At 44.5% G+C, this 144,179-nt stretch overlaps 5 protein-coding genes, 3 long non-coding RNA genes, 1 other non-coding gene and 2 pseudogenes across 13 annotated transcripts; 6 read left to right on the forward strand and 5 right to left on the reverse strand.

Moving 5' to 3' along the window:
- Window positions 1–2,690: 2,690 nt before the first annotated feature.
- Window positions 2,691–4,501, forward strand: LOC109944107 (plasma membrane ATPase 2-like; annotated as a pseudogene).
- A 1,254-nt stretch (window positions 4,502–5,755) lies between these two features.
- Window positions 5,756–5,828, forward strand: TRNAR-CCG (transfer RNA arginine (anticodon CCG)). Its single transcript has one exon. It is a non-coding gene; the product is annotated as a tRNA-Arg (tRNA).
- A 40,779-nt stretch (window positions 5,829–46,607) lies between these two features.
- On the forward strand, window positions 46,608–47,925 carry LOC100284455 (uncharacterized). The gene is made up of 2 exons (NM_001370654.1): window positions 46,608–46,814; window positions 46,928–47,925. The coding sequence occupies exons 1-2, from the start codon at window positions 46,685–46,687 to the stop codon at window positions 47,587–47,589; spliced, it is 792 nt and encodes a 263-aa protein (NP_001357583.1). The 5' UTR covers window positions 46,608–46,684; the 3' UTR covers window positions 47,590–47,925.
- A 48-nt stretch (window positions 47,926–47,973) lies between these two features.
- LOC100194281 (Imidazoleglycerol-phosphate dehydratase 1 chloroplastic) lies at window positions 47,974–52,279 on the reverse strand. Of its 4 annotated transcripts, none has more exons than NM_001367084.1 (8): window positions 51,952–52,227; window positions 51,649–51,776; window positions 50,472–50,576; window positions 50,132–50,224; window positions 49,327–49,401; window positions 48,957–49,019; window positions 48,647–48,756; window positions 47,974–48,462 (listed from the first exon to the last, which is right to left on the reverse strand). In NM_001367084.1, the coding sequence occupies exons 1-8, from the start codon at window positions 52,151–52,153 to the stop codon at window positions 48,435–48,437; spliced, it is 804 nt and encodes a 267-aa protein (NP_001354013.1). In that variant the 5' UTR covers window positions 52,154–52,227; the 3' UTR covers window positions 47,974–48,434. The 4 variants fall into 4 exon arrangements, with proteins under 4 accessions (NP_001354013.1, XP_008667297.1, XP_008667299.1 ...); XM_008669075.2 differs by having other exon boundaries at window positions 48,033–48,462; window positions 51,955–52,279; XM_008669077.2 differs by having other exon boundaries at window positions 48,033–48,462; window positions 50,472–50,573; window positions 51,955–52,239.
- An 8,146-nt stretch (window positions 52,280–60,425) lies between these two features.
- LOC118471929 (uncharacterized) lies at window positions 60,426–68,269 on the forward strand. The gene is made up of 5 exons (XR_004856134.1): window positions 60,426–61,186; window positions 61,278–63,308; window positions 63,400–65,430; window positions 65,522–67,552; window positions 67,644–68,269. It is a non-coding gene; the product is annotated as an uncharacterized lncRNA (long non-coding RNA).
- A 65-nt stretch (window positions 68,270–68,334) lies between these two features.
- On the reverse strand, window positions 68,335–69,058 carry LOC103645933 (uncharacterized). Its single transcript, XR_002267072.2, has 3 exons — window positions 68,960–69,058; window positions 68,818–68,887; window positions 68,335–68,751 (listed from the first exon to the last, which is right to left on the reverse strand). It is a non-coding gene; the product is annotated as an uncharacterized lncRNA (long non-coding RNA).
- A 1,495-nt stretch (window positions 69,059–70,553) lies between these two features.
- On the forward strand, window positions 70,554–91,970 carry LOC103645932 (tRNA methyltransferase 10 homolog A). The gene is made up of 7 exons (XM_020548121.3): window positions 70,554–70,637; window positions 72,650–72,749; window positions 72,831–73,010; window positions 73,100–73,270; window positions 73,353–73,463; window positions 91,069–91,238; window positions 91,659–91,970. The coding sequence occupies exons 2-7, from the start codon at window positions 72,692–72,694 to the stop codon at window positions 91,779–91,781; spliced, it is 813 nt and encodes a 270-aa protein (XP_020403710.1). The 5' UTR covers window positions 70,554–70,637; window positions 72,650–72,691; the 3' UTR covers window positions 91,782–91,970.
- Window positions 91,971–94,114: 2,144 nt separating this feature from the next.
- LOC100278091 (uncharacterized) lies at window positions 94,115–95,530 on the forward strand. Its single transcript, NM_001151483.2, has 2 exons — window positions 94,115–94,421; window positions 94,809–95,530. The coding sequence occupies exons 1-2, from the start codon at window positions 94,236–94,238 to the stop codon at window positions 95,271–95,273; spliced, it is 651 nt and encodes a 216-aa protein (NP_001144955.1). The 5' UTR covers window positions 94,115–94,235; the 3' UTR covers window positions 95,274–95,530.
- Window positions 95,531–119,481: 23,951 nt separating this feature from the next.
- LOC100382850 (uncharacterized) lies at window positions 119,482–122,512 on the reverse strand (annotated as a pseudogene). Its single transcript, NR_159458.1, has 4 exons — window positions 120,581–122,512; window positions 120,028–120,271; window positions 119,896–119,947; window positions 119,482–119,675 (listed from the first exon to the last, which is right to left on the reverse strand). The product of NR_159458.1 is annotated as an uncharacterized protein (transcript).
- Window positions 122,513–125,831: 3,319 nt separating this feature from the next.
- LOC103648393 (AP-3 complex subunit mu) lies at window positions 125,832–127,156 on the reverse strand. Its single transcript, XM_008672871.3, has 3 exons — window positions 127,119–127,156; window positions 126,631–126,843; window positions 125,832–126,562 (listed from the first exon to the last, which is right to left on the reverse strand). The coding sequence occupies exons 1-3, from the start codon at window positions 127,154–127,156 to the stop codon at window positions 126,157–126,159; spliced, it is 657 nt and encodes a 218-aa protein (XP_008671093.1). The 3' UTR covers window positions 125,832–126,156.
- A 2,549-nt stretch (window positions 127,157–129,705) lies between these two features.
- On the reverse strand, window positions 129,706–130,749 carry LOC103645934 (uncharacterized). Its single transcript, XR_561905.3, has 4 exons — window positions 130,682–130,749; window positions 130,243–130,321; window positions 130,085–130,164; window positions 129,706–129,978 (listed from the first exon to the last, which is right to left on the reverse strand). It is a non-coding gene; the product is annotated as an uncharacterized lncRNA (long non-coding RNA).
- Between the last annotated feature and the right edge of the window lie 13,430 nt (window positions 130,750–144,179).

The following is a 144,179-nucleotide window of genomic DNA, read 5'->3' on the forward strand; positions in this document are numbered from 1 at the left end:
TTTTGTGATTTGTGGTGTGAATTTTTTACACTCCTAAACTTACACTAGACGCGGAGGACTTAGCAGTCATCAGATTATTTTTCCCATACTACTCCATGTAAGATTTAGGATGTTTGGAGTCGCTGCTTCCATCAATCTCCAGAGATCTCTTCTGCTCTGTTCCCCGGCAAATTGATCTCGGGTTTTGATATGCGCACTGACCTTTGATCTTTGAATTATATTATTATGCTTTATTTTATTAGATGTCATTCCACAAACATAATGATGGGCAAATAGTTTTAGGGGACAGCGATTGAAAAATTATAATTTCACGTTGTTTTGTGAATATTATGCTATATATCTCAAAGTAGAGGTCAGAAAAAGCAATCCATAATGTTTCTCGTGGATATTGAACAAAGGCCATTCCATTTGGTTATTGAACATGATATTGAAGTGTACCATCATGCCTTGCAAATGCATTCTAATCTACAGGGATTTTGCTAGCGCACTTCACTAGCTTACGACAAGTATTGATTTTCTTTTATATTTATCTCAGGGTACTTCAGATGTTGTAAGGAAGTACTTGTGGTTATTTGAGCAACATAATGTGATGGAAATTCTAATTCTTTCTGGGTCAACATGTTCCTGCTCGCAGTGTCAGAGTGCGAGATTGCACTCAGCACGGTGAGGGATTTTGGTTTTGATCTTGTTGGACTTGAGTTTACTGGAAGCTAATGTAGTGCCTTCTACCTGGATTTTCCTTGTACCACTTTGTCTATGAATTCTCACGATTTGCACAACTTGAGAATTATATGGCCTCCTCCGGGATTCAGTGGGTTGTATGAGTAATCAAGAAAGTGGATTGGCAGGTGTATTTACCATTATGGTACTGGAATGGTTCCTATTTCTTTTATTTGTGTTCTATTTGGATCACTTCTGTTCCTTCAAAGACAGATTGAGAAAAGCAGCACTACTTGATCGCTCCCGCATAGATGGGAACCATTTGAAGCTGCTCAGCAGTAGAACATACAACTTCAGGAGTTCAGAGCTTACATTAAGTTGGAGAGAACATATTTGGTAAAGGAGGTGTGCTCTACTCTCTTCTTTGGTACACTCCAATCAGTTTCATACATATCCAGAAGTCTAATTTTCCCTATCTGTCTCTCTCTCCTTTTCTTTTGACAAAGAGATTCAGCAGGCTGCTGAGATAATCCATGAGTTTAAACTATGTACTACCTAAAAGTCACAATTAAGATTATTTTTAGCTTAGTGGTTATTTAAGAAATCGTAAATACCAGGATTCATTAAAACATTAGAGCTTGAAATATAGAATCAGATTAATCTGTATTTTATTTCTGAAAGGTCAGATTATTCTATATTCAAATTCGTAATGTGTACCAGAACATATTAATTTACCAATTTCTTCTTTCTTTTCAGGGAGAGATAGTTGAACAGATACCAGAAGAATCTGGTAGAAGCTATTTAGAAATATGCGACGATCTTGAGAAAGTGTACCATGAAAAATGGAAATGCAGATAAAATTGCAACTAGAGGGATATCCATTTCCATGTCACATTGTCACTGCTTTGGCTTTCTTGGTCCAAATGGCTTGGGAAAGACCACTCTTATTAACATGGTAAGTTCAAATATAGATCTGGACACAAAATGTATCAGTGTTATCTTTTAGCTTCACATATATCCATCATCTATACTGATTGTCATGTTATGAGCCTCTGTTCTTAATCCATTAGATATGATCAGTGATTTGTACTTGGTAACAGTGAACTCTTTGTATTTTGGTCAAGAGGGAGGTCTTGATACTTTGGCAAGAATTAACACAACTACAGAAGCTCTTGAAGCAAAATAAAAGGTGGTGCATGATCTATCCATGATTAATATTATAGACGATGATTATAGCAATTTATCTACCAGAAAAATACTTAAACTTCTCCATTCACAAATCTATGTTTCCCTTGCTAATAAATAATTGCCATTTTCTAATAAACCTTCTATTTGCTTGTTTTGTAGAAAAATACATCGTTCGAATCCATTCGTTGAAATGGTAAAACCATTAATTATAGGCAGCAAATAGTGTTTGTCTGTTGTGTTGTGGGCACATTGCATTATCCTTGGAGATGACAATTTGTTCCTACTTCAGGTGTAAAGCTATTATATTCAGATTCTCTAGCGGCTTTAAAGTTAGGGATTAGATGGAGGTTCTATGTATTTAAAGATGGTGAACCATTGAATGGTAGGTGAGGCACACTCTTTGAAGGTAGACAAGGCGTTGTTCGAAGGGAAGTCGAACTATGTTATGTTTTTCAGGTAATCTGCAAAAAAAATCTCTAGATCTGTGCCATCTGTTTCCACTATGCCTAAACTTAAGTACCTGTGAGTTCATTTTCTCATTACCAAAAACTAGACTTGCATTAAATTCTATGTTTGTGTTTGAGGTTAAATTGATTTTTCTATGTATATATAGAAACCTCCCAAGATTATGTGGAATCAATCATTTGATCTGCGCTCCCCCATCGCCACCAGCGATGACGCCACCCCTGCTGCATCCATGGGTGCCAGGAAAGATGGTCAGCTCGGCAACCTCCTCAAGGCTCCGAAGTTGTTGGACACTTCCACCAAGTCCTGACAGCAATCGGTAACTTCTGCATTTGCTCGATTGTGGTCGGCATCATCGTTGAAATCATCGTCACGTGTTGCTCTTGGCTGTAAGGGCGTCAAGGACTGAGAACCAGGACACCTTCGATACTACCATGGTTGGCATGCTTGGAGGCTAGGACTGGTATTAGAGAAATCCACTTCTTGCCCTTCAACCCTGTTGATAAGAGGACTACTCTCACATATATTGATACCGATGGAAACTACACCGTGTCAGCAAGGGTGCTCCTGAACAGGTGAGGAAATTTGCAATCACGTTGCTTATTCTGGAATGAAAAAAACTTTGTTCTTTCAGCATAGGAAGTATCTGAGAAAACAAGGAGTCCCCTGGTGGACCATGGCAATCCATTGGTTTGTTGCCCCTGTTTGATCCACCTAGGCAGCACTAAGACAATTAGCAAGGCTCTTGTTCTTGGTGTTAACGTCAAGATGATTGCGGGTACATAGCCTGTTACTAACAAATGATCATACAATTTATAGGTCCAGTATTTGTGCAATTGCTGAAGTTGGACTTCTTTTTTTACTTCAGGTGATCAGCTTGCTATTGGTAAAGAGACTGGAAGGAGGCTTGGCATGGGCACCAATATGTGAGGAGACTTCTTAATCATCAATTGATTTAATCCTCTCAAGTGCCTTTGGTTTTGGTTTCTCCAAAATTTCCCATTTCATAGGGTTCCTGAATCTCTTAAAATGTGTGCTATTATTTCAATATTTTAGTTTTTTAAAAAATTGTTTATCTATGGTTTTTGTGAGTACATGGCTCAAGATCTTATTCAAGGAAGGAGGATATGGTACTTTTGTTCCTCTGTTCCTCAACTTGATTGGCGCTACAACCGGTTCGAAGCCCAGTCTGCTGCTAGCATGGCACTGTGGGGGATGGATATCCCCGGGTCCACATGCGCATGTAAACACACGAAAACACGTCTCGGGCCACCTAGCAGGCATCCCCCCTGGAGCGTCCTGCAGTGGGCCAGCCGAGAGTAACCAGGCGAAGCAAGCCCATTTTGATCCAGCAAAGGCCCACGTCTGAGTTAGGCGCCATGAGAGCACAAGTATGTTGGGCATGACAGTTGCGCCCACCCGACAGGCTAAGCCTCTGGCGGTAACTCAGGCGGATGAGCGTAGGAATTTCCCAAGATGTAGGAGGACAGTTCGCTACAAACCGGGAGATATGTGAATGGATTACGTTGGTCATTTGTGCGGGGATAGCTACCCTTGGTCGCATATATAAGGCTAAGAGGCACCCCTACCATTATCATCTTACCTCAACCCACCGTTCTCATAGTTCACAGCTTTTAATCTCATCCCAATACTAAGACCACCGCAGGACGTAGGGTGTTACGCCTCTCACGCGGCCCAAACCTGTACAAGCTTGTGTGTTTCTCCTGTCGTGCCACCGCACGAAATATCGAGTTACGATCAACAACGTCGTCCTGTCCAAAAGCACAACGAGGGTAATCCCGTGGTGTGCGGTCGGGTAACAAACTCCGACAGGCACCTGTGTGGACCCTCTGCGAACTGCGTAGACTCCTATCAGTGATAGGATGCGTCATGCGTGAGTGCTCACAACCAACATAGAAACTTTCTCTTGGGTCTTGGCTAGCAATTTATCCAGTATGAACTCATGTCAGTTGATATATGTTAAAGTATGTTGACCCTAATGATCCAACCAACATAGAAACTTTCTCTTGGGTCTTGGCTATCAATTTATCCAGTATGAACTCATGTCAGTTGATATATGTTAAAGTATGTTGACCCTAATGATCCTACCAAGATCTTCCTTCAGCATCCTACGCTGGAGCCGCAGGTGAGGAGGAGAAACAACCACGACCAAGCTGATGCGAATTAGCGTTTGGTTATTCTCCACAAGCATAGTAGTGCAGAGGCACTACCTCTTCCTGGTATTTGCTAATACTAACTATATGATGCTTAGAGCCTGTTTAACTATATTCCATAGATGTTGTAGCCTTTGTGTCATACTCCATCCATTCCAAAATAAAATTTGGTTTAACAGATTCTTACAATAATTGATGTATGTGTTTTGTATGATGTGAATTGTGATGTGATGCAATGCAATTTGAATCGAGAAATTTATTTTATATATTGTTGTTGTTTGGTATTTGCAGTCTCTATAGGCGCAACGTGTAGGCTGTGGAATTCACTGTCGCCCATATCACTACCAGATGTTCAGACACACATCGTCATGCACTAACATTTAGTAAATTTGTGTACCCTAGCATATTTATAATAGTATTACATATTTATAGCGTCAATATAATATTAGTGTTACGGTGATATTTTGCCAACGAATTTTACATATTATGATAATATTTGTCGTTCCGTATCTATGTTTTGTACTAATTTTTTTACTCCCGTGGCAACGCACGGGCACGGACCTAGTCAAATTATATGGAGCAAGCATTTGGGGTTTTAATTTATTTTGGTGCGTGCCTTGCTGCGATCGGTGAGGCGACAAGAAAAGTTTGGTCACGGCTCAATACCGGTGTTCGCCTGGATCGGAGGAGTTAGGTGACAAAACACGTACGCCGCTTACTATCCTGTGTACATATGATCCGGCAGGCGGCAGTCCATTCAAAGCTGTTCGGCTCCTTGTTCAGCTGTCCACTGCAGTGGCTGCACCCTGCACTGCTGTCTCAAGAAAGAAAAAGCCATCCCCGCCGCCACCAGTACTACTGGCGACCTCTAGCCATGCATTGGCAAAACGAAATGAGTGCTGCAACGACAAATGTACGTACGTACTGTAGCCTTCTTCTCCGGTAATAATATACGGTTGACAGCGCGTACAGCTAGCATGTGTCCCAAGTGTCCTAGGCCTCAAGTACAAATGGAGCCCACAGCTGAAATGGTGTTTCCAGACCACCACACCGGCCTCCCTCTATCACAATTCACAAATCCAGAGCTAGAGGACGGGAAAACGGAGGTCGACCGTCGGCGTATTGGTACGTACAAGCAGGGCAGCACCAGCACGAAGATCCTGGGCCTTGTAATGTACTCTTATGGGCTAATGAGACTTCTCTTACCAAAGCCCAATTTTATTATGTTTTACAGTCAAGTATATTTAATCAGAGAGTCTACGCATCATGACCGCGTGGCCTAATGGATAAGGCGCTCGCCTCCGGAGCGGGAGATTGTGGGTTCGAGTCCCATCGTGGTCGAATCTTTTTTAATTTATTGTATGCTGGATCGATTTTTTAAAATTATTGTATGACATATATTTCCGATGGAGGTCGGCCGAGATTAATAAAACCGCAAAATCTTCCAGAAAACATAAAATAGGGGTTTAAAATAGTAATTTTTTATTTTTTAGGGACCTAGTCATCAATCACGACATTTCTTGCGAAAATTTCACGCTACGCTATCAGTGGGAATAAAAAAAATCCACAACCTTGCTCACACATAGCCCTTCTACCATTTCGTAGGTCACTTACTTCATATCTATATAGCATTTTTTGTCCATATATCAAAAAAACTTCAGATTTAAATTGACTATTTGAAGCTATAAATAAATTCAAACGAAAAATATCGTAAACTACAAAGTCTCATAACTTTTGAAGTTCTACAAGTTTTATTTTGATATTTTCCGCATCTAAGATTGTTTGCAAAACTTGCATTTTAAATTTGACAAATTTAGATGTAATTTTTTAGAGCCAAAATAATTTTAAATTAAAAAGTTGTCAGCTAAAAAGTTTCATAACTTTTAACGATTTACCACTTTTGTGTTGGTGGTTTTTATACTATGTCATTTGAAAAAACAAAAAAATGATAAAAAATGATTTCTAGTGGCGGCTTCTTAAGAAAACCGCCACTAGAAATCGATTTTTAGTGACAGTTTCTTAAGAAAATCGTATGTAGAAAACATGAACTCCTAGTGGTTTTCGTAAAGAATCGCCTATAGAAATATAATTTTTACATACTTTTTCTTAAGAAACCACGCACTAGAAATAACACTGACACTTGATAACTGAAACCGCCTGTAAAAATTAAACGGAGAGACAAGCTTTGATCACTTTTCTACTAGTGGCTTTTCGTCGCCTTAGCTGATAAGCAGCCCACCCTAAAATAACTTAATAAATTTGTATTAATTATTAAATCATTTTTTTGGTTAAGTCATTTTAGGGCCAAATGATTGTCATATAGGTGATGAATAGTATTCTCTCTATATGTCTAGATCACTTGGATCCGACCGAACACGTTCAACAAGTCAGCCACATGTGTTTACTTAATCTGGATATATATATATATAGTTTAGGTATTAGGAGCCCTGGGCTTCCTATAATTAAAAGAAGCCCTGGTCTAATTGTACGTCTCGGTCCAACCATGCCATTCGATACCTCACTTCACCGTTGTGGACCATTAAAATACATTCACCAAATTCACATTTTTCTTTACCCTAACATTTCTAGCGCACACAGCCGCCGCCGACGTTTCTTCATCTCCCTTCCCCATCTTCCTCGCAGATCGCTCCTGTGATCCGACGGGACGACGAGCAGGAGCACCTGGACCACCAGACATGGCGAGCACCGCCTGCCTCACCTTCTTCAGCGCGACGACGACGCGCTGGCAGACGTAGTAGGTGGCGGCGCTTTTCATCTCATACAAATTCGCAAGGTGCTTCTCACTCTGGTGGTACGGGCCAATGGCGACGAACCTCAGCGGGCACCACCTCCGGTCGAGTAAGTCCACCTTTGGTCGATTCACACCCCAACGTCCCAACCCTATCTCTTTTTCTACAGTTCCGTCCCAGCTCCCAACCACAACCAGCGCGATAGCGTGATGCGATACATGGAAGTCAGATTGGTCCCTTTTCTCTCTCTTCGATTACTGGTTTTTTTGTATGGGATCCAAAAACATTGCATGAGGCAATTGAAAGGGAATTAGGCTTACACCTAGTTCCTAAATAGTTTTGGTGGTTGAATCGCCCAACACAAACAATTGGACTAACTAGTTTGCTCTAGATTATATGTTTTACAGGTGCCAAAAGTTCATCTATAACTATGCTAAATCGACTGTCCGGAATACCGTAGATTATTCCGGACAGGAGAAGCTTTTTGGAAAAACAGGCCAAGCGCGGACCGTCCGGGCCCTTGTGGCGGACCGTCCGCAACACTAGAATGACTCTCGGACAGAACCAATGCAGAAATACAAGTTTCCATTACGGACTGTCCGAAGGAAAAGCAAAGACCGTCCGAGCCCTCGCTCGGACCGTCCGGCCTTAGGCGCGGACCGTCCGGTCGGTAAGAAACCGAAAAACCCGAAGGTAACGGGTTCGGAGAAATGAATTATAGGGGGCCTCGCGGACCGTCCGGGGTGCACGAACGGACCGTCCGCGACTGGCTCTGTCTGACATCTGACGACGCATTAAATGCAATATAGCCGTTGATATAGCCGTTACTGCTGACCGTTGCATTTTCAGCCGTTGATCTACAGGGGCGGACCGTCCGCACCAGGAGGGCGGACCGTCCGCGCTCGGCAGAATGGCCCAACGGCTAGGAAGTGGTTGGTGGCTATAAATACAACCCCAACCACCTCCATTCACTTCATCCAAGCATTCCAACCTTCAACATTCAATACAAGAGCTAGCAACCCATTCCAAGACACATTCAAAGCCTCCATCTCTCCAAGTTTCACTATTGAGATAAGAGATCATTAGTGATTAGTGGCTTGAGAGAAAGTGATCCGTGTGTCATTTGTCGCTCTTGTTGCTTGGCTTTTTAATCGTGCTTTCTTGATTCTTTCATTGTGATCAAGCTCACTTGTAATTGAGACAAGAGACACCAATCTTGTGGTGATCCTTGTAGGAACTTTGTGTTCCAAGTGATTGAGAAAAGAAAGCTCACTCGATCCGTGGATCGTTTGAGAGAGGGAAGGGTTGAAAGAGACCCGGCCTTTGTGGCCTCCTCAACGGGGAGTAGGTTTGCAAGAACCGAACCTCGGCAAAACAAATCCGCGTGTCACACTCTCCATTTGGTTGCGATTTGTTTTCCACCCTCTCTCGCGGACTCATTTCTTTATTACTAACGCTAACTCGGCTTGTAGTTGTGTTTATATTTGTAAATTTCAGTTTCGCCCTATTCACCCCCCCTCTAGGCGACTATCAATTGGTATCAGAGCCCGGTGCTTCATTAGAGCCTAACCGCTCGAAGTGATGTCGGGAGATCACGCCAAGAAGGAGATGGAGACCGGCGAAAAGCCCACTACAAGCTACGGGAGCACTTCATCGGAAGAGTCCCGCACCAAAAGGAGGGAGAAGAAGAAGAGCTCCTCCAACAAAGGGAAGGAGAAGAAATCTTCTTCTCACCACAAAGAGAAGAAGGAAAAATCTTCTTCCCACAAGCCGCATCGGAAAGGCGACAAGCACAAGAGGATGAGGAAGGTGGTCTACTACGAGACCGACACTTCATCAACATCGACCTCCGACTCCGATGCGCCCTCCGTCACTTCTAAGCGCCAAGAGCGCAAGAAGTATAGTAAGATCCCCCTACGCTACCCTCGCATTCCTAAACATACACCTTTACTTTCCGTCCCATTAGGCAAACCACCAACTTTTAATGGTGAAGATTATGCTATGTGGAGTAATTTGATGCGATTTCATCTAACCTCTCTCCACAAAAGAATATGGGATGTTGTTGAGTATGGTGTACAGGTACCATCAATAGGGGATGAGGACTATGACACGGACGAAGTGGCCCAAATCGAGCACTTCAACTCCCAAGCCGCAACCATCCTCCTTGCCTCCCTAAGCAAGGAGGAATACAACAAAGTACAAGGATTGAAGAACGCCAAGGAGATTTGGGACCTACTCAAGACGGCGCACGAGGGTGATGAACTCACCAAGATCACCAAGCGGGAAACGATCGAGGGGGAGCTCGGTCGCTTCCGTCTTCGCCAAGGGGAGGAGCCACAAGACATGTACAACCGGCTCAAGACCTTGGTGAACCAAGTGCGCAACCTCGGGAGCACAAAATGGGATGACCACGAAGTGGTTAAGGTTATTCTAAGAGCTCTTATTTTCCTTAACCCCACTCAAGTACAATTAATTCGTGGGAATCCTAGATATCCACTAATGACCCCCGAGGAAGTTATCGGGAATTTTGTGAGTTTTGAATGCATGATTAAGGGCTCCAAGAAGATCAACGAGCTTGACGAGCCTTCCACCTCCGAGGCGCAACCGGTGGCCTTCAAGGCAACGGAGGAGAAGAAGGAGGAGTCTACACCAAGTAGACAACCAATTGACGCCTCCAAGCTCGACAATGAGGAGATGGCCCTAATCATCAAAAGCTTTAGGCAAATCCTCAAGCAACGGAAGGGGAAGGACTACAAACCTCGTTCCAAGAAGGTTTGCTACAAGTGTGGTAAGCCCGGTCACTTCATTGCAAAATGTCCTATGTCTAGTGACAGTGACAGGGGCGACGACAAGAAGGGAAGAAGAAAGGAGAAGAAGAAATACTACAAGAAGAAGGGCGGCGATGCCCATGTTTGTCGGGAGTGGGACTCCGACGAAAGCTCAAGCGACTCCTCCGACAACGAGGACGCCGCCAACATCGCCGTCACCAAGGGCCTTCTCTTCCCCAACGTCGGCCACAAGTGTCTCATGGCCAAGGACGGCAAAAAGAAGGTAAAATCAAGGTCCTCCACTAAATATGAAACATCTAGTGATGAGGATGATAAAAATGAGGAGGATAACTTGCGCATTCTCTTTGCCAATCTTAACATGGAGCAAAAAGAAAAACTAAATGAATTGATTAATGCTATTCATGAAAAGGATGATCTTTTGGACTCCCAAGAGGATTGTCTAATTAAAGAAAACAAGAAACATGTTAAGGTTAAAAAGGCTTATGCTCTAGAAGTAGAAAAATGTGAAAAATTGTCTAGTGAGCTAAGCACATGCCGTGAGATGATTGACAACCTTAGAAATGAAAATGCTATTTTAAATGCTAAGGTTGATTCACATGTTTGTAATGTTTCAATTCCCAATCTTAGAGATGATAACATTGACTTGCTTGCTAAAATTGATGAATTGAATGCATCTCTTGCTAGCCTTAGATTAGAGAATAAAAATTTAATTGCTAAGGCTAAAGATTTTGATGTTTGCAATACTACCATTTCCGACCTTAGAACTAAGAATGAAATGTTGCATGCTAAGGTTGTAGAACTTAAATCTTGCAAACCCTCTACATCTAATGTTGAGCATGTCACTATTTGTGCTAGATGTAGAGATATTGATGTTAATGCTATTCATGATCACATGATCTTAATTAAGCAACAAAATGATCATATAGCTAAACTTGATGCTAAAATTGCCGAGCACAACCTAGAGAATGAGAAATTTAAATTTGCTCGTAGCATGCTTTATAATGGGAGACGCCCTGGCATTAAGGATGGCATTGGCTTCCAAAGGGGAGACAATGTCAAACTTAATGCCCCTCCTAAAAATTTGTCTAACTTTGTTAAGGGCAAAGCTCCCATGCCTCAGGATAACGAGGGTTACATTTTGTATCCTGCCGGTTATCCCGAGAGCAAAATTAGGAAAATTCATTCTAGGAAGTCTCACTCTGGCCCCAATCATGCTTTTATGTATAAGGGTGAGACATCTAGCTCTAGGCAACCAACCCGCGCCAAGTTGCCTAGAAAGAAAATTTCTAATGCATCAAATGAACATAGCATTTCATTTAAGACTTTTGATGCTTCTTATGTTTTGACTAACAAATCCGGCAAGGTTGTTGCCAAGTTTGTTGGGGGCAAGCACAAGGGTTCCAAGACTTGTGTTTGGGTACCCAAAGTTCTTGTTTCTAATGCCAAAGGACCCAAAACCGTTTGGGTACCTAAAGTCAAGAACTAAATTTGTTTTGTAGGTTTATGCATCCGGAGGCTCAAGTTGGATACTCGACAGCGGGTGCACAAACCACATGACCGGGGAGAAAAGGATGTTCTCCTCATATGAGAAAAATCAAGATCCCCAACGAGCTATCACATTCGGGGATGGAAATCAAGGTTTGGTCAAAGGATTGGGTAAAATTGCTATATCTCCTGACCATTCTATTTCCAATGTTTTTCTTGTAGATTACAACTTGCTTTCTGTTTCTCAATTATGTCAAATGGGCTACAACTGTCTATTCACTGATGTAGGTGTCACTGTCTTTAGAAGAAGTGATGATTCAATAGCATTTAAGGGTGTGTTAGAGGGTCAGCTATACTTAGTAGATTTTAATAGAGCTGAGCTCGACACATGCTTAATTGCTAAGACTAACATGGGTTGGCTCTGGCACCGCCGACTAGCCCATGTTGGGATGAAGAATCTTCATAAGCTTCTAAAGGGAGAACACATTTTAGGATTAACAAATGTTCATTTTGAGAAAGACAGGATTTGTAGCGCATGTCAAGCAGGGAAGCAAGTTGGAGTCTATCATCCACACAAGAACATCATGACGACCGACAGGCCGCTTGAGCTACTTCACATGGATCTATTCGGCCCGATTGCTTACATAAGCATCGGCGGGAGTAAGTATTGTCTTGTTATTGTGGATGATTATTCTCGCTTCACTTGGGTATTCTTTTTACAGGAAAAATCTCAAACCCAAGAGACCTTAAAGGGATTCTTGAGACGAGCTCAAAATGAGTTCGGCTTAAGGATCAAGAAAATAAGAAGCGACAACGGGACGGAGTTCAAGAACTCTCAAATTGAAGGCTTCCTTGAGGAGGAGGGCATCAAGCATGAGTTCTCCTCTCCCTACACGCCACAACAAAATGGTGTAGTGGAGAGAAAGAATCGAACTCTATTGGACATGGCAAGAACCATGCTTGATGAGTACAAGACACCGGACCGGTTTTGGGCCGAAGCGGTCAACACCGCCTGCTACGCCATCAACCGGTTATATCTTCACCGAATCCTCAAGAAGACATCATATGAACTCCTAACCAGTAAAAAGCCCAACATTTCATATTTTAGAGTTTTTGGTAGCAAATGCTTCATTCTTATTAAAAGAGGTAGAAAATCTAAATTTGCTCCTAAAACTGTAGAAGGCTTTTTACTTGGTTATGACTCAAACACAAGGGCATATAGGGTCTTTAACAAGTCCACTGGACTAGTTGAAGTCTCTTGTGACGTTGTGTTTGATGAAACTAACGGCTCTCAAGTAGAGCAAGTTGATCTTGATGAGATAGGTGAAGAACAGGCTCCATGCATCGCGCTAAGGAACATGTCCATCGGGGATGTGTGTCCTAAGGAATCCGAAGAGCCTCCAAGTACACAAGATCAACCATCCTCCTCCATGCAAGCATCTCCACCAACTCAAAATGAGGATGAGGCTCAAAATGATGAAGAGCAAAATCAAGAAGACGAGCCACCTCAAGATAATAGAAATGATCAAGAGGGAGATACAAATGATCAAGAAAAGGAGGATGAGGAAAAACCAAGACCGCCACACCCAAGAGTCCACCAAGCAATTCAACGAGATCACCCCGTCGACACCATCCTCGGCGATATTCATAAGGGGGTAACTACTAGATCTCGGGTTGCACATTTTTGTGAACATTACTCGTTTGTTTCCTCTATTGAACCACACAAGGTAGAGGAAGCACTTCAAGATTCGGATTGGGTGGTGGCAATGCAAGAGGAGCTCAACAACTTCACTAGAAATGAGGTATGGCATTTAGTTCCACGTCCTAACCAAAATGTTGTAGGAACCAAATGGGTCTTCCGCAACAAGCAAGATGAGCATGGTGTGGTGACAAGGAACAAAGCTCGACTCGTGGCCAAAGGGTATTCACAAGTCGAAGGTTTGGATTTTGGTGAAACCTATGCACCCGTAGCTAGGCTTGAGTCAATTCGCATATTATTAGCCTATGCTACTTACCATGGCTTTAAGCTCTATCAAATGGACGTGAAAAGTGCCTTCCTCAACGGACCAATCAAGGAAGAGGTCTATGTTGAGCAACCTCCCGGCTTTGAAGACAGTGAGTACCCTAACCATGTCTATAGGCTCTCTAAGGCGCTTTATGGGCTCAAGCAAGCCCCAAGAGCATGGTATGAATGCCTAAGAGATTTCCTTATTGCAAATGGCTTCAAAGTCGGCAAGGCCGATCCTACTTTATTCACTAAAACTCTTGAAAAAGACTTGTTTGTATGCCAAATTTATGTTGATGATATTATATTTGGGTCTACTAACGAGTCTACATGTGAAGAGTTTAGTAGGATCATGACACAAAAATTCGAGATGTCGATGATGGGGGAGTTGAAGTATTTTCTAGGATTCCAAGTCAAGCAACTCCAAGAGGGCACCTTCATTAGCCAAACGAAGTACACTCAAGACATTCTTGCTAAGTTTGGGATGAAGGATGCCAAACCCATCAAGACACCCATGGGAACTAATGGGCATCTCGACCTCGACACGGGAGGTAAGTCCGTGGATCAAAAGGTATACCGGTCGATGATTGGTTCATTGCTTTATTTATGTGCATCTCGACCGGACATTATGCTTTCCGTTTGCATGTGTGCAAGATTCCAATCCGACCCTAAAGAATCACACCTTACGGCCGTAAAACGAATCTTGAGATATTTGGCTTATACACCTAAGTTTGGGCTTTGGTACCCTCAGGGATCCACATTTGATTTGATTGGTTATTCGGATGCCGATTGGGCGGGGTGCAAAATCAATAGGAAGAGCACATCGGGGACTTGCCAGTTCTTGGGAAGATCCTTGGTGTCTTGGGCTTCAAAGAAGCAAAATTCAGTCGCTCTTTCCACCGCCGAAGCCGAGTACATTGCCGCAGGCCATTGTTGCGCGCAATTGCTTTGGATGAGGCAAACCCTGCGGGACTACGGTTACAAATTAACCAAAGTCCCTTTGCTATGTGATAATGAGAGTGCAATCAAAATGGCCGACAATCCCGTCGAGCATAGCCGCACTAAGCACATAGCCATTCGGTATCATTTTCTTAGGGATCACCAACAAAAGGGAGATATCGAGATTTCATACATTAATACTAAAGATCAATTAGCCGATATCTTTACCAAGCCGCTTGATGAACAATCTTTTACCAAACTTAGGCATGAGCTCAATATTCTTGATTCCCGCAATTTCTTTTGCTAGATTGCACACATAGCACATTTATATACCTTTGATCATATCTCTTTATATGCTATGACTAATGTGTTTTTCAAGTCTATCTCAAACCGAGTCATAGGTGTATTGAAAGGGAATTGGAGTCTTCGGCGAAGACAAAGGCTTCCACTACGTAACTCATCCTTCGCCGTCGCTCCAAGCAACTCTCCATTCTAGGGGAAGAAATCATGAGCACCAAGCAAAAGGACTTCGTCTTTGGTATAATCTTAACTCATTTATTTATGACCCAAGGGGAAGGAAACACTTCGAGGGCTCTAATGCTTCCGTTTTTGGCGATTCATGCCAAAGGGGGAGAAAGTAAGAGCCCAAAGCAAAAGGACCGCACCACCACCAATTTCAAAAAACTTAAGTGTTGAATATTTTTCAATTGATATCCTATTGTGTTCAAAAGGGGGAGAAAGTAGTATTTCAAAGATGGTATATCAAAACCCTCTTGAACACTAAGAGGTGGATCTCTTTTAGGGGGAGTTTTGTTTAGTCAAAGGAAAAGCATTTGAAATAGGGGGAGACAATTTCAAATCTTGAAAATGCTTTGCAAACTCTTATTCATATACCTTTGACTATTTGCAAAAGATCTTTGAAATGGATTTACAAAAAGAATTTGCAAAAACAAAACATGTGGTGCAAACGTGGTCCAAAATGTTATATAAGAAAGAAACATTCCTGGCATATCTTGCAAGTATTTATATTGGCTAAATTCCAAGCAACCTTTGCACTTATATTATGCAAACTAGTTCAATTATGCACTTCCATATTTGCTTTGGTTTGTGTTGGCATCAATCACCAAAAAGGGGGAGATTGAAAGGGAATTAGGCTTACACCTAGTTCCTAAATAGTTTTGGTGGTTGAATCGCCCAACACAAACAATTGGACTAACTAGTTTGCTCTAGATTATATGTTTTACAGGTGCCAAAAGTTCATCTATAACTATGCTAAATCGACTGTCCGGAATACCGTAGATTATTCCGGACAGGAGAAGCTTTTTGGAAAAACAGGCCAAGCGCGGACCGTCCGGGCCCTTGTGGCGGACCGTCCGCAACACTAGAATGACTCTCGGACAGAACCAATGCAGAAATACAAGTTTCCATTACGGACTGTCCGAAGGAAAAGCAAAGACCGTCCGAGCCCTCGCTCGGACCGTCCGGCCTTAGGCGCGGACCGTCCGGTCGGTAAGAAACCGAAAAACCCGAAGGTAACGGGTTCGGAGAAATGAATTATAGGGGGCCTCGCGGACCGTCCGGGGTGCACGAACGGACCGTCCGCGACTGGCTCTGTCTGACATCTGACGACGCATTAAATGCAATATAGCCGTTGATATAGCCGTTACTGCTGACCGTTGCATTTTCAGCCGTTGATCTACAGGGGCGGACCGTCCGCACCAGGAGGGCGGACCGTCCGCGCTCGGCAGAATGGCCCAACGGCTAGGAAGTGGTTGGTGGCTATAAATACAACCCCAACCACCTCCATTCACTTCATCCAAGCATTCCAACCTTCAACATTCAATACAAGAGCTAGCAACCCATTCCAAGACACATTCAAAGCCTCCATCTCTCCAAGTTTCACTATTGAGATAAGAGATCATTAGTGATTAGTGGCTTGAGAGAAAGTGATCCGTGTGTCATTTGTCGCTCTTGTTGCTTGGCTTTTTAATCGTGCTTTCTTGATTCTTTCATTGTGATCAAGCTCACTTGTAATTGAGACAAGAGACACCAATCTTGTGGTGATCCTTGTAGGAACTTTGTGTTCCAAGTGATTGAGAAAAGAAAGCTCACTCGATCCGTGGATCGTTTGAGAGAGGGAAGGGTTGAAAGAGACCCGGCCTTTGTGGCCTCCTCAACGGGGAGTAGGTTTGCAAGAACCGAACCTCGGCAAAACAAATCCGCGTGTCACACTCTCCATTTGGTTGCGATTTGTTTTCCACCCTCTCTCGCGGACTCATTTCTTTATTACTAACGCTAACTCGGCTTGTAGTTGTGTTTATATTTGTAAATTTCAGTTTCGCCCTATTCACCCCCCCTCTAGGCGACTATCAATTTTAGAGATATTCTTGAATTACATGTATTAATAAGTGTCACACCCGGTTTTAGAAGGCAAACCGAATGCGAACCATGTACATGCCAGGATCAGTTATTCACGTACACAGCAGTTACATAATATGGACATCATCACACAGTGCTCAAAATAGTATTAATAAGGGAAATAGCCGGTTACATCATACGTCTGAGACGTCCATATAGTTCTTACAATAAATCAAAGTGCGGAAAAGAAACGTAGATAACCGCGGCCTTCACATGCAGCCGACTAGGGGTTGCCGCTAACCCACACCTAGAACTCGTCGTAGTCTTGGAACTCCTGGAAGTCTCCTTCCACAGCTTCATCTTCTCCTGAGCAGTGGTTGCAATGCTGACAACCTGGGGATGGGGGGGGTTTGGTGTGTAGAGCAAGGGTGAGTACACATCAACATACTCAGCAAGTATCCTGTTTGGCTGTAGTGGACTAGCTGTATGTGGGGATAAGTCAAGCAGTTGCTTTTAGTTGGTCAGATTATTACTTACTAGTAGAAAGCCAAGTTTTAGCATTAACCCAAGTTATTAACCCAAACGTACTCCTTTCCAAACGGAAAGAGTACCACTTACCAGCACCATAGTCATAACCAGAACCATCAATCTCATAACCACCTGTACCAAAGTATCTCTGATCAAGTACCACTAATCACTGGAGCTCCCTTGGCCGCTCATAACCGTGAGCACGGCTGATATATCAGTTTTCAAACACTCTGCAGAGGTTGTGCACTTTACCCACAAGCCGTGATTCCCATTCTGCCCGGAGATCATGACTCTCCATTGATCACTACCAAGGTGACCCAGCAGGGCATCACTACGTAGCCTTTACAAAGATTCCCCGGGGCTGTAGCCGCCCATTAGGTTTCCTAAATGCACCGCACTCCTCCCCAAGGGGCGAACCCAAACTTGGCAGAGCGAGCCGCATACACCGAGCCCCATTGACGGCACGACGGCTAAGTGAACTACACCCCGGATCCTCTAATTATTCAGCTAAGGGCACCCCATTCCACCCTCATGGTTGCATTGTTTTCCCGGGCGGTCATCCATAGAACAGGTCCTTACGGAGAGGCACTCGAGAAACCGCTCGAGCCCCCTTAATGACCACAAGTATCACACCATCATAAGAAAAGGGAAAAACAGCGTATCATAGATATTCTCATCATGTTCATTGATTAGAGTTAAGCAATAGCATAAAGCTAAACAGTAATAATCCAACCCAAATAGGTAAACAAGGACATGGATAACAAAACTAGTCAATCCTTAGGCATAAATGTGTAAAGCGGGAGGTGAATTAAATAATGAATAGGACATAGATAGGTCAAGGGACACTTGCCTCCACCAAACGACTGCTGCTCAGGGGCTTCTCCTGCGAGTTCCTCGGGCTCTTCAACCGGATCGTTCTCTATGCGAGCGCAAACATACATACATCCACATATTTAATACCAAAGAACAGTACACCATACAATAGAATGCAATAAGTAAACAGACGTTCTACGCGGGCTCGCGAGTACGGTTAAGAGAGAAAGAGGAAAAGACAGTCGAGAAACGATCACGTTGCATGATTATAAATTAACTACTCGCTTAATGGAAGGAAATTTAATGTAGACTGAGAGCACCTAGAGGGGGGGGGGGTGAATAGGTGATCCTGTAAAAGCTTAAACTTATAGCCACAAAACTTTGATTAAGCGTTAGCACAGTTTATGCCAAGTGGCTAGAGAGGAGTCAAAAACACAATAACCACAAGAATTCAATCACAGAGATGACACGGTGGTTATCCCGTGGTTCGGCCAAGTACAAAACTTGCCTACTCCACGTTGTGGCGTCCCAACGGACGAGAGTTGCACTCAACTCCTCTCAAGTGATCCAATGATCAACTTGAATACCACGGTGTTCTTGCTTTTCTTTTCTCAATCCCGTTTGCGAGGAATCTCCACAGCTTGGAGCCTCTCGCCCTTACAAAAGATGTTCACAGAGAATCACGGAGCAAGGGAGGGAATGAGCAACGCACACAAGACTTCAAAAGATCAGAGCAACACGCACACAAGCAGCAATAAGAGCTCGCAACACAACTCAAAGAGTACACAACTCCACAAGAGCTCTATATGCTATCACAATGAATCGAATGCGCTAGATCAATGTCTTGGTGCTTAGAAAGGTTGTAGGAATGCTTGGTATCCTCCTCCATGCGCCTAGGGGTCCCTTTTATAGCCCCAAGGCAGCTGGGAGCCGTTGAGAACAAATCTGGAAGGCCATCCTTGCCTTCTGTCGTCGGGCGCACCGGACAGTCCGGTGCACACCGGACACTGTCCGGTGCCCGATTTCTTTCCTTAACAGGTGCAGCCGACCGTTGCCGACCGTTGCAAATCTGGCGCACCGGACAGTCCGGTGCACACCGGACAGTCCGGTGCCTCCTTCCGACCGTTGGCCAGACCACGTGTCACGCGCAGATTCCGTGGCCGACCGTTGGCTCGGTCGACCGTTGGCTCACCGGACACTCCGGTGCACACCGGACAGTCCGGTGCACACCGGACAGTCCGGTGAATTTTAGCCGTACGCCGTCAGCAAATTCCCGAGAGCGACCTCTTCGGCCGAGGCAGCCTGGCGCACCGGACACTGTCCGGTGCACCACCGGACAGTCCGGTGCCCCAGACCGAAACAGCCTCTTGGCTGTACACAGCCAAGTCTTCTCTTCTCTTCTTCTTTCTGTTTCTAACACTTAGACAAATATATTAGTATACAAAACCAATGTACTAAGGTTTAGAAACATACCTTTGCTCTAGATTTGCACTTTGTTCATCCATGGGTATTGATTCACATTTAAGCACTTGTGTTGACACTCAATCACCAAAATATTTAGAAATGGCCCAAGGGCACATTTCCCTTTCAATCTCCCCCTTTTTGGTGATTTATGCTAACACAACATAAAGCAACTAGAACAAGTGCAAAATCACTTCAAATAAAATAAATTTGAGTTTTATTCAATTTTGGCATATATGGATCATCATTTGCCACCACTTGGTTTGTTTTTGCAAATCAAACTCAAATCTCTATCTCTAAGTCAAACACACATGTTGAAGCATAAAGAGAGTCATTCCAAAAGAGATTGATCAAAGATTTCAAAAACTCCCCCTATTTCCCATAGTCAAAACTTCTCCCCACAAGAAGCCAACTTTTGACGAAAGAGACAATGCAAGAGTTTTGAATAAACCAAAAGCTCTATTCTACTATTTTCAAAATCTCTCAAGTGGTAGCTGATCCATTTTTCACTTTGGCCTTTATTTTCTCCCCCTTTGGCATCAAGCACCAAAACGGGATCAACTTTGGCCCTTTAACCCCATTGCCTCACCAAAATCTTCAATTAAGAGCAAATGGCAATAAGAGTTCATGAGATGAACTTGGAATAAGTTACCCTCTCATCGGAGTGCAGTGGAAGTCTTTCATGGTCCAAGTTCACCTTTTCCCTTTTAATTTTCCTTCGAGACTAAATCAAGCAACTCAAGCATATGGTTAGTCTCAAAGGGTCAAGTTGTAACACATCTCCCCCTAAACATGTGCATCACTTTGCAATGGACTTGTGAGGTCCAGGGAGTGTTTGTACAACTTGAGCACCACAATAAGCAACAAAATGCAGAATGAATATGATCAAAGGCATATACACATGTATGCTACAATTCAATCCAAGTTCCGCGAATCTAAGACATTTAGCTCACTACGCAGCCTACAAAAGGTCTTCTCATCTAGAGGCTTGGTAAAGATATCGGCTAGCTGGTTCTCGGTGCTAACATGAAACACTTCGATATCTCCCTTTTGCTGGTGGTCTCTCAAAAAGTGATGCCGGATGTCTATGTGCTTTGTGCGGCTGTGCTCGACAGGATTTTCCGCCATGCGGATAGCACTCTCATTATCACATAGGAGTGGGACTTTGCTCAGATTGTAGCCAAAGTCCCTGAGGGTTTGCCTCATCCAAAGTAGTTGCGCGCAACACTGTCCTGCGGCAACGTACTCGGCCTCAGCGGTGGATAGGGCAACGGATGTTTGTTTCTTAGAGTTCCATGACACCAGGGACCTTCCTAAGAATTGGCACGTCCCCGATGTACTCTTCCTATCGACCTTACATCCAGCATAGTCGGAGTCTGAGTATCCAACCAAGTCAAAGGTAGACCCCTTTGGATACCAGAGCCCGAAGCAAGGCGTAGCAACCAAATATCTAAGAATCCGCTTCACCGCCACTAAGTGACACTCCTTAGGATCGGATTGAAATCTAGCACACATGCATACGCTAAGCATAATATCCGGTCTACTAGCACATAAATAAAGTAAAGACCCTATCATTGACCGGTATGCTTTTTGATCAACGGACTTACCTCCTTTGTTGAGGTCGGTGTGTCCGTCGGTTCCCATAGGAGTCTTTGCGGGCTTGGCGTCCTTCATCCCAAACCGCTTTAGCAGATCTTGCGTATACTTCGTTTGGGAGATGAAAGTGCCGTCCTTGAGTTGCTTTACTTGGAACCCAAGGAAGTAGTTCAACTCGCCCATCATCGACATCTCGAATTTCTGCGTCATCACCCTGCTAAACTCTTCACAAGACTTTTGATTAGTAGAACCAAATATTATATCATCGACATAAATTTGGCACACAAACAAATCACTATCACATGTCTTAGTGAAAAGAGTTGGATCGGCTTTCCCAACCTTGAACGCATTAGCAATTAAGAAATCTCTAAGGCATTCATACCATGCTCTTGGGGCTTGCTTAAGTCCATAGAGCGCCTTAGAGAGCTTACACACGTGGTCGGGGTACCGTTCATCCTCGAAGCCAGGGGGTTGCTCTACGTACACCTCCTCCTTTATAGGCCCGTTGAGGAAAGCGCTCTTCACATCCATTTGGTACAACCTGAAAGAATGGTGAGCGGCATATGCTAGCAAGATACGAATTGATTCTAGCCTAGCCACAGGAGCAAAAGTCTCCTCGAAATCCAAACCTGCGACTTGGGCATAACCTTTTGCCACAAGTCGAGCCTTGTTTCTCGTTACCACCCCGTGCTCGTCCTGTTTGTTGCGGAACACCCACTTGGTTCCCACAACATTCTGCTTGGGACGAGGCACCAGTGTCCAAACTTCATTCCTCTTGAAGTTGTTGAGCTCCTCTTGCATGGCCAACACCCAGTCCGGATCTAGCAAGGCCTCCTCTACCCTGAAGGGCTCAATAGAAGAGACAAAGGAGTAATGCTCACAAAAATTAACTAATCTAGATCGAGTAGTTACTCCCTTGCTAATGTCACCCAGAATTTGGTCGACGGGATGATCCCTTTGAATCATCGCTCGAACTTGGGTTGGAGGTGCCGGTTGCGCTTCTTCCTCCATCACATGATCATCTTGTGCTCCCCCTTGATCACACGCCTCCTGTTGATGAACCTGTTCATCGTCTTGAGTTGAGGGATGCACTGTTGTTGAGGAAGAAGGTTGATCTCGTTCAACTTGTTCCTGTGGCCGAACTTCTCCAATCGCCATGGTTCGTATAGCGGCCGTCGGAACATCTTCTTCATCTACATCATCACAATCAACAACTTGCTCTCTTGGAGAGCCATTAGTCTCATCAAATACAACGTCGCTAGAGACTTCAACCAAACCCGATGATTTGTTGAAGACTCTATACGCCTTTGTATTTGAGTCATAACCTAACAAAAACCCTTCTACAGCTTTGGGAGCAAACTTAGAATTTCTACCTTTCTTCACTAGAGTGTAGCACTTGCTCCCAAATACACGAAAGTAAGATACATTGGGTTTGTTACCGGTTAGTAGCTCATACGACGTCTTCTTGAGGAGGCGATGAAGATAGACCCTGTTGATGGCGTGGCAAGCCGTGTTCACGGCTTCCGTCCAAAAGCACTCGGGGGTCTTGAACTCTCCTAGCATCGTCCTCGCCATATCGATGAGCGTCCTGTTCTTCCTCTCTACCACACCATTTTGCTGTGGTGTGTAGGGAGCGGAGAACTCATGCTTGATCCCTTCTTCTTCAAGGAATTCCTCCACTTGAAGATTCTTGAACTCGGACCCGTTGTCGCTCCTTATCTTCTTCACTTTGAGCTCAAACTCATTTTGAGCTCTCCTGAGGAAGCGCTTGAGGGTCCCTTGGGTTTCAGACTTATCCTGCAAAAAGAACACCCAAGTGAAGCGGGAAAAGTCATCAACAATAACCAGACCATACTTACTTCCTCCTATGCTCAGATAGGCGACGGGTCCGAAGAGATCCATATGCAACAGCTCCAGAGGTCTTGAAGTGGTCATCACATTCTTGCTGTGATGCGCTCCTCCCACCTGTTTACCTGCTTGACAAGCTGCACAAGGTCTATCTTTTTCGAATTGCACGTTAGTCAAACCTATCACGTGTTCTCCCTTTAGAAGCTTGTGAAGGTTCTTCATCCCCACATGTGCTAAGCGGCGATGCCACAGCCAGCCCATGCTAGTCTTAGCTATTAAGCATGCATCTAGACCAGCCTCTTCTTTTGCAAAATCAACTAAATAAAGTTTGCCGTCTAATACACCCTTAAAAGCTAGTGAACCATCACTTCTTCTAAAGACAGACACATCTACATTTGTAAATAGACAGTTGTACCCCATGTTGCATAATTGACTAACTGATAGCAAATTGTATCCCAAAGACTCAACTAAAAACACATTAGAAATTGAGTGCTCATTAGAAATTGCAATTTTACCTAACCCTTTTACCTTGCCTTGATTCCCATCACCGAATATAATTGAATCTTGGGAATCCTTATTCTTGACGTAGGAGGTGAACATCTTCTTCTCCCCCGTCATATGGTTTGTGCATCCGCTATCAATAATCCAGCTTGAACCCCCGGATGCATAAACCTGCAAGACAAATTTAGGCTTGGGACTTAGGTACCCAACTCTTGTTGGGTCCTACAAGGTTAGTGCAAATATCCTTAGGGACCCAAATGCAAGTTTTGTCTCCCTTGCATTTTGCCCCTAACTTCCTAGCAACAATTTTCTTATCCTTTCTACAAATGGCAAAAGAAGCATTTAAAGCACAATAAATTGTAGAAGGTCCATTTACTACTTTCCTAGGAGCATTATGAACTACATTTCTCCTAGGCATTTGATGTATATTTTTCCTAGGCATATTTCTATTATGCACATAAGAAGAACTAGAAGCAACCATGACATGAGCATCAAAATCATCATAAGCATTATAACCCCTATAAGCACTTCTAGTTTGTCTTCTATCATGATACAAAAAAGCATGGTTCTTTTTAGTGCTACTAGCCATAGGAGCCTTCCCTTTCTCCTTGGCGAAGATAGGAGCCTTATGGCTTGTCAAGTTCTTGACTTCTCTTTTGAAGCCAAGCCCATCCTTAATTGAGGGGTGTCTACCAACCGTGTAGGCATCCCTAGCAAATTTTAGTTTATCAAAATTACTCTTGCTAGTCTTAAGTTGAGCATTAAGACTAGCTAATTCATCATTCAATTTTGAAATAGAAACTAAGTGTTCGCTACAAGCATTAATATCAATATCCTTACACCTAGTGCAAATTTCAACATATTCAACACAAGAGTTGGATTTATTTGCTTCTACTAGTTTAGCATTTAAATCATCGTTTATGCTCTTTAAGTTAGAAATAGAATCATGGCATGTTGACACTTCACAAGCAAGCATTTCATTCCTCTTAATTTCTAATGCAAGGGATTTTTGAGCCTCTACAAACTTATCATGTTCTTCATACAACAAATCCTCTTGCTTTTCTAAAAGTATATTCTTTTCATTCAAGGCATCAATTAATTCATTAATTTTGTCTATCTTAGATCTATCTAAGCCCTTGAACAAACATGAATAATCTACTTCATCCTCATCACTAGATTCGTCCTCACTTGAAGAAGCATAGGTAGAGTTGCGAGTACATACCTTCTTCTCCCTTGCCATAAGGCATGTGTGACGCTCGTTGGGGAAGAGGGTTGATTTGTTGAAGGCGGTGGCGGCGAGTCCTTCATTGTCGGAGTCGGAAGAGGAGCAATCCGAGTCCCACTCCTTGCCTAGATGCGCCTCGCCCTTTGCCTTCTTGTAATGCTTCTTCTTTTCCCTCTTGTTTCCCTTTTCCTGGTCACTATCATTATCGGGGCAGTTAGCGATAAAATGACCAATCTTACCGCACTTGAAGCATGAGTGCTTCCCCTTCGTCTTGGTCTTGCTTGGCTGCCCCTTGTGACCCTTTAGCACCGTCTTGAAACGTTTTATGATGAGAGCCATCTCTTCATCATTAAGTCCGACCGCCTCAATTTGTGCCACCTTGCTAGGTAGCACCTCCTTGCTTCTTGTTGCTTTGAGAGCAAAAGGTTGTGGTTCGTTGATCGGTCCATTCAAGGCGTCGTCCACGTACCTTGCCTCTTTGATCATCATTCGTCCGCTGACGAATTTTCCTAAGACTTCTTCGGGCGACATTTTGGTGTACCTGGGATTCTCACGAATATTATTCACCAAATGAGGATCAAGAACGGTAAAGGACCTTAGCATTAGTCGGACGACATCGTGGTCCGTCCATCGCGTGCTTCCGTAGCTCCTTATTTTGTTGATAAGGGTCTTGAGCCGGTTGTATGTTTGAGTTGGCTCCTCGCCCCTTATCATCGCGAACCGTCCAAGCTCGCCCTCTACCAACTCCATTTTGGTGAGCAAGGTAGCGTCATTTCCCTCATGAGAGATCTTGAGGGTATCCCAGATTTGCTTGGCGTTATCCAAGCCACTCACTTTGTTATATTCATCCCTGCACAATGAAGCTAGAAGAACAGTAGTAGCTTGTGCATTCTTATGGATTTGCTCATTAATGAATATAGGACTATCCGAACTATTAAAGTGCATTCCACTATCTACAATCTCCCATATACTAGGATGGAGAGAGAATAGGTGACTACGCATTTTGTGGCTCCAAAATCCGTAGTCCTCCCCATCAAAGTGTGGGGGCTTGCCGAGTGGAATGGAAAGCAAATGTGAATTTGAACTTTGCGGAATACGAGAGTAGTCAAAGGAAAAGTTAGAATTAACCGGTTTCCTTTGCTCGTAGTCGTTGTGGTCGTCGTCCCTTTGGGAAGAAGAGGATTCGTCGCTGTCGTAGTAGACGATCTCCTTGATGCGCCTTGTCTTCTTCTTCTTCCCATCTTTACGTCTGTGGCCCGAGCCAGAGTCGTTGGATTTGTCATCTTTTGGCTCGTTGACGAAGGACTCCTTTTCCTTGTCGTTGATCACGATTCCCTTCCCCTTAGGATCCATCTCTTCGGGCGGTTAGTCCCTTTCTTGAAGAGAATGGCTCCGATACCAATTGAGAGCACCTAGAGGGGGGGGTGAATAGGTGATCCTGTAAAAGCTTAAACTTATAGCCACAAAACTTTGATTAAGCGTTAGCACAGTTTATGCCAAGTGGCTAGAGAGGAGTCAAAAACACAATAACCACAAGAATTCAATCACAGAGATGACACGGTGGTTATCCCGTGGTTCGGCCAAGTACAAAACTTGCCTACTCCACGTTGTGGCGTCCCAACGGACGAGAGTTGCACTCAACTCCTCTCAAGTGATCCAATGATCAACTTGAATACCACGGTGTTCTTGCTTTTCTTTTCTCAATCCCGTTTGCGAGGAATCTCCACAGCTTGGAGCCTCTCGCCCTTACAAAAGATGTTCACAGAGAATCACGGAGCAAGGGAGGGAATGAGCAACGCACACAAGACTTCAAAAGATCAGAGCAACACGCACACAAGCAGCAATAAGAGCTCGCAACACAACTCAAAGAGTACACAACTCCACAAGAGCTCTATATGCTATCACAATGAATCGAATGCGCTAGATCAATGTCTTGGTGCTTAGAAAGGTTGTAGGAATGCTTGGTATCCTCCTCCATGCGCCTAGGGGTCCCTTTTATAGCCCCAAGGCAGCTGGGAGCCGTTGAGAACAAATCTGGAAGGCCATCCTTGCCTTCTGTCGTCGGGCGCACCGGACAGTCCGGTGCACACCGGACACTGTCCGGTGCCCGATTTCTTTCCTTAACAGGTGCAGCCGACCGTTGCAGATCTGGCGCACCGGACAGTCCGGTGCACACCGGACAGTCCGGTGCCTCCTTCCGACCGTTGGCCAGACCACGTGTCACGCGCAGATTCCGTGGCTGACCGTTGGCTCGGTCGACCGTTGGCTCACCGGACAGTCCGGTGCACACCGGACAGTCCGGTGAATTTTAGCCGTACGCCGTCAGCAAATTCCCGAGAGCGGCCTCTTCGGCCGAGGCAGCCTGGCGCACCGGACACTGTCCGGTGCACCACCGGACAGTCCGGTGCCCCAGACCGAAACAGCCTCTTGGCTGTACACAGCCAAGTCTTCTCTTCTCTTCTTCTTTCTGTTTCTAACACTTAGACAAATATATTAGTATACAAAACCAATGTACTAAGGTTTAGAAACATACCTTTGCTCTAGATTTGCACTTTGTTCATCCATGGGTATTGATTCACATTTAAGCACTTGTGTTGACACTCAATCACCAAAATACTTAGAAATGGCCCAAGGGCACATTTCCCTTTCATAGACACTATGTTTAGCGTAAAGTAAAGTCATGTTTCATGTCTACTTATTATAAGCAGGTGGAGATAAATAAAAGGATGGTCGCGCGGCGAGACGCGCGACAAAGCTCTCTAAAACAAATTAAGAAGTTAACGACTCGTCGCGCGACCGAGCACGCAACGAGACACTTCGCCTTAGCTAAGAGGAGACGTTAAGCGTCGCGCGACGAAGCGCACGACGGCAGACGTCGACTAAACTGATTCCAAAGTGGAACGTCGCGTGAATACACACGCGGCGTTACACCTTAAACAACCTGAAACAAAAATGGATCGTCGCGCGACGAAGCGCACGACGCAACACAAGATAGAATCTGAATTTAGACAAATCCGTCGCGCGGCGAAGCGCGCGACGCAACACGCTAATTAACAAATAATCACCGCGAGCGCGGGCGAGCGAAGATACGGTCGGGCGAGGCCGGGACGGGGGAACGGGCGGCCGAGCTGGGGCCAGGGCGGTTGAACCGGCCAGGGGGGCGGTTGAACCGGCCAGGGGCGGCCGAGCCGGCCGGGGCCGCGCCGGGGACACGCCGGGGGCCGGGGGCCGCGCCGGGGTCGCGCCGGCGAGCAGGGGCCACCGGGGCCGCGCCGGGCCATGCCGGGGGCGCGCCGGGGCCGAGCTGCACGCGAGCAGGGGAGGGGCGGGGGCGGACGGGCGCCGCCGCGGGCGAGCAGGGGCGGGCGAGCGCCGCCGGGCCAGGGGAGGGCGGGCGCCGCCGCGCGGGGCCGGGCAGGGGCGGGCGGGCGAGCGCCGCCGCAGGGAGGGGCAGGGGCGGGCGCCGCCGCGCGGGCCGGACAGGGGCGGGGAGCGCCGCCGGGGAGGGAGGCCGGGGACGGGGAGCCGAGCGCCGCCGCGGGAGGGAGGCCGGGCGGGCGAGCCGGGGGCGGGTGCCGAGCGCCGCCGCGGGGAGGGCCGAGCGGGCGGGCAGGGGCGCCGCCGCGGGGAGGGGCCGAGCGGGCGGGCAGGGGCGCCGCCGCGCCGGGCAGGGACGGGGTCGGACGCGGGCAGGGGGAAGAGGGAGGGCGCGCGCGCGGGGGAGAAGAGGAGGGAGAGGGAGAGAGAGAAGAAGGGGAGGGGAGCTCACCTCGGGGTCCAAAATCCGGTGATCGCCGTCTCCAAATCCTAGGGCACCACGGGGAGAAAGAGGTGGAAGAGGGAGAGGAGAGGTTGTTGCGCGGGAGATCCAAATGAGAGAGAGAGGGGAGGGGGCGCATGGGGGGTTTTGGGCGCCAGGGGCGCGCAGGCCGGGGCGGGCCGGGCTGGCTGGGCTGGGCTGGACTAGGTTGGGCTGGGCCGGGCCACTTCGCGGATCGAAAACCCACAACAAGCGCGGACCACTAAACGGAATTAAATTACGAACCGAAATCCGGAACGGAACGAGACGAACACTCAACATTAGACAAAGAAATGTGCTTCGACATGATGCAACACCCATGACACTTAGGTTTTGGTTTATACATGACACGGACACCTGCCGCTATACTGGTTTGAAGTTGGGAAGAAAGAGCAAACGGGGAAAGAGAAAAGAGAGTAACGCCCGAATTTGGTGAGAGAAAAGAAGAAAAAATTCTACCCCCAAATTCAGGGCGTTACAATAAGCTACGATGAAGATTTGTCTCAAACTAATATACTAATATGCTATGGTGAAGAATGTTTTAGACGTTGTTTCAGTTCTGAAATTCTTCTCTCTGTTGCTTTTGCAGGCGGAAGAAGATCTATTGAAGCAGCCTAATTCCTATTGATATTTCAGAAGTAGTTATTCTGAGATGCATTTGTTTCATCAGCGGGACGAGCTCCGCTTTCTGAAATTCTTCTCTCTGTTCTGCGAGAGGTCAAGGCCAACAAGGGACCCCCTGTCATGCTGCTCTGCGAGAGGTCCTGTGTCCATGGTCTTTTTCGTTTCAATATCTTCTATCTTCTTTTGTCATTTTAATCTATGATCTCTGCTGGTGTGAGCGAAACGTAATTAGGGGATTGCCGTTTTTGTTCCGTAGCTACCTGACCATGGCCCCAGTTCAGCAGAATTCAGTCAAGCGCTGTTTGGGAATTCCACGTTCCTCCTAGGCAGTCCTGTAAATGGATCTTTTGAAAGCTGCTTGAGGGCTATGCAGATCCTACATGTAAGTGCATTTTTTTAAACCAATAATCTATTCGCTTGTCAAAACAATTTTCTGTTTTTTTCTGCTCTAAGCTAGCCCTGACTTCATTCTGTTATGTTATTGCACTAGCTGTCAGAGCTCCAGATTGGTTTTGCAACATTTATTGCTCATTCTAGTAATCTTCTTTCACCTCCATATAATTGTGTAGTTGCTTTTTTCTCAAATACGTGAACCTGTAAGCAGTGTGTTTTCGATTTTTAGATGGCTCTGTAGTTTCACATATCTATCGAGTGAATGGATTTATGCCTCTATACTTTTCAATTTAGCAAGCCTAAAGCGGAGCAAGAGCGACGCCCTACCTATGGGGATGATATTGTGTTGTTGGAATTAATCAACATGAGTGAAGAACGAGTGGACGGAGGAGTAGGAGGTGAGATTGGATGCCAATCATTTTTACCATTGTCTTACTAATCAAATTTGGTTCGGTAGCATTCTACTCCAAACAGCCTAGTTATTATGTTCAGTAGCATTATTATAGGAAACAAAAGAGTGCAATGGTCTTATAGATCCTTGAGTGTTATGGCTTATTGGTTCAGGATAGAAATGTTTAGCCATCTAGGATATATGGTTGTTAGCTCGTAGTCAACTTACAGTTTACTAACATTGGTTGGCTTTAAAAGTTTGTGCTGGATTGTTTTCTAGTTTAGAATTTTGTGGATTCAGTCGAGAAGTGGGGAACACGTTCTACTACTTTTCACTTTCATCAGGGAAACAAATCAGTATCTGTCAATTATTTTGTAGAAATCCAGTGGGCAGCTTGTGTTCTTTTTTATACATAGTTTAGATAATTCTTGAATAATTCTGAGAGCATTTACATCCCTTAGTTATTTGTTGATATATGATATAGTATTTTTCTGCTCTTTTTGTATGTCATATTTTTCTTCTAGGCTTCAAGCTCCAAGTAACAGTATTGGATTCACCTTGAAGGCTTCCCACCGATATGGCATGTTTCAAGAATAAGTTCTGGTGAGTCTATGGTATATACGAGTAGTCACTTATGCCTCTACGATATAAGATAATGTTTTATCAGTTTCTACATAATACTTTGCATGCCAACCATCTCAGTGTATTTGTAGTAGTATGGTGTATAAATGCTGCTGGTCATAAAGCCACGCTTGATAAGGTGTTCTAAACTGGTTTAAGGTATAATGTAATTAGTGATTCCTTGTACAACTTTTGGCCTCTAAGTTATATAGTGACACCGCCCGGTGACTAAGTATCTGAATCAAGCGTAATATTGCTTATACTCGCATATTTAAGCAGCTATAAATTTCTTGAAGTTTATTACCCTACCAAAAATTAATAATTAATCCCTATATTTACCATCATTACTCCCTGAAAACGTTCGTGCGATTAGTTTTTTAGGGGACAATATTTATTGTCGCATATGCATATGACTGAATCTAATTTTTAGTAATTTCAAATAACTGTCATTTGGTTGATGGTATTGGAGGTTATGGGTAATAAGTAGCCTGCATCATTTTTACATTGTGTATTTTCAAGAAAAATATAGTAGTGTCTTTTCAGACATGAGCAAGTTGAGTATACGTTGTAATCATCGTACAAACAAAAGAGGGCTGCCAGTCATAAACAATTTGTTTCTGTAAGAGGTTTGCACATAAACAATTTTTTATTGCAATCTAGGCTCCAACATTTGGTTGATAAACACTCTCACCATAAGTAACGAGGGAATAAGAATAAATGATGGGAGATACAAGAATCTGAAAATGAATAAATGATGTGATAGGTTGTTGTAGAGCAGCATGATCTAAGTGAATGCATAACTCTACTCTTATATTATATCATTCCTCTCAATCCATGTCTTTTGATAGTCGCCTAGAGGGGGTGAATAGGGCGAAACTGAAATTTACAAATGTAAACACAACTACAAGCCGGGTTAGCGTTAGAAATAAAAACGAGTCCGAGAGAGGGCGTGAAAACAAATCGCAAGCGAATAATGAAGTGAGACACGTGGATTTGTTTTACCGAGGTTCGATTCTCTCAAACCTACTCCCCGTTGAGGAGGCCACAAAGGCCGGGTCTTTTTCAACCCTTCCCTCTCTCAAACGGTCCCTCGGACCGAGTGAGCTTCTCTTCTCAAATAAAAACGGGAACAAAACTTCCCCGCAAGGGCCACCACACAATTGGTGCCTCTTGCCTTGATTACAATGGAGTTTTTATCACAAGAACAAGTGAGAAAGAAAAGAAGCAATCCAAGCGCAAGAGCTCAAAAGAACACGACAAATCTCTCTCTCTAATCACTAAAGCCTTGTGTGGAATTAGAGAGGATTTGATCTCTTTGGTGTGTCTAGAATTCAATGCCTAACTCTTGTAAGTGGTTGAGAAGTGGAAAACTTGGATGCAATGAATGGTGGAGTGGTTGGGGTATTTATAGCCCCAACCACCAAACATGACCGTTGGTGGAGGCTGTCTGCCGTATGGTGCACCGGACAGTCCGGTGCACACCGGACATGTCCGGTGTGCCAGCCACGTCACCAAAGCCGTTGGGATTCGACCGTTGGAGTTCTGACTTCTGGGCCCGCCTGGATGTCCGGTGGCGCACCGGACATGTACTGTAGAGTGTCCGGTGCGCCAGCATGGGCGTGCCTGACGCCTGCGCGCTCTGGCGCGCATTAATTGCTGTTGCAGGCGACCGTTGGCGCGAAGTAGTCGTTGCCCCGTAGTTGCACCGGACAGTCCGGTGTACACCGGACATGTCCGGTGAATTATAGCGGAGCAGCCGCTACAGATTCCCGAGGCTGCCAAGTTCTAGAGCCGCGTCCTCTTGGAGCACCGAACACTGTCCGGTGTACACCGGACAGTCCGGTGAATTATAGCGCGCCGGCTCTGAGAAATTCTCGAGGCTGAGAAGTTCTGCGCGAAGTCCCCTGGTGCACCGGACACTGTCCGGTGTGCCACCGGACAGTCTGGTGCGCCAGACCAGGGAGCCTTTCGGGATGCCTTTAGCTCTCTAATTTGAACCCAACTTTGGTCTTTTTAATTGGCTTGTTGTGAACCTTTGACACCTGTATAACTTATACACTAGAGCAAACTAGTTAGTCCAATTATTTGTGTTGGGCAATTCAACCACCAAAATTACTTAGGAACTAGGTGTAAGCCTAATTCCCTTTCAATCTCCCCCTTTTTGGTGATTGATGCCAACACAAACCAAAGCAAATATAGAAATGCATAATTGAACTAGTTTGCATAATGTAAGTGCAAAGGTTGCTTGGAATTGAGCCAATATTAATACTTACAAGATATGCATGGATTGTTTCTTTGTTTTTAACATTTTGGACCACGCTTGCACCATATGTTTTGTTTTTGCAAACTATTTTGTAAATCCTTTTCAAAGTTCTTTTGCAAATAGTCAAGGTAAATGAATAAGATTTTGCAAAGCATTTTCAAGATTTGAAATTTTCTCCCCCTGTTTCAAATGCTTTTCCTTTGTCTAAACAAAACTCCCCCTAAATGAGATCCTCCTCTTAGTGTTCAAGAGGGTTTTGATATATCATTTTTGAAATACTACTTTCTCCCCTTTTGAACACAATAAGATACCAATTTGAAATTTACCAATTGAAAATCTCCAATTTTAAAATTAGGTGGTGGTGCGGTCCTTTTGATTTGGCTCATACTTTCTCCCCCTTTGGCATGAATCGCCAAAAACGGAATCATTAGAGCCCTCACAGTTACTCTTTCCTCCTTTGGTCATAAATAAAAGAGTGAAGATTATACCAAAGATGGAGTCCTTTTGCTTGGTGCTCATGCTTTCTCCCCAAAAATGGAGAGTTGCTTGGAGTGGCGGCGAAGGATGAGTTATGGAGTGGAAGCCTTTGTCTTCGCCGAAGACTCCAATTCCCTTTCAATATTCCTATGACTTGGTTTGAAATTCTCTTGAAAACACATTAGTCATAGCACATGAAAGAGACATGATCAAAGGTATATAGAAGAGCTATGTGTGCAAGTTAGCAAAAGAAATTGCGCGAATCAAGAATATTGAGCTCATGCCTAAGTTTGTTAAAAGTTTGTTCATCAAGAGGCTTGGTAAAGATATCGGCTAATTGATCTTTAGTGTTAATGTAAGAAATCTCGATATCTCCCTTTTGTTGGTGATCCCTAAGAAAATGATACCGAATGGCTATGTGTTTAGTGCGGCTATGCTCGACGGGATTATCCGCCATCTTGATTGCACTCTCATTATCACATAGCAAAGGGACTTTGGTTAATTTGTAACCATAGTCTCGCAGGGTTTGCCTCATCCAAAGCAATTGCGCGCAACAATGGCCTGCGGCAATGTACTCTGCTTCGGCGGTGGAAAGAGGGACCGAATTTTGCTTCTTTGAAGCCCAAGACACCAATGACCTTCCCAAGAACTGGCAAGTCCCCGATGTGCTCTTCCTATTGATTTTACAACCCGCCCAATCAGCATCCGAATAACCAATCAAATCAAATGTGGATCCCCTAGGATACCAAAGCCCAAACTTAGGAGTATAAGCCAAATATCTCAAGATTCGTTTTACGGCCGTAAGGTGAGCTTCCTTAGGGTCGGCTTGGAATCTTGCACACATGCATACAGAAAGCATAATATCCGGTCGAGATGCACATAAATAGAGTAAAGAACCTATCATCGACCGGTATACCTTTTGATCCACGGACTTACCTCCCGTGTCGAGGTCGAGATGCCCATTGGTTCCCATGGGTGTCTTGATGGGCTTGGCATCCTTCATTCCAAACTTGTTTAGAATGTCTTGAGTATACTTTGTTTGGCAAATGAAGGTGCCCTCTTGGAGTTGCTTTACTTGAAATCCCAAGAAGTACTTCAACTCCCCCATCATAGACATCTCGAACTTTTGTGTCATGATCCTACTAAATTCTTCACATGTAGACTCGTTAGTAGACCCAAATATAATATCATCAACATAAATTTGGCATACAAACAAGTCATTTTCAAGAGTTTTAGTGAATAGAGTAGGATCGACCTTTCCGACTTTGAAGTCATTAGCGATAAGGAAATCTCTAAGGCATTCATACCATGCTCTTGGGGCTTGCTTGAGCCCATAAAGCGCCTTAGAGAGTTTATAGACATGGTTAGAGTACTCACTATCTTCAAAGCCGGGAGGTTGCTCAACATAGACCTCTTCCTTGATTGGCCCATTGAGGAAGGCACTTTTCACGTCCATTTGATAGAGCTTAAAGCCATGGTATGTAGCATAGGCCAATAATATGCGAATTGACTCAAGCCTAGCTACGGGTGCATAGGTTTCACCGAAATCCAAACCTTCGACTTGGGAGTATCCTTTGGCCACAAGTCGAGCTTTGTTCCTTGTCACCACACCATGCTCATCTTGCTTGTTGCGGAAGACCCATTTGGTTCCTACAACATTTTGATTAGGACGTGGAACTAAATGCCATACCTCATTCCTAGTGAAGTTGTTGAGCTCCTCTTGCATCGCCACCACCCAATCCGAATCTTGGAGTGCTTCCTCTACCCTGTGTGGCTCAATAGAGGAAACAAAAGAGTAATGCTCACAAAAATGTGCAACACGAGATCTAGTAGTTACCCCCTTATGAATGTCGCCGAGGATGGTGTCGACGGGGTGATCTCGTTGGATTGCTTGGTGGACTCTTGGGTGTGGCGGCCTTTGTTCCTCATCCTCCTTGTCTTCCTCATTTGCATCTCCCCCTTTATCATTGCCATCATCTTGAGGTGGCTCATTTGCTTGATCTTCTACTTCATCAACTTGAGCTTCATCCTCATTTTGAGTCGGTGGAGATGCTTGCGTGGAGGAGGATGGTTGATCTTGTGCATTTGGAGGCTCTTCGGATTCCTTAGGACACACATCCCCAATGGACATGTTCCTTAGTGCGATGCACGGAGCCTCTTCATTATCTATCTCATCAAGATCAACTTGCTCTACTTGAGAGCCGTTAGTCTCATCAAACACAACGTCACAAGAAACTTCAACTTGTCCAGTGGACTTGTTAAAGACTCTATATGCCCTTATGTTTGAATCATATCCTAGTAAAAGCCTTCTACAGTCTTAGGAGCAAATTTAGATTTTCTACCTCTTTTAACAAGAATAAAACATTTGCTACCAAAGACTCTAAAATATGAAATATTGGGCTTTTTACCGATTAGGAGTTCATAAGATGTCTTCTTGAGGATTCGGTGTAGATATAACCGGTTGATGGCGTAGCAGGCGGTGTTGACTGCCTCGGCCCAAAACCGATCCGAAGTCTTGTATTCATCAAGCATGGTCCTTGCCATGTCCAATAGAGTTCGATTCTTCCTCTCCACTACACCATTTTGTTGTGGCGTGTAGGGAGAAGAGCACTCATGCTTGATGCCCTCCTCCTCAAGGAAGCCTTCGATTTGAGAGTTCTTGAACTCCGTCCCGTTGTCGCTTCTAATTTTCTTGATCCTTAAGCCGAATTCGTTTTGAGCTTGTCTCAAGAATCCCTTTAAGGTTTCTTGGGTTTGAGATTTTTCCTGCAAAAAGAACACCCAAGTGAAGCGAGAATAATCATCCACTATTACAAGACAATACTTACTCCCGCCGATGCTTATGTAAGCAATCGGCCCGAATAGATCCATGTGGAGTAGCTCAAGCGGCCTGTCGGTCGTCATGATGTTCTTGTGTGGATGATGGGCACCAACTTGCTTTCCTGTTTGGCATGCGCTACAAACCCTGCCTTTCTCAAAATGAACATTTGTTAGTCCTAAAATGTGTTCTCCCTTTAGAAGCTTGTGAAGATTCTTCATCCCAACATGTGCTAGTCGGCGATGCCAGAGCCAGCCCATGTTAGTCTTAGCAATTAAGCAAGTGTCGAGTTCAGCTCTATCAAAATCTACCAAGTATAGCTGACCCTCTAACACTCCCTTAAATGCTATTGAATCATCACTTCTTCTAAAGACAGTGACACCTACATCAGTGAAAAGACAGTTGTAGCCCATTTTGCATAATTGAGATACAGAAAGCAAATTGTAATCTAATGAATCTACAAGAAAAACATTGGAAATAGAATGGTCAGGAGATATAGCTATTTTACCATGACCTTTGACCAAACCTTGATTTCCATCCCCGAATGTGATAGCTCGTTGGGGATCCTGGTTTTTCTCGTAGGAGGAGAACATCTTCTTCTCCCCTGTCATATGGTTTGTGCACCTGCTGTCGAGTAACCAACTTGAGCCCCCGGATGCATAAACCTACAAAACAATTTTAGTTCTTGACTTTAGGTACCCAAACGGTTTTGGGTCCTTTGGCATTAGAAACAAGAACTTTGGGTACCCAAACACAAGTCTTGGAGCCCTTGTGTTTGCCCCCAACAAACTTGGCAACTACCTTGCCGGATTTGTTAGTCAAAACATATGATGCATCAAAAGTTTTGAATGAAATGTCATGATCATTTGATGCACTAGGAGTTTTCTTCTTAGGCAACTTAGCACGGGTTGGTTGCCTAGAGCTAGATGTCTCACCCTTATACATAAATGCATGATTAGGGCCAGAGTGAGACTTCCTAGAATGAATTCTCCTAATTTTGCTCTCGGGATAACCGGCAGGGTATACAATGTAACCCTCGTTATCCTGAGGCATGGGAGCCTTGCCCTTAACAAAGTTGGACAATCTCTTGGGAGGGGCACTAACTTTGACATTGTCTCCCCTTTGGAAGCCAATGCCATCCTTGATGCCAGGGCGTCTCCCATTATAGAGCATACTTCTAGCAAATTTAAATTTTTCATTTTCTAAGTTATGCTCGGCAATTTTAGCATCTAATTTAGCTATATGATCATTTTGTTGCTTAATTAAGGACATGTGATCATGAATAGCATTGATATCAACATCTCTACATCTAGTACAAATAGATACATGCTCAACGATAGATGTAGAGGGTTTGCAGGATTTTAATTCTATAACCTTAGCATGTAATATGTCATTTTCGCTTCTAAGGTTAGAAATAGTAACATTGCAAACATCAAGATCTTTTGCCTTAGCAAGCAATTTCTCATTTTCAATCTTAAGGCTAGCAAGAGAAACGTTCAACTCATCAATCCTAGCAAGTAAATCAACATTATCATCTCTAGGATTGGAAGTTGAAACATTACAAACATGAGAATCAACCTTAGGAATTAATTTGGCATTTTCATTTCTAAGGTTGGTAATGATATCATGGCATGTGCTTAGCTCACTAGTTAATTTCTCACATTTTTCTACCTCTAGAGCATAAGCATTCTTAACCTTAACATGTTTTTTATTTTCCTTGATTAGGAAGTCCTCTTGGGAGTCCAAGAGATCATCCTTCTCATGGATGGCACTAATTAGTTCATTTAGTTTTTCTTTTTGCTCTATGTTAAGGTTGGCAAAAAGGGTCCACAAGTTATCTTCCTCATCACTAGCATTATCATCACTAGAGGACTCATATCTAGTGGAGGACTTAGATTTAACCTTCTTCTTTTTGCCGTCCTTTGCCATGAGGCACTTGTGGCCGACGTTGGGGAAGAGGAGTGCCTTGGTGACGGCGATGTTGGCGGCGTCCTCGTCGTCGGAGGAGTCGGTGGAGCTCTCGTCGGAGTCCCATTCACGGCACACGTGGGCATCGCCGCCCCTCTTCTTGTGGTACCTCTTCTTTTCTCTCCTCTTGCCCTTCTTGTCGTTATCCCTGTCACTGTCACTTGATAATGGACATTTAGCAATAAAGTGATCGGGCTTACCACACTTGTAGCAAACCTTCTTGGAACGGGATTTGTAATCCTTCCCCTTCCGTTGCTTGAGGATTTGGCGAAAGCTTTTGATGATTAAAGCCATCTCCTCGTTGTCGAGCTTTGAAGCGTCGATTGGTTGTCTACTTGGTGTAGACTCCTCTTTCTTCTCCTCCGTCGCCTTGAAAGCCACCGGTTGTGCTTCGGACGTGGAGGGATCATCAAGCTCGTTGATCTTCTTTGAGCCCTTTATCATACATTCAAAGCTCACAAAATTCCCGATAACTTCCTCGGGAGTCATTAGTGTGTATCTAGGATTACCACGAATTAATTGAACTTGAGTGGGGTTAAGGAAGATGAGTGATCTAAGAATAACCTTAACCACCTCGTGGTCATCCCATTTCTTGCTCCCGAGGTTGCGCACTTGGTTCACCAAGGTTTTGAGCCGGTTGTACATATCTTGTGGCTCCTCCCCTTGGCGAAGACGGAAGCGACCGAGCTCCCCCTCGGTCGTTTCCCGCTTGGTAATCTTGGTGAGTTCATCACCCTCGTGCGCGGTCTTGAGTAGATCCCAAATCTCTTTCGCATTCTTCAACCCTTGCACCTTGTTGTATTCCTCTCTACTTAGAGAGGCGAGGAGTATGGTTATGGCTTGGGAGTTGAAGTGCTCGATTTGGGCCACCTCATCCTCATCATAGTCTTCATCCCCTACGGATGGTACCTGTGCACCAAACTCAACAACATCCCATATGCTTTTGTGGAGTGAGGTTAGATGAAATCGCATTAAATCACTCCACCTAGCGTAATCTTCACCATCAAATGTTGGTGGTTTGCCTAATGGAACGGAAAGTAAAGGTGTATGTTTAGAAATGCGAGGGTAGCGTAGGGGAATCTTACTATACTTCTTGCGCTCTTGGCGCTTAGAAGTGACGGATGCCGCGTCGGAGCCGGAGGTGGAGGTTGATGAAGAATCGGTCTCGTAGTAGACCACTTTCCTCATCCTCTTTTTCTTGTCCCCACTCCGATGCGGCTTGTGGGAAGAGGATTTCTCCTTCTTCTCTTTGTGTGAAGAAGATTTCTTCTCCTTCCCTTTGGAGGAGTCCTTCTTCTTCTCCTTTCCTTTGGAGGAGTCTTTCTTCTCCTTCCTCTTGGTGCGGGACTCTTCCGATGAAGTGCTCCCGTGGCTTATAGTAGGCTTTTCGCCGGTCTCCATCTCCTTCTTGGCGTGATCTCCCGACATCACTTCGAGTGGTTAGGCTCTAATGAAGCACTGGGCTCTGATACCAATTAATAGTCGCCTAGAGGGGGGGTGAATAGGGCGAAACTGAAATTTACAAATGTAAACACAACTACAAGCCGGGTTAGCGTTAGAAATAAAAACGAGTCCGAGAGAGGGCGTGAAAACAAATCGCAAGCGAATAATGAAGTGAGACACGTGGATTTGTTTTACCGAGGTTCGGTTCTCTCAAACCTACTCCCCGTTGAGGAGGCCACAAAGGCCGGGTCTCTTTCAACCCTTCCCTCTCTCAAACGGTCCCTCGGACCGAGTGAGCTTCTCTTCTCAAATCAAAACGGGAACAAAACTTCCCCGCAAGGGCCACCACACAATTGGTGCCTCTTGCCTTGATTACAATGGAGTTTTTATCACAAGAACAAGTGAGAAAGAAAAGAAGTAATCCAAGCGCAAGAGCTCAAAAGAACACGACAAATCTCTCTCTCTAATCACTAAAGCCTTGTGTGGAATTGGAGAGGATTTGATCTCTTTGGTGTGTCTAGAATTCAATGCCTAACTCTTGTAAGTGGTTGAGAAGTGGAAAACTTGGATGCAATGAATGGTGGAGTGGTTGGGGTATTTATAGCCCCAACCACCAAACATGACCGTTGGTGGAGGCTGTCTGTCGTATGGTGCACCGGACAGTCCGGTGTGCCAGCCACGTCACCAAAGCCGTTGGGATTCGACCGTTGGAGTTCTGACTTCTGGGCCCGCCTGGATGTCCGGTGGCGCACCGGACATGTACTGTAGAGTGTCCGGTGCGCCAGCATGGGCGTGCCTGATGCCTGCGCGCTCTGGCGCGCATTAATTGCTGTTGCAGGCGACCGTTGGCACGAAGTAGCCGTTGCCCCGTAGTTGCACCGGACAGTCCGGTGTACACCGGACATGTCCGGTGAATTATAGTGGACCAGCCGCTACAGATTCCTGAGGCTGCCAAGTTCCAGAGCCGCGTCCTCTTGGAGCACCGGACACTGTCCGGTGTACACCGGACAGTCCGGTGAATTATAGCGCGCCAGCTCTGAGAAATTCCCGAGGGTGAGAAGTTCTGCGCGAAGTCCCCTGGTGCACCGGACACTGTCCGGTGTGCCACCGGACAGTCCGGTGCGCCAGACCAGGGAGCCTTTCGGGATGCCTTTAGCTCTCTAATTTGAACCCAACTTTGGTCTTTTTAATTGGCTTGTTGTGAACCTTTGACACTTGTATAACTTATACACTAGAGCAAACTAGTTAGTCCAATTATTTGTGTTGGGCAATTCAACCACCAAAATTACTTAGGAACTAGGTGTAAGCCTAATTCCCTTTCATCTTTTAATTGGTGAATCATTTTAGGTTTCTGTTTGATTTACTTATGCTTGTTCGGACGCGTCTTTATGCTTTATACAGGCTTACATAGACCTGTTTTGACAAGAGCCGAGCAGCGATGCTTCCATTTCGGACCACGACCTACCTAAATGCTAATGGTTCTAAATGTCTGAAGTACCAAAGACAGGGCTAGCTCCTCGTTTTTTGTCATGTCAAAAAAATCGTGTATGATTGCAACAATATTGGCAAAATATCGTTGTACTTTATATTTTTATATACTGTGAACAAAACAAGTGCCCTATGAGACCATCGTGATTTATGCATTTTCAAAATAAATTTTATGACACTTCTTGTTGTGTTTTATGCTTCCATAAAAAACAGTCTTACTGTGTTTTACGCCAAATGTATGACACTTTTTGATGTGTTTTACAACAATCTCTTGCGAAGTGAGATTGTGCGTGTGTTTTACACTAAATATCGTACTCATTTACGCTTTTTAGCTCGCGTTTTACGCTGAAATCATTCGAGCCAGAACCCGCGTATGATCGGCTGCACGCGATTTTCATGCCGTAATTTTGGGCTCCGTTTGCTGTTACAAAACAGATATAGGATTTACGATAAATTTCGTACTCATTTACGTTATTTTATATCACGTTTTACGCTGGAATCCGCCCGAGCCAGAACACGCGTACAGTCGGTTGCACGCGATTTTCACGCCGTAATTTTGGGCCCCGTTTGCTGTTACAAAACAGATATAGGATTTACGATAAATTTCGTACTCATTTACGCTATTTTATATCACGTTTTACGCTGGAATCCGCCCGAGCCAGAACACGCGTACGGTCGGTTGCACGCGATTTTCGCGCCGTAATTTTGGGCCTCGTTTGCTATTACAAATCAGATATAGGATTTACGCTAAATTTCATACTCATTTACGTTGTTTTAGCTCACGTTTTACGCTAGAATCTGCCCGAGCCAGAACCCGCGCACGATCGGCTGCACGCGATTTTCACGCCGTAATTTTGGGCTCCGTTTGCTGTTACAAACAGATATAGGATTTACGCTAAATTCCGTACTCATTTACGCTGTTTTTGGTCATGTTTTACGCTGGAATCTGCCCAAGCCAGAATCAAAACCAGATCGGGCGCGCGTGGATATACCTGACTCGGGCTTCCCATACTAATGGAAGCCCAGGTGATAGATTGTTGAGTCTATCATCTAAGGTGACAAATAACATATGACTATATAGATATAATTGTGCAACTTTGTACGTGTCTCAACAAATTGCACTTGAGAAAAACATCTGCGGAACTGCGGTATGGATAGAGATTAATCCGTCCAATCAGTCATCTAAAACGTCTAAATGTACATAAAGTAGTAGCTGCGTGTATAGCATTTAGCGTCTCGTCTAGAATAACACTTACATCATTACGAGTGTGTCTGGTTGGACGTATAAGAAGGGTTGGAAGTGGACCGCCACAGTTTTTATAATGTTTGGATGAAAGCCAAGTAGAAGCGAGATAAACACCAGAGTAATTTTTTTGGTGACAACATGATCCTAAAAAAATAAGGGGACGGTGTCGACCTCGCCTCATCCTACTTTGACCTCAAACCAAACACACTCTATATGTCTAAGTGCAATCGATGGTTTTACTTGTTCAAGTGAAATATAGCTTCTCCTGAGATATGGGGAGTGCTTGGCGGAGCTGCCACGGCTCCGCTCTCAACAAGAATCGCTCCTATGTCGCAAAACAATCAAAAAAACTTAATTGCTCTATTATGTGAATACGGTGAATCTAGTTTTCATTTTGTATTGAAGGGTGGGAGCAAAAAAATCTGCTTCTCGCCACTCCCAATCTGCTCCCTACTCTCTAACTCCTCATGAATCACTTTCACACACTATTTGTCAAACGGTTTTCGTAAGATGGATTCACTTCTACCAGAGAATCATTTGTAATGACTCTATTAGAAAATCAGCTCTCGGGGCTAGAGAATGATGAAGCGGAGCTCTACCAACCGAGCCCAAAATCAATTTACGAGGCGTTTGAATCTATTCATATGGGAGGAATTGGAATTACTTGATAAAGTAACCAATGTGGCTTGGAATTTGACATTCCACCATTTTCCAAAATTCAGATCTAAGTCTATCTCAAATTTATGGAGTTGAGACGGGAAATGATTTTAATGTATTAGTAGGATATGTTTCTACTCTACATCTTATAGGACGCTTTTAGTCTCATTTCTCTATAGTAAAAATATAGCATATAAATATCTCCGACATTTTATAAATAATACTACACAAATATATTTTATATAAAAACTATATTAACTTAATTGGCATGTACCTAAATTGGTATTGTTAGAATGGAATTTAATTCCAATGATCGAAACATGTTGTTAACTGAATTTTCTTGGCCAAAAACGCCCAGTTCCATGAGACCTTCCGTGTGGTTGATACGTATACTAGGACCTACCGTTGCATGATTTACATCAAAAAGTTGATCTCACGATCCAGTCACAATCTGGCACTACATAATCAGCTCACAAAATCAGCGGGGGTGCTTCCTAGCTTTTTCCAAGATATCTGTGAGATTGTGACCCCTTGTTATCTGCATATATAGCCACTCAATAATCATGGGCAATTAAAAGTCAAATGCACGTTGAGGAAAGGATAAGCACTGGGGAATGGCCTGTGACCTAATGCCATCAGCGCCCCCATCATCACCGTGTAATGTCCCCGCGGAGTGCTGTATGCCATCCTGGCCGACGACGTACGAGTGGGATTTTCAGTGCAAACCAGTACGGTTGTTGTTGACTAACTGATTATATCCAACGTCACCAGCGAAGTGGAGCTTATGGAAACCCTCGTGTTAGTGGTCTGGTGGATGCATTTTAGGATCGGAACTGCGCGCATGTACCGAGGACTTTTTGTTATCTTGCTATAATTTTCAAACCATGATGTTATGAATCACAAAACAAAACGAGCTTTAGGGAGTGTGTTGGGTTCCCCGACTAAAGTTTAGTCCGTATCCGAAACGTTTCGGATGTTTGAATATCAGTTACGGGCCGGGTATTAATTGTAGTCTAAATACAAAAATAATTCAATTGACGAGGATTAAATGGACAAGACAAACCTATTAAGTCTAATTAGTATATGATCCATCCATGTGATGATACAATAAACATTTGTTAATTATGAATTATTTATGGTTAATAAATTCTTCTTGTTATTTAGTCTTTGTTTATTTAATTATTTTTTAATTATACTAAATTTAATACTCGTAGTTATTAACATCTAAATATCCGATGTGATACAGACTAAACTTTAGTCTGAAAAATAAAAACCCTTAGTTTGCTTTTGCTATCAATATGCTGAAGGTTTGTCGTGAAATTATGTATTTTCATGTTAAATTTAATATACTCTTCCACTACTAGTCACTAGAAAGAACATGTCATCATCGAATGTAGCGCATGGTGTGGTTGTGCCCTAGCACATCATGGTACGCTGTTGAGCACGCTCTTAGTCTCTTTCAACTTCTCGATAGATACGTAAATAATAACATATTTAAGTTGAATTAATATATAGTCAAATTCTCATATGGGATTAAAACCGTATTACAACATAACATTAAATATGGATCTATAATTTTTTTAATTTAATTAATAAAATATGGGCTAGCCACATATTAAATCTAGGGGCAATTGCATGGTTGTTCCTACTCGACGGCTACAACTCTGTTTTTGCCCTAATTTTTGAAAGTTTACATGCATGTCACTTCTTTTTAAAACCAAGAGCCAGTTTGTCCGTAATCTATCATCACCACCACTTAATTGGGTGTTAACTTAGCCCACAAAAAGACGTTCATAACCTTGTACCATTGACCCTCTTATTATTATTTGTTTGCAATTTTCCTCCACTTTAATATGAAAGTTTAGGATATTGATTTTCATATATTTTTTAAAATATCATAAAGTTTAAAAATCGGTTTTTAAAAGATATGGCCAAGTTTATTTTACAATTATATTCCAAACTTTTATGTCAATGGAGTAAATGTATAAATAATATAACAAAAGGAGGGGCAATGTTGCAACAGTATAAACGCCTTTATGTGGACTGAGTTAACATCGTTAAATGTTGTTAACGAAATAGGGGATTGTTCGTTTTTAAAACTAGGAGCATACATGCAATTTTTTAAGAAAACAGGGATAAAAACGGAATCCCATTCTCGAACAGGGGCAACCATGCAACAACCCTTAATTAAATCTAACAAGTTTTTTTATGTATAAGTGAATAAGTCAATTTGCTTGCTCAATGCGCTTTGATTGATGTTATTATCTTTCTTAGCGCCATTTGTCATCCTATTCACTGAAAGATAATTGACTTTACCAGTTTATCTATGGAGATGATACATGAAGATGGGTCCACGTCAGGCTGAATGCGACAGCGGGGGACGGTTTTTGCTATGGCACCACTGCACTATCTATCTATAATAACTAAGGACCAAAGAGTCTAACACTCAACCTATACAGGCATAGATGGGTTTACGTCAGAGTGGATGGCAGCGGCAGCGGCAGTGGGCTATGGTGCCTTCACTAGCCATCATTAAATCACAGCATAAATCTAGAATAAATATACGAGCATATATGTCAAGTCAAGAACTTGAAACAAACTGATAAACAGGTTCTATCACAATGGACATAACCAATTGAGATAAGTTTAGTTTGCATCAAGGATCATATATTAGATGGTGGATTTTTTTTTTTTTGAAAGTGTTAAGTGATAGAATAGAGCTATCTAGGATTCTAGTAGTTAGCAGTTACCACAAGATGACATGCTTGTGTTAAAAACTCCAGTGATGATCGAACTAAAAAGAATTGGAAATAATAAGTATTCCCTCCATCACAAAATATATTTCGTTTTAGACTAAACATACAGTCACTAATAATATTATCTCCGGCAGCTTACCCATATGTATCTCTATATTTAAACTTCACTCTACGAACAGTGCAATTTATACAAAACAATACAAAATAGTGTTTTGAGTAATTATATGAGTAAGCTGTTGGACACGATCTAAGAAGAAGAAAGAGAAGGAGAAAGAGGAGGAGAAGGAAGGACATGAGTCTCCTTGGTTGGTGAAGGTTATTCATTCTCGTGGGATTTCAGTAGGATTGAGGTGTCAATAGAGAGTTGTGGCTTAGCGAGGGGAGAGGTTGTAGCGAAGTTTTAGTGTGGCATGGCGGACGAGCACTCTGGAGTGTTTGGAGGCGCGAGTTAAAAAATAATAATTAGTCACCTTCACAGGAGGCCCGTAGAATTTCCAGTGCATCATGCATGGTAGTAGTGTACTTGTTTACGGAATTCTTTGTGTTAGTGGGTGAATGTTACAGCGATTAAAAAAAGTTCTGTTATCTTCACCCACATTTTTCAACCATATCGTCGTACGTGCATGCACATATGTAATTCCACAAAGGATATATATATCAGGCACGTGATTATATTACAAACAGCAAGTGGAACTGTAACAACAAGACACAAATAGGGCTAGCATCGATCGTGGATGCCTACTCAAACTACACAGTGAGTGAGTGAGTGATGGATGGTGAATTGTGGAGCTAGCAGATCGAGCGTGCAAGCAGTCCACTACTGCACAGTTACCTTTATGACAGTATAAATTGGTGTCCTGGCTGCTGGCAAGTGTTGTAGAGCAGACGAAGCAGCTCGATCGAGCACACACACACTTGATCACTACTAATATAAACACATTGCGCAAAGGCCGCCATGGCTTACCGCGCCTTTGCTACGCTGCTTGCAGTGCTAGCATTTGTGGGCTTCGCTTCAGTTCCCCGTGGTCTGGCAACTGACCCGACCCAGCTCCAGGACTTCTGCGTTGCTGATAACAAGAACCCTGGTAAATATATTTATTCATTTCTGTAGACGTGTAGTACGTACATGCGATGACGGTAGCGGTACTGATCATGATCAAACTTGGGTGGACGTCGGTCGTCGTATATATGCATGCAGTGCTGGTGAACGGGGTGGTGTGCAAGAACCCGAACGTGGTGAAGGCAACCGACTTCTTCTTCAGGATAGTGCCGATGGCGCCAAACGGGCAGGGCTCCGCCGTGACGCCGGTGGCGGTGAACGAGATCCCGGGGCTGAACACGCTGGGCATCTCGCTGGCGCGCATCGACTTCGTCCCCGGCGGGCAGAACCCGCCGCACACGCACCCGCGCGGGTCCGAGATCCTGACGGTCATCCAGGGCACGCTCCTCGTCGGCTTCGTCACCTCCAACCAGCTGCTCAACAACACGCTCTTCACCATGCAGCTGAACATGGGCGACGTCTTCGTGTTCCCGCAGGGGCTCATCCACTTCCAGCTCAACAACGGCAAGACCCCCGCCGTGGCCATCGCCGCGCTCAGCAGCCAGAACCCCGGCACCGTCACCATCGCCAACGCCGTGTTCGGGGCCAAGCCGCCCATCCTGGACGACATCCTCGCCAGGGCGTTCATGCTCGAGAAGGCCACCGTCGACTGGGTCCAGCAGGCGTTCGGCGCGGCACCAGTGGCCGGCGGCGGCGGTGGCCTGCCCGGAGGAGGTGGCTATCCCGGCAGCGGTGGTGGCCTGCCCGGAGGAGGTGGCTATCCCGGCAGCGGCTTTCCGGGCTACCCCGGCCGTAGCTGATCGGTACGGTGGTGGCTCCACGGCGGCGCCGCCTAGCTAGCATGCTGCACAAGTGCAGCCGCGCGCGCGGATCAGGCCGTCATACACAAAGTATACTTATATATAGTACCTCAAAGTCCTCAAGCATTAAGCCACGTGAAGTGAAGGCTATACGTATTAAGTTCGGTTGTAATGGTCAGGTGTACCAAACACCCACCAACACCTAGCTAGTGAGCAGGCGCAATGCGGCGTCTGTGTTGATCGAGCCGTAGCTCTAGCTCTAGCTCGATCGGGTTGAATAATTTGCGGCAAAACTTATAGATATATATGGAATAAAATCGAAAAGTTTCATCGTTTTATTTGTACTAGTACTATTGCACTGGCCGCGCTTTATCCATCCCTTTTCCCAGATAATTGGAGGGCTCGTATTTTCTCAGCTCTCCCGTTAATTTGTTGGCAGAAACTGAACGCGCAAAGATCAATGCATTCCCTTCAATGTCCAAACAATTTACATACCCCTATGTTTCTGCGGATGATCCAGACGCAGCATTATTCCTGACCGGTGTAGCTTACAAAGTCACAGGCTCACAGCATGTCTAGACCTTCAATCTTCAGATATCCTGTAACTCCAGCGAGCAGATAATAGAGTTGCAGTAGCGAGCAGACGCGCTATGCCACTGTCACAAGGCAGATAATAAGTGGTGCTTGCTAGTTGCTAGATGGTTCTTGATTATCCCATTAGCAATGTTCAGAGGCTAACGCAGGCTCCCAACGTGAGCAGCAAAAACCAAGCTGTCTACTCTGCAGGTTTTCCTCTCATTGATGTGCGCTGCAGTGGAAGATATGCGTTCGTCCAAACTGCGATGCTATGATCTCGACAAGACACCTTTGGAGCTGCCATTGAGACAACCAAGAAACATATCAGGAGACGACAGGGTTGTAAACTTCTAAACCCAGTTATCCTCTACCAATGTCAGATATCAATCGACACTAGAAAACTCGAACTACATCTACAGAATGGTGTGGATCGAAATAACACTAGAAAACCGACAAAAGTTCTGAGTAAGGAAAGACAGACCTGGGGACAGTGCCTTGACGGCGCAGGTCATACTCTGTTGCCTGTCGAAGGGCCCGAGCAAACGCTTTGAAAGATGCCTCGATGATATGGTGTGAGTTTTTCCCAGCAAGCTTCAAAAGACAGTATGGAGCGAGATCAGGTGATAGGGACGGGGTCATGCAAATTCGCTATAAAAAATAGAGAAAACTCAACCATCTTGGCCTTATGCTCAGCCAGTCAATATGATTCTACAAAATGCCCGTGACTAAAATTGTATCACTGATCCAGCTGTTTTGAGGAGAATTTGATTTGAGCGGACAGCAATATGTACCTGACGGATGTGAAGAGTCATCCCAGATGTGTTCACCACAGATTGGAAGAAGTGCTCAACCAGCTGGGACCAAAACGAATAAATGAAACTTTTCTGTAAGTTAACTGCAGGAGTTTACAATGCAGAAAGGGCTGCATCGCATTGACAATGAACAAAATGACTGCCAAGTTTTCTTTGAAGATTTCATAAAAAAAGGGTATCTCTTTTTAAACACGGCAAGTGTTGTATTTGAAAAGTTGATGGAAACTTGAAACAAATGTTTCAGATGTGGCTATCAAGGATGTTGTTTCTTTTGTTTAAACATAAAGAAAATATCAACCTAACATATGTTGATACAGATGACAAAAGGTTTGCAAATTTCACAATTTACCTGTGTATCATATGTGCCAACTCTTTGAGTAGGAATATCTAAGCCACAGCTTAAATGAGGGCGACCAGACAGATCCTGGATACAGGGAAGTTAAAACATTGACAATATGACCAATGTGATGTGTCCAATAAAATAGATTAAACTAACATGAACCGAAAAATGGCAAACAAATATAAGATAACATTTAACAGAACAGCAATCGCATTATTTTTTTATTTTATGTGATAGATGAATATGGAAAACTTCATACACAAATAAAAAAAACTATGTAAAAAACCTGAATATTAGTGACTTCGTTTTGTGTTGGGGGTGAGGGTGGCTGCACCTACCCCCTTCCATGTAAAAAGTCCTAGGGCCGAAGAGGTCTGAAGACCTCCATGTAATTTGTAAGCCAAACGGAGTAGGGTGGAAGATTGCCTCCTCCCACCTCTCCTGACCCTCCAGACCTAGTATTTAGTACTTTCTCTCATCTCCTCTTTCCTGTAAGGGTCTAGTACACCAGCTTAACCTTCACTCCTGTGAAGCCACAAACGAAGGACTATAACCCCACATGCTGAAGTGCCAAAAAAGACATATAATGAGCCTCTAGTAATAGTATATGCCCATGAATTCGTGAAAATCCAAAAACAAAGAACTAGGTGATTGAGCACTTCTTAAGTGTAAAGCACTAGAGCCAGACATATGCAACTCAGGTACAAGACCACACAGCACTTGAGGTTTACGAATGCATATATGACAGGCACATCAAGTCAATGCAAAATTGCACATTTATAGTATTTAAATACAGAAAGAGAATGTGACTTACCAGTATAACCTCAACCGCTGCCTCATCAAGCGGTGCTGTAAAATGACCAAATCGGTTAATTCCCTTTCGATCACCAAGTGCTTCAAGTAGTGCCTACATAGACCATAAGAGAAGATCATCTTATTGATTATCTGCCTATCTATGATGATTCCATAGAACTAATTATAGGTGGTTCAGCATAAGTTATATGCTGAAAATAAAATATGGTGATTCGATGTTCAATTTAGTACAAAAAATAGGAAAGGAAAATACATGGATGTCCTAACCTCAAGTTAATAATCATCCCTACAAATGCTTCTAGAAGTGAAAACAACAAATACTCTTGGAAAGTAATAATCACCGTTCCAATTGCCAAAGCAATGTCCTCATTTGAGTGATGATCATCAATATGGGTGTCGCCTATTGCTTTAACGTAGACATCAAAGAGTCCATGTGATGCCAACTGCTGCAAGTTTCAAGATCAAAGTTAATGGCCAACTTTAACTGAAAAAGACATACTTATCTAACTTATTTAGAACCTTCTACTTTAAATCATACTCCCTCCGTCCCCTATCTTAAGGTCACGAAGGTTTGTCCTAAGTCAATGTTTTAAAACTTTGACCGTTAATAACAAAATATTCATAAATATTGACTAACTAAAAATGAAACTATTACATTTATTATTAAAACATCTGCCACAATATATATTTTTTTAATTTAAAAATAATTGTTTTTATAGATATTGTTGGTCAAAGTTTCAAAACTTTGACTTAAGACAAACCTTTGTGACCTTAAGATAGGGAACAGAGGGAGTATGACATGAGTAAAATAGAATAGAGACCATTTAAAGAATAGCAGCCTAAAAAATGTTTCCCAAGGGAATATAATGGAAAGTTGGAAATAGGCGATCTTTTACAAGAATTTTGCATGCTGACTATGGTTGTATTTTAGTATTTACAGTTATTTTTTTGTTCACAAGTGCTACTCACGTACAGTAGTCATTTTTGTCAATTATGTTAGAGGCATACGTCCCACTCACCACATTAGTTGTTAGGTGGAAGAGAAGTAGCACTCTCTCCACAAATCGCATCATGCTATGAAATGGAAAAATGAAACAGGTATTTTGCCAAGTAATTGCTTGATAGCACAGTCCCAATAGTGACCACAAGCAACACGTGGAACTAGAAAAGTGGTAGAGTTTTCCATCCATGTACAGTACATCACTTTCTCAAAAAAAAGTGATGGTACTACTGGCCCTCTTAAACATCTCCTTGACCTAAGAGCAGTAGACATCTTCTTAACTGCATTACACAAAAAGATTTTTTTTCCCTTTCAGAAGATGCCTCCATCAGTCCAATTTATGGATTTGATCAAGATGGCTTCATGTTAACTACGAGCCTCCCCTTTTGCACAAAAAAGTCTATTGTTATCATTCCCCATCCATGCATACCAAATAATCACAAAGAAAAAGAAGTAGAAGTATATTATGTCTATAAAAATGCCCCCGATTCCCTAATTACCACAGATAAACTACTCACATCGAGCATGTGATCCAAGAACGGTATCCCTGTGCTACACTCGGCGACACCAGTGCCATCAAGGTTGATCTTCACGTGCACATTTGTCTCTTTGGTCACCCTCTTAACCTCTCCAATCCTAGAAGATCCTGAAGATTTTGAACGCAATCATTAAAAAAATGTGCTTGGAATAAATACAGTCAGTCGAAATAGCTACCGTAAAGAAGAACAAATATGAAATATGAAGTGCTGGGCACAGCTGAGGAACAAATCAAACACGAAGCTGCACAGAGAGCAAAAAATTCCAGTATGAAACACACGAACCACCTATTGAGTCTCCATGCGCGGTAGGGGGGCCGGCGGCGGCCATGGCAGGCGACGGCTTGAGACGAAGCGAGAAGCCGAGCGCCCTAGCGGAGAAAGCAGGGGCACGACCGACAACACACAGCGAGGTTCTGGGAATCGGGGAAGCCGACGTGGAGGGTAGGCGGGCGGGGGATGTTGAGACGAGCCGCGCGGTGGTCATCGCCGGCGGCGGCGCTGCCGGTTTGCCTGGAGGCAGTGGACAACGGGTTGGGGAGGAGATGAGGGCGCGTGGACTCTATTGGGCCTTGGGTGGTGTAGAGAAGCAGGTTTGCTTATTAGTTGGGCTGGTTGATGCTTCATTTTCTGGGCCATTTGAGGAAAACACTTTGTTGGGCCCGCGCCTCGGAGTTCTTCTCTAGGCTTGTTTCTATTTTCAATTCCACATTCCACAGTTCCCCTAGAAAGTCCACGTTCTGATTTCAAATTAATTTTTCAAATAATAGTTCATGCACAGACGCTTACGTTTACGTAGATTCGACTATTTTATTAAAAACAGGAACAAAATAAAACCGGGATGATTTTCCAGGAAAAGCTACATGCAACTATTTTGTTGGCGCGTGATCATGATTACAGAAAAGCAAATATATAGCAATCCATACCCCCTCATCATTATACAGTACTCCAACTTGTCCTCTGCCTCTCAGAGGAGGGAACCGTCCGCAGTAGCCTTTTTTTAATATCATTTTTGGATGTGATGAAATTGAAGGCGGGGATAAAGACTGCCACCAATTCAAGGTGTATTTATTGGGAACAGTTGGACCAAATTGACGCGCGCACGTAGCGCTAGCACAGCACACAGATAGACTTGCAATTATTATTTTATTTTATTGAAAAATGCCTTCTCCTGTTTACAAGCACTTGGCGTTTTTTTTTTTTTTTTTGATAACGATGCGCTCTTGTAAACATAACTTTGACAACTGTTTTCTGTTTCAAAACATAAATGACCCTCAAATTGGAAAGGTTTCACTCATATTGGTTCTTATACAGCACTACTAAGGCTAGTGTCAGTGTAAGTTCCATCAGGATTTCATTTGTATTTAAAATCGTGACACGTCAAAAAAAAAACTAAATTACTTAGCATGTTAATTATAAAAGAAGAGAAAGTGTGTTTCATCACGATGGAACAGGGTTAATTACGTAAAAGCTGATGTAGCAGTTTTGATAGCTGTGCTGTAAATCTCCCTACCGAGATTGTACAATAGAGTATTTACAGAGCAGATCATAGAGCATAAGAGAGTGCAGAGAAGGCAATCAATTCAAATGCAAAGACCAAGACAAGCGAGGAAGAAGATTTCTATTCGATGCATGGATTTGGTGGATGTTTGCATCAGGTGGTTTGATAAACGTGCGTGTGATTTGGAGGAAATGCGTTGGACATGGATGAACGGGGGGCCCACCCTAGCCTATAACTCCGCTTCGTTCCTTCCCTCATTGAATCCCTCCCCCATCATCTGCACAGATTTTTCAACCAGGAACCACTCTGCATTCATGGAACCATTATTTATTGCGCGGGCGTGTTATTGAAGACTTGTAATTTTCCCTGCTATAGTACTAGTACCTGCTGCCGCGGACTCCTCTCCTCCGCTGCTATGCTACTCTCATGTTCTGCTGTAGACTGTAGTATGTGAGCGATCAGGATGCACATGTTGCGTGCTGTACTTGTAGATTACTGTACTCCTGCTTTGTCAAACGATGACCATCTCCCTCTGCATCAGCATGCATGCACCAAATCATTTAATACTCGGAGTCGAAAGTTGTGCTGACTTGCAAGTTTCTAGCTCCAAGAGTTTGCAGAGAATGCGCAACACAAGATATGTACGCGAGCGAGTACACAGGCACCTCTTAAGGCCGGTTTGGTGAAAAAAAAATGGAGGGGTTCAAGACTAATTTGATGGGCAGAGAATTGGAGAAAATCAATAGAGTAGAATTCTCTTGCTATCTAAATTTAAATAAGAAGGGGATTCCTCCTTATAAATCCTATTCAATTCTCTTTCCACCAAATCAACGTCTAGTTTGGGTACTTTATTATCGATCCTAATCCACCTCAGCATATATGGATTGAGGTCAATATTAGAGTATCCAAACAAAGTCTTATAGAGAAGAATCCCCTCGCTCTTCAGGCATGGGGAAGGAATACGCTCAATATTCAATTTTTTGAATAGCGAGGGTTTCCTCACTGTAGGAATACGCTCAATATTCAACATATATGGACCCTCTACATTTTTCGGGTCATCAAACCAGCACTTAGCGTCAAAACACACTGTAGGGGTTGGTTTGGTAGACATTCATCACTAAAAATGTAAATCTTGAATTAGAAATTATCACGGACCAGCCGTGGATCTACCAGAAAAGTGTTAGACTAATATATCAGCTATAGATCCACACAAGTAGATTTTGTTTAGAATGACATATTTTATGCTTAGAATAGAACCCATTACCCACCTATCAATATCTACCATTTGTGTTGCATTCAGAAACATATCAAAGGAGAAACTAAATTATGGATTGGGGGTTGGAGATGGTCGCAAGCCCGCAATGCGAATGAACGGAGCTAACGTGGAGAGGATGCGCGAATTACAAACATATATGGTTTCTATGTTCAGTGCGTATGATAATGATAATGTATTTTATGAAGATGGCACACGCCTAGACCAATCAAACCACTATGTCACTAAAATCAGTTGTTATCAGACTGATTGGTCAGTAGAGCCACTGATTGGTGTTGGAATCAACGTGGTGGATACCGACCAAAGATCAGCAGTCGATATCGTCTCACGTTGTATCCAGTCTAAGGCTATATATACACACACACTCTCTGCTCTAAATGATTTCCTCATCAATTCCTCGTTTCTCTTCAAAAACGTTCTCTACATCTCAGCATTTATACATCAAAGTCTACATTAGGATACATTTTTTCTCCAAATTTTATATATAGTAGCATATAGTCTGTGCTAACGTTATGATTCCGCGGAGGGGAGGGTCAACGACAGAGGCACGAGTGAGAGGAAAGGACGGTGGGGACACGAGGGACGGGTGGCAGGGTTGCAGTGGAAGGGAGGATGAGGCATGATACAGATAATGTTGTTCATTGGATTTGAGTGGGTAGAAGAGAAGAGGATTATCCAATAATCCCAACCGTTGGTTTTGATGATGTGTTAAGTCTAGGTGCAATTTGTTTGGTGTATTTAGTGGATGTTATCTATGTGGGTTGATTTGGTAAGGTGAGTTTTATAAAATTAAACTAATGTATTATATGGTGGTACCGATAAATTAAAGTTAGTTCATAATGATGGAGATTGTTAAAGTAAAATAGATTAATTATGTGGTAAATTGATTAAGTTTTTTCACCGGTGAAACTGTCTTTAAGCATACCTTTAACAACTACAGCAATATAATGCGATACAACATCTAGAGTAATCGTTGCGACGAAAATAAGGTCCGCCTCTGCCATAGTACACCGAAACTGCTACCATCAATACCGTGCGTACCATGGCCGGGGACATGCATGTTTCTATCCGTTTTCTTGCATATTGTACATTGGGCAGGTACTGTACAGTACAGATAACAAGTTGAAACAGCTGCCGAGCCGCGGCTGCAGTGGTTCTTCAGGCTTGTGCTCCAACTCCTCTGATTCCTGCTCGTACTTGCAGCAGTCATGGCGTTCGATCGGTTGCGTTGCATCTGCGACACAGCACGTACGCTCTACGCTGCTGGCTCTCTGGTCGCTCCCCTCCCCTTCTTGATTCTGGAAGGTCGACGATGGCGTTTGTTTTGTGAAACTTTTAAATGCTGCAATCTGTACTGTCATCCGGCAGTAATGGATCAGCCGACCTCTGAACCGTTTGCGTAGAGCACAAAGTCCATCCTCTGAACCACTGCTCCTAACCACTATCCATTCATTGCGTAGAGATGTAGCTACAGACATATATTTATTTGTATTGTCCATGCGTCCTGGATATTTTCTGCTCAATTCAGTATGGTTCCCCCCACCCCACCCCGGTTGAGGATTCCTGTTGCCAACGGTTAGTTGACCAAGCATGGGCGTGGCTAGTATCTCATCATCATCAAACTAAAAAAAAACCATTTCCGAAATCCGCATATCAGGACGGACATGTCTTTCTCCTATGTCAACTAACAGATATGTATTTAATAATATAATAGGAACTCGATGCTCCATCTCACATTTCGTTCCCTACAAAGGCTACATCAGCTACTTAATGGCGGTCAAACGTGTAGACAGTCATAGGACGTCCGCGCAGCCATGGTTCATGGATGGATGCCGCGGAGGCTGTAAGGCCATTTTCAACCAGAATTTCATCGTATTATTTTCAATATTATCACATCATCAATAGTGAGATAAAATAAATAATAAAACATACATTCTCAATATAGAAGTTTCACTCCATAATTTTATAGGCTACGATCTTAATTAACTGTTGCATCTAAATTGCCATTTGAAATATATGAAATAAATAGAGATGAAACAAATAGCCCTCAACGGTGGTTTCATGCGTTTTTTCAATATCTTGGAAATTAGCTGATATGGTTTCATTGTGACGAAACTAGTTCCATCCATTTAATAATAAATATGGTGTCATGTCATCCAAAAACACTGATGTAGCACTCTAATTAATATATGAAACTTCATATGAAATTATGCATTGAGAATATCATAGCATACTTGATATGGCGTTATTGAGAGCAAGAATTTGCGGGTTTGATCTTGACGGTGGAGACGAGATAATAGACTCGTGTCACAATAAAGCATAATATCTTATATTATAAGAACAAAACTAGTAATGTAGGCAACTGTTGGCTGTAAGGATCTTTGTTGCTTATCTTTTAGCTCATATGTATAGTTAGCACATAACTATTAAGGACCTGTTTGAATCCGCATGACTGAAGCAAAATGACTAAAGTTTAGTTAGTTTAAGAGCTAAACTTCCAAACACACAGGATTAAAAGTGACATATTTTAGCTCCTTTAGCTCCCAAGGAGTAGCTAAAACTAACTAAAACCCATGCTTTATAGCTGGTCCCCACACTCACACCTGCACCCCGACACTTATTGTAAACTTGTAGTAAGTCCCCCACTCCCGTCTTCCAAACAATATTTCAAGTAGCTGGTCCCCCACTCCTTTAGTCCCACACCGACGCAACATTTATGACTACAATTTCGTTAATAACTCCTTAAGTCATTTGTTCTAAATAGGTGGTGACTAAATTTTAGTGAGCCGTTTTAGTTTAGCCTTATGGATCCAAATAGGGTATAATGCATAAGCCATTTGTCTCTCTCACAAAGTTTCTAGGTTCTTGTACCCAAACCCGTATCTTGTCTATCGCCTCTTGTTTGTCCTCCATCTCAGCACATAGTCTACTTACATCATATTATTATACTTGCTTTATTTGCAACCTGTATAATGTGTTAAAGGGGAGTACATTTATCTATTTTTATATAGTCAGTGCACATATATTATTCTAGTTCTAGTCGTTTAATATAAAAAAGTTGTTGTGACCCCTGAACAATGCAGATCCCTTTATTTTCCTCTTCACGCAAACCCCGTGATATCCATTTTCTCGTGACAACTAGATTATTCTGAAATCCAAATTCCTAGAAAAGATCTTTAGAAAAAGTTATCCCGAACTAGCCCTATGTTGACTGAAGAGGGTGAGGATGAGCGGTGAATGTGATCTTTCTCTTTACTCGTCACGTTAGAGTAGATCAGACCTCTCTAAGAGAGTATGCGAGACAAGAGTACCAGTGAACATTGTTTTACGTGCTAGCTCTCTCCCTATTTATATACGTGATGTAAAAAGAGTCTGTGATGTAGAGGTTGTTGCGATTTGATCGTGACACGAGGTAAGAGTCTGATTCGGTCTTTTTGATCGAGTCGGGTGAGATTAATCCAACAGTTGTTACTAGTTGAGCTAAAAATAAGCTTAAATTGGTTATGGTTCTCTAACCATAGCTGAATAGGACGGGAGATTACCCCTTCACAACCAGTCGATCTCCTGTCCTTGGGAGATTACCCCTCCAAGCTCGGTTTCATCTGTTCTTCGTTTTAGCTTCAGCCATCTGTGTCTCTGGGCAATCTGGAATTACCGTCATGAGACTGTCTTTCGAGCTGCAAAACCGTCAGTTCATCGCTTGCGTCGCCGATGCAGAGACGAAGCGCGTCTTTGGAGCTGCCGTCTAATAGGACGGGACGTGATCTATCGTCGCGCATTATGGCCATTGCTCTAGCTGCTCCTGCCCTCCACCCCTTTCTCTGGATTGATGTATCTCCAGCTCCCCCATCTAAACAACTATCACTATGTAATCCATTGTAAGGAATCTATCGTGGTGATTAATGTAGAGACTTTTAAAGTCTTTCAAGAGGCTATTTGCAAAAAAAATGTAGAGTTGTCTCTCCATAAAGAAACGTCTCTGATTCGTAATCCAAGTAAGAACAGATATCTCACCTTCTAGTGTACGAATTCATGCTGTACAAATATATTTACTTATGTATTTATTAATAAACTATATTTATAGACAATTCATTATATAATAGAGTCTCTTAATCATCTCTTGTTTTTAGAACTGTTTTGATGCCTTTCCCCTGTATATGCCCTAAACTCAGGCTGAGTCTTATTAATGAATCAGTGGGAACCCTTCATCCCCTGAACCTTTTAAAAAAAATTACTTATAATTTTAGCTAAAACACTACGCTATTTATTATTAAGATGTACTAGAACTAACTAAAATAGTAAGCTAGAGGTTAATCCTTGTACGTGGCGGGGATGGTGCCCGGCTTCAACGAGCGCACGGCGGCAATGAGAGAGGTAGGAAAGCAGGTAGTAGGTGCGTGCCGGTGGCGTTCGGAAGATCGGTTCAATCTAATGGCTGGAAAAATCGTGTGCCAGAAGTATCTTAAATCATAATAATGTTTTAAACTAACGCCTTTTCCCTACAGAGTACGATTCCTAGTTGTAAATGCAGACCATGCTCTCGCAATTCCAAACCCAAATTCTATAGAATTTCAGTACAGTACGCAGCTCCTGTTGAAAAAAAAAAAAAGAAAGAAGAAGAGCAGGTGACCGGCCATTGAGCTACCCTGCCACAGAGGATCCCGGGTGGGCACTTGCTCCGGACATTAATGCGGAGATAACCAAAGGTCATAAACAATCCGTTCATTAATAAGTGCAGGCAAAGACGAAGATATTGATTGCATTCAATGGGGGGGGGGGGGGGGGGGGGGGCAATTGAACTCTCTCTTGGGTGTGAAGATTTAGGAAGCTACTTTTCCTGTGACACTTTCATTCGTCGTTGGGCTAGTTAATGCGTTTGTTGCGGGTCGTTTTACCCGGCCGGCCACACGATGACACGACCGAAGGAAATGCAGCGAAACGGAGCACTCTGACCCCCAATCGTGACTATCTTAAAAAAACGAAAAAAAGGGGCATCCTTCCTGCCTAATAATCATCAAAAGGAAAATTAGTTAGGGCATGTACAGTGGAGAGACACCAAAACAGTTCTCCAAGCACAGGAGACAACTAAGAGACTCTATTGTACAATGGAGTGTCTATAAACGTAGTCTATTAATAAATACAGAATTAAATGTATTTGTATAGCATCAGATCGATAGAACAGACGACAAATTCGTACAGTGCGAAGTGAGGCGTCTGTTGCTACTTGGTTTACGAGCCAGAGGCGTCTCTTCACGGAGAGACGGCTCTAAGATTTTTTTGCAAATAACCCCTTAAACACCTTAAGAGACTCCACATTAAACACCACTGTACATGCCCTTATACCATAGAAAAAATCAAAAGAAAAATGTTATCGTCGGAAAAATTTATTAATGGAAACAAAATTATAGAGACCGACTGCAACTATCCTCTACAGCCATGTATTGTTAGCCTTGCTCTTACAGAGATTTAAGAAATGATAGAGTACACAGTACACTTGCTGTTTTTAAAGACTTTATATCAACTAGATGTTTGATCATTAAACTCAATATATTATTCCTTGTAAAAAAACAATATAAATCGAGTATAAAGTGTGCGAAGTGCATTCTACGAGTTCTCGATGAGTGTCGTGCATTGCATGAGCACGATCGAGTCAAGGCAGCAGGTCTTCTTCACGATCCTTGTGTTTAATTGCGTGCGATGCAAAAGATCATCTCGTCACGGGTTGCTGCACATTAAAGGCCTTCGTATTCGGTGGTTATGGAAAACAATCTTCACCATCAAGTCGTGACAAGATACGAGTAATGATCACGTTCTGCGCTAGGGAGTGTACGCGCGTCTTCTTGATGTATAATACTCTCCAGCGACAGATACGTTACGTAACGTAACCCAATTTCGTTTCTTCCTTCCTAATTGTGTAGTAATTGGTAATCACCTACCGGCTAGCGCTAGCTATAATGATGTGAAGCAGTGGTTCCCTGGTCCAACGAAGCTTACTATTGCTATATTCACACTTTCCACTACCATATCCCTACTACTATTAAGAAGCTAAGGTGGGCGCAGGGCGACACCACGGCTCCGCCTCCACCGTGCACCCTGCCATCGCAAGCCTGCCACCACCACCCGCCTCACACGCGCGACCCGCCTGTCCCCACCACCTCCCCGACCCAAGCCCCATCCACCGCACGCCTGCCCCCGCGCCTCCCCCGTCCTGCCCCCACCGCCGCACAATCCGCCATGCCTCAGCCTCGCAATATCCTCCATGCCAGCGTCTCTGCTTCTCCTCCGTGCAACCGCCCGACCCGCCGCCTTCCCCTCCGCAAAACAGCCATGCCCCCGCCTCGGCTAACCCTACGCGCAGATCCGCAGCCGCCTGACCCGCCAGGACCCCGCCTCTCCTTCCCCTTCGCGCTCAAACAACCAAGCCGAGGTCCGCGCAGCCACACGAACTGCCATGACCTCGCACGATCCGTCATGCCCCCGCCTCGCACAATCCATCGTGCCTTCCCCTCCGTGCAACCGCCCGACCCGCCAGGAACCCGCCTCTCCTTCCCCTCCGCGCTCAAGCCGAGGAAATGCACCCACAAATTTGGAAGCCGCGGCAATGGCGCCCGATTTGGCTATGGCGTGCATGATCTCCATCGGCTGATTTGGAAACCGCGCAATCTACGTCGGCGATTTGGAAACCACGATCTCGGTACCGCAATCACAACAATTGTCCCCCAAATGTCGCGACCACCGACGTCCAGGTTAGTCTGCGCTGGTCCTTCATTTTCATGTGTGTGCCAACATCTTCATGTTCAGTAGATTCTCAGTTTGGTTCTTCTCTTTTTGGTTCAGCTGACTTAGGAACGACCAAGCAGGAGCCTACTCCTCATTTGCCCCTGTTCAGAGGTATAAATTTCACTAGCTTCTCTAGCAGTTCATGATTATGCATAACCATGTTCTTGCCTGTTCGAACCTAGATATACAATGTTCTTATGTGCTAGCGGTTCCTGCTGGTACAATTTTTTTCCCGAGTTGTTGCTAATCTATGTTTATGTATTAGTTCATAGTGTGTTTAGTTTTGCTTTGCTTTCTTAACGATGTAGAAATACACTGCTTTTCAGTACTGCTTTTCATGTATCACTATTAGCCTGTTAGGTTGCAGACCATGGTATATTGTGGACTTGTAGGAAAAAACAACTTACATAAACCAACGTTTATATAAGATAGCATCTAGCAACTTTTGTATAAAGCAGCCATTGGTATAGCCAAACAGAAAGTAGACTGCTGGGGTAACTTCAGTTGTAGATATTGGCAGATGAGCTTTGTTTGGCATTGCCATTTTGCCCAGCCTCTGACTTCATGAAATGGTCCTTGCCTGGGTGTGTGCAACATGTGCCAACACCAAACACCGTTAAGGTACACAGAAACACCATGGTAACCCCAGCCCCATTGCCCAAGAGTGCTTGATCAGTATAAAAGGCATGAAAGGCAAATTGCAGATGCATATGTAGAGGTCTATATCAGACATCACAACTAAACAACATAATACTTGTGGCTTATGTCAAGGATGCTGATCAGACTATGTTATAATAATGTGAAACACTACAGATAAAAGTAAATGTATTCAACAATGGCCAGCTCCCATCTGTGTTGTCTTAACTTCAGGATCACAAATTGTCTCCAGGCCACTCAACAATAATCAGAACATATTAGAAAAAAACAGTTGTCAACAATCCAACTATTCATTATACAATAGCCAAGATAAACAATATATAGTAAGAATGGTAGAAGAGCAAAAGGAATGTACACACCTTGAAGTCATCCTGTTTACGATAGTTGGACCATTTAGTCTAAAAGCTGATGAGTGACAAAAGATATCATAAAAAAGAATGGAAGATACTTACGCCTGCCCCATTGAATTCCACACGTCCCAAAGGCTGGGACCAAGCATATCCATTACCTAAAAATATAAGTGAATAAAAACTGTTGAGCTGCAAAGAAATAGAGTAATAAGAAGTGAACTCACAAGTATATAGTAGTCGCCCTGACGACCCTTGTAGTGGACCGATGGTATGCCATAGCAACCATTGAGAGTGCTAGCAAACAATACCAATAGTCAGAAAGAAAGTCTCCACAAAAAAACAAAGATGGCAGGATGAGCATCCCTACTACTATTAAGAAGCTAAGGTGGGCGCAGGGCGACACCACGGCTCCGCCTCCACCGTGCACCCTGCCATCGCAAGCCTGCCACCACCACCCGCCTCACACGCGCGACCCGCCTGTCCCCACCACCTCCCCGACCCAAGCCCCATCCACCGCACGCCTGCCCCCGCGCCTCCCCCGTCCTGCCCCCACCGCCGCACAATCCGCCATGCCTCAGCCTCGCAATATCCTCCATGCCAGCGTCTCTGCTTCTCCTCCGTGCAACCGCCCGACCCGCCGCCTTCCCCTCCGCAAAACAGCCATGCCCCCGCCTCGGCTAACCCTACGCGCAGATCCGCAGCCGCCTGACCCGCCAGGACCCCGCCTCTCCTTCCCCTTCGCGCTCAAACAACCAAGCCGAGGTCCGCGCAGCCACACGAACTGCCATGACCTCGCACGATCCGTCATGCCCCCGCCTCGCACAATCCATCGTGCCTTCCCCTCCGTGCAACCGCCCGACCCGCCAGGAACCCGCCTCTCCTTCCCCTCCGCGCTCAAGCCGAGGAAATGCACCCACAAATTTGGAAGCCGCGGCAATGGCGCCCGATTTGGCTATGGCGTGCATGATCTCCATCGGCTGATTTGGAAACCGCGCAATCTACGTCGGCGATTTGGAAACCACGATCTCGGTACCGCAATCACAACAATTGTCCCCCAAATGTCGCGACCACCGACGTCCAGGTTAGTCTGCGCTGGTCCTTCATTTTCATGTGTGTGCCAACATCTTCATGTTCAGTAGATTCTCAGTTTGGTTCTTCTCTTTTTGGTTCAGCTGACTTAGGAACGACCAAGCAGGAGCCTACTCCTCATTTGCCCCTGTTCAGAGGTATAAATTTCACTAGCTTCTCTAGCAGTTCATGATTATGCATAACCATGTTCTTGCCTGTTCGAACCTAGATATACAATGTTCTTATGTGCTAGCGGTTCCTGCTGGTACAATTTTTTTCCCGAGTTGTTGCTAATCTATGTTTATGTATTAGTTCATAGTGTGTTTAGTTTTGCTTTGCTTTCTTAACGATGTAGAAATACACTGCTTTTCAGTACTGCTTTTCATGTATCACTATTAGCCTGTTAGGTTGCAGACCATGGTATATTGTGGACTTGTAGGAAAAAACAACTTACATAAACCAACGTTTATATAAGATAGCATCTAGCAACTTTTGTATAAAGCAGCCATTGGTATAGCCAAACAGAAAGTAGACTGCTGGGGTAACTTCAGTTGTAGATATTGGCAGATGAGCTTTGTTTGGCATTGCCATTTTGCCCAGCCTCTGACTTCATGAAATGGTCCTTGCCTGGGTGTGTGCAACATGTGCCAACACCAAACACCGTTAAGGTACACAGAAACACCATGGTAACCCCAGCCCCATTGCCCAAGAGTGCTTGATCAGTATAAAAGGCATGAAAGGCAAATTGCAGATGCATATGTAGAGGTCTATATCAGACATCACAACTAAACAACATAATACTTGTGGCTTATGTCAAGGATGCTGATCAGACTATGTTATAATAATGTGAAACACTACAGATAAAAGTAAATGTATTCAACAATGGCCAGCTCCCATCTGTGTTGTCTTAACTTCAGGATCACAAATTGTCTCCAGGCCACTCAACAATAATCAGAACATATTAGAAAAAAACAGTTGTCAACAATCCAACTATTCATTATACAATAGCCAAGATAAACAATATATAGTAAGAATGGTAGAAGAGCAAAAGGAATGTACACACCTTGAAGTCATCCTGTTTACGATAGTTGGACCATTTAGTCTAAAAGCTGATGAGTGACAAAAGATATCATAAAAAAGAATGGAAGATACTTACGCCTGCCCCATTGAATTCCACACGTCCCAAAGGCTGGGACCAAGCATATCCATTACCTAAAAATATAAGTGAATAAAAACTGTTGAGCTGCAAAGAAATAGAGTAATAAGAAGTGAACTCACAAGTATATAGTAGTCGCCCTGACGACCCTTGTAGTGGACCGATGGTATGCCATAGCAACCATTGAGAGTGCTAGCAAACAATACCAATAGTCAGAAAGAAAGTCTCCACAAAAAAACAAAGATGGCAGGATGAGCATCCCTACTACTATTAAGAAGCTAAGGTGGGCGCAGGGCGACACCACGGCTCCGCCTCCACCGTGCACCCTGCCATCGCAAGCCTGCCACCACCACCCGCCTCACACGCGCGACCCGCCTGTCCCCACCACCTCCCCGACCCAAGCCCCATCCACCGCACGCCTGCCCCCGCGCCTCCCCCGTCCTGCCCCCACCGCCGCACAATCCGCCATGCCTCAGCCTCGCAATATCCTCCATGCCAGCGTCTCTGCTTCTCCTCCGTGCAACCGCCCGACCCGCCGCCTTCCCCTCCGCAAAACAGCCATGCCCCCGCCTCGGCTAACCCTACGCGCAGATCCGCAGCCGCCTGACCCGCCAGGACCCCGCCTCTCCTTCCCCTTCGCGCTCAAACAACCAAGCCGAGGTCCGCGCAGCCACACGAACTGCCATGACCTCGCACGATCCGTCATGCCCCCGCCTCGCACAATCCATCGTGCCTTCCCCTCCGTGCAACCGCCCGACCCGCCAGGAACCCGCCTCTCCTTCCCCTCCGCGCTCAAGCCGAGGAAATGCACCCACAAATTTGGAAGCCGCGGCAATGGCGCCCGATTTGGCTATGGCGTGCATGATCTCCATCGGCTGATTTGGAAACCGCGCAATCTACGTCGGCGATTTGGAAACCACGATCTCGGTACCGCAATCACAACAATTGTCCCCCAAATGTCGCGACCACCGACGTCCAGGTTAGTCTGCGCTGGTCCTTCATTTTCATGTGTGTGCCAACATCTTCATGTTCAGTAGATTCTCAGTTTGGTTCTTCTCTTTTTGGTTCAGCTGACTTAGGAACGACCAAGCAGGAGCCTACTCCTCATTTGCCCCTGTTCAGAGGTATAAATTTCACTAGCTTCTCTAGCAGTTCATGATTATGCATAACCATGTTCTTGCCTGTTCGAACCTAGATATACAATGTTCTTATGTGCTAGCGGTTCCTGCTGGTACAATTTTTTTCCCGAGTTGTTGCTAATCTATGTTTATGTATTAGTTCATAGTGTGTTTAGTTTTGCTTTGCTTTCTTAACGATGTAGAATTACACTGCTTTTCAGTACTGCTTTTCATGTATCACTATTAGCCTGTTAGGTTGCAGACCATGGTATATTGTGGACTTGTAGGAAAAAACAACTTACATAAACCAACGTTTATATAAGATAGCATCTAGCAACTTTTGTATAAAGCAGCCATTGGTATAGCCAAACAGAAAGTAGACTGCTGGGGTAACTTCAGTTGTAGATATTGGCAGATGAGCTTTGTTTGGCATTGCCATTTTGCCCAGCCTCTGACTTCATGAAATGGTCCTTGCCTGGGTGTGTGCAACATGTGCCAACACCAAACACCGTTAAGGTACACAGAAACACCATGGTAACCCCAGCCCCATTGCCCAAGAGTGCTTGATCAGTATAAAAGGCATGAAAGGCAAATTGCAGATGCATATGTAGAGGTCTATATCAGACATCACAACTAAACAACATAATACTTGTGGCTTATGTCAAGGATGCTGATCAGACTATGTTATAATAATGTGAAACACTACAGATAAAAGTAAATGTATTCAACAATGGCCAGCTCCCATCTGTGTTGTCTTAACTTCAGGATCACAAATTGTCTCCAGGCCACTCAACAATAATCAGAACATATTAGAAAAAAACAGTTGTCAACAATCCAACTATTCATTATACAATAGCCAAGATAAACAATATATAGTAAGAATGGTAGAAGAGCAAAAGGAATGTACACACCTTGAAGTCATCCTGTTTACGATAGTTGGACCATTTAGTCTAAAAGCTGATGAGTGACAAAAGATATCATAAAAAAGAATGGAAGATACTTACGCCTGCCCCATTGAATTCCACACGTCCCAAAGGCTGGGACCAAGCATATCCATTACCTAAAAATATAAGTGAATAAAAACTGTTGAGCTGCAAAGAAATAGAGTAATAAGAAGTGAACTCACAAGTATATAGTAGTCGCCCTGACGACCCTTGTAGTGGACCGATGGTATGCCATAGCAACCATTGAGAGTGCTAGCAAACAATACCAATAGTCAGAAAGAAAGTCTCCACAAAAAAACAAAGATGGCAGGATGAGCATCCCTACTACTATTAAGAAGCTAAGGTGGGCGCAGGGCGACACCACGGCTCCGCCTCCACCGTGCACCCTGCCATCGCAAGCCTGCCACCACCACCCGCCTCACACGCGCGACCCGCCTGTCCCCACCACCTCCCCGACCCAAGCCCCATCCACCGCACGCCTGCCCCCGCGCCTCCCCCGTCCTGCCCCCACCGCCGCACAATCCGCCATGCCTCAGCCTCGCAATATCCTCCATGCCAGCGTCTCTGCTTCTCCTCCGTGCAACCGCCCGACCCGCCGCCTTCCCCTCCGCAAAACAGCCATGCCCCCGCCTCGGCTAACCCTACGCGCAGATCCGCAGCCGCCTGACCCGCCAGGACCCCGCCTCTCCTTCCCCTTCGCGCTCAAACAACCAAGCCGAGGTCCGCGCAGCCACACGAACTGCCATGACCTCGCACGATCCGTCATGCCCCCGCCTCGCACAATCCATCGTGCCTTCCCCTCCGTGCAACCGCCCGACCCGCCAGGAACCCGCCTCTCCTTCCCCTCCGCGCTCAAGCCGAGGAAATGCACCCACAAATTTGGAAGCCGCGGCAATGGCGCCCGATTTGGCTATGGCGTGCATGATCTCCATCGGCTGATTTGGAAACCGCGCAATCTACGTCAGCGATTTGGAAACCACGATCTCGGTACCGCAATCACAACAATTGTCCCCCAAATGTCGCGACCACCGACGTCCAGGTTAGTCTGCGCTGGTCCTTCATTTTCATGTGTGTGCCAACATCTTCATGTTCAGTAGATTCTCAGTTTGGTTCTTCTCTTTTTGGTTCAGCTGACTTAGGAACGACCAAGCAGGAGCCTACTCCTCATTTGCCCCTGTTCAGAGGTATAAATTTCACTAGCTTCTCTAGCAGTTCATGATTATGCATAACCATGTTCTTGCCTGTTCGAACCTAGATATACAATGTTCTTATGTGCTAGCGGTTCCTGCTGGTACAATTTTTTTCCCGAGTTGTTGCTAATCTATGTTTATGTATTAGTTCATAGTGTGTTTAGTTTTGCTTTGCTTTCTTAACGATGTAGAATTACACTGCTTTTCAGTACTGCTTTTCATGTATCACTATTAGCCTGTTAGGTTGCAGACCATGGTATATTGTGGACTTGTAGGAAAAAACAACTTACATAAACCAACGTTTATATAAGATAGCATCTAGCAACTTTTGTATAAAGCAGCCATTGGTATAGCCAAACAGAAAGTAGACTGCTGGGGTAACTTCAGTTGTAGATATTGGCAGATGAGCTTTGTTTGGCATTGCCATTTTGCCCAGCCTCTGACTTCATGAAATGGTCCTTGCCTGGGTGTGTGCAACATGTGCCAACACCAAACACCGTTAAGGTACACAGAAACACCATGGTAACCCCAGCCCCATTGCCCAAGAGTGCTTGATCAGTATAAAAGGCATGAAAGGCAAATTGCAGATGCATATGTAGAGGTCTATATCAGACATCACAACTAAACAACATAATACTTGTGGCTTATGTCAAGGATGCTGATCAGACTATGTTATAATAATGTGAAACACTACAGATAAAAGTAAATGTATTCAACAATGGCCAGCTCCCATCTGTGTTGTCTTAACTTCAGGATCACAAATTGTCTCCAGGCCACTCAACAATAATCAGAACATATTAGAAAAAAACAGTTGTCAACAATCCAACTATTCATTATACAATAGCCAAGATAAACAATATATAGTAAGAATGGTAGAAGAGCAAAAGGAATGTACACACCTTGAAGTCATCCTGTTTACGATAGTTGGACCATTTAGTCTAAAAGCTGATGAGTGACAAAAGATATCATAAAAAAGAATGGAAGATACTTACGCCTGCCCCATTGAATTCCACACGTCCCAAAGGCTGGGACCAAGCATATCCATTACCTAAAAATATAAGTGAATAAAAACTGTTGAGCTGCAAAGAAATAGAGTAATAAGAAGTGAACTCACAAGTATATAGTAGTCGCCCTGACGACCCTTGTAGTGGACCGATGGTATGCCATAGCAACCATTGAGAGTGCTAGCAAACAATACCAATAGTCAGAAAGAAAGTCTCCACAAAAAAACAAAGATGGCAGGATGAGCAACATACTTATAAACCTGCCACTCATATGGAGGGCCATAATTGCATCCTTTACTGTTTCGATGCTCTAATTTCAATGCGTCCTACAAAAAATTACCATTTAATGGATTTATGTAAGGAACAAATCCATCAAATTCATAAAATGTGTAAGTGACAAACCTCATATGCATCAGGACCAGTGCGGGCAGCTCCACCAGAAACCCTTCGACCAACATAGACCTGACCAAAACCACCTTTACCTAACTTCCTGTCAGTTATGTACTCTAGAGTATTACCTACTTGAACCTGCAGAAATGAAATAAGATTAGGGTGACCAAAAAAACTTCTGGAAATAAGAAATTATGTCAAAGTTCAACTAGAGTGAAACAATATACACCAAAAATATACACCAAAAAGGATATAATCAATCAAAATTGCACTCGTGAAACAATATACACCAAAAATATTTCGCTCTGCTAAATTGCAAGGAATCAACTAGAGTGGCCTGACCTTTCAGGCCTAGCACAAACCACAAAGCTCCTATTCAATTTACTGCACAACAATAAAGTAATGCTTTTGACCACACCACAAAAGAATAGTATCCAAAGTGTTTAGATATTTAGTAAAAGCGATAGGCAGGTAGCTGATAACAAATGTGTGAATAAATCATGTTCTTCTGCTGGGCGAATAACATAACTAACCCTCGTCCAGGTTAGTCTGCAACTCTGCATTATGTTTACCATTACCCTTATGTTGTAGCAGTTCGTGATCATGCATAACCGTAAAATTGCTAACTGAAAAATTGCTAACCAGGTTCTTTTATATTGTTGTAGAAATAAACTCAACAGTACCTGACCTTTTCTCTGCAGTGTGTTCTTTTATTTATACAAATCTGAGACTCCAATGATTATAGTTACATATCCTCGTACATAGAAACCCAAATCAATGTCGTCTCACCACTACGACGCGCCCTGTGGATTTTATCTCCCCTGAAGTTTGTGTTCCTGATGTTAACTATATGCTGCTCGTAGTGGTGAGACTGAGGACACTTTCATCGCTGATCTGGCAGTTGGTTTGTCCACCATATGATTTACTTTATGTGCATATCTAGGATATAGAAGTTTCAATCATTATGGGTCTGAAAACATGAAACAGTGCCCATTGTTGCCAGGTAGGATAGCCAAGAGAGATAATTCATTTTACCTACAATAAAACTCTACCTCAACATACAGAATGTTGTGTTCAAAAGTTACTTCTTTAATAATAGAGTTACTTGTTACAACAAAAACTCTCGACCTGTAGAATATACATCTCTTGCTCTCTAGGCCTTTGGCATGTAACCTTTAGCAGCGATGTGATCTGTTTTTCATTCAACCTCTTTGTGTATAACTGGCCTTCAACGATCTTGCAGTCCTGGTACATATTATTCTGTGGACTAATAAATCTCCTCGTACATATTATTTTGTGGACTAATAAATATCCCTTTCCTGAATTTTATTATTCAGTTCAAAAGGTTAGATCCAAGTTCAAACAATAGTGTGTCTGTTCATTCTTCTATTAGTTGTATCTTCCTACATATGTAAGTTCAGTTCTTCATTCACTACCTTTTCATTGTGATAGGTAAAGACAATTACTTCCCTCTACAATCCAAGTATATAGAGAGATCGACGTCAAAAGGAACCTCGGGCTTTGTATTCAAGTCGGCGAGGTAACAACCAAATTACGTCTTGTGCTTTTGAAAACCATGAGCATCCAAATTGTGTTTTTTAACTTGTACAAACACATCTGATCTGACAGACCTTTCTTTTTGGCTACAAGAAACAAGATGTGTTCAAATTATGTGTTGTTCTTTTATTTACTTGTACAAACACAGCCCGACTGGTTCATACAAAAACACTTAATCTAATGTATCTGGACATCAATTAATCTAATGTATCCTTCTTAGGTTCAAGTATCTGGACATCACCACCTATTTTCTCCATAGATTTATAAACAAAAAGGGCTTTCCATCTTACCCTCAATTAATCTAATGTATCCTTCGTGCCCTTCGATCCCCCTCACTGGAACTTCCCTTAAACATCCAACTGGAGCAAAGCGTCCTGAATATAGAGTATGCTTCAGAGACAAGTAAGACAGAACATCATTCCAGAGAAGATATGAAAAAAATAAATTATTTTTCAGCAGATTAAGTACCAAGAAAAATACATGAATTCAAAAATAAAGCTTGCTGGCAAATAAGAGATCCCTGCATTAGAGTTGGTGAATCCAATCACCTTCCCTGGTTCAAGTAAATTGCAGTAGCTGGCCAGGGGAACAAAATTAAGATGACCTTCTACTCTTTCAAAGGATGAAAGAGATGTGAAATCAAGATGTTCCTCTTCATCACTATGAGGGTATCCAACTAATTTAGCATCCTTCGTATTCATTTGCTTATCATCATGACCTTGACTATTTTGTGTCTCTTCTTTTTGCCCAGCTACCCTGCCTGTTCTGTTAGATAAATACTTGGGAGTTATCTTGCCCTTTGTGACCCAAAATGTGGCATCACAGGAATACTTGTATCCTTTTTTATGGAACCATTTTGCCCAGCCTCTAAATTCAGCGGCATTGTTCCTAGCTTGTTGATATCAGTTGAGTTTCCTTGGCAAAACTTAATACAAGAAGTCTACTTTACACTTCCCAACTGTAGAAGCACATCTACAGTTTTTTACTTGTATAATCACATCTAAAATGCACCAGTTTATACGTGTAGTTCCAATAAGATTTTTTTTGCTAAACCAATGTTTTTGTTAAATTAAACAGTAGAGGCTGCCATTGGTTCAGCCAAACAGAAAGTGTCCTCGCGTCTGTAGATTTTAACAGTATAAACACCCGGTGACTGCAGGCAGCCATTAGTTCCAGATTTTACCTTTTAGAATGCCAAGTACTCGATGAAGTGCAACAACAACATCCTATCCTGTCTTGCCCTTTGTGCCCAGAATGTGGCATCACAGGAATACTTGTAACCTTTTTTATGGAACCATTTTGGCCAGCCTCTAAATTCAGCGGCAGTGTTCCCAGCTTGTTGATATCAATTGAGTTTCCTTGGCAAACCTTAATAGAAGCAGTCTACTTTACACTTCCCAAATGTAGAGGCACATCTACAGTTTTTTTACTTGTACAGTCACATCTAAAATGCACCAGTTTTTTACCTGTAGTACCAATAAGATACATTGTTTAGTGACTTACACTTAATAGTAGGGATTAAGTTATCCACGCTAATACAAAGTATGGACTCATCTTACTAATTCCAATGCACCAGCCACCAAGCAAAACAGGTATATAGCACATCTACAGTTTGGAAGTGATTTGTTTCCATTTTTTTAATTCTGGGTGTCTCTAATGATGAATCTAGGATAACCATATATCTTGTTTGAGCTTGTGTTATTTGTGAAATGCTACTTAATCCTTCTCATAATTTTATTGTTGTTTTAATGGTGCTATGATCAATATATTGTCGATAAAAGATCAATGGCACCATCTACACTTTACCAAAATAGGGCTACATAATCCTTCTCATAATTTTATTGTTGTTTTAATGGTGCTATGATCAATATATTGTCGATAAAAGATCAATGGCACCATCTACACTTTACCAAAATAGGACGGTTGCAGCTGTATCTCCCTTTCCACCAGAATCTCCGTAAGCAGCATCTAAACTTGCCCATTCTCAACTAGCAGATTTCCTTATGTGAAAACGAAGAACCAACAGAAACGAATCTAATGGGGCATAATGCTGGTCGCACACCATTAATAGACATCTCAAACACAAGCGTTACAGGTAAAAGTTTGTTCACACATGTCAATTAATGATTGAAACTTAATAAGTATGTGTTCATTAATACAAAAAGTTGAATTGTAGGTGATCAAATAGGATCAAACTCGCTTGGACCAATAGACGATGCTAATGAACGTAAGAGGCAAAGGGATAGAGAAAGATATGCCACGATGTCCATTGAACAAAAGAATGAGAAAAATAGGAAGCGTCGTGAAGCACGTCAACGAAATACAGGACTACCCCTAAAGTCTGAGTCATCTAGAGGTTCGTATTTAACTGTAGCACCATTGATCTCACAAATTTTGCCTTTTGTACCATCGTTTATTTGGCTAATGCTAGGATGATTATGGTAGGTCCTATTAAAAACACTCCATTGGCTGGTAATTCTATCGAACGAAAGAGGCAAAGGGATAGAGAAAGGCGTGCAACAATGTCGGTTGAACAAAGGAATGAGTACAATAACAAGCGTCGTCAAATGCGACGACGAAATAAGGGACAAAATGTGATGCCCGATGTTTCAGGAGGTGATGAAACCCATCAAATTTAAATTAAATATGTCTGTTCATAGACCTACTATTGTAAAGTAATTGTATTCATATTTCGTAGATGGCGACAACAAAGTAAATGTGGATCTAGATGATGATAGCGACTGGCTGCATCGGAACGAGACATTCCAGACAAACGACTATGTCGCAACGACAGACCTTCTGTCACCAGGTACATGACTGTTCACTTTACTAAAAATAGGCAAAATACAACAGATTTCGTGCAATTGAACCTATACATGCCATATTCTAGGCAGTGTGCATGAATCTGTTGGTGTCATTGGGGAACCGAGTATCGGCGTTAGGGAGTATAGGCTTGAACGCCTTAGGTTGTATAATCAGACACCAAAGCGAAAAGAGGCAAAGATAGAGTACATGAGAAAACGTAGAGTGCTACAGGCTGACACTCTGAATGTTGCGTCCATCGCCATGGAGGACCCAACATATACCCCTGAGGTTGTGCACCCTGCAACGGAACCTTCAACAGTTACCACCTGCGACTAGGTTATTCCTGAATTCGTTAGGACACCTTTCCTACCAGCTCAAACACAGCCCGAGGATGTCGGTTCATTCGATATGTCTACTGAAGCAATAAGACGTAAACATCATGTGCCGCGTGGGGAAAGACAAACTATCTTAGCCCGTCGAAACAAACAATCTCAAGCATCCATTGCAAGGAACGTGACTACTTTGAATGGGGATACTATCGGCGACGCCAACAACAATGGTAATTACTATCCAATCTTAAATGGATCTTGCACGATGACGATACCATATAGTCAGACTAATCGTGTGTTTCCATCAGCACAATGTAGCGTTCCATGCCAAGCCGCTACCTTGCCAACAAATGGAAGTGCAGGCATAACCGAACAAGGAAATGAGGTGGAGCATACACAAGAGAAGCCAAGGGTCATTTCCAATGGTAATTGTAAAAAATCTTTATTTAGGTTACATATTTCCCCCATCCTTAATGCCTTTGTCTTTTACGTGGCTCGTGTTTTCACGATCCAGATGATGATGATGATGATGAGGCTGTCATATTCGGAGAAGATGATGACGACGACGAGGGATACATATTCGCTGGCCAATGTACTTATGTCAATTTTTATTATGATTATGATACCAAGGCTTATATAAATACACATGTCTTAGTCGTTGTTTTCCAAAAAATATCAGATGAGGAGACTGACGAGGACATCGAAATCGATGGTACTCAGGATGAATCTACTGGCACTGATGTGCCTGACCCGTACGACAAGGTATACAGTAACCTCCCTGAAGAAACGCATATGTTGAAGCCTGTTCCTGACTGCGGTTATTGCACTGCGAAGAAGTTTGAGTACGAGCCACCTGGGTTTTGCTGTCGTGGTGGGAAGGTTGAGCTAGCACCACTGGATACCCCTCCCCAGCTCAGGAGGTTGTGGGATAGTGCAGACTCTGATGCTAAGCACTTTCGTGATAACATTAGGTTTTTTAATGGCCATTTCTCTTTCACTTCCCTATATTGTTGCCTCGATAGTATGACAACTAATGTGCGAGATTCTGGTATATACACGTTCCGGGCACAAGGCATGATGTACCACAATATCAAGTCATTCGGTAAGGAAGGTGGGTCGGAGCATAAACATCTAGAGCTTTACTTTTACGATGACGATCCCAGTCTCGAGCATCGGTACCGTAAGTGTCGTGAAGAGCAGCTTCAGAAAGACAAAGAGGTTATTAAACAGATAGTTGGCATACTCCATGGAAACCCGTACTCCGAGCACCTTAGGAGCATGGGCCATGTTGAGAACCTTGATGACTATCATATCGCATTGAACCTTGACCAGACTTTGAACCAGAAGACATATAACACGCCTCTCACTTCGGAGGTGGCCGCTGTATGGATCGAGGGGAGCGAACGGCGAGGCCAGTTCAGCAAGAGTGTTATGTTACATGGGAAGGATAGGTCAAGCCACGGCATCCGCTCATACCATGGATGCTACGATGCACTATCATATCCACTGTTCTTCCCAAAAGGTGAACTTGGATGGCATGCAAATATCCCAAAGGTTGGTGTATCCATGGATGAAGTGGATGCATACCGTGCGACACATAGGGCAAATAATTCAAACGATGAAGATGCAGGTTAGTTGTTTCTTTGTACTTTGGGATTTTTGCACATTATTAACTATTCTTTCAACATCACTCACTTTTCAATCCTTGCGTATGCAGAATCTCCTACCCATTTATGTGTGTCCGTACGTGTCACACCCGGTTTTTAGAAGGCAAACCGAATGCGAACCATGTACGTGCCAGGATCAGTTATTCACGTACACAGCAGTTACATAACATGGACATCATCACACAGTGCTCAAAATAGTATTAAAAGGGAATAATAGTCGATTACATCATACGTCTGAGACGTCCATATGGTTCTTACAATAAATCAAAGTGCGGAAAAGAAACGTAGATAACACGGCCTTCACAGGCAGCCGACTGGGGGTTGCCGCTAACCCACACCTAGAACTCGTCGTAATCTTGGAACTCCTGGAAGTCTCCTTCCACAGCTTCATCTTCGCCTGAGCAGTGGTTGCAATGCTGACAACCTGGGGGGGGTTTGGTGTGTAGAGCAAGGGTGAGTACACATCAACATACTCAGCAAGTATCCTGTTTGGCTGTAGTGGGCTAGCTTTATGTGGGGATAAGTCAAGCAGTTGCTTTTAGTTGGTCAGATTATTATTTACTAGTAGAAAGCCAAGTTTTAGCATTAACCCAAGTTATTAACCCGATGTACCCTTTCCAAACGGAAAGAATACCACTTACCAGCACCATAATCATAACCAGAACCATCAATCTCATAACCACCTGTACCACAATGTCTCTGATCAAGTACCACTAATCACTGGAGCTCCCTTGGCCGCTCATAACCGCGAGCACGGCTGATATATCAGTTTCATAACACTCTGCAGAGGTTGTGCACTTTACCCACAAGCCGTGATTCCCTCTTGCCTCGGGCCGATCAAACCCTTAAACACTACCAAGGTGAATAGGCAGGGTTTCACTACGTAGCCTTTACAAAGATTCCCCGGGGCTGTAGCCACCCGTTAGGTTTCCTAAATGCACCGCACTCCTCCCCAAGGGGCGAACCCAAACTTGGCAGAGCGAGCCGCATACACCGAGCCCCATTGACGGCACGACGGCTAAGTGAACTACATCCCGGATCCTCTAATTATTCAGCTAAGGGCACCCCATTCCACCCTCATGGTTGCACTGTTTTCCCGGGCGGTCATCCATAGAACAGGTCCTTACGGAGAGGCACTCGAGAAACCGCTCGAGCCCCCTTGAATACCACAAGTACAACATCATAATAAGAGAAGGGAAAACAGCGTATCATAGATAATCACATCATGTTCATTGATTAGAGTTGAGCAATAGCATCAGACTAAGTAGTAATAATCCGACCCAAATAGGTAAACAAGGACATGGATAACAAAAGCTAGTCAATCCTTAGGTATAAACGTGTAATGCGGGAGGTGAATTAAAGAATGAATAGGACATAGATAGGTCAAAGGACACTTGCCTCCACCAACCGACTGCTGCTCAGGGGCTTCTCCTGCGAATTCCTCGGGCTCTTCGACCGGATCGTTCTCTATGCGAGCGCAAACATACATACATACATCCACATATTTAATACAAAAGAACAGTACACCATACAAGATAACAAATAAAGCGAATATGCATCAAGTATGACATTCGATAACGCATTTGTTATGGTTAGAAAGAAACGGGGAAAGGTCTCGCAGGGGGTTAAATCTTATGCACTAATGACACAATTGGTTTTTAACAAAATAATTCTGTTATATATATTTATATATACTGATGGAAACCTAATCACTTTTAGTTGATCAACATTGCACCGGGTAAACAATTAACTACGTGAATCAATAACATAACGGAATTTTTAAATTAAACTTCCTATTTTCCCATAGCATGAACAGTGATTAGCCTACTTAAAATACAGTAATTATGATCACAGAAAGTAAATAAAATAAAATAAAAAAAATAAAAAAAAAACAGAAGGGGGGGGGGGCGGTTGAACCGGCCCTAGGGCGGTTGAACCGGCCCTAGGCGGGGCGCGGGCGCGGGCGCGGCCGGGGCTGGCCGGGCGGCTGAGCCGCTGAGCCGGCCGGTTGAACCGGCGGCCAGGCGGGCGCGGGGGGGGGTCGGGCTGGGCGGCCGAGCGGGCGGCCACAGGCTGGCCGGGGGGCCAGGCGCGCGGGCTGGGGGGGCGGCCGGGAGCCGGCTGGGCGCGGCCGAGGGCCGGCTAGCGGCCACGGCGGGGCGGGGGACGGCCGGCGCGGACAGGGGGCGGCCGGGCCTTGGCCGGGCAGGGAGGGGGGAGGGGAGGGGAGAGAGGGAGGAGGGAGAGAGAGAGGAGGGGGGGGGCTCACCGGTGTCGGGGATCGACGGCGAGGGGCGGCCGGCGGCAGGGGGCGGCGCGGCGACCTAGGGCAGGGGGCGGGTAGGGGGTAGGGGCGGCGGCTTAGGTGGGGAGGGAGAAAATGAGGGGGGAGAGGGAGAGGGTTAGGGAATAAGGGAAAGAGGGGGGGGCGGCTGGGCCTTCCAGGCCCAAGAGGGGGGGCGCGCAGGGGCCTGGGCCGGCCGGGGTCGGCCCACGGCGCGGGAGAGAGAGAAAAAGAGGAGGGAAAAAGAGAGGGAGAAAAAAGAAAGAAAAGATCTTCTCCACATTTTCGAAATCCGATCTTTCTACATGAATGCAATTGCGCTTTCAAAGCAATCAAAAGAAATGCAAGGTTCGGCATGGTGCATCAAACAACATAAAGTATTTAGGGTTTTTCCTTACACGGGAATTCCAAACCGAATCCCGCTTAGAACTTTGGAAAAGGTCAAGGTTTAGCGAAGGGAAAAAGAAAAGGAAAAGGTAACGCCCGAATTTTGGCGAGTAAAGAAAAGAAAAAAAATTCACTGCAAAATTCGGGGCGTTACAAACCTATCCCCCTTAAAAGAATCTCGCCCTCGAGATTCAGGGCTGGCTAGCAAAGAGCTCCGGGTACTTGGCCATCAGATCATCTTCACGCTCCCAGGTTGCTTCTTCCTCAGAGTGGTGATTCCATCTGACCTTGCACATTCTGACGGTCTTCCTTCGGGTGACTCTATCTGCAACCTCAAGGATCTGAGCTGGCTTCTCAACATAGGTCAAGTCCTTCCACTGGCAACTGCTCTTCCGGCACACGCAAGCACTTCTTCAACTGAGACACATGAAAGACATTATGCACAGCAGACAAATTCTCTGGCAAACTGAGCTGATAAGCCACTTCTCCTCGTCTTGCAAGAATCTGATACGGACCAATGTAGCGGGGTGCTAGCTTGCCTTTCACTCCGAACCTTCTGACTCCTCTGATCGGTGACACTTTCAGATAAACAAAGTCTCCGACTTCGAAACTCAGCTCTCTTCTTCTTGTGTCTGCATAGCTTCGCTGCCTTGATTGCGCTATCTTCAGATTCTCTCGGACCATCTTGATGTTCTCTTCGGCTTCAAGCAAAATATCTGGCCCAAACACCTGCTTCTCTCCAGGCTGATCCCATTGCAACGGAGTTCTGCAACTCCTTCCATACAGCGCTTGAAACGGTGACATCTTCAAACTGGCCTCATAACTGTTGTTATAGGAAAACTCTGCATAAGGCAATCGCTTGTCCCATCCGGACTGATCTTGCAACGCACAGGCTCTCAACATATCTTCAAGAATTTGATTGGTTCTTTCAGTCTGACCATCTGTCTGCGGGTGATAAGCTGAACTGAAATTCAGATGCGTGCCCAAGGCTTCATGCAACTGCTGCCAGAAATGAGAGGTGAACTGCGTTCCTCTGTCTGACACTATCTTCTTTGGCACACCATGAAGACAGACGATCCGAGACATATACAATTCTGCCAATACTGCACTGTTGTAGCTGGTCTTGACAGGTATGAAGTGGGCTGACTTGGTCAAGCGGTCCACTACTACCCAAATGGAATCGTAGCCGGCTCGAGTGCGAGGCAATCCGACTATGAAATCCATACCAATTTCATCCCATTTCCACTGAGGGATCTGCAACGGTTGCAACAATCCAGCTGGTCTCTGGTGCTCTGCCTTAATTCTTCGACAACTATCGCACTTAGCCACATGCTCTGCGATTTCTCTTTTCATTCCGTACCACCAGAATTTCTTCTTCAGATCCTGATACATCTTCTCACTGCCAGGGTGAATCGAATAAGCTGTCTCATGAGCTTCCTTAAGAATCAACTCCCGAATAGACTGGACATTGGGAACACACAAGCGGTCTTTGAACCATACCACACCTTCTGCATCTTCTCGAAAGTCTTTGCCTCTGCCATCTAGAATCAATCGCCGAATCTCACTGATCTTCTCATCATTTTTCTGCGCTTCTTTGATTTCGCGCTCCAAGGTAGGTTCCAATTCAACTGTGACTCCTCGCGAATTGTTCAGAAATCCGAGACTCAACCTGTCAAACTCTTTGGCCAACTCATAAGGCATCGGGCGAGCAACCATCAGATTGACTTGACTCTTTCTGCTCAAAGCATCTGCCACTACGTTCGCTTTTCCTGGATGGTAATGAATCTCCAACTCATAGTCTTTGATCAATTCTAACCATCTTCGTTGCCTCATGTTCAATTCTGACTGAGTGAATATGTACTTCAGACTCTTGTGGTCTGTGTAAACATCGCATTTCTGTCCATACAGATAGTGCCTCCATGTCTTCAGTGCGTGAACCACTGCTGCCAACTCTAGATCATGGATTGGGTAGTTCTTCTCATGAACCTTCAACTGTCGGGACGAGTAAGCCACAACTCTTCCCTCTTGCATCAACACACATCCCAAACCTGTGTAACAAGCATCGCAATACACCGAGAAGGGCTTGTGCACATCAGGCAAGACTAGGACGGGCGCTGTAGTCAACTTCTCTTTCAGCGCTTCAAAGGCCTCTTGGCATTTCTGGGTCCACTTGAACTCAACCTTGTTGCCTAGCAACGCTGTCATTGGCTTCGCAATCTTCGAAAACCCTTCAATGAATCGCCGATAATATCCGGCCATTCCAATGAAGCTCTTGATTCCTCGAGCATCCGTTGGCGCTTTCCAGTTTAGAATGTCTGCCACTTTCTTCGGATCCACAGCCAATCCTCCTTTGTTGATTATGTGACCCAAGAACAGGACTTCACTGATCCAGAACTCACACTTGCTCAACTTTGCATACAACTGGTGCTCTCGCAATCTCTGCAATACCATCCTCAAATGATCTGCATGCTCTTCTTCACTTTGAGAATAAACCAGAATGTCATCAATGAATACCACCACGAACTTATCAAGATAATCCATGAATACACTGTTCATCAAGTTCATGAAGAATGCTGGCGCATTGGTCAAACCAAAAGACATCACTGTGAACTCATATAAACCATACTTGGTAATGAATGCCGTCTTCGGAATGTCCGAAGGTCGGATCCTGAGCTGATGATAACCTGACCTCAGATCGATCTTGGAGAACACACTGGCTCCTCTCAACTGGTCGAACAGATCTTCTATTCTGGGCAAAGGATACTTGTTCTTGATCGTGACCTCATTCAAAGCTCGATAATCGATGCACATCCTCTTAGTACCATCTTTCTTTTCTACGAACAAGACAGGGGCGGCCCAAGGCGAGGTGCTTGGCCGGATGTAACCTTTCTCTGACAACTCATCAATTTGCTTCTTAAGTTCATCCAACTCTGGTCCAGATATTCTGTAAGCTCTCTTAGAGATGGGGGCGGTTCCAGGAAGAAGCTCTATAGCAAATTCAACTTTCCGCTCTGGTGGCATACCCGGTAAATCCTTTGGAAACACATCTGGGAATTCAGACACAACCTTGATACTCTCAATTGGGTCTGCTTCACTGCTATCGACAGCCATCTGATAACAACTTCCTTTCTTTGGCTCAGGCGGGACTAACCCGGTCACCACTTCCTCTCCTAGTGGGGACACCAACTTGATTGTCCTTTTATCACAACTGATAACTGCCTGATACTTATCTAACCAATTCATCCCTAGGATGACATCTATTCCCTGAGTACCCATTACTATAAGGTTGGCGGGAAATGCTATCCCCCTTATTTCCACACTTACATTTAAACAAATGCTATCAGCTCGAATTCTACCACCGGCTGAGTCAATTTGAATAGGGGTTGACATGGTAGTAATTGGAAGATTATGTGCTTCTACCCATGATGCAGTAATGAAAGAATGTGTTGCTCCAGTATCAAATAACACTTCTGCAATATGGGAACCGACTGGGAACATACCTACTGTCATGTCGGGGGTCTCCTGAACTGCTTCAGCCTCCAAGTGATTCAATCTTCCATGATTATAGCGCTGCTGAGAGCGATTGCCTGCTCCAGGCTGAGGCACATTCTGCTTTGCTGGGGCATTGGGGCCTGACTGCTGCTGGGCTGCCTTCTTCGGACATTGCATCACCCAATGGCATTGCTCTCCACAGTGGAAACATGCCCTGTTTCCAACCTGAGCTGGTGCTGCCTGACTGTTCTGCTGATTTGCTGGGGCAGGAAGACGAGGTGCTTGCTGATTCTGCCTCTGAAACTGACCTCCTGACTGATTGCTCTGACGGTTCTGGTACTGGTGCTGAGGATACTGCCTTTGGAACTGCTGATACTGCTGACGCTGCTGATGCTGCTGAGATGGACGCTGGTTCTGCCTGAACTGCTGAGGTTGATTGCCTGAGAAACGGGGACGGCTGCTGCTTCCAGGCTGGGGTCCACTGATCTTGCGCTTACGATCTTCCATCTCCTTACGCTTCCTCTCTGTCATGATCGCTCTATCAATCAGGTGCTGGAATGTCGGGAAGGTGTGGTTCATCAGCTGATACTGCAGAGGGTCAACCAAGCCTCTCAGAAAACGGTATTGTCGCTTGGCGTCGGTGTTGACATCTTCAGGAGCATAGCGAGACAATTGCAGAAACCTGTCTCGATACTCACTGACAGACGATGACCCTTGCTTAAGGGCCAGGAACTCCTCCTTCTTCACTGTCATCAGACCTGCAGGGACATGGTACTGACGAAAGCTACCTCTGAATTCTTCCCAGGTGATGGTGTCGGGGTTGGCATGGGTGGCGAGGTAAGACTCCCACCATGACTGGGCTGCTCCTCTCAACAGACGGGGACCATACAAGACTTTCTCCCGGTCATCACACTGAGCGGTATGCAACTCCCGCTCCACAGTGCGCAGCCAATCTTCAGCATCCATGGGGTCAGAAGAGTGAGCGAACGTTGGTGGATGACCTCTCATGAATTCAGCACGCTTGTCTCTAGGCATCTGAGGCATCTGAGGCTGGGGTGGTGCTTGCTGCTGTTGCTGCTGCTGATGCTGCTGAATGGCGGCCAGAGTCTGACCGATGGCTTGAACTGCCTGAGTCTGCATCAGAAACATCTGCTCAATCGACATCGGGGGCGGGGGCGGCAGGTGCTGCTGCTGGGGCACCTCATCCTGCGGAGCGGCTCGCTCCTGCTGAGCACGCCTTCCTCCTCTACGCCTGTTCTCTGACATCTGCAGAACGCAACCACACATCAGAACTGATCTGGCAAAGCTTGCAGCATAAGAAAAGAGTATAGAATTCTCCAACAGCACTGAACAGATGAGCATCTTCACTGATCTCCAACACAGACCACACAGCTTCTCAGATTAAGAGGAAAGGAGAATAATGGGTTTCCCAACTATATAACTAACTTTATTGACATAGTATGTAAACCAAAATGCAGGGGATACCCACACTCTGGTGACAATCATTACAAAGATCCAAACCAAACATAGTTCATCATGACAAACATAAATGCACAGGATATAGCAAACTACCCTGTCTAACTAAAACTAACTAAGACCGAGACTAACGCTAAGACTGAAGCTTCCATGTATATATTTATTTCGTATTAATTACAAGATCCAACTCTAACGATCTATGGTTCTAGGTTTATCTTGGTCTTGCAGGCGGGATTGCCATAAGACTGGTGTCCACGCTGAGGTGAGCGGTACGGGTGCTGAGTCCCAACGGGAGCGGGGGAACCACCGTCCAGATAACGACGTTCCGCGCGCTCAGCCCGCAGCAGGGCGATCTCAGCACGAGCCCTACTCAGCTCGTCTAGTGCATGGTCCAGCTCCGTGTTTAGCACGGCGGCTAGGTTGACTGTGCTGCTCAACCTAGGATTGCCCTCACCGACAGGTGAGACAATCACGCCTCCTGTGCTGCCAGATGAACGGCGGGGGTAATACTTCAGGTCAAGACCGTCAGCTGCCCCACCGAAAACCGAGCAGTAGTGCGAAAGCGCACGCCGTGCAGCATCTTGCATGGCTGCCTCAGCTGAGTCCCGCTCAGAGATAGAATAGTGCTCTGAACAGGCCTCTGCACCCTGGAGACTGTCCTCCGGGCAGCGCACCAAGCAAGTCGCCTCCCAGCGGTCCGGGTAGACCCCGCGACTATGCTGGTAGACCACACAGCGATACTCGACGGACCAAGTATGCCGGTCAAATGCCCGACGTAGCAGGGTGTCGAGCACATCATGGAAGTGACACCCGCGAGCAGCGTCGCGAGTGATGGGTCGAGCAACCCATCCTTCCGGCTCAGGGTTAGCAGAGAAGTCGGTGTCGTGGCTCGAGCTGTCGTCGCCTCCTCCGTCGTCTGGGTCTCCTCCAGCAGCTACTCCAGAGGCTGGGGCGCCCAGTGGTGGTGCAGGGGGCGGCTCCAGAGGAAGCACAGGGGAGCAGCTCCTCACAGACTCTATCTCCTGGTGGAGCGAGAGGGAAGAGCTCTGCTGCTCCTGTCGTCGACGTTCCTGCTCCTCACGCAGGCGGTGGTGTAGTCTCTCCAAGTGGCTGGACTGTCCGGCCACGGGACGGCGAAGCGGACGCTCAGCAAGGCGGGAGGGTAAGAAGGGGATGACTGACTTTCGTGCAGTGTGTCTAAGTCGAGCCATCTACAAAAGACATCGCAAGCAAAAGGGTGAGAACAGAATTAATATGACCAGCAAGTAATGAATCATAAGTAAATGAAGGATCAGAATAAAACATAATTTTCAGCAAGGTATAATATGTAGTAGAACATAGGTTTGGTCAGTAGGACCAACTTTTGAAGGGATATCAAAGTCAAGGAAGAGACAGAGGTCTATAATCCTTAGAACGACCATTCTACTCTAGGTTAGCGGTCCTACAGTCAGCACGGCTTTGATACCACTTATGTCACACCCGGTTTTTAGAAGGCAAACCGAATGCGAACCATGTACGTGCCAGGATCAGTTATTCACGTACACAGCAGTTACATAACATGGACATCATCACACAGTGCTCAAAATAGTATTAAAAGGGAATAATAGTCGATTACATCATACGTCTGAGACGTCCATATGGTTCTTACAATAAATCAAAGTGCGGAAAAGAAACGTAGATAACACGGCCTTCACAGGCAGCCGACTGGGGGTTGCCGCTAACCCACACCTAGAACTCGTCGTAATCTTGGAACTCCTGGAAGTCTCCTTCCACAGCTTCATCTTCGCCTGAGCAGTGGTTGCAATGCTGACAACCTGGGGGGGGGTTTGGTGTGTAGAGCAAGGGTGAGTACACATCAACATACTCAGCAAGTATCCTGTTTGGCTGTAGTGGGCTAGCTTTATGTGGGGATAAGTCAAGCAGTTGCTTTTAGTTGGTCAGATTATTATTTACTAGTAGAAAGCCAAGTTTTAGCATTAACCCAAGTTATTAACCCGATGTACCCTTTCCAAACGGAAAGAATACCACTTACCAGCACCATAATCATAACCAGAACCATCAATCTCATAACCACCTGTACCACAATGTCTCTGATCAAGTACCACTAATCACTGGAGCTCCCTTGGCCGCTCATAACCGCGAGCACGGCTGATATATCAGTTTCATAACACTCTGCAGAGGTTGTGCACTTTACCCACAAGCCGTGATTCCCTCTTGCCTCGGGCCGATCAAACCCTTAAACACTACCAAGGTGAATAGGCAGGGTTTCACTACGTAGCCTTTACAAAGATTCCCCGGGGCTGTAGCCACCCGTTAGGTTTCCTAAATGCACCGCACTCCTCCCCAAGGGGCGAACCCAAACTTGGCAGAGCGAGCCGCATACACCGAGCCCCATTGACGGCACGACGGCTAAGTGAACTACATCCCGGATCCTCTAATTATTCAGCTAAGGGCACCCCATTCCACCCTCATGGTTGCACTGTTTTCCCGGGCGGTCATCCATAGAACAGGTCCTTACGGAGAGGCACTCGAGAAACCGCTCGAGCCCCCTTGAATACCACAAGTACAACATCATAATAAGAGAAGGGAAAACAGCGTATCATAGATAATCACATCATGTTCATTGATTAGAGTTGAGCAATAGCATCAGACTAAGTAGTAATAATCCGACCCAAATAGGTAAACAAGGACATGGATAACAAAAGCTAGTCAATCCTTAGGTATAAACGTGTAATGCGGGAGGTGAATTAAAGAATGAATAGGACATAGATAGGTCAAAGGACACTTGCCTCCACCAACCGACTGCTGCTCAGGGGCTTCTCCTGCGAATTCCTCGGGCTCTTCGACCGGATCGTTCTCTATGCGAGCGCAAACATACATACATACATCCACATATTTAATACAAAAGAACAGTACACCATACAAGATAACAAATAAAGCGAATATGCATCAAGTATGACATTCGATAACGCATTTGTTATGGTTAGAAAGAAACGGGGAAAGGTCTCGCAGGGGGTTAAATCTTATGCACTAATGACACAATTGGTTTTTAACAAAATAATTCTGTTATATATATTTATATATACTGATGGAAACCTAATCACTTTTAGTTGATCAACATTGCACCGGGTAAACAATTAACTACGTGAATCAATAACATAACGGAATTTTTAAATTAAACTTCCTATTTTCCCATAGCATGAACAGTGATTAGCCTACTTAAAATACAGTAATTATGATCACAGAAAGTAAATAAAATAAAATAAAAAAAATAAAAAAAAAACAGAAGGGGGGGGGGCGGTTGAACCGGCCCTAGGGCGGTTGAACCGGCCCTAGGCGGGGCGCGGGCGCGGGCGCGGCCGGGGCTGGCCGGGCGGCTGAGCCGCTGAGCCGGCCGGTTGAACCGGCGGCCAGGCGGGCGCGGGGGGGGGGGGGGTCGGGCTGGGCGGCCGAGCGGGCGGCCACAGGCTGGCCGGGGGGCCAGGCGCGCGGGCTGGGGGGCGGCCGGGAGCCGGCTGGGCGCGGCCGAGGGCCGGCCAGCGGCCACGGCGGGGCGGGGGACGGCCGGCGCGGACAGGGGGCGGCCGGGCCTTGGCCGGGCAGGGAGGGGGGAGGGGAGGGGAGAGAGGGAGGAGGGAGAGAGAGAGGAGGGGGGGGGGCTCACCGGTGTCGGGGATCGACGGCGAGGGGCGGCCGGCGGCAGGGGGCGGCGCGGCGACCTAGGGCAGGGGGCGGGTAGGGGGTAGGGGCGGCGACTTAGGTGGGGAGGGAGAAAATGAGGGGGGAGAGGGAGAGGGTTAGGGAATAAGGGAAAGAGGGGGGGGGCGGCTGGGCCTTCCAGGCCCAAGAGGGGGGGCGCGCAGGGGCCTGGGCCGGCCGGGGTCGGCCCACGGCGCGGGAGAGAGAGAAAAAGAGGAGGGAAAAAGAGAGGGAGAAAAAAGAAAGAAAAGATCTTCTCCACATTTTCGAAATCCGATCTTTCTACATGAATGCAATTGCGCTTTCAAAGCAATCAAAAGAAATGCAAGGTTCGGCATGGTGCATCAAACAACATAAAGTATTTAGGGTTTTTCCTTACACGGGAATTCCAAACCGAATCCCGCTTAGAACTTTGGAAAAGGTCAAGGTTTAGCGAAGGGAAAAAGAAAAGGAAAAGGTAACGCCCGAATTTTGGCGAGTAAAGAAAAGAAAAAAAATTCACTGCAAAATTCGGGGCGTTACAGTACGTGACTACTACTGCTACAAATTCCAGATTCGTCCCGGGGTATTTAATCCAATACTTCATGGAAAGCGGCTTTTCCAGCAGTTCGCTGTCGACACGTACATCAAGATTGAGAGCTCTCGTTTAGATTTCATACGTAAGAATCAGGATCGTTTAAGGGCAGACCTATACCAGGGCTTGGTGGATAGCATGTTAGATGGAGATATCAGAGCAGAAAAGGTTGGGAAGCGAACTGTGCTGTCTACTTCATTTATTGGCGGTCCTCGTGACATGAAACGTCGGTATATGGATGCTATGGCTCTGGTGCGGAAGTTTGGTAAACCAGACATCTTTCTTACCATGACATGTAACCCCAACTGGGATGAGATAAGGAGGGAGCTTCTCCCTGGGCAAACACTGCAAGATCGTCCCGATCTTGTAGTGCGTGTCTTTCATGCGAAGCTACAGGAGTTAAAGCATAGGCTGACTAAACAGGATATTCTCGGTAAGGTCCGGGCCTACGTCTACGTCCTGGAGTTTCAAAAGCGGGGTTTGCCACATGCCCATTTTCTACTCATCATGCAGAGGAAGTACAAGCTAACGTGCCCCGAGCAGTATGACCTTTTGATCTCAGCCGAGATCCCACACAACAAGTACCCTGAACTACGAAAGATGGTTATCAAGCATATGATGCATGGCCCGTGTGGGTCGTTAAACCCTAACTGTCCATGCACTAAGGGCCATGCATCGTGCAAGAATCATTACCCTCGGCCTTTCAGTGACACAACCTTGCAAGGGAAGGACTCATACCCGATTTACAGACGTCATGATGATGGGCGTAAGGAAAAGGTTCGAGGGTGCGAATTGGACAATAGATGGGTTGTCCCTTACAACCCTTACCTCCTTCGTCTCTTCAACTGTCACATCAATGTTGAGGCGTGCGGAAGCATCAAGGCCGTTAAATACCTTTTCAAGTACATATACAAAGGCCATGATCGTGCGTCTGTTGTTATGAGAGATGCGAGCAAGGCAGATGATGATGTAGATGAGATCAAGCAGTACAGAGATGCAAGGTGGGTGACTCCTCCAGAAGCATTATGGAGGATATACGGATTTGAGCTTAGTCAGAACTCTCCACCTGTGATGCAATTGCAACTCCATCTTCCAAACATGCACATGGTGGCGTTTCACGAACGACAAATGGTCGAGCGAGTCGTCAACCGTCCAGGTGCTGATAGGTCAATGCTCACGGCATATTTTGAAGCGAATAGGCTACATGAGGGGGCTCGTGGCATCCTATATGGTGACTTCCCTAAATGGTACACTTGGCAAAGTGGTAAGGGCAAAGTATGGCAACGGAGGAAGCGTGATACGGGTGGACAAGTCGGTAGAATAGTCTCTGCTCATCCCGCTGAGGGGGAGCGCTACTATCTCCGTGTTCTTCTAAACCATGTGACTTGCGCCACCTCCTATGTGGATCTAAGGACAGTAGATGGTGTCACGCTACCAACTTTTCGTGAGGCAGCAGAGAGAAGGGGACTGCTTGAGTCGGACAACACACTGGATGACTGTCTCACTGAACGTGCTCTTTTCCAGATGCCATCGGCGCTGCGACGACTTTTTGCCACAATATTGGTGTACTGTGAGCCAAGTGACGTGGCGGTACTCTGGCAGAATCACCTAGATGTTATGTCAGAGGACTATCAACACAGGAGTCAGGGTAAAACTCATGTTGAGCAGATGGTATTGATTGACATTAGGAACATGCTGCAGTCAATGGGAAAGGACATAAAGACATTCCCTCTTCCTCCTATCATCGACGCGTATGACAATGCTATTGGTACTGCTAGGGAGGTTTACAAGGAGGAAAGTATCAAACCGGTAGTGGGAGATGTGGCTCTCAAAGACTCTCTTAACGAGGAACAGAGGGCCGCCTATGATAAGATTCTATCTGTCGTTGACACTGATCAGGGCGGATTGTTCTTTGTGGATGGACCTGGTGGCACCGGGAAGACTTATCTATACAGAGTGTTGCTCGCGACGCTACGCAGCCAGGGCAAGATTGCAGTGGCAACAGCTACATCTGGCGTTGCAGCTTCCATAATGCCTGGAGGAAGAACCGCCCATTCACGCTTCAAGATACCTCTCACTATTGATGATGGCGCTGTATGTAGCTTCACGAAGCAGAGTGGAACCGCAGAGTTGCTACGGAAAGCATCTCTCATTATCTGGGACGAGGCTTCTATGACCAAGAGACAAGCCGTTGAGGCACTGGACAATAGCATGCGCGATATAATGGGTCGGCCCGAACTACCATTCGGTGGTAAAACCATTGTCTTCGGTGGGGATTTCAGACAAGTCTTGCCTGTTGTTCGTAAAGGGTCAAGGGCTCAAGTGGTCGCTTCTTCGCTACGGATGTCTTACATATGGGAGTCCATGTCCCACTTAAAGCTTGTTAGCAATATGAGGGCAAAAAACGACCCTTGGTTTGCGGAGTATTTGCTACGCGTAGGCGGTGGAACTGAGGACACAAATAGTGATGGCGACATCTGTCTTCCTGACGAGGTATGTGTGCCTTATAGTGGGAGTGACAGCGATCTTGACAACCTAATAGACTTCGTTTTCCCAAATCTCAACGAAAATATGTCTGATTCGACCTACATCACTTCAAGGGCGATACTGTCAACGCGGAATGACTGGGTGGATATGATAAATGCTAAGATGATCGATCGTTTTCAAGGGGAGCATATGGTGTACCATAGTTTCGATAGCGTCATGGATGATCCCCATAACTACTACCCTCCTGAGTTCCTAAACACACTGACGCCTAATGGGCTGCCACCACATGTTTTGAAGCTCAAGATTGGATGCCCTATTATATTGCTTCGGAATATAGACCCTGCGAATGGACTTTGCAATGGCACCAGGCTGGTCGTTCGTGGTTTCCAAAGAAATAGCATTGACGCAGAAATTGTACTAGGTCAGCACGCTGGAAAACGGATTTTCCTGCCGCGTATACCTTTGTGTCCATCCGATGAAGAGATGTTCCCTTTCCAGTTCAAAAGAAAGCAGTTTCCTGTACGGCTTAGCTTTGCAATGACAGTTAACAAAGCACAGGGTCAGACTATTCCCAATGTTGGTGTGTACTTGCCCGAACCGGTTTTCTCTCATGGCCAACTATATGTTGCTCTATCTAGAGCGACAGCTCGATTGAACATAAAGATCCTTGCCATCCCAGCCGTCGATGTGAAGAAGAGGTCGAGGAAGGGCATAAAAAAGAACCCCACAATAGATTGTGGGACATGCACCAAGAACATCGTCTACAAGGAGGTCCTAACAAACTAGACCCATGGTAAGGGCTACGTGTTCAGCTAACAAACTAATAGGATGATGTTCATCTTCTGTTTGATTGGTCTGGTGTATTATCAAGTCATGTTTACACGCTACAATTGTTAATGTTATAGCTGCACAATTTGATATTACCAGAAAACGCTTGGAAAATTTGATGATTTGAAAGCTGGAGTACTAGGACCCAAAACTAGACATGGCTTGGGTGTCGGGGTACTGACTATATATCATTTGCAGTCCAAGTTTAAACATCCTAATTTTATTGATATTATGGTTAGATTTGGGCATTTGGCTTGTCTGAATAAGTCTTTTGATGCATTTTGATTGAGATTAAAATGACATTTGTATGTACTCCCCGTTACTTATTGAGATACTTTTGTATTTTAACATTCATGACCGTAAAGAAAACCTCGTGTATCTTACAGCAGATGCTGAGACAGTGCTTGATGATCTAGACATGTCGAAAATATACATCATCGGTGGCCTGGTGGATCGAAACAGATGGAAGGGCATAACACTGAAGAAGTCAGCTGAGCAGGGAATTCAATCTGCAAAGCTTCCTATTGGAAACTACCTAAAAATGTCAAGTTCTCAGGTGACTGTATAACCGTTTGGACCTTTCATATGAAAATAAAATGTTAACTCACCTTTCAATAACCTTGTGTCTGAAGGCATCATCCTCTGTTTCAAATTTGTTTCTGTACCCACTATATTCCTTTGAAATGTTCCAATATGCCCATATATTGTGGTGGCGTCTTGCTGTGCGTTTTGCTGCTTTTCTGAATATTCAGACTTCAATGCACACTGGACAAGTGAGCGCAATGTATTTATATCTATGCTTGTTATAAGGTACTGCCACAAGTTGTCAGATTATGTCCATTGAACTGTCTGAATATCTTGCTATCTCATTTGTTACTTGTATTCATGAAAAAAGTCGTTTGGCTTTAGAATATCTGATTCTCTAGAGTAGTCTGTACTAAGAGTACTGATCTCGTGTGTATCGATAACCATGCAGGTTCTTACAGTTAACCAAGTGTTTGAGATAATGTTGAAGTTTGTGGAAACAAGGGACTGGAAGACGGCATTCTTCCATGTGATTCCACAAAGGAAGCGAGGAGAAGCTGAGACCGGAGATTAATGGTGAAAGCATTCCTTTAAAGACTTCTCAAATCCTAATGTGCAATTTCACTGATGAACATGTGCACAGTTTTGCCTCCTCGCCTTTCTTGTCAACCTACTAATATTAGGAGCTATGCAAAAATGTTCTTCATGCTCTGAATGACTAAACCCTGCATTTCTATGCAACGCCATGCTCAGTTTTAGATGAGATCCACTTCTCCGTGTTTTCGGCTCCGTTTAGCCATTGATGGTTACCATCTGCCTTCTTTTATTGAGTAATTTGTGTGCCGTTGCAACACACGAGCATACGTTGACTCAAATAGAATTTTGCGTATCATAGAGATGTTTGTAGTTTTGTATCTATATTTTGTACTAATTTTTAACCCCCGTAGCAACGCACGGGCACTCACCTAGTATCTGCATATCTTGCTACGCGCGGTTCCATTGCACCTAGAGAAGATCTGAAATTGTCATTGAAGACACAACATGTCCACTGGATTATTTTGTTGTTTATTTATAGCTGAAAGCTTCCTTTTTAATTACCACTAGCAAATTTGGCCAGCCATCCTTAGATGAATGAACTGTAACTACACAATAAATATGAAAATAAATGTCATTCAAGTTGATTGAAAGGTAAGAACTATGGCTACAAAAAAAAGATATTGGAAAGAGTTTCTAGCTTATATCATCCAACTTAGGGCCTGTTTGGAACTGCAAAATTTTTTAAGAATATGGTTTATAGAAACTTGAGTGATTCCAAACATATCAGTTTATGTCTAAGTTTATAGAATCAGTTTATATAAACCGAGGACCTGCTTAGGAGGGCTTCACTTCGAGAATTTCAGCTCCAGTTTTCCAGCTTCATCTAAAATAGCTCCAACAAATTGTTGAAGTGGATTCGAGGAATGTTTGGCTTGCACGTGTGCTCCAGCTTCTGTAATATAATTGATTTGTGTGAGTTTCCTTGATTACCCTTGATGATTAGTGGTTGTCACAAGAGATCTGAAGCGCTACGTTGTGTAACCAGTGGTGTGGCGGTTAATTTTCATACAACTTTTTGAGGAAGTATGAAAACAGTGTTTGCGAAAAAAAAAACTTTGAGGAGCTTCGTGAATTTCATGAAGTTTGCCTCTAGTTTTTATATTTTTCAAACCTAAAGCTCGTGGAGCTAGCCTATTTAGATGGAAGAAGCTGAAATGAACCCAAATTTTTTCAAGTGAAACCCTTTCAAACAGGCCGTATGTAGCAGAAGCAAACACCAATAAGCAATAGCCACTAGATGATATGGAAAGATGTGGTAGCTAGTAGAGGCATAAAGCAGTACCCACTAGATGATACGGTGAGATGTGGTATGGAACTATAGTGGTAATTGTGAGTAGATGGCTTGGCTTGCGGTATGAGATGGAGAATGTTGAATATGTTAAATATGATTTTCTAAAAATATATGAATGTGATAGTTAAGCAAGGGCATCTCATCTCATAAGGTTCTACCACTACCAGTATGCCATGTGCGATTTTGAAAATAAGCCCAAAACCATTTTTGGAAAAATTCAAATGCATGATAGTATACTCGATTAATTATGAATTGATGAAACCAACCATTTCCCAACTACACCAATAAATAGTGCACTCCTTCATGTCTGTATATCTGCATATCTTGCAAGTGTTGAAATTGACATATAATATCTAACCCCGTGTTTATAAGTATGTGAACGGTCATAATTTATCTGTTTAACATGGTAGATATTAATAACTTTTCTCTATAGACTTAATGAAATTTAAGGTAGTTTAACAATAGGTACCTAAAAATGCCTAAGAGCAAGTATAATGATCGGCGGTCAGCTGGATAAATGTTGAATGAGAGATAAGAGGAGAGAGAGAGGAGAAGCGAGTTGTAAACTTATAGCCACCTTAGACACAAGATTAAAAAATCATGAGAGAGAGGTGAGTCATACATTAATAGTGAGCAACTAACAACTATATGAATGAGTTGAAAGTTAGACTACAAAGATTCTTGTAGCTAATAGTTGGCTATATATATTATTAAATTTGCTCTAATGTTTCAGAATGGAGGACGAGAAGTAGCTAAAAAGGTTCAATGAAATGTGGAACGCATGAATTGAAGAAGTGGAACCCATGTTTGAATAAATTCAAATCCATGCTACTAGTATACTCAATTAATTGCCAATTAATGAATAAAATTGCCAACCATTTCCCAACAATGCCAATTAATAACGCACCCCTTGGGTGGAGTATATTCATTGACCTGCCTGTCCCTGGCCTGCGGGGCCCACGTGTCTGCCAGGGCGGCGGCCCGGCGGTATATATACCCACCGCTTCGTTCCTCCACCCGCAGCCGCAGTCCACCAGAGCGCACGCGCAAACAAGAGGAGGAGAGAAGCTGCCATTGCCGACGACCGCCAAGGAAGGGATTCCGGAAGGAGGGGGAACCCACGGGAGGCCCAGCGCTGGGATGTTGGCCGCGGACGTCAGCTCCGTCGCGAGGCTGCTCCGCGGGGAGGCGGTGAAGAAGGGCGGGCCGGAGATCGTGACGATGGATCTTCTCGGCGGTTGTGGCGGCGGCGTGGCAGCGGAGGACGAGGTCGTGGACCTCGATGTCACGGTGCCTGCCGGCTGGGAGCGACGGCTTGACCTCTTGGTGAGTTGATTATGGTTCGTAATATGCGCCGAGGGTTGTGGTGGTCTGTGTTTTATCTGAGGACTTGATTTTAAATACCTGTTCTTATTTTCAATCGCTTTATTGATCGTCACATGCTAGGAATAGGGATATGGAGTGGAGTTTAAATCAAGTTTACATGTTGTTTATTTTTATGTACGTACTCTTGTTTTTTTTATTGATCGCTGATCGTCGATCGCACATGATATTTTGCTTCAATATTAACCCTGCTGAAATATAATCCCTCGCTTCTTTTTGTTTTATTTATCGTCGTGTGACAAATATTCGAGAAGAAAATTAGTAGTTTACAATACGTACGTATTTTGTGTGCAAAGTATACTAAACCTTTTTTTGTTGTTTTTCTCGCAGTCCGGCAAGACGTTCCTGACCCCTCGCCACCAGAGCGTGCAAGGCGGTCACCAAGACCTCAACCTTCCTCCTCCGGCGGCAGGATCCGCGTCGGCGCCAAACACCAACAACTCGTCAGCAGCGGTCTGTACCCTCGACATGGTCCGCTCCGCCCTCGAGCGCGCGACTGCCGGAAGGACCGCCGCGTCGCCTGCAACGTCTTCCACATCGTCCGCGTCCACCTCGTCGTCCTCCTCCGCGGGAAAGCGCAACCGCCGGTCGCCGCTGCCCGCGACTCCCGCGATGCGCGCAGCCGCGTGCCCGTCCTGCCTCACTTACGTGCTCATCGCCGAGGCGGACCCACGGTGCCCGCGTTGCGCGGCCAGGGTTCCACCGCTCCGCGGTAAGGCCGCCGGCGCCGCTACCGTAGGTAGTGGCAAGAAGCCGAGGATTGACCTGAATGCGGCTGCTGATGAGATGGAGTGAACGGAGAAAAAGATTAGAGGAAATTGGAACAGGAAATATAATCAGGAAACGGGTTTCTTTTCGGCAAAACCTTTGTCTGATAGAACCGTCTGATCATAGTATAGGGGGCCTCTATGTTTATATTTATTAAAGTTCGATCATAGATAGAAAAAAACTGGTGGGTTACAGAGTATAGGAGCAGATTTTATTTAGTTTATTCCAGTTTTGTTGGTTATAACGTTGTGCTTATGCTGCTATATTAAAGCATCAATTGCATCAGTTTTATGCGCGTAGGTTTTTTATCTTCTCCACTAATCACATAACTATAGACCATGCACCACATATCCAAGCAACCAAGCTCAACACATGAAAGAAGCCACATTCAATGTAGCGTTCTCGTATATTACTACGTCGCTAGCCGAAGGCTAGAACTTTTTTTTGTTTCTATATAAAATAAGTTGAAGGGGACGAACCATCGAGCGGCCTATAGAAAAAGATTGAGTTTTTCGACTCATATATTTTTTGGTCTTTTGTTTAAGATAAAATGTAATATTATTCTTATTAATTTAATATCTAATATCTAATATGTAAATCATATGTTCACTCTGAAGTTAAATTTATTTTTTATTTTATGGATATTAAATATGATTTTGTTCCATCGACCATTGTAGAGCATTGTACTAATAATTATTAATGGTAATATTTTTTCCATTGCTTTTTGGGTGCCTAGATAAAAAAAGAATCGTAGAATTATTTAACTAAGTGAATTTCCTTTGCTCGGGATGAACTACGAGGCTGTCCTAACTTGTATGGGAGCTAAATTAAGCTATTTAAAGTCTGAATATTATGCTACCTCCATTTTTAAATAGTTAACGTCCGATAGTTTATTTTTTAACCAAAAGTGTCAAATAAAGAAAAACGAAGAGAGTAATAGTTATGTACTTTCTATGGTTTTAGACATGGAAACACAGTATATATCCACTCTGCATATATTCTGACATTACATTTTATTTCCACTTCTCTAACAATCGTTGAGAACTGAGTGAAATGAGTGCATTTTTATGACAAATGACAAATCCACACATCATTTTCACGCACCAAGTCCTAAAGCTTTTACGTGTATTATTTTTGGTTGCACGTGTGTTATGAAAAAAAAAGGTAAACTACTAAGCAGGCACGACTTGAAAATTCTCCGGGCCATCTTTCTTGAGCCAACCAGTCGATTAGGCACGTTTGCTGCGCTAGAACTCCAGTCAAACTAGTGGGAACTGCATCGATCTCTTACGAAAAAATGATGTGACAGGTAATAATCACTAGAAGAAGAAGAAAAAACACTCGGTCGAATTAATCAATGCTTGAAAATGAAAATCTCATCTCTTAAGCATCCCGTCCTCTTATCATTAGACTTTTGGAAACCTCTTGTGGATACCTTATGGCCCTGTTCAGAGTTAATAGTTAGTCAGCGAACAAATTGTTAATTAGATTAATTCATCTAACTATATTAGCTCACTAAATATTAGTTGAAGGTTGTTAGAAACCATAGCTAATAGATTGGTTTGACTTGCTAATTTTTTATAGTGCCCTTGATTTTTTGCTACCATATTTTTCTTTTAAAGTAAATGAATTTCACACTCTAAACGCGACACAAACATGAATTTGTAAAATCCAAAATATAGAATTGTACATGTACTTATTGCCAGATTCTTTTCAAACGATAAATCTTATAAATACAGTGATGAAAAGTAAGAGCATGTGAGTGAGCACTGACTGTTGAGGAGACGACACGAAGTGGTGGCAACGAGAGATTGGCGGGGAGGCGAGGTGGCTACAGGAGGTTGACAATGTGGCACAACGATTGTAGGTGAGCATCCCCGCGACATGCCACAGTCCGGTGTCGTGCCCTCATGGTCCGATGAGGTGGGCCCCGCGGTCCGACGACGTCCGCCTGCAAGACATGACGAGGAAAATGGGTGAAAGGATTGGTGTGAAGGGGATAGGGAAAAGGAAGTCTTTTACAAAGTTTTATGTGAGTTGGACCAACTAATGAATTAATTGTTAGCCGAGAGGTTGACTAACGGCTACGTGAGGTATTAAGTGGGGAGTGGGGGTGTTTGGAATGCAAATTTTAACTAATAACTATTGATTCTTGGGATTTCATATAGGAGTATATTCTAAGAAGCGTTAAGCCATGTAAAACCTAGATACTATGTTACGGTTCTTCAAATACTAGATACACCTAAGAATCTCGTAAATACAACTCAGTGTATCTAAACCTTATAACTTATTCACTAGAATCACTCAAGATGCGGCTCATTTACGTGGGTTGTATGGGTTTAACTATATCTAGACTTAGAGAACGTGGTAGAGGCATTTCTTGGCTAACATATGGGTCATTTATGTGGGGCATGTAGAAACCAATTAAATGATTGGTCTTTTGAGAGGTCTGTAGGGGGTTAAGTGAAAAAAAATCAAGAGACAGACTCTTCACGAAGAGTATGTCGATCTGTACATGACTCCCTATATATATTTTGTCTTGTTTGTATTTATTATCTAGAGTCTCAGAGTTATATCATGCAGACTCTTAGTTGTCTCTTGTATTTGAAAAATCGTTCAAGGGCTTAGGGTTGTACATACCCTAAGGCATGGACGTCTTGGAGGGAAAGGGTGCAATTAAGCCGCTCCTCATAGCAGCACAATGAGCACATTCGCATATAGGATCGGAGTACGGGGCAGGAAAGCAAATGCAGGCAATTTACAATGCAGGCCTTGTGCTATGTCTTCGAGTGTATCTAAGGGGATAAATGTAAAGAAAATTAAGACACTATCTTCACGAAGATATTGTATATTAATTCTATGCTAGAGACAGGAGACTAGTTTAAAGATCAACCTAATTTATTGATTATTTTGATTGGTGCAATATAGTAAGACACAAGTTATAGATACGTCCATTATATTGTATTGAGTTTTAATTATATCTTATACTTGGAGTACCGTACAACAGTGTCAGAAAGTGTACATGCCCTTATACTATGGCCAGTAAAATTTGCGTAAAATAGAGGACATAAAACTGTTGATGACAAGTACTGATTGATAATGTATATAAAGTAAAGTTTAAAATAGAGAGGTAGATTATTAGGGGCCGGCCGGCCGGAGGTGCAATGAAGAAGCGCATTGGCGAGTGCAATTGAAGTAAAGCCACACATCACGCACGCCCATGCATCCATCTGGTTAGTTGCCGCTCTCCCGCAATGAATGCCCCCCATTAATCCATGCCGATTGAGACGCGCATAGGAGTAGTGTACGTACTATATTTGCATCCACGGAGGTTTTCGCTGGTCAATTAATCAATTAATCGCCGCGATAATGACGATTAGGAAGCGACCAGAGGAATTAAATGCGTGGTTAATCAGCTACGGCCGAGGCGCCAGCTGATTGGTCCTTGAACCGTAGTAAGTACTACAATAAAAGCCGTTGGCGCGGTTCATTGCTGCGTGCACCTATGTAGATTGTGGAATGTGGAGTACCCGTAGTATTTCTTTGTTCCCTCTTCATTAAATTGGGTTGGACTTGCAACCGTGGGCGCTAATCAGGTGACGTTGTGTCACGGAGACGCCGTTGATTCCGTCCGCGTGTCGCCCTCCCGCGCGCTGACGGTAGTATTAATTGCCCTGCTATGCTATTGCTACTACAGTACTCCACTTTGCTAGCTAGCTCCCGTCGGTAGGCGAGCGGTTTTTGGGGTAATTTGGCCGTGCCACGTGGAGTAGCGCCTGGTCTTGGATAATGATTACTACTGTTGCTGCAGCTGGCATCATTTTTTTCCCCCAGTGCAAAAACCGCGACCAGCTAGAAAGTCTCGAGCCTTGATGGGCTCTAGCAAGTAGTAACAGAGGGTTACTACTCGATCGGTTTTTAGATGAAGCACCACTGTTGTCTCATTAACGTGTCGACTGCGATATGCGCATGCTTCATCGGTACGTTCAGGTAGCGCAGCCACCACCCACCAGCATCCACCACGGCATAAATCGTTGCAATTGCAACCCAAATCATGTGACCACGGTTGTTTTGACGCCTCTAAACATCCTTAAAATGTGCCTTTAGTTATTAGCGGTGGACATTAAGGTGACCCAATACTTTTTTTTTGGGGGGGTCATCCCAGTCTTGAAGATAGCCAATTTTCAGCCATGGTCACAGCCAATCCAAAAGACCACTAGAGAGTAACAACCTAACGCGCGTATTTTTTTAGTAAGAGAGGGGCTTTATATATTATCGGTAGAAAGAAGAATTATATTGTTGACCACTAGTAATTTGTTTCAGATAAAATTGGCACTACATGGCGCCAGAGACGGTTTCGATCTTAGCCCATACTTGATGTACTACCCTCCACGTATGGTGGAGACGTTGAACCGCTCGCTATATAATCCAAGTGTTTATGTGGCGTTGGATGCATGCAAGCAGATTCATTTAGGGGCAATTGCGGCAGTGCCCCTATTTTAGAGGGTAACTTGTAGATCTGTCCTAGTTTTTTTTTTTGGAATTTGCATATTTGCCATATTTTTTTCAATACAAACTGTTGTATGCCCCTACTACTACGTTAGTTATACTTAATGATGTTATGTCTTGATAAAAAAGACAAGGGATAATTGGACCAATGTCTCTGTTATAGAGTGTAATTTTAGTTTTACCCTATTTTTTAGACTTCTCATATTTTTATGACAATTCAAATTATTTTCGCAACAATTATTTTGATCAGCAATTCGAACTATTTTCCAATAGTTTAAATTATTTCCAAAATAAAAACATATATTGACAAATTGTTTTAACTACAATTTAAATTATTTGTGACAAAATATTTTGTAAAAATATATATTTTTTAAAAAATATTTCATTTTTTTATAAAATAATTTGAATTGTTGTCCGAAATAATTTGAATTGTTGCGAAAATAATTTGAAGCCTATAAAATAGGCGTAAAACTACATTTATGCTCTAAATCAGGGGCAATAACGCAATTGTTCCTTGTCTATTTTATCAGAACATTAGAGCACCTCCAAGAGACTCTTTATTTTTTGTTCTCTATTTAACTCTTTGCTTATCTTTTTATAAAGATTATACTCTATATGTATCATCTCACTCCAACATATTATCTATCTAGTTTTGCTAGTCAGGTGGCTAGCCAAATTTGGCTAGTGAGATAGTCAATTTGGAGAGTCAGATAACTTGGCGAGTCATATAGCTAGTCTGTTGGGGAGTTATTTTGCAGTTGAGTAGCCAAAATTTGGCTTGTCGAGCCATTTAACTAGTCTCTTAGAGATACTCACCGTTAATATAAATAACTGAGTATGGACATACAACAGTTTTATTTGCCAAACACACAAAGTCTAATAAAACAGAAGTACATCTACATTTACACGTTAAAACAGAGGCACCGGCACAACTATCCCATTCATTTAGCCTTGTCACGCGCACTACTACTCCTAAGATGGATGAACACGTACATGTGCAGCAAATACGTGTGGAAGGGGAAAAAATTCTTTGCATCTAGGATACACGGATAATCTCTTTTGTAGCTCCTTACATCTACCACCTGATGGTCCATATAAATAAAAGAAAAACAAATTACTAAAGGGCTAAGTTGTTAATTTTGATATGTTTTTGTGGGTCCAAAAGTGTTGGATGTAAGGGGCAGTAAAAAAGGGTGTTTGTATTTGGAATGTATTGATTTTTTGTTGGATTAATGTGGGCTTGGCCCAAATTAATACTCAATAATAGTCAATGCTAATGGCCCACTTTAATGCTATGGTGTACTAATTATTTAGTACCATATTGGAAGTTCAAAGGACAAATCAATCAACTTAAATAGGTGGACCATTGGTGCATCTATTGAGAAGTTGAGAAAAGGATGAAGGACTGCCACACACGCGCGCGCGCCGCCGCCGTCGCCGGCCGGGCCGTGCCGTGCCGTGCCGTGGCTCGTGGTAGATCGGACCTTGGTCCGAATATTCCTTTCAAACGGTTGCGCATTTTGCCTGGAGTGATGACCGTCATGATAACCGTTCGTTTCCTATCTTATGGCTAGTAACGGACGTCAGTTACTGTCGAGTGATGACCGTCATGATAACCGTCCGTTTCCTATCTTATGGCTAGTAACGGTCGTCAGTTTCCAGCTCTAATGCGCGACCGAGTGATGACCGTCATGATAACCGTCCGTTTCCTATCTTATGGCTAGTAACGGTCGTCAGTTTCCAGCTCTAATGCGCGACCGTTTCTGTCCGTTGTTCTTCTCCCTTCTTCTGACCGCCTATAAGAATGGAGAGGGAGGGCTCTTCCAGTCACGCGAATTATCTCACGCGAATTGCAAACAACACATTCCCGTCCCATCTTCTGCGAGCACAGAGAGAGTGGGAGAGCAGGCCTCCGAAATCACCGACCGCAGAGATACACTTGCACGGGTGTGCGGGCGATCAGATTTTTGGGGAGCGTCTTCGCGACTGCTCGCGTGATCGTCCACAGCTTGCTGTTCGTCGCCTTCCCAAGTTGACGCGTGCTGCTGTTCTTCTTCCCGGCGACCGTTCGAGGGACTGCACTGCGTACATCTTCCTGCACCGACTTCGTACGACTACATCGAACAAACACACGAGATGTCCCGTGTGAATGGAGCCACTGGTGCCTTGAGCATCGGTCCCTCCGCTGGGTACACTCTGTTCTTCGTATTTATGCATGTTTCATTGCTGTTTACTGCTTATGCGAGTAGTTATACACACATGCACATACATGTCATCACATATATCGCACTGATTATCTGGATTAAATTAAAACTAAAAATGCCTAACTTTCTAACAATCCAAAAATCTGATATTAGGCATTTTTCTGTTAGTGGTTTTGCTGCTGCGTTAAAACCAAGTGAACCTTTTGATGGGACGTTTTACAAGAGATGGCGTAGTAAGATGATACTGTGGTTGACCGCAATGAACTGCTATCACGCCGCACAGGGGAAACCCGAACAGTTCACTCCTGAAGAGGAGAAAATGTTCGACGTTGCCGATAACCTGTTTCGAGGCGCCGTGATTGGCGCTCTTGCCAACAAGTATGTTGATTCTTATCTAACGTGCACATCTGCAAAAGAGTTATGGGATGCATTAGATGAGAAGTTTGGTGTTTCTGATGCTGGTAGCGAGCTGTACATCATGGAGCAGCTACTTGACTATAAGATGGTGGAAAACCGTCCTGTAGTTGAACAGGCTCATGAAATACAGGCACTGGCTAAAGAACTCGAACAATTCCCATGTGTCTTGCCTGACAAGTTCGTGGCCGGCGGTATTATCGCTAAACTGCCACCTTCTTGGACGGACTTTGCTACCACTCTAAAACATAAGAGACAAGAGTTTAGCGTGGCTGAGCTTATTGGTTCTCTTGATGTTGAGGAGAGGGCGAGAGCAAAAGACACTCGTGGAAAAGGAGTTGAGACTTCTAGTGCCAATATGGTACAAAAGAAGAACTCCAATGCATCACATAATAATAAAAAGAAGAACAAGCAACAGAATGCCACGAAGCCCAAACAGGCAGCCTCGTTCAAAAAGAAGAACAAAGGAGCTGGTTGCTTTGTTTGCGGGAGTACTGATCATTGGGCAAGCGCTTGTCCAGACCGCAAATTTAAGCAAGAGAAAAAACCAGCTCAAGAGAAGAAAACAGTAAACATGGTTGTTAGCGAGACTGCAGAAGGAACATCGGGGTATGGTAATCTTTTACCTACTGTTCTTTCAGTGTGTCAATCCCCTGAGTGGTGGGCTGATACCGGTGCTAATATTCATGTGTGTGCTGATATTTCTTTATTTTCTTCTTATCAGTGCAAAGGGACTGGAGCCTTGCTGATGGGGAACGGATCACATGCGCGTGTTCTTGGTGTTGGTACAGTCATTCTGAAGTTTACTTCGGGAAAGACGGTGCTATTGAAGAACGTGCAGCATGTCCCCTCCATCAAAAAGAATCTAGTTAGTGGCTCTCAATTGTGTCGAGATGGCTACAAAATTGTCTTTGAGTCTAATAAATGTATACTGTCTAAGTATGGAACGTTTGTTGGAAAAGGCTATGACAGCGGAGGCTTGTTCCGCTTATCTTTGCATGATGCGTGTAATAAGTCTGTGAACAATGTTGTTTCGAATGAGTCGTATATTTGGCATTCACGACTTTATCATATCAATTTTGGTTGTGTCTCGCGGTTAGCAAATTTAAATTTAATCCCGAAATTTGATTTAGTCAAAGGTTCTAAGTGCCAGGTGTGCGTGCAATCTAAGCAACCTCGCAAGCCTCACAAGGCTACGGAGGCGAGGAATTTGGCACCACTAGACTTAATACATTCCGATTTATGTGAGATGAACGGAATATTGACTAAAGGAGGCAAGCGATATTTTATTACTTTTATCGATGACTCTACTAGATTTTGTTATGTGTATCTCTTAAAATCAAAAGATGAAGCTTTGCATTATTTTAAGACCTACAAAGCTGAAGTTGAAAATCAACTCGAGAGGAAAATTAAACGGTTAAGGTCTGATCGTGGTGGAGAATATTTTTCGGGTGATTTTTCTGATTTTTGTGTAGAACATGGTATTATTCATGAGAGGACACCGCCATACTCACCACAATCCAATGGGGTTGCTGAAAGAAAGAACCGTACTCTAACTGATTTGGTTAACGCCATGTTAGAGACTTCAGGGCTATCTAAAGAATGGTGGGGTGAGGCGATCTTGACGGCGTGTCATGTCCTGAATAAAGTTCCCACAAAGAACAAAGAAATCACACCATTCGAGGAATGGGAAAAGAAGAAATTAAATATCTCCTATTTGCGCACCTGGGGTTGTTTGGCTAAAGTGAATGTGCCAATTAACAAGAAGCGCAAATTAGGACCGAAAACTGTTGATTGTGTTTTCCTTGGGTATGCTTTCCACAACATTGGATATAGGTTTTTAATTATAAACTCTGGAGTACCGGACATGTTGGTTGGTACAATTATGGAGTCCAGAGATGCTACGTTTTTTGAGGACGAATTTCCCATGAAAGCTACACATGATACGTCTAATGATGAACCAACGATACCCCATGAGCATTTTATTCCGGTAGAACACACTGAGGAATCCCATATACATAATCATGTGGAAAATGACAATGTATCAACTCGAAAGAGTAAGAGACCAAGGATTGCAAAGTCCTTTGGTGATGATTACATTGTATATCTTGTGGATGACACACCAAGTACCATTGAAGAGGCATATTCCTCTCCTGATGCTGACTTTTGGAAGGAAGCAATAAGGAGTGAGATGGATTCTATTATGTCTAATGCAACTTGGGAGGTAGTTGAGCGTCCTTATGGGTGTAAGCCCATTGGAAGTAAATGGGTGTTCAAGAAAAAACTTAGGCCTGATGGTACTATTGAAAGGTACAAGGCGAGGCTTGTAATTAAAGGCTATTCACAGAAGGAAGGTGAGGATTTCTTCGATACTTATTCACCTGTGGCTCGATTGACCACAATTCGTGTGCTACTTTCTTTGGCTGCCTCTCATGGTCTACTCGTCCATCAAATGGATGTTAAGACAGCATTCCTAAATGGAGAGCTAGATGAGGAAATTTACATGGAGCAGCCAGCTGGGTTTGTAGCAAACGGTCAAGAAGGCATGGTGTGTAAATTATTGAAATCTTTATATGGCCTAAAACAAGCACCTAAGCAATGGCATGAAAAGTTCGATAAAACTTTGACATCTGCCGGTTTTGTTGTGAACGAAGCAGACAAGTGTGTATACTATCGGTATGGTGGGGGCGAGGGAGTAATTTTATGCCTATATGTTGATGACATTCTAATCTTGGGGACGAGTCTTGATGTGATTAAAGAGACAAAAGACTTTCTGTCTAATAATTTTGAAATGAAAGATTTGGGAGAAGATGATGTTATTCTTAACATTAAGCTACTGAGAGAAGGCATTGGTGGGATCACACTTGTGCAATCCCATTATGTGGAAAAGGTTTTGAGTCGCTTTGGTTTTAGCGAATGTGAACCTGCTCCAACGCCTTATGATCCTAGTAAGCTATTAAAGAAAAATCGAAGGATAGCTAGGGATCAATTGAGATATTCCCAAATAATTGGTTCACTCATGTATTTAGCTAGTGCTACGAGGCCTGACATCTCGTTTGCTGTGAGCAAACTTAGTCGATTTGTTTCAAATCCGGGAGATGATCACTGGCGTGCTCTTGAGAGAGTTTTGCGCTATCTAAAGGGTACTATGAGTTTAGGCATCCATTATACCGGGTACCCAACAGTGCTGGAGGGTTATTGTGATGCAAACTGGATATCTGATGCTGATGAGATATATGCCACAAGTGGATATGTGTTTTCACTTGGAGGTGGTGCTATTTCATGGAAGTCTTGCAAGCAGACCATCTTAACGAGGTCGACTATGGAAGCAGAACTCACAGCATTAGATACCGCTTCAGTTGAGGCTGAGTGGCTTCGTGAACTCCTTATGGATTTACCGGTGGTTGAAAAACCTGTGCCGGCTATTTCCATGAACTGTGATAATCAGACTGTGATAATTAAGATAAACAGTTCTACGGATAATATGAAGTCGACAAGGCACATAAAGAGGCGTTTGAAATCTGTCAGGAAATTGAGAAACTCCAGAGTAATAGCGTTGGATTATGTCCATACGTCTAAAAATCTGGCAGATCAATTTACTAAGGGGCTATCACGTAGTGTGATAGATAGTGCATCAAGTGAGATGGGCATGAGACCCACCTAAAGTTTATCATAGTGGTAACCTGTTCTATGTGATCGGAGATCCCGTGAATTAGAATGGTGAAACAAGCTAGTGGTAGACTGAGAGGAAAGACCCTTAATAAGGCTCATTTCAGATGCATATCTTTCCTTACTGTAAGGTAGGTTGGTGTTTACACCTTAATATGTTCCAAGTGGCTTTGTGAAGCAAAGATGTTGTCCTACAGAACATCTTTAGAGGAACATACCTATATGGGTTAACTGCTAGTCACAGTTTATGAGATCTGGGTGGTTTCTAGATACCCATGAAAGGCTATGGAGTTTGACTTATATGCTCCAACCAGAGGGGATGCGTTCAGCAATCTAGTACTGGTAAAGAGTTTAGATGAAACTCATTCCACGCAAAACTGCCAATTCAAGGCCTAGTCCATTGTGCAGTTGTGGTCAAGTGTAGTCTAAGTTCTAGGTGGATGTTCAACTTAACAGTCTCCATCGAAACACCAGTATATCAAACGTTTGAGATGATGAGAGCTTTTTGTGTGACTTAGCATTTGGTGGGGATTGTTGGATTAATGTGGGCTTGGCCCAAATTAATACTCAATAATAGTCAATGCTAATGGCCCACTTTAATGCTATGGTGTACTAATTATTTAGTACCATATTGGAAGTTCAAAGGACAAATCAATCAACTTAAATAGGTGGACCATTGGTGCATCTATTGAGAAGTTGAGAAAAGGATGAAGGACTGCCACACGCGCGCGCGCGCGCCGCCGCCGCCGCCGGCCGGGCCGGGCCGGGCCGGGCCGGGCCGTGGCTCGTGGTAGATCGGACCTTGGTCCGAATATTCCTTTCAAACGGTTGCGCATTTTGCCTGGAGTGATGACCGTCATGATAACCGTCCGTTTCCTATCTTATGGCTAGTAACGGACGTCAGTTACTGTCGAGTGATGACCGTCATGATAACCGTCTGTTTCCTATCTTATGGCTAGTAACGGACGTCAGTTACTGTCGTCAGTTTCCAGCTCTAATGCGCGACCGTTTCTATCCGTTGTTCTTCTCCCTTCTTCTGACCGCCTATAAGAATGGAGAGGGAGGGCTCTTCCAGTCACGCGAATTATCTCACGCGAATTGCAAACAACACATTCCCGTCCCATCTTCTGCGAGCACAGAGAGAGTGGGAGAGCAGGCCTCCGAAATCACCGACCGCAGAGATACACTTGCACGGGTGTGCGGGCGATCAGATTTTTGGGGAGCGTCTTCGCGACTGCTCGCGTGATCGTCCACAGCTTGCTGTTCGTCGCCTTCCCAAGTTGACGCGTGCTGCTGTTCTTCTTCCCGGCGACCGTTCGAGGGACTGCACTGCGTACATCTTCCTGCACCGACTTCGTACGGCTACATCGAACAAACACACGAGATGTCTCGTGTGAATGGAGCCACTGGTGCCTTGAGCATCGGTCCCTCCGCTGGGTACACTCTGTTCTTCGTATTTATGCATGTTTCATTGCTGTTTACTGCTTATGCGAGTAGTTATACACACATGCACATACATGTCATCACATATATCGCACCGATTATCTGGATTAAATTAAAACTAAAAATGCCTAACTTTCTAACATTTTTTCGTGTGGAAGTGTATGTTGTTTGGAGAAAAAAATTGTACATCCCGTTTCAAACATCTTCTTTTACAGCCTCTCGCATCCACCACTTGAAAGCCCACAAAAAAATAATCAAAATTTGCAACTTAACCTTTTAATAATTTATTTTTATATTTCTATAGACTATCATGTATAGATGTGAGCCGGTGTAAAAGAGATTTTTTGCATCCCAGCTGAAAAGGATTTTTTCCCCTTGTTGATTGCCCCCGTACGTACGTGGAGGGGTGCCAGGGATGGCTGGAGCTAGCAGCTATGGCTAGCTGCACCGGCAACGGCATTTATTTGCAGCGGAGTCCGCCGGATCGCGGCCCGAATTATTATTGCGCGCGCGCACCTACACGATCTACATCTCCCATATCAGCATGATATCGTCGTCTTGCTTGCATTGGATGGGTCGTCTCGTCCGCCGGCGGTCCAGTCCACGCCGTGGCCTGTGTGCGTGTGATGCATGGCTCGGCCTCGGCTCGTACTACGTACGTCTTCTTGTACGCTTGCGTCGCGTGTGGGTCCGCCAGTGAGCTGTCTATCTATCTAGTATCTCCGTTCTCCATGCACGCACACGTACGCCCGCACGCGGAGATCAGAGAGGCAGAGCTAGCGACCACCTCTGACGACGTCGTCTCAAAGAAGCCTGGACAGCGGCAGCAGGCAACGAGAGTGAGCGAGAGACCGCCCTGACGGGCTGGTGTTTCGTCTGGAACTGGGATAGGGAGGAGAAAGAGAAGGAGAAGGAGAAGAAGAAAGAACCGACGGTCGCGCGGAGCAGCAAAACCGGTCGCTCTCGCGCGCGCTGCAGCGGGCTCGATCGCGTAGTATAGTCGTCGGCGCGCGCCCGCCTACTCCCCCGATACGACGCGAGCATTTAAGCGCGCGCTCTCCGTCCGAGTCGCGCGACGACGACGCGATCGATCGAGCCTGCTTCCAGCTTCCTGCTTCTCCTTCCCGACCTCATTGATGAGGGTGATGTGCGGGGGACGGCGACGGGAGTTAATGACGAGAGCAGAGGGCGCATGCAGAAAGAAGAAGCTCTCAACGCGAGCCATGGCAATAAATGGGCGCCGGTGACCGTCCGTCGGGCGCGCGAACCATGCACGTCGCTGTCGGGTTTAGGTGCCAACGCCCGCCACTCGTGGCTTCGGTCTGCCGGCCGTCTCCTCAATCCTCCACACAGGCACAGCGAGTGGCCGCTGTACGGAGCACGTGAATAACAACAAAACAAAACAAACAGGTTTGGGGTGGATTGGATGGGACAAGCAGGACGATCAGCAGATAGTATAGCCTGAAATCCACGCCGGCGGGCGTGGAGCCCATGCACATGCACCGCGCCGGAATCGGTCGTTTGCCCTGCCGTGCGGCCGGGGCGGATGCCTCGAGGCATCAGCAGGGGCCGGCAACATTTCACATCATGCAGCAATGCAGCTGCAGCTGCAGCCTGCAGGTATTCTTTTCTTCGAGTTGGAGGGACAGTACCGAGAAGCGGCACGTGAAGAAAGGGCAAGCGCACAGCAATCACGCGTTGCGTGTGCTTGTTGGACTGCCATCCACTTACTGATGGGCCTCGTCAAGTATGGGGATGGACAATACTTGGGCTGGGCCGAAGGCAATCCCACAATAGTCTACAGCACCACCTCTCGCTCCCAAAAAAAAAACAGAGAGTAAACATTGGCGTGGGTATGGCCCATGTGGTCTCTGCCTCCACTTCTGATCATGCTGTGGTCTTCTGGTTTTGCATATATGGTGCTAACACCGTCTGTTCACTAAATTTCATACTTAAAAAAATATTTTATGTATTTTACAGTATACTCTAAAAGATTTGTTTCTCTATAACTTTACCGTCTCCCGCAGCATCCTCTAAAATTTAGCCTCTATATATCATTCTCCTTATTACACCAACTTAGTTAACAGAATAAAATATTTTACTAAACGCCTCCAAACATTCCCTACCGTAATTTTTTTTCTTTCTTAACCTGGGCACTTTCTCTATTCATTGCGGGGTCACCTCCTAGTAGCAGCATGCATCTGCTAGTTCAGCTCATGTGTATAGGCGTCATACAGGCGTTTCCACTGAGGATAGACGTCCTGCCCTTCTCTGTTAGCTCCGCAGCTATTTTGGCGTCAACGGCAACCGAAGACTGTTTGTAATAAGGCTAAAGAGAACAGGAGTAATCTTTAATTTTTTTCATGGGCTTATAATTAGCATCACCATCTGTTATAAAATTGTAGGCTGTTTTAGGTTTCCTAGGTACCCGTAGCTTCTGCTTTTTTCGTCGAGATAACGACTTGTGAGCGATACCCGGTGCCTTTTTTTTTTCGTCGGTAGATAAGAACACTGGGCGTGGCAAGACGAGTGTCGTGTGAATCGGGTTTCCTCCTCTCTCTCTCTCTCTCTCTCTCTCTCTCTCTCTCTCTCTCTCTCTCTCTCTCTCTCTCTCTCTCCATCCAAGCGGAAGGCGGTATAGATAAAACGATCTGTTTTCGATTGGAATTTTGTGACTGGGACGAACTTGCCCCCTGAAAATGACGCGTTCGGATCAGGCTCGAAGAGTCCCGAGGGGACGTGTCAAATCAGAGGGAGCCCGTGAAGTCAAACACTCGAGCCTTATTTGGGAATATAAGATCTATTCCTGATGGAGCCATGCACCACCAGTTCAGGTACTGTACACACTAAACCAGCTAGTTCGCTTATTAGGTGATCGTGACTGATCCAAACAAGGATAGGCAACGATATATAGAATCCTCCAAACACATGTTTCATTTACGCAGTCAGCCGAAAGATGTTACCATGTCTAATCGGGGTACTGAAATACATGTTTACGAAAATGCATGGTCATCTATATATGCATACTCTTCCACGTCACATCTAAAATATTAATTGAAAATGCTACAGTCATTTAGATATTTATAATAGACTTATTTGATGTTGGAGTCAGCGTTAAGAGCGGCCTCGGTCTTGGCCATGTATCTTGTTTCCATGCCACCCAGGTGGTGGAATCGACCCCGTTCAGATCAGGCTCTGGCTCTCACATTCTTTAAACAGGATTTCTCGTGACTGAAAATCTGTCTGTATCCGAAGCATTTGGATGGGACATGTCAGCAGGTGTTGTAGTAGCTAGTACGTACCACTCGCTAGCTAGCTAGTCGGCACGTAAAACATTTTGGGGTTGACCCCAGTTGGGCAAGCCAAACCCCAAACACTTGTACTACCTATAGGTGTGTGACCGGACAGGTTAGGCGTGGACAGCCAGAACCCCGGCCGTGGCACTGGCATCGTCCTTTGTCAGTCAACGCTCGTGGCGCGACCGAGACCGAGCCCGAGCCCGGCGGCCGTCCACTCATCGCAATCATTGGCCCACGCGTTCTATTTAACTCGCTCGGCTTGTGAATTTTTATCCATGGTTCGTTTTACCACGGCAACAAATCCGTGTGAACCTTACTACCTCAAAGAAACGAGATATGTCTGCCGGTGACTTCCATCTTCTTCAAGACCTGGTGGCTCGTCATTCCTAGTCGACTACGACCCATTTATCACCTCCATAATGACGCGGCGGAGCTAGGATTAGGGCATAGAAAAGAGACCAAGCAATCATTAAAATATTAGAAGGTGAAAAGATATTGTAGGATATATATATACACATGTGTATACTAATTTACGTATAGCATAGATAATAAATCAGTGAAAAGGGCTTGCACCATATAACTATATTTTAATTAAATCTAACATAGATCACAATAATTTGTTTTTACCATGATCGACCAAATTAAAAGCTTCGATTATATCATGGGAGTTGATCATAGCTATCAATTCTATATCACTATAGATGATCAAGTAACTTCACATAAAATCATCTCCCAATTTATTTTAGTATATGTGTTTTGGTAATTTTTATAGCTAAATGGCTTTTTTAGTGGTTGCAGTTGAGACTAAAAGAGTGAACATTAATCTTAATAAGCCGCAAACCATTTGATACATGGCATTTTTACACAATTTAACAAGACTTTTTTTTTATCAAATCAGCAAGTGATTGTAATGTATTTGACTCTAGACGGTTCTATAGTCAAGGTGAAGCACCAAATTTGTTACGCACATAGTAATTATACGGCGACAACTTTGAATTGAAATTTATTGCTTTTATTATTAGCGACAAATTTTGTTGCCTAAAAAATGCGACAAATTATTACTTGGATAGAGAAATTTATTTTGACCAAATAAAATCTATATTTTATATATTGTGTGTATAAATATATAAACGCTCCAGGAGAGTTAGGGGGGCAAGGCCCTACCCTGGCTCTAACATGTGACTAATATTATGCTCAAGCCTTTGGTTGGTCCACCATCTGGCAAAATTTAAACTTAATTCCATATAGTTCAGATTGAGAGGGATGTTAAAGATAGGAGGTTATATATATATATATATATATATATATATATATATATATATATATATATATATTAAAGATAAAATGTTTTATATAGTAGGAAATGAGCATGCCCCTTGATTTTGTTAGGCTTTGAGATGCGCGAAGTGATCTTGACACAAACTTGAGGTAAGGCTTCTAATCTCGATATTATTATTATCTATCATGAAAATTATCCTTATGCATTAGTATATTACTGAAAGGATCTTTCCTGCGCCACTTCATCAGTTCAACAAAAGCAGGTATACAAGCACGAAACTCTAACAACTCTCTAGCCACAAGCACAATAGTCGCCGAACCCAGTGCCACCTCATAACCCGGCACGACGACGCCCAATAGATATAGACACACAATGCTCGGATAGACCCATCACTCCTACAACTCGGGCATTCGACAAAGCGTGCAATTGTACCTCGGCCGTGAACCACCGTCTGCCCTTCCAAGCCTAAGTGGTGAGAGCAAGGTTAATAATATAAACAACTGTTGGCTATAAATGTTCTTGAAGCCAACCTCTTAACTCTCGCTCGTTGTGGCTTTAATTTGACTGCGGCTATGACTTCTACAGTGTTTTGTTTCTTTAGTTTATAGCTGCAGCAGTCCGAAAAGCCGCAGTAGCTACGGTTAATATATGGCCCACTTATCCATATCAAAAAGTTTCTTGGTTTGTCTGATTAAGCTAGTGATAAGAGCATGCTTCTCCTCACTCTTCTATTTTCTTTTTATATATATATCAACATTGAGCCTACATAAAGCCTGCTATCAGCGAACTTCCACAAGGTAAGCTAGAAACTCTTGCAAATCTTGATTCGATATCTTTCCTGATGGGATTTAGATGGAATATTTTAAGTTCTCGCCTCCGCTCAAATTGTAATTAATTGCACTCTAGTTTCCTTTGGTTTCAGCGTACCCAACTTTGAAATCTAGAGAAAGAAATGACGCAGGAATCGCAAATTCAACTTGAGCACTTGCATCTTTTGAAAACCGAAACTGGATACTGTTCTCGGAAGTGACCGAACAGCTGCAAACTCAGCATCTATATATACATCCTTCTCTACGCTAGCTATGTGAAGCTTTGAGGACCTGGAGACGCTAAATGATGAACCCTATGCGTGCACCTGTACACATGTATGTACACGACCCATAGACTCAGCACCAGCAGGCACCAGGTGGTCGGTCTCCTACCGCCTGCACCGGTGGCCTCCGGCGGTGACGGCACGGCGGAACTCGTCGGCAGCGCAGGGGATCCGGAGCACGCCCTTCTGGTCGAACCCGAACTCCCGCTGCGCCGCCTCCAGCAGCGCCCGCACGCAGGGCTGCGCCAGGGCGCGCACGTCCACCACCACGCGCTCCGGCTCGTCGCCCCCGCCGACCAGCACCGCCACGCAGCCCGGCGGCACGCACCCCGCGGCGGGGATCAGCCGCTCCCGCATCTCGTCCCCGCCGCAGCCGCCTCGCCCCGAGCTCTTCCGCTTCCAGAGCATGACGGCCGGCGCACGTGGAGACGACGACGGTGTGAGTGTGACGGATCCCCGGCCCGACAGAGGAGCTGAAAGCGTCAATGGAGAGCGCTCGCGGCAGTGTGCGTGATTGCTTCGCTTCCTTCAAGGGTTGGGGTGCATATAGATATATAGCGGTGGCGAGCGGTCAACGTGCGAAGCGGTCGGAATGCATGTCAGATGATTGGGACATCACGATCGTGTCGTGCATTCCTTGACCCCGCGTTTTGTTTCGTTTGACGGAGAAACCGGCTCTTTGAACGCCCCGACCGAACGCAGTTGCATTACAACGGACCTAGTTTTATACGGTTTTATCTGGTTTCAGACTTTCAGTGCGAGTACTGGAGTACGGGACTACGCACGTGTTACACAATATCCAGCTCCGGTCCTATGATTTTGAGGGCCCCAGGCGAACTGATCGTACTGGGCCCTCTAGCTATATAAAATTTTATGATATACAGCGGTGCATATTAGTGCTTAATAGTTAAATGATGATGTACATTGAAATTAATTTTTAAAATATTTAAGACACTAGATAATATATAGCGGTGTAGATTATCACTTTGCAGGTTTAGAAATAAGAACGACGACCGTAGATTAACCTGAATCCCACTCGACCGTGCGTGTCTGATGGCTGGCGCAGTGTTATCCAGCGTCATGGAATCATGGATGGCTAGATTGGTGAGATGGCGAACATCGATCGTCTGAAGTGTGTGGTCGCACAGATCGCACTCGTGTAGCGGTGTGGGCATGATGGCTGGGTAGTGGGCAGCACGTGTTGTGTGGTCCGTCTGCGTCGGGCGTCCATGTGCCCAGCGCTACCGACTTATTGGCTACCCCTATTATTTTACTACTAGCATATAGCTCGTGCTAACGCTATGTTCCTCGAAAGAGGTGGACGACGATGGTGGCGGCGTGATGGTAGGGGTTGACGTTAGTGGAGACGCGGAGAGAGGAGGGATGAGGAATTATCCAAATAATATTGTCCATTAGATTTAAGTGAGTAAGGGAGATGAGGTTATCTAACGACCAAAACCATTGGTTTTCATGATGTGTTAAGTATGAATGCAAATTATTTGGTGGATGTAGTGAAGATTATGGGTGTGTGGGTTATTTGGTTGGATGAGTTTGCAAAATTTAAACCGATAAATTATACAGTGATATAGATAGATACTAAATATTAGGCCCCTATTAGTTTTGAGCCCCCGGCCGTCGCCTCCGTTGCATGGCCTTAGAGCTGGCCCTAACAATATTTATACTACTGTGTTAAAAACATAACGTGGCCATCTGATGGCTTCACTCTCCGCGCTAACACACCGTGCAAAAAAATAGTGTAGAGCAACAACACTCGAACTCATACCACTCTGCTCCATAAATTTAGGACTAACCACTAAACCACACATGACTTAGTATTTATAAATAAATAATAATTATATAACATTCGTAGCAAAATACGGACAACTGTCTAGCTAGTATATAATATAATGCTGGTGTGGTTCCTCAAGGGCCACGGAGGAACAGAGAAGCAATTTTTTTCTCGTTTATACCGTATAAACAGAGGAACAATTCCTTATTCCTACCAGAATATATGTTTTTTTTTTGTTTAGATAGACAAGTGTGTTTTTTAGAGAATGTGTTACGAGAAGCACGGCCCTTCAAGCTCACGCGATGACCCCCTAAAAAACTCGAGAGTCGCCGTTGATTCAATAGCCGGATTCAATGCTTGAATCCAAATTCTCCTCTTTTTTTCCTTATTTAAAGAGAACACGTAGGTCTGAACATTTCTACCCTGTGAAAAAAAAAAGGTGTCAGGCAAGATCTTTCAATCTCTCGCGATGACCCTCTAAAAAATTCAACAGTCGCCGTTGACTCAATAGCCGGATTCAATGATTGAATCCAAAATCTCCTCTTTTTCTTATTTAAAGAGAACACGTAGTTCTGAAGTCTGAACATTTCTACCTTGAGAAAAAAAGGGGGGTCAAGCAAGATCTTTCATCACGAAAGCGTGGAACATGTACTTGGACCGTGGAGTATACACAGAGAAAATCCCTTTTCATCTCGTTTTGGGGTCAAGCTATCTTTACGACCAATGGTGAGCAAATAATAACTCTCGAAAACAAAGCATAGTGTGTTAACCCTTTGGGAAAAAAAAGAAAAAAAGACAAGCAGAGAACCTGCGTAGAGAAACTCTGAAACGGACAACCGATCTCGGCCAAAATGTCTGGCTATTTGACACGGCACTGCTACTTTGCTGCATGCAGCGGCCACTCGGCACATCTGTGATTGTCCGTCCAAGCGTGGATCTCCTAATCGTCCCTTTGAAATCCCTTGCAAGTGCAGGCCGGGATAATTGACTCGAGCGCGCGCGGGAGATTAGCATGTGGACCGTAAGCTAAAAGGGATGGAGGCAGGCAGACACGAGGCTTTCCAAGAGGGCGATGTATATTAATAGAGGCTTTCCAACAGGGATGCGATAAGAGAGATGCTGAAGATAACCTAACGTTGTGCTTTTATTTAAGAACAGAGTACTCTTACAAAGCTGCTCGGGTATCCCTAGAACTATCTCAAATGGAGTTTGAAATAGGGGACTTGCATGTGCTTTTATTTAAGAACGAAGTACTCCAATGCTATCTCGGGTATCTCTCTAGAATTATCTCCGGAGCCCAGATGTAAACGGAAAATGCTGCCTGCTTGCCGTATTCTATAATAAGGTGGTTGATTTGAGGATTTAGCTAGTCCATCATATTCTCACACTTTTTTTTGAATGGAATAAGTTGATTCATCATTATCTCATTTCTTATGGTTAGTTATGGCTAACATGAGGAATGAGATCATCCCAATAAATTTGAAGAATGAAATTATGATGCATCACCTTATTTTTGATGTAGTGATTTCCCACTCCTTTAATGAATAGAATAATGATACATCACTTTATATTGGATGGAGTTTTTCCTCAAACCAAACACCACTAATACATTACAAGATACAATTTTTAAGTGCATCTACTTGGCATCATAAAGGTTGATATCCATCGATATAATTATAGTCAGACTTGGTCTAACCTAGGGAATAAAACTAGAATGGTTTTCTCCTTAGAATAGGAGTAATTGCAAAGCTTTTCTCTGCAGAGCACGTGCAGCGGTGTAGATGATTGCTGCACTGATGTCTTCATACTTTATAGGCAAGTGACTGTTGTCTGCAATAGTTTAAACGTCTTATAATTTTTGAACGATAGTGACCACTAGTGGAGACCAAATCTAGCGCTGGCCTCAAATCCCCAAACCAAATGAAGTAGCTTCACGAGATAAACAGGAAAGAAAGTGCAGAAACTTGTACATATATGCCCTCATTTACCATTTCACACTGTATACTTTACTTTGTGCATGAAGGTATATAAGCGAATCCATCTTTTTTATAAAAAAGGCAATATGTTGAAGGCACCAGCGCAGTAATCTTGTGATTGGATGAATCAGATACATAACTTTCACCCGTATCCGCGCACGCAGGTGAATGGCTACCACAAATACATAAGTTACTGTTGCTTTTGTGGCTAAAAATAACAATCCAACAGTTAGACTAAGGAGCGCTATGGGTTCGTTGTTGTGTACGAGAGTAGTAACTCTTTTGATTTTGTGCATAGCTTCATAAGAAGGAAACATGTGAGGCTGTGGCAATCATTGAGACTCCTCCCCTTGTCATCGTCGGACTAGTGGCATATGTGAAGACTCCCCGTGGCCTGCGAACCCTCAACTCTGTCTGGGGCTCTGGGCCCAACACCTTAGCGAGGAAGTGAGGAGAAGGTTCTACAAGAACTGGTGCAAGAGCAAGAAGAAGGCCTTCAGCAAGTATGCCCTCAAATATGACAGCGACGCAGGCAAGAAAGAAATCCGGTTGCAGCTTGAGAAGATGAAGAAGTACGCTTCAGTTATCCGCGTCATCGCCCACACACTCAGGTGAGGTTTGAATCTACTTGTGGTTGTAGTTCTGTTTAGTTTTAACTGTGCTCTGCTCACACGTTATATTATTTACCTTATTTCAGATCAGAAAGATGAAGGGTTTGAAGGAGAAGAAGGCTCACCTCATGGAGATCCAGAGGTCAATGGTGGCACTATATAGCGGACAAGGTGGACTACGGCTACAAGTTCTTCGAGTAGGAGGTCCCTGTTGATGCTGTGTTTCAGAAGGATGAGATGATTGACAAGAAGGTCGTGACTCTCCGCCAGTCCCTGCTGAAGCAGACCTCTCGACTAGCCCTAGAGAGGAGATCAAGCTCAAGTTCATCGACACCTCGTCTCATGGTCGGATCTAAGGAGTGGGCAAGGTGGGCCATGGCACCACCTTAATTTTTTAACCCTTTATATCTAGGTTTAGGTACACATCAAAATAAACAAATTTTTGTATATAGTTAGCGTGGACAAATCTAATAAAAACTAGGTTTTGATCTATTTTTCTCTCGATGCTTCACTGCTCGGTCCACTCTTCACATGAGTCATTTGTTTCTCTTCCCTAGCACAAGCTCACTCGCTTCTTCGGTCATCGACAGACCAGTAAGTCGGTGACCTAACCCGCCCGCTGCAGCGCACCTTGCCTGACATCACATGTCCCTCGCTAACTCATTAGAGTCCCACCGCGCCGTCGCAAGAAAAAATTCGATGACTCGCCAGAACGACGCGCCGATACGGCTGCTCCGTCCTAGTGCCTTGTCCTTAGTTAGTCCACCTATTTTTATCTCTTTAGTGCCCTACCTAGAACTTTGTTTTAGGTCCGCTACTGCCTCGTCCAAGTTTGGGCATGGGCGCTTCCAGACAAACAGAGGTTCTTTGGCAAGCTCAAGGCCTAAGCTTTCTGCTGCTGCTTCTGCTGGAGATATCAGGAGAACATGAGCTGTTTCCATTGCGTTCCCTGCGCGAGCGTTTTGACATTTTTATGAAAAAAAAAGTCATAAATTTTGTACCGGAACAATTCGGTCTCTTCTCTTTTAACTGTAATCGTTATCACCACCTCCCGCTGTAATTCTTGTAAAAGTTTAAAATAACTATCTAGGCGACTGATACAGGAAAAGTACGTTCTTATGAGAAAGTGAAGAAAAAAAACAGTCAGATTTTAAAGCAAGGGCGAAGCCACGTTGGCCTCCCTCGTGCACATTGACTAGGGCCTAGGGGTGATTACAAGTACTACTACTTGAGAATAATGTGCAGGCGCATGTAAAGTCAACGGTGACAAACCTAATCCCTACTTTGCAGATACTCGATCAGACAGTGACGGAGCCAGTGCGACAACCTGGGCATCTGCAACGACACGTTTTCTCCGTTCGTCTTTTATTATTTGGTCCCAGTTTGTTCTTACGCGTGGTCCTATCGTGTCATCCAGGCGGCCGATTACAGTTTATCTCCACTAGATATGCATTCCTCTGCTGGCATGCAGTTCTGCTGTGTCTGTTGAGAATAGTAGATGAAAAGAAAAGATCAATTATAGATGCACTTGTGTCGTCTCGTGTAGACGTAGGACTGTAGGAGTAGAATCTGGCTCTGCATGAGCGTTTGTTGATGCGACATCTCGATTAATACCAGCACTGGTTGTCCGAGTGTGCTGGCACGACAAGCCAGCAGGAGTCAGCTCGTCAAGTCAACAACGTTTTTTTAAAATATATATATACTAGGTACGTACCCGTGCGTTGCCACGAAAGTTAAAAATTAGCATAAACGTATAGATACGAAATGACAAACGTCGCTATGATATGCAAAATCTGTTTAGCAAAATATCACACCAACATGAGTCAAACAAATAAGAAAACATAAGACTCACTTTTTGTCAATCCGATGGGAGTGAAGAGCCACTCTCTTCCTATAGAAAGGTTTAAATTTATTAATAAAACCAAATTAAATTCTCGGATAATAAATGATTGGTTGTCCAAGCTTTAAAACACATGTATTCATACTTTAAAATTCTGTATACATACTCATAATATACAGAAGTGCACTATGTAGCAGCTAGCTGGCATTAGAGTGAAATTTGAGTTCACGTGCTCTGCAAGGACGTTATCCACACCACATGATGTCTCGCTTCCAACAGCGAAGCCAGCAAAAGGAGAGGAGCCTGTGAACGACCGAACATTGATATCACATCTGATTTCACAGGATAGTCAATACAATTACAAAAGCAAGCTCATAACTGGGTTGCCTATGAGAAGTCTCATATCTGGTTATTCCTCTTCCTATAAAACATGATACCTAAATTCTGATGATAACAATGTTGATACCTAAGGAACAAGCATTGATAAATCTGAAGACAAGAATAATATTTGCAATTAAAGTACCTTTGTGACAATGAGGATAACTGAGCTGGACCCATATAACGCACCCTATCACCTACAGAAGATGTGGCAGCGAAATCGTGTTTAGAAAAACAAAACTCAATAGATTGAGTAATAAAGAAAAGCTAACAAAACCTTCTCTGAAAGTATAGCTCTTGGATGTAGCTGTTGAGGGTTCTTGTTTCGGTAGAGATGCAGACTGCAGAGTGGATGTTCCCACAATATCAGCATTCACACTGGAAGTTGGAGCAGCTGGCCTCCTGAATTGAACAGTGTCTGCCAACGAAGAACGATGCTTCTGATATATTGCAAACTTCTCAGCAGTTCCCTTATCCCTTGATTTATCACCCTTCCCAACATCTTTCTGGGACTCTGCATCCTGCAAAGGTGCCTACATGAATTTCTTGTTCAGTATAGAAAAATTGTAATAGAACGTGCAATAATTCAAAGTTTCTTAGCTTCTGAATGTTCATGAGCAAGTAAATAAATATACATTATGAGCTTACCCCAGGTAGCAAATGTGAATCCACGACAAGAAGTCTAGCACCAAAAATATAGAACCCCAATACATTTCGTAACCATGAATACTGAAACATAACAGAACTAAGAAGTTTGCTAGTTGAACAAATAGAAAACACCTGAAGTACTGCCATTGGAATCTGAATGCTAGGGATTAGGGCACACTTACGAGAAGCTCGAGCTGTAGTCGGTCTCAGCAGTCTCGGCCATGACAACAACAGGGACACTGACCACCACTGTGCTCTTCTCCATGGTCAGCCCTTGACGGGAACCATCCGAGAACCTGACGGGAGTAGCGACAGCCTGCTTTCTGATCTGAACTTCTTGTGTGTGATCAATTGTTTTACTGAAGTGTAGTAGCAGATATGTTTTAGACAATTTGTTCTCAAGTAGGTACATAATCATCATACGAGCTTGCTTAGTTTTACTGAAACAATTTGGCATCCCTGACCATTAACCCGAGTCGTTCTTGGTCTAGGAATATTAGGTGAATTAGGAATCAAGACAGTATCGTTTCAGCCCTTAATTAAAGATGGATAGAAATAGAACCTGAAACCTTACTTTTAGTCTCTTTTAATCCCTGTGATTGACAATTTATAAACTAAAATAGAAAGACTAAAAATCAGCCATATTAAGTTGCATGCACCAAACAGTAGTCGAACAAAAAATGCTTTAACTCAATTCACTTATAGTATAGTAGAGCAGTGCAACCATCAATGAAGCTGAAGGAGGGATGGACATGGACAGAGCACTGGGGGGATAGTCCAGCACTTGGCGTAGCAGGTTCGCCTCCATCGGCTCGGTAAATGCCATTGGGGTTGGGGTAACCTGATCCAAGTTTTATTCAGCAACAGAGTACCGCACAAGTTTTTGGTATTCGATCGCAAGATCGGCCAACCGAACCTCAAAGTATACACTGCACAACAGATCAATACTGCACAAAACAAATTGAACTTGAACAGTGAAAAGTTGAATAAGTTTTTGGTAAATGTAAATGGTTAATTAAGAAAAGTTGAACAGTGAAAGACGGGCAATGTAATGTTCTCAAAAAAACGAGAAAAAATCAACAGTGCTCCAAACAAAAAACAAATTGGAAGTCTGCATGGTGCTGGTTTGGAAGCGGGGGCTTGCAGCTCCGTGGTAGCGAGGTTTCAGGGCGGCGGCCAACATGGTGCTGCATGCGGAGGATGGAAGGGCGGTGCAGCATCCGGAGCACGGCTGGGGTGCGGCACATGTGGATCTCGGGCGTGGGTGCGAGGATGGAACAGCGGCGCGGACGACGGGTAAAGATTGGGCGCAGAAGAGGTGGGCGGGGGCACACATCTATGCACACAGGTGGGCGCAGGCAGAAGCTTGCGTGCGGACAGGCGATGTCGTATGTGGGTGCAGCCGTGGACCATCAAGGCGGCGATGAAAGCGCGCCGAGATCCTGGGAGGGGAGCTGAGCGGAGGGGGAGGAGGGCGTTGATGGCGGCCTCGCAGCGGATCACGAGATCTGGGAGGGGAGCAGAGGGGGAGGAGGGCGTTGATGGCGGGTGCGGCATCGGATCACGGCAGCGGATCACGGGATCTGGGAGGGGAGCAGAGGGGCAGGAGGGCGTGTGCGACAGCGGACCACGGCGGCGACGAAAGCGCGAGCGAGAGCGGGGCGGAGGGGGAGGACCGCTCCAAGATGGTGCTGCTCGAGGAGCCCGCCGCGCAGGCCAAGCGCCTCCTCGAGCAGCGGCGCGCCGACAAGGTGGAGCGGGCCGCCAAGTCCATCTCCCGCATCTGCCTCGACGTCGACAAGCTTGCCACCAAGGCAAGGAAGGGGTGCATTGTGTGGGGTAGGCGAGCATCGCGTGGGGAGGGTGATGGGGCCAAGAACGGGGGCGGGGTGGCGGCCTCTTCCAAGATCTGTGTGTGCGGGGAGGGTATGGCCTCGTGGGGATGGTAGCGAGGATCGCGGGGCGTCAATGGCGCCCTTCCATCGACGGAGAGCCGAGGGGCGGTGAGTGGGTATGGAAGGAAGAGGATGGAAAGAAGCGCGGCGGGCGGGATGCGAGGAGCGTGCGCGGTCGCGGCGGCGGTGGGGAGGAGGGCGGGGATCCACGACCGAGACGGGAGCGGCAGAACCGTGCACCACTCGGCAGTGTGGACGCCTACGATACACACTTAATTAGTAGTAGAGATATATATATAATTAAGAAAACGTTATCGTTGTCAGTGAGCTCATCGTGCAACCATTTCTGGGCTCGATCGGAGCGCGACCGAGACCGAGCACGTCGTCCAATCGTCTCGTCGTCCTTCTCGTTAACGTCCGCGCGCCGATACGTACGCATGGTTGATGGTGCCGTGGGAAACCTGTGTCGCACTGTCGCCTAGCTAGCCTGAGCGAGCGGTCCCAGATTGGCCCGGCACTACTTGTGCTAGAGGCAGAATTAAAACGCGCATCATGCATACAGACATACAGTGTCACCACTCACTCGCCAGTCGCCACCCCGCGCGCGCGCCGAGCCGTCATGGCGGACCGGAGGAATCCGGCGCCGTGCGGACGCCACTAGCTACCTGCCGCCGATCGAGTGAGCATGCCGATGCCGAAAACCACGTATCCTTGCACGCGCGCGCACCACCACCACCACCACCACCACGACGACGACGACCTTCGTGTGGTCTCGGCACGCACACCGGACACGGGAGGCAAACCAGCGACGACGCATCCAACGCGCGCGCACTTCATAATTTGGCGTGTGTCCTGGCCTAGTTAGTAGGCGCCAGCGTCAGCGGCACAGAGCGAGGCAGGCAGACACTGAACAGACACACGCGCCGGCGGGCGGGCCGCGGAGGCAACGTGACACGAACGTGGACAAACAACGAGCGACGACGTACGTTGTCGTGGGATTTAGTGAAAAAATTTGGTGCAAGCGGCTGCAAATCAGAATGTTTGCAGCCCCACACAAAAATAAGGATTGACTATACCCGCAGCAGCAATAACACAACTAAAACATTATCTAAACCTACAGGTAGGGTCTATCCTTATTTTTTATTAGGGGCTGCAAACATAGCTGGCTGCACCAATTTTTTTTCCGGGATTTAGGCCACGTTTGGAGCCCTAGAGTTAATAGTTAGTAGTCATCTAATTAGTTAACAACTAGCCACAGTATTAGTTTTGGTGTTTAGCAGCTATGTTTAACAGGTAACTTTTCTAGAGGTTTCAAACATGGCCCTATAGTTTCGGGACGTTTGAGCTGATCACATGCAATTGATCATCCTTTTTTCGGTTGACTCTGACCAAAAAAAAAAAAATCAAAACATACTACCTGTCCCAGGAAGTTAATTTGTACACTTGCAATCTAAAAAAAGAGAGAGAAAGATTCCAACACTAGCTACTACCTGCAAACTCAACAAGCTACCCCTAATCCAAGTAGAGCCACGTACAAGGTTATTGCATCCAATTTACCTTGTAGAGAACGCACACATGCAGTCTTGTTCTTCTATGTACCTACCCTAGCTGCTAGCTAGCTAGGTTCGTCTATGCGTGACTGCATGACACACCTGTATAAACTAAGGAGCTAGCGTTTGTCGATCGTTGACACGTTCGCGCGTGCGTGCCTTCGTACATACGTAGGCACGTACACGGTACACCACACCACATCGCCGTACGTCTCGTCGTCGTCGGCGGCAGCGGCGTCTACCGCATGCACCGGTGGCCGTCGGCGGCGACGGCGCGTCGGAACTCGGCGGCGGCGCAGGGGATCCGCAGCACGCCCTTCTGGTCGTACCCGAGCTCCCGCGCCGCCATGTCCAGCAGCGCCCGCACGCAGGGCTGCCCCAGCGCGCGCACGTCCACCACCACCCGCTCCTCCGGCTCCGCGCCCCCGCCCACCAGCACCGCCACGCAGCCCCGCGGCACGCAGCAGCCCTTGCAGCTGCGCAAACCGTCCGGCGGGTCCGCCGCCGCCTGCTGGATAAGCCGCTCCCTCTGCTCTTCTTCCCTGCACCTGCTGCCGGAGCTCTTGCGCTTCCAATTCATGCCGCCGCCGCCCGCCGGCTCTGCCTGCTCGCCGACCGTAGTAGAGATGATGTCGGTCCGGGACTGGGAGGGAGAGTACTTGTCTCGGGGTCGTGACCGCCGCCGAGCGCAGGCTGCCGTGTCGTCTGACAGAGAGACTGAGACTGATGAGAGACGAATGAAAATCGCCGTCGACAGCTCGCCGCAGTGACTCTCTCTCTCTCTTTGTGATTTGCTTCAAGGCTTGGGGGGCGCGTGTGTCTGTGTATATATAGGGGGCGCCGGATAGGTAGTCAACGTGTGAGTCGGTCGATCGGAATGTCGGGTGATTACGGCAGGCAAGGCATATGGCGCTCAACAATCCTTGACCCGTGTTTCGTTTCGTTTCGTTGACCCAGATAAAGTGGACCTCTCACCGGCTCCCGCCTCCCGGTCGGATCCGGCTAGCGGCGAGCTGCCACGCACCCAAGCGATTATATACGGTTGGTCTACGCAGTTGCATCAGTTTAGCAAAAAGATGTAGAAACATTATAGATTATTATGAAAGAGGGAATTTATTGTATATATAGCCTTCTAGTCAGTCGTCTGTTTGATTTTAATTGGATTTGGTCCAATCTTATCCCAACATATATAATCCATATATAGGCTCCAACATCTATAGTAAAATGTTATACACATAAGTCTGACCGATATCGTTTTAGAAATGAAAGCAAAAAAAAACTGTAAGACATAGAGCGAGGGACGACAGACCAAAGAAATTTACCACCTTTAATGTTAGACTAGGCATGTGCCCGTGCGTTGCGACGGCGTATAAATTATTCAATAACTGTTAGTGCATAACGATCATATGAAAATGAACAACATATATATCATCAACCTCAATATCTCACAAATTCACACTAATAACATGAAATGTGTGTGCAACTCAAATAGGGATAATTTGTTTCCTAATATGCCGCCAATATTTACAACCGACAATGGCGTCCTCCGCATAGACGAACCTAAAAAAAAGTTAGCATTCCTTGCAGCTACAGGCGAATCAAACATTTCTTAAAACCCAGAGTTGACGGCGCGGGCACATGCATGAGAGCCAGAGCGATTGCGGGAGAGCAGCAGGGAAGACAGGAAGTACTGCCTTCTTAGTTACCTACAACTTATCTGGCACACGCTGCACATTGTTGTATGACAGATCAACATTTGAAATTGTCATTTCGATAAGTAAATATATTGTATGGACTGTTCATCCGAGTCAGCAAGTATTTGAATCTACAAGACCTTCAATATATTGGAGAAGACTACGAAGGCACAAAGTTTCCAAACAGGGCGGCTGAGACAAGGAAACTGCTACAATTGTAGCTGGTATATCAAAAGCAGGCCTTCATTTCCAAAGTCACGTACGTCCTTTTCTAACAAAAAGAGATTTTTTTTCTTACAACAAAAAAATATAGAGATTCTATACTCAAGTGAATTTTATAACACAAGGTGCCAGAATCCAAAACCTTGATCTAGATAGGCCTAGGGTCGCAGTATTCTGTTGCTTTCACACCACAGAGGATAATCTGATTCAGGTACAAGACACCTATTGACCTGAACAAAGAACAATGGCACCTCCCATCAAATGCAACGACCCAAATGCAGCTGGTCGTGAACCCTCAACTGATGATCATAACAATGTGTTAACAGGCCATGAGCCAGGTCCACAACATCATTCGTTTTCTACAAGAATGAACTAACAACTGCCCCCCTGCAAGCACCTACGATCTGACCTCATACTTCCCAGCTTGAGTCTGGGCTCTAAAACTTTTGTACGGAGCGTTCAGGGTGTTCTTCACGTCCAGCTTATCGATTTGAAGGCCAGATAGGGCAACTCCCATAATCGTGAATCTCACCTGAAATGTCGACAATGCATGCAGTTGTGCGAGCCCTTCCTCCAGTCGTAAATTTCCAGAGAGTGCCGGTGCTTTGTCTTTTGGTATCTGCCCAATTGTCCACAAACAGGTCTGCATAAGAAGGCTAGCGTCAGAGAAGCATAGCAAGGTGAAGGTACATGTAGAGTGCTCAGCTTCGAGAATCCCGACCATCACACTAACGCGACAGTTCCCGGAATCTGATGTTAATTGTGGTTTCACATAGATCGGTGTCTTCTTCAGTTTCTGAACCCTGCTCGTTTGATCAAACGTGAGCGTGCTGAGTGTGTACAGAAGAAAAGCTAGCGCACAAATGAGTACCTGTAACTCATGAGCTTGAACTGCCCGTCGGGAGGAACAAATGATAGGATCTGATTTGAATCCCAAGGCCTGAATCGGACGCAGGGGTGGAAGGTAACATCATTGATAATTGCAGTGTTAGCAAAGGACATGGTCAGCTCTGGCACACCTGGGAGGCTGCAGTTTACTTGGACATCATCGTATGCTTCACATTTCACAAGAACCCCCTCCTCTCTGTGCACCAATCAACGAATAGGATACCAAACAGCAAACGAGCCTCAGTAACATAAGAAAAATTAAATAAAACATAAGTAGGGTAGTTTCATGTGCTATTATGCTATACCACTACTTAATAGTATGAATCTTCATTCTTATGATGCTCTTTTTTCTATATTTTCATAGCACTTGCTAAAGTACAGAGCATTCATAAATCGAAGGTATAAAAATAGATTGGAGCTCAATGTACAGAATTACTACAAAAATGCTGAACAATAGTACCTTCCAGAAACATTTGACCAATTACTGTGACTAAGGTCCTAAAAGCCATATTAGCAGAACTAATGGACCCCGTTTATAAGACATTAAAAAGGAAAAAAACCGGAATACCTGTTCACACATGCATCAAGTTCCTCGACTATGTTAACATAGACTTCATTGCTTGCATCCTTGACTGTTGTTCTTCGCCAAGGTACAAAAGAAGCAGCTGCATTTGGAAGTTTGCTGCCAAGGGTAGAACTCTTGCCAGTAACAACATTCAACATTTTGTTCACAATATTAGGTGGGGTGATCATCTCTTTCAAGATGTTTGGCTCAGTTGTGAGTGGAAAACCATTATCCATCATCTCATCCAAAATCTGCAGTCGTTAAGCACTATAGAATTAGAGAAATTTCAGAATACATGCACTGGCAAGTGGCAACCGCTTAGCAAGCAGCAAAACTTGATTGCAGCATGCAGATTAGGAAATTTATAACAGACTCAACAAATTCAACAGTAGATCAATGGCCTGCCTTGATCTTTTAAATTTATCACAAAATCCTGAAGAAATTTATTAAAATAAATAATATAGACAAGTGCATGGTCACAAAAATGAAAAAAGAAAACAATACCTTTGTACAGCTCCTTGTAGAAGCAGCCTGGGTCTTTCTTTGGAGGTGACCGTGCGCACCCTTTGCTCCAAGAATTCCATCAGTCCTATAAATACAAAAATGGATCAAGTGACACAGAAACACTAACTTCACTGGTAGCAACACAATCCACAGATATACATAGATCTTCAAAAATGGCTCACACATGCAGTGATCAGAACAATGAAATATAAATACAAAAATGGCTCAGTGTTCAACATACCCTTGCCAGGAAAACCATACTGACCAAGCATCTGAGTGCTCAAAATGTCCAACATAGTGACATTTGACTTGAGCACTATGCTAGTTAGTACAACCTAGTAGTGAAAAAGAGGGGCGAAAAAAATCAATGCCTCGAAAGTCAAGCGGATGTGAGGATATATTTGAAGTTACCTACTACAGACCTTATCCATGTCCCTTTGTCTGGTAATAAGGGTGCCTGGAGCTTTAGGGTTGTATGAATTCTTAACCCTAACTGGAACATCATGAGCTATATGTTCAATTCATGATGGTTAGTAAAGCAGATGCCAAGAAACAATCAATATAGCTTTAAAAGGTAAAAAGGGAACATATGTTTATCTACTGAACATGATCTTTCGTTTTTGAGAAGTATGCAACTGAAAGATTCGTTTATTCACTGAGAAGCAGCCTGCTCACACTATACATGTGCAATAAGGATGAATATCATGTACCGTTGTTTAGTTCCAGAACTCTTTTCTTGAGATGGTTAGTAAAGCAAATGCCAAGCAACAATCAATATAGCTTTAAAAGGTAAAAAGGGAACATATGTTTATCTACTGAACATAATCTTTCGTTTATGAGAAGTATGCAACTGAAATATTCGTTTATTCACTGAGAAGCAGCCTGCACACACTATACACGTGCAATAAGGATGAATATCCTGTACCATTGTTTAGTTCCAGAACTCTTTTCTTGAGCATTCAGAATATAATTTGTACAAAGATTCATTAGTGACAAAAATGAATCAGAGGGTGGGCCCATCAAAATCATCTATATACTTTTAGCAGGATCGAAATCAGAGGGTGGGCCCATCCTGTCCACCCTCTAGATCCGCAAATGCAGCCAAAGCGTTTTTTAGCAGCTTGGTAACATCACCAGCAGAAGACGAGTTAAAAGAAAGAATGACAGCACCAGATATTGTGAATTTTGAACAATTTGCCTTTCAGGGTTCCTGCGCCCTCGCTGATGGGACGACATCTCCACGGTGCTTGATGGGCCGGCAACGCAGTCTCTCACCGGTGGACTAAAATGAACATGAATGCGTACACAATAGTTTTGTGTACGTTAACATAAAAAATACAGAATATTCTGTTGTACATAGTAGTCAATCAATTTAACTGTTGTAGATCATTCCATTGTGTTCATCCAAAAATTGTTGGATAATAGTTTGCCATCAGTCCTATATACAAGCATATTAGTGCAAGATATAGGTCTCTAGCAATTGCATGTCAAGAAGTCGAGATAACTCACTATAGATTGTTTATCTTCTTTATTAGTACCACCAATTTTGGATGTTAAGGAGTTAGACATTGCATAGACTTGCACTTCCAAAAGGTTTTGCACGTACACTGAAAAGGATAAGTACATGTGGCAAGAAAATATTAGGCTATGCTATAAGATGATAAAAACATAAATTAATACCATCTCCAAATATAAATTAATTTCGGTCAAATGAAAAAAGTAGATGGATCAGATGTGGCAGCTGATGCTACCTCTTGATCTGCATGGCATAAGTCATGTAGTCCATTACATTCATTCATTAATATTAGGTTTGCCTGTCCTGAAAAATCCCAAACATGAACTTGGATAAAGAAACATTAAGTAAACAATAGTAATTGAAGTGCATTTTCAAAGTTGGAAATGTGAGCAGCAACATACTGGTTGAGAATCCACATTAAAAATCTTGTTAACCCGGCTGTAATTCTCAATTGGATTGTCCTAAAGCAAACAATGTTGTAGTTCTATTTTCTACTTATCTTGTTAGCAGAATACAAGGATACACATTATGGAAAAAGGAAGTTAAAAGAGTGTTACTGGTCAAATAAAATGGCCTTCTAGAAATAAGTGTGACGTCATAGTAATTATTGCAGAAATACATTTAAGAGGAGCTGTGCATATAGGAGCTAACCGTCATTTCCTGAGACAGTAACAAGATACTGTTGAGCTGCCAAATCCATGCAGTGACCATAGCGAGGACCAGGCCCTGCCCCTTGAACAACAACCCTGCAACAAATGCCAGAGAAAGAAAAAGTCAGATCGCAAACCGACAAACAAGATAAAAAGGAAAGCACATGGTAAAAAGAAACAGGGCGTCTTGAGTAAACCTAACCTGTGCCATTTAAACTTGTCGTTTGTGAGGTCAAGGACATAGAGATCATCTGTGGAGTGCCCTGCTGGTCCAATTCCACCCTGCGTCGCCATTTTGTAAATCGCAACTGAAAAAAGTTGGCGCGGAAATGGAATTTGAATATCCCAAGTCCCTAGTACCTGGAAAACAACCATGGTGCCCACTGGAGCTGCAGCATGCGCGGCCCTCGGAGACGGAGGCTCTCCAGCAGGATGTAACCTGCAGAAATGTAGAATGTAACCCCGATCATTCAGTGGATCCATAATCCATTTCACCACAAACAATGTTACGCAAAGCTGGCAGTCACCACACTACCACAGGGACACATTCCAAACAAGCAAGCGACATAACAAGCACTAAATTATGGATGGAAAGCATACAATTCTATGAAGTTCTGATCAGAATTAAAAAAATACATACAAAGTTCACCGCACTAACCAAACTATTATCGCAGAGACAGAACCTACAAAATTGACCTCCAGTAAAGCTCCAAAGCAAGAGCAGGAGTCGAAATTGAGCTAAATGCCCGCGTTCCAGGAAGCGAGGGGAGCGAAATCTAAAGAGGGCAGTGGCTTGTACCTCGTCCACCTGCGCGTCTCCACGTCGTACGAGTGCACCGAGTTCGTCACCCCCGCGAGCCCTTCAGTGACAGCCAAAGGACGTCGCCGTTAGATCGCACAAAGAAGGAGCAAACCGCGTGTGAATCATCTAGGCCCCTTTGATAATGTTTTGGTAATTAATGACAACTACTTGTGGACTAACGATTCTTGGAGAAATAAGAATGCAGGGTTGGACCACATAGAACTGAAATGTTGAAGAGTCATACGCATCGGTTGTGGATCAGATGAAGGCAAAGGTATAATATAGGTTTTACTTTTGCCGGTCTTGAGGAGTTTAGAGAAGATACCTGACCGGATTAGTAGGCTAGATAGCCGTACTATTAAGAGGGGTCAATGACTTAGATCTGTGTAAAACTTAGTGCCTCATAAAGCATCAAGTAGTTGCATTTGCATAAGGACTAACAGCGCTTCTCATTTAGTGAGTTAAAAGTTCATTCAAAAGGATGTTTGAGATTTGAGAAGTCTTGGTCACGCGGACTGTCCGGCCCTAGGGGGCGGACCGTCCGCGATCCTCCAGAGGGTCCGAGGTTTGACCATTTGTGTTGTCTCTGTGTTCTTTTTGCACTGCGGACCGTCCGGGTCTTAGGGCCGGACCGTCCGCAGTCCTGACCAGAGGAAGGTGGCTTCGGGTCAGTCCCTGAATTATAGCCGGACGGTCCGCCTGTGAGGCGCGGACGGTCCGCATGTGTATAACTCTTTTTGGACAGGGACTGTGTGTTTTTATTGATTTGTACTACGGACGGTCCGGGGAACCAGTCCGGACAGTACTGTCTCAGGTCGCGGACGGTCCGGGATTTATAGCCGGACGGTCCGCGTGTGTTAACTCCGTTTGATCCGAGGCTCGGGTGTTTGAAATTGCCAGGTCGCGGACGGTCCGGCCTTGAAGGGCGGACTGTCCGGACCCACCTTTTTGAGTCTGCTCTGACATGTTTCAACGGTCATTATAGCCGTTATGGTGTACGGCGGACCGTCCGGCCCTAGGGCGCGGACGGTCCGCGTGTGCGCAGAACTGCCCCCTTTTGCACATAACGGTTGGTCTTAGATGGGGGACTATAAATAGAAGGGTTGCTCGTGTGTGAGACCTCTCTTGGCCATTCCTTGCACACATTGAGCTCATTTGTGATCCTCCAACTCACTCTCTCACACTCTTTGCTTGAGATTGCATTCTAGTGAGAGATTGAGGGTTCCTAGTGCATTTGCATCATTTGGTGATTCTTGAGGCACTAGGTGGTACACCGAGCAAGCGTCGTTGGCTTGTTACTCTTGGAGGTTGCCGCCTCCTAGACGGCTCGGGTGATTGTCTCCGTCGAGCTCTCCAAGAAGATTGTGGAGAAGCCGCGGTGTTGATTGTGAGGGGTTCGCGCCTACCTCGCCGGAGCGACAAAGGTGACATTAGTGGAATCGAGGTATTGAGTGATTTCTTGTCCACTTGGCTCAAAGATCAAGTCGTGTCTTGATAGAGGAGCAAGTGAGAGCTTGAAGTCCACCTCAACGTGGATTAGGGGTGATCGGCAAATCACCGATACCACGGGATAAATTTCGGTGTCTATTCCTTCTAGCATTACTTATTGCCTTGCAATTGATTAGAGTTTTGCTTATTGTTCTTCAAGTATTCAATCTCCGTAGTTGTCTTTCATACATTGTTTACTTATTGACACTAGTAAATTTATTCCTCTTGTTGTATTGATTAAATTTACTTAGTATAGTTGTTTTTAGTCAAAACCGTCTATTCACCCCCCCTCTAGCCGGTGTCCTAGATCCTACAAGTGGTATCGGAGCCGAGGACTCCATTGTTTGTGGATCTAATCATCCCGGAGTGGGACAAAATGGCTAGTAACAACAATGTGCACATTGGGAAGCCACCGCACTTTGATGGAAACAATTATGATTATTGGAAAATAAGAATGTCAATGCATCTTAGAGCAATGGGTGGAAAAATTTGGCCAATTGTTAGAGATGGATTCGTTGTATTGAAGGAAGATGAACCATCCGTTAGTGATAATGAGAATATCCTCACAAATGATCAAGCCATGAATGTCTTTTATGATGCTCTTGATATAAATGAGTTCAATCGTATCAAGAATCTCACAACCGCTCATGAGATTTGGGTAAAACTAATGGAAATTCATGAAGGAACTACAATTGTGAAGAGTGCCAAACTATATGTGTGCAAAGGGAAGTTTGAGCAATTTATTATGAAAGAAGATGAGAGTGTATCCGATATGTTCAATCGATTGAATGAGATTGTAAATGAACTCAAAGGACTTGGTTTTAATGTACCGGATGTGGATTTCACACACAAGTTCCTTAGATCACTTCCGGAGAAATATGAGACTATTGTGACAATGCTAGTAAGGAGTGATCTATCTACAACCTCTCCAACCGAAGTATTGGGAGAAATTCTTACTCAAGATATATTTAAGAAGTCACAAGCCGATGCTTTAAGTTTGGCAAAGAAGGTGAAAAATGAATCTATTGCTCTCAAAGCCAAGGCCTCAAAGGCAATTGAAAAGGAAGATAGCAATGATGAAGAAAATGAAAGTGAGAGTGATGGTGACATGGCTTTATTTGTAAGGAAATTCAATAAATTCATGAAGATGAAAAGAGGTCAACCTAGAAGAGGTCAAACATCTAGAAGAAATGCTTTCAATGATAGAAAATGTTTTGAGTGTGGGGAACCCGGTCACATTGCCATGAATTGTCCAAGTGAAAGGGAATTAGGCTTTCACCTAGTTCCTAAATAATTTTGGTGGTTGAATTGCCCAACACAAATCTTTGGACTAACTAGTTTGCCCAAGTGTATAGATTATACAGGTGTAAAAGGTTCACACTCAGCCAATAAAAAGACCCAGTTTTGGATTCAATAAAGGAGCAAAGGGGCAACCGAGGGCACCCCTGGTCTGGCGCACCGGACTGTCCGGTGTGCCACCGGACAGTGAACAGTACCTGTCCGGTGCACCAGGGGACTAAGACTCAAACTCTTCACTCTCGGGATTTCTCGGAAGCCGGCGCGCTATAATTCACCGGACTGTCCGGTGTGCACCGGACATGTCCGGTGCTCCAAGGAAGCTCGGCCTCCTGAACTCGCCAGCCTCGGGTTCGCTCAGCAACCGCTCCGCTATAATTCACCGGACTGTCCGGTGTGCACCGGACTGTCCGGTGTGCCAGCGGAGCAACGGCTCCCTGCGGCGCCAACGGCTCCCTGCGGTGCATTAAATGCGCGCGCAGCGCGCGCAGAAGTCAGAATCGCCCATGCCGGTGCACCGGACATCAAACAGTACATGTCCGGTGTGCACCGGACACCCAGGCGGGCCCACAAGTCAGAAGCTCCAACGGTCAGAATCCAACGGCAGTGATGACGTGGCAGGGGCACCGGACTGTCCGTTGTGCACCGGACTGTCCGGTGCGCCATCGAGCAGAAGCCTCCAGCCAACGGTCAAGTTTGGTGGTTGGGGCTATAAATACCCCAACCACCCCACCATTCATCATCCAAGTTTTCCACTTCTCAACTACTACAAGAGCTCTAGCATTCAATTCTAGACACACTAAAGAGATCAAATCCTCTCCAATTCCACACAAAGCCCTAGTGACTAGTGAGAGTGATTTGCCGTGTTCATTTGAGCTCTTGCGCTTGGATTGCTTCTTTTCTTTCTCACTTGTTCTTGAGATCACAACTCCATTGTAATCAAGGCAAGAGGCACCAATTGTGTGGTGGCCCTTGCGGGGAAGTTTTGTTCCCGGCTTTGATTTGAGAAGAGAAGCTCACTCGGTCCGAGGGACCGTTTGAGAGAGGGAAGGGTTGAAAGAGACCCGGCCTTTGTGGCCTCCTCAACGGGGAGTAGGTTTGCAAGAACCGAACCTCGGTAAAACAAATCTCCGTGTCTCACTTGCTTATTCGCTTGGGATTTGTTTTGCGCCCTCTCTCGCGGACTCGTTTATATTTCTAACGCTAACCCGGCTTGTAGTTGTGTTTATATTTGTAAATTTCAGTTTCGCCCTATTCACCCCCCCCCTCTAGGCGACTATCAATTGGTATCAGAGCCCGGTGCTTCATTAGAGCCTAACCGCTCGAAGTGATGTCGGGAGATCACGCCAAGAAGGAGATGGAGACCGGCGAAAAGCCCACTACAAGCCAAGGGAGCACTTCATCGGAAGAGTCCCGCACCAAAAGGAGGGAGAAGAAGAAGAGCTCCTCCATCAAAGGGAAGGAGAAGAAATCTTCTTCTCACCACAAAGAGAAGAAGGAAAAATCTTCTTCCCACAAGCCGCATCGGAAAGGCGACAAGCACAAAAGGATGAGGAAGGTGGTCTACTACGAAACCGACACTTCATCAACATCGACCTCCGACTCCGATGCGCCCTCCGTCACTTCTAAGCGCCAAGAGCGCAAGAAGTATAGTAAGATCCCCCTACGCTACCCTCGCATTTCCAAACATACACCTTTACTTTCCGTCCCACTAGGCAAACCACCAACTTTTGATGGTGAAGATTACGCTAGGTGGAGCGATTTAATGCGATTTCATCTAATCTCGCTCCACAAAAGCATATGGGATGTTGTTGAGTTTGGTGCGCAGGTACCATCCGTAGGGGATGAGAACTATGATGAGGACGAGGTAGCCCAAATCGAGCACTTCAACTCACAAGCCACAACAATTCTCCTCGCCTCACTAAGTAAAGAGGAATATAACAAAGTACAAGGGTTGAAGAACGCCAAGGAGGTTTGGGATGTACTCAAAACCGCGCACGAGGGAGATGAGCTCACCAAGATCACCAAGCGGGAAACGATCGAGGGGGAGCTCGGTCGGTTCCGGCTTCACAAAGGGGAGGAGCCACAACACATGTACAACCGGCTCAAGACTTTGGTAAACCAAGTGCGCAACCTCGGGAGCAAGAAGTGGGACGACCACGAAGTGGTAAATGTTATTTTAAGATCTCTCATTTTTCTAAATCCCACTCAAGTTCAATTGATTCGTGGTAATCCTAGATATACTAAAATGACCCCCGAGGAAGTTATCGGGCATTTTGTAAGTTTTGAGTGCATGATAGAAGGCTCGAGGAAAATCAACGAGCTTGGCGACACATCCGAAGCTCAACCCATTGCATTCAAGGCGACGGAAGAAAAGAAGGAGGAGTCTACACCAAGTCGACAACCAATAGACGCCTCCAAGCTTGACAATGAGGAGATGGCGCTCGTCATCAAGAGCTTCCGCCAAATCCTCAAACAAAGGAGGGGGAAAGACTACAAGTCCCGCTCCAAGAAGGTTTGCTACAAATGTGGTAAGCCCGGTCATTTTATTGCTAAATGTCCTATGTCTAGTGACAGTGACCGAGGCGACGACAAGAAGGGGAGAAGAAAGGAGAAGAAGAGGTACTATAGGAAGAAGGGCGGCGATGCCCATGTTTGTCGCGAGTGGGACTCCGACGAGAGCTCAAGCAACTCCTCCGACGACGAGGACGCCGCCAACATCGCCGTCACCAAGGGACTTCTCTTCCCCAACGTCGGCCACAAGTGCCTCATGGCAAAGGACGGCAAAAAGAAGAAGGTTAAATCCAACTCCTCCACTAAATATGAATCGTCTAGTGATGATAATGCTAGTGATGAGGAGGATAATTTGCGTATTCTCTTTGCCAATCTTAACATGGAGCAAAAAGAAAAACTAAATGAATTGATTAGTGCTATTCATGAAAAGGATGACCTTTTGGACTCCCAAGAGGATTGTCTAATTAAAGAAAACAAAAAACATGTTAAGGTTAAAAAGGCTTATGCTCTAGAAGTAGAAAAATGTGAAAAAATGTCTAGTGAGCTAAGCACTTGCCGTGAGATGATTGACAACCTTAGAAATGAAAATGCTATTTTTGCTAAGGTTGATTCACATGTTTGTAATGTTTCAATTCCCAATCTTAGAGATGATAACATTGACTTGCTTGCTAAGATTGATGAATTGAATGCATCTCTTGCTAGCCTTAGATTAGAGAATGAAAATTTAATTGCTAAGGCTAAAGATTTTGATGTTTGCAATGCTACTATTTCCGACCTTAGAACTAAGAATGAAATGTTGCATGCTAAGGTTGTAGAACTTAAATCTTGCAAACCCTCTACATCTAATGTTGAGCATGTTTCTATTTGCACTAGATGTAGAGATATTGATGTTAATGCTATTCTTGATCATATGGCTTTAATTAAACAACAAAATGATCATATAGCAAAATTAGATGCTAAAATTGCCGAGCACAACCTAGAAAATGAGAAATTTAAATTTGCTAGAAGTATGCTCTATAATGGGAGACGCCCTGGCATCAAGGATGGCATTGGCTTCCAAAGGGGAAACAATGTCAAACTTAATGTCCCTCCAAAGAACTTATCTAACTTTGTTAAGGGCAAGGCTCCCATGCCTCAGGATAACGAGGGTTACATTTTGTACCCTGCCGGCTATCCTGAGAGCAAAATTAGAAAGATTCACTCTAGGAAGTCTCACTCTGGCCCTAACCATGCTTTTATGTATAGGGGTGAGACATCTAGCTCTAGGCAACCAACCCGTGCCAAGTTGCCTAGAAGGAAAACTTCTAATGCATCAAATGATCATGCCATTTCATTTAAAACTTTTGATGCTTCTTATGTGCTTACTAACAAATCCGGCAAGGTAGTTGCCAAATATGTTGGGGGCAAGCACAAGGGTTCCAAGACTTGTGTTTGGGTACCCAAAGTTCTTGTGTCTAATGCCAAAGGACCCAAAACCATTTGGGTACCTAAAGTCAAGAACTAAAATTGTTTTGTAGGTTTATGCATCCGGGGGCTCAAGTTGGATACTCGACAGCGGGTGCACAAACCACATGACCGGGGAGAAAAGGATGTTCTCCTCATATGAGAAAAACCAAGATCCCCAACGAGCTATCACATTCGGGGATGGAAATCAAGGTTTGGTCAAAGGACTTGGTAAAATTGCTATATCTCCTGATCATTCTATTTCCAATGTTTTTCTTGTTGATTCCTTAGATTACAACTTGCTTTCTGTTTCCCAATTATGTCAAATGGGCTACAACTGTCTTTTTACTGATATAGGTGTCACTGTTTTTAGAAGAAGTGATGATTCAATAGCTTTTAAAGGAGTGTTAGAGGGTCAGCTATACTTGGTAGATTTTGATAGAGCTGAACTCGACACTTGTTTAATTGCTAAGACTAACATGGGTTGGCTCTGGCACCGCCGACTAGCTCATGTTGGGATGAAGAATCTTCACAAGCTTCTAAAGGGAGAACACATTTTAGGATTAACAAATGTTCATTTTGAGAAAGACAGGATTTGTAGCGCATGCCAGGCAGGGAAGCAAGTTGGAGTCCATCATCCACACAAGAACATCATGACAACCGACAGGCCGTTTGAGCTACTCCACATGGATCTATTCGGCCCGATTGCTTACATAAGCATCGGCGGGTGTAAGTATTGTCTTGTAATAGTGGATGATTATTCTCGCTTCACTTGGGTATTCTTTTTACAGGAAAAATCTCAAACCCAAGAGACCTTAAAAGGATTCTTGAGACGGGCTCAAAATGAGTTCGCCTTAAGGATCAAGAAAATAAGAAGCGACAACGGGACGGAGTTCAAGAACTCTCAAATTGAAAGCTTCCTTGAGGAGGAGGGCATCAAGCATGAGTTCTCTTCTCCCTACACGCCACAATAAAATGGTGTAGTGGAGAGGAAGAATCGAACTCTTTTGGACATGGCAAGAACCATGCTTGATGAGTACAAGACACCGGACCGGTTTTGGGCCGAAGCGGTCAACACCGCCTGCTACGCCATCAACCGGTTATATCTTCACCGAATCCTCAAGAAGACATCATATGAACTCCTAACCGGTAAAAAGCCCAACATTTCATACTTTAGAGTTTTTGGTAGCAAATGCTTTATTCTTGTTAAAAGAGGTAGAAAATCTAAATTTGCTCCTAAAACTGTAGAAGGCTTTTTACTTGGTTATGACTCAAACACAAGGGCATATAGGGTCTTTAACAAGTCCACTGGACTAGTTGAAGTCTCATGTGACGTTGTGTTTGATGAAACTAACGGCTCTCAAGTAGAGCAAGTTGATCTTGATGAGATAGGTGAAGAACAGGCTCCATGCATAGCACTAAGGAACATGTCCATTGGGGATGTGTGTCCTAAGGAATCCAAAGAGCCTCCAAATGCACAAGATCAATCATCCTCCTCCATGCAAGCATCTCCACCAACTCAAAATGAGGATGAGGCTCAAGTTGATGAAGGGCAAAATCAAGAAGATGAGCCACCTCAAGATAATGGCAATGATCAAGGGGGAGATGAAAATAATCAAGAAAAGGAGGATGAGGAAGAACCAAGACCGCCACACCCAAGAGTCCACCAAGCAATCCAACGAGATCACCCCGTCGACACCATCCTCGGCGACATTCATAAGGGGGTAACTACTCGATCTCGGGTTGCTCATTTTTGTGAACATTACTCTTTTGTTTCCTCTATTGAGCCACACAGGGTAGAGGAAGCACTTCAAGATTCGGATTGGGTGATGGCAATGCAAGAGGAGCTCAACAACTTCACTAGAAATGAGGTATGGCATTTAGTTCCACGTCCTAACCAAAATGTTGTAGGAACCAAATGGGTCTTCCGCAACAAGCAAGATGAGCATGGTGTGGTGACAAGGAACAAAGCTCGACTCGTGGCCAAAGGGTATTCACAAGTCGAAGGTTTGGATTTCGGTGAAACCTATGCACCCGTAGCTAGGCTTGAGTCAATTCGCATATTATTAGCCTATGCTACTTACCATTGCTTTAAGCTTTATCAAATGGACGTGAAAAGTGCCTTCCTCAACGGACCGATCAAGGAAGAGGTCTATGTTGAGCAACCTCCAGGCTTTGAAGACAGTGAGTATCCTAACCATGTTTATAGGCTCTCTAAGGCGCTTTATGGGCTCAAGCAAGCCCCAAGAGCATGGTATGAATGCCTAAGAGATTTCCTTATTGATAATGGCTTCAAAGTCGGCAAGGCCGATCCTACACTCTTTACTAAAACTCTTGAAAATGACTTGTTTGTATGCCAAATTTATGTTGATGATATTATATTTGGGTCTACTAACGAGTCTACATGTGAAGAGTTTAGTAGGATCATGACACAGAAATTCGAGATGTCGATGATGGGGGAGTTGAAGTATTTTCTAGGATTCCAAGTCAAGCAACTCCAAGAGGGCACCTTCATTAGCCAAACGAAGTACACTCAAGACATTCTAACCAAGTTTGGGATGAAGGATGCCAAACCCATCAAGACACCCATGGGAACAAATGGGCATCTCGACCTCGACACGGGAGGTAAGTCCGTGGATCAAAAGGTATACCGGTCGATGATTGGTTCATTGCTTTATTTATGTGCATCTCGACCGGACATTATGCTTTCCGTCTGCATGTGTGCAAGATTCCAATCCGACCCTAAGGAATCACACCTTACGGCCGTAAAACGAATCTTGAGATATTTGGCTTATACACCTAAGTTTGGGCTTTGGTACCCTCGGGGATCCACATTTGATTTGATTGGTTATTCGGATGCCGATTGGGCGGGGTGCAAGATTAATAGAAAGAGCACATCGGGGACTTGTCAGTTCTTGGGAAGATCCTTGGTGTCTTGGGCTTCAAAGAAGCAAAATTCGGTCGCTCTTTCCACCGCCGAAGCCGAGTACATTGCCGCAGGACATTGTTGCGCGCAATTGCTTTGGATGAGGCAAACCCTGCGGGACTACGGTTACAAATTAACCAAAGTCCCTTTGCTATGTGATAATGAGAGTGCAATCAAAATGGCCGACAATCCCGTCGAGCATAGCCGCACTAAGCACATAGCCATTCGGTATCATTTTCTTAGGGATCACCAACAAAAGGGGGATATCGAGATTTCTTACATTAATACCAAAGATCAATTAGCCGATATCTTTACCAAGCCTCTTGATGAACAATCTTTTACCAGACTTAGGCATGAGCTCAATATTCTTGATTCTAGAAATTTCTTTTGCTAGCTTGCACACATAGCTCATTTGAATACCTTTGATCATATCTCTTTTATATGCTATGACTAATGTGTTTTCAAGTCTATTTCAAACCAAGTCATAGGTATATTGAAAGGGAATTGGAGTCTTCGGCGAAGACAAAGGCTTCCACTTCGTAACTCATGCTTCGCCATCACTCCGAGCAACTCTCTATTCCTTGGGGAGAAATGAGCATCAAGGAAAAGGACTTCATCCCTGGGGGAGAGAGTAAAAGCTCAAAAACAAAAGGACCGGACTTCGTCTTTGGTATAATCTTAACTCATTCATTTATGACCAAAGGGGAAGAAATTACTTCGAGGGCTCTAATGATTCCGTTTTTGGCGATTCATGCCAAAAAGGGGGAGAAATGAGCCCAAAGCAAAAGGACCGCACCACCACCACCAAATTCAAAAACTCAGTGCTTTCCAAAAAATATTTATCATTTGGTATCCTATTGTGTTCAAAAGGGGGAGAAAGTAGTATTTCAAAAATTATATATCAAAACCCTCTTGAACACTAAGAGGTGGATCTCTTTTAGGGGGAGTTTTGTTTAGTCAAAGGAAAAGCATTTGAAACAGGGGGAGACAATTTCAAATCTTGAAAATGCTTTGCAAACTCTTATTCATTTACCTTTGACTATTTGCAAAAGATCTTTGAAATGGATTTACAAAAAGAATTTGCAAAAACAAAACATGTGGTGCAAACGTGGTCCAAAATGTTATATAAGAAAGAAACATTCCTTGCATATCTTGTAAGTAGTTATATTGGCTTAATTCCAAGTAACCTTTTCACTTACATTATGCAAACTAGTTCAATTATGCACTTCTCTATTTGCTTTGGTTTGTGTTGGCATCAATCACCAAAAAGGGGGAGATTGAAAGGGAATTAGGCTTTCACCTAGTTCCTAAATAATTTTGGTGGTTGAATTGCCCAACACAAATCTTTGGACTAACTAGTTTGCCCAAGTGTATAGATTATACAGGTGTAAAAGGTTCACACTCAGCCAATAAAAAGACCCAGTTTTGGATTCAATAAAGGAGCAAAGGGGCAACCGAGGGCACCCCTGGTCTGGCGCACCGGACTGTCCGGTGTGCCACCGGACAGTGAACAGTACCTGTCCGGTGCACCAGGGGACTAAGACTCAAACTCTTCACTCTCGGGATTTCTCGGAAGCCGGCGCACTATAATTCACCGGACTGTCCGGTGTGCACCGGACATGTCCGGTGCTCCAAGGAAGCTCGGCCTCCTGAACTCGCCAGCCTCGGGTTCGCTCAGCAGCCGCTCCGCTATAATTCACCGGACTGTCCGGTGTGCACCGGACTGTCCGGTGTGCCAGCGGAGCAACGGCTCCCTGCGGCGCCAACGGCTCCCTGCGGTGCATTAAATGCGCGCGCAGAAGTCAGAATCGCCCATGCCGGTGCACCGGACATCAAACAGTACATGTCCGGTGTGCACCGGACACCCAGGCGGGCCCACAAGTCAGAAGCTCCAACGGTCAGAATCCAACGGCAGTGATGACGTGGCAGGGGCACCGGACTGTCCGGTGTGCACCGGACTGTCCGGTGCGCCATCGAGCAGAATCCTCCAGCCAACGGTCAAGTTTGGTGGTTGGGGCTATAAATACCCCAACCACCCCACCATTCATCATCCAAGTTTTCCACTTCTCAACTACTACAAGAGCTCTAGCATTCAATTCTAGACACACTAAAGAGATCAAATCCTCTCCAATTCCACACAAAGCCCTAGTGACTAGTGAGAGTGATTTGCCGTGTTCATTTGAGCTCTTGCGCTTGGATTGCTTCTTTTCTTTCTCACTTGTTCTTGAGATCACAACTCCATTGTAATCAAGGCAAGAGGCACCAATTGTGTGGTGGCCCTTGCGGGGAAGTTTTGTTCCCGGCTTTGATTTGAGAAGAGAAGCTCACTCGGTCCGAGGGACCGTTTGAGAGAGGGAAGGGTTGAAAGAGACCCGGCCTTTGTGGCCTCCTCAACGGGGAGTAGGTTTGCAAGAACCGAACCTCGGTAAAACAAATCTCCGTGTCTCACTTGCTTATTCGCTTGGGATTTGTTTTGCGCCCTCTCTCGCGGACTCGTTTATATTTCTAACGCTAACCCGGCTTGTAGTTGTGTTTATATTTGTAAATTTCAGTTTCGCCCTATTCACCCCCCCCTCTAGGCGACTATCACCAAGCAAGAAGAAGAAGGGCAAAGATGAAAGTGACAAGAAGAAAAAGAAATACTATAACAAGAAGAAAGATGGCAAAGCCTACTTAGTTGAATGGGACTCGGATGATAGCTCGGATGATGATGATGATGACACCTCATCCAAGCTTAATGCCGGAATTGCCATCAAGGAAGCTCCCTCACTCTTCTCATCTCCCCATTGTCTCATGGCAAAGGGAGATGCTAAGGTAAAAATCATCACCGATTTAAATGATATAAATGATGATGATGATATCGATGATGTTGATGATGATGGCTATTCATATGATGATCTTGTTAGAATGTTAGGTGAGGCCGATGACTACATGCACAAAGAAAAAGAAAAATTTAAGGCCTTGAAGGAATTGTATAAAAACCTCCAAGTGTCTTTTGAGGAGCTCAAGACCTCTCACAATGACCTCAAGGAAAATTGTGAGAAGCTTGCGGATGCTCAAAAATCATCTATTGTGCATGAAGTTGAGGTGGTCACTAAGGATGTTGGAGTCACTTGTGACTTACTTGATAGTCTTACAAGTGAACCACTACCTACTAACTCTATTTGTGATAAATGCAAAATTTCTCTCAATGATAATATTGCTCTTGATGAATCAAAAATTATTGTTGAGAATGAAGTGTTAGTGGATAGAATAAGTACTCTAACTCATGACCTAGAAAAGGCATATGGTGGTAAGAAGAATTTGGATTTCATATTGGGAAGTCAACGATGCTCTCTTAACCGTGAAGGTCTTGGATATGTTCCCAAGAAAGGAAAGAATGCTTTTGTAAAGCAAAAGACATTGTTTGTGAAAGAATGTGACAAAGTGTGTCACAAGTGTCACGAAAAGGGACATGTTAAGAAAAATTGTCCCAAGTTCAAACATGTATCCTCCACTTGTTTTGAGCATTGTTATGTTCTTTCTCATAATGCAAAAGGTGTTCATGCTAAATTTGTTGGTACTTCAATTGTTGGAAACAAAAAGAAAGCTATTTGGGTGCCAAAGACCTTGGTCACTAACATCCAAGGACCCAAGCAAGTTTGGGTACCTAAAAGAGATTGATTTCCTTTTGTAGGTAAACTACAAGGCGGGAGGGAATCATTGGGTGTTGGATAGTGGATGTACTCAACACATGACCGGGGATATGAAGATGTTTACCCAAATGAGTGATGAAGATTGCTCAAATTATGATAGTATCACATTTGGAGATAATCGTAAAGGAAAGGT

The sequence above is a fragment of the Zea mays genome, chromosome 2 (assembly GCF_902167145.1).
Source record: "Zea mays cultivar B73 chromosome 2, Zm-B73-REFERENCE-NAM-5.0, whole genome shotgun sequence".
Classification (NCBI taxonomy): domain Eukaryota; kingdom Viridiplantae; phylum Streptophyta; class Magnoliopsida; order Poales; family Poaceae; genus Zea; species Zea mays.

Coding starts and splice junctions, on each gene's coding strand:
- LOC100278091 (NM_001151483.2), top strand. CDS start 94,236: ATGTTGGCCGCGGACGTCAGCTCCGTCGCGAGGCTGCTCCGCGGGGAG. Junction 94,422..94,808: donor AGCGACGGCTTGACCTCTTG/GTGAGTTGATTA, acceptor TTTTTCTCGCAG/TCCGGCAAGACGTTCCTGAC.
- LOC100284455 (NM_001370654.1), top strand. CDS start 46,685: ATGGCTTACCGCGCCTTTGCTACGCTGCTTGCAGTGCTAGCATTTGTG. Junction 46,815..46,927: donor TGCTGATAACAAGAACCCTG/GTAAATATATTT, acceptor ATATGCATGCAG/TGCTGGTGAACGGGGTGGTG.
- LOC100194281 (NM_001367084.1), bottom strand. CDS start 52,153: ATGACCACCGCGCGGCTCGTCTCAACATCCCCCGCCCGCCTACCCTCC. Junction 49,020..49,326: donor TTGGCACATATGATACACAG/GTAAATTGTGAA, acceptor TTTTGGTCCCAG/CTGGTTGAGCACTTCTTCCA. Junction 48,757..48,956: donor TGACTCTTCACATCCGTCAG/GTACATATTGCT, acceptor TGTCTTTTGAAG/CTTGCTGGGAAAAACTCACA.
- LOC103645932 (XM_020548121.3), top strand. CDS start 72,692: ATGGGGCATAATGCTGGTCGCACACCATTAATAGACATCTCAAACACA. Junction 72,750..72,830: donor CTCAAACACAAGCGTTACAG/GTAAAAGTTTGT, acceptor GTTGAATTGTAG/GTGATCAAATAGGATCAAAC. Junction 73,011..73,099: donor AAAGTCTGAGTCATCTAGAG/GTTCGTATTTAA, acceptor TGATTATGGTAG/GTCCTATTAAAAACACTCCA.
- LOC103648393 (XM_008672871.3), bottom strand. CDS start 127,156: ATGGCTTTTAGGACCTTAGTCACAGTAATTGGTCAAAT. Junction 126,844..127,118: donor GTCACAGTAATTGGTCAAAT/GTTTCTGGAAGG, acceptor ATTGGTGCACAG/AGAGGAGGGGGTTCTTGTGA. Junction 126,563..126,630: donor TTCAAGCTCATGAGTTACAG/GTACTCATTTGT, acceptor TCAAACGAGCAG/GGTTCAGAAACTGAAGAAGA.